The 144179-nt window shown below is 44.2% G+C and overlaps 1 protein-coding gene across 2 annotated transcripts; it reads left to right on the top strand.

The window, feature by feature from the left end:
* The first annotated feature begins 65967 nt into the window (after window positions 1-65967).
* PPP1R3A (protein phosphatase 1 regulatory subunit 3A) lies at window positions 65968-120704 on the top strand. 2 transcript variants are annotated; one of them, XM_075014763.1, is made up of 6 exons: window positions 65968-65985; window positions 72712-73399; window positions 73933-74081; window positions 114353-114411; window positions 114522-114658; window positions 116907-120704. In XM_075014763.1, the coding sequence occupies exons 3-6, from the start codon at window positions 73948-73950 to the stop codon at window positions 119802-119804; spliced, it is 3228 nt and encodes a 1075-aa protein (XP_074870864.1). In that variant the 5' UTR covers window positions 65968-65985; window positions 72712-73399; window positions 73933-73947; the 3' UTR covers window positions 119805-120704. The 2 variants fall into 2 exon arrangements, with proteins under 2 accessions (XP_074870864.1, XP_074870856.1); XM_075014755.1 differs by lacking the exons at window positions 65968-65985; window positions 72712-73399; window positions 73933-74081 and adding an exon at window positions 75550-76386.
* The last annotated feature ends 23475 nt before the right edge of the window (window positions 120705-144179 follow it).

Raw genomic sequence — 144179 nt, 5'->3', positions numbered from 1 at the left:
GCTGATGGCCGCCATGGAGGACCCCGCTATTTCGATGTTGCGGGACGCGGATTGTCTACACGTGCCCTACTTCGACGTTGAACATTGAAGTAGGGCGCTATTCCCATCTCCTGATGAGGATAGCGACTTCGATGTCTCGCCGCCTTACGTCAATTTCAACTTTGAAATAGCGCTCAGCACGTATAGACGCTCTGGGCGCTATTTTGAAGTTGGCCCGGCTACTTCGAAATAGCTGGCTAGTGTAGACACGGCTCTGCTGTCTGGGTTTCTATTTTATAGGCCTACTCCAGACTTTAAGAATTGAATAGGGGGGTCTTTAGCACAAACCATGGCCCGCCTGAGGAATTTTCACCCTACAGTTTAGTTGGAAGTGACTCTCCTACAGGGATGTTTAGGTGGTAACTGTCAAACTTCACATGTCTTGGAATCCTGTTCCCTAAAGTAATTAAAAATAGACATGCTTAATCTGGCCCCATTAACCATGTAGTTAGCCAACAATGGAAATAGATAACCGGCACTACCTCTCTCCCCTGAACCTCACACCTGTCTACTTCCAGCATGGGCTCTGCAGTCAGCTGCCTGCTCTTAAAGGGGAAAGCTGGGCACTGGGGGAGCTCCACTCTGGAGCTGGCCACAGTTCCCCTCGTGGTGCCATCCCCTACCCTCCCACCATGTGGGTCCGACTTGGAGGGTATTTCAGAGCCTTGTGGATGGAAGGTGGCAGCTGCAGCCTCCTCCTGCCCAGGCCCATACCCAAACCCATAGCCATCCTACAACCCAGCACAGAGCCAGGAAGAAAAGTACAGGGATCCAGAGCTGGGGTTTGTGTATAGAATGCCAGGCAATGCCCAGAACCCACTCAGCACTACCCTGCACACCTCCCTGCTGCATGTGAATGCAGCTGGCAGGGTCCTCTCCACTCCTACCCAGTGTGAGTACTGAACTCCCTATTGTCCAGAATATTTGATTATCCAGCAGCCTCCCAGTTCTATAGATGCTGGATATCAAAGAGTTTACTATATTGGGAAAAAATAAAGCACACACACACACACACACACACACACACACACACACACACACACACCTGCCATGGACAACGTATAGATTGCTCAGACCTGTCATCAAGGAGCAATACTTTTACCTGTAGAGACAAAGTACAAGAAAGGATGCTGCCTGGAGTAACTCTGTATTGGTGATGAATGGATTAATGTAAAGCTTCAGATTCTAATTTCCATGTTTCTATTTCTGTGAGTTTTTATTTAAGGAGACAGCACAAGTCAGATCTTAGACTGGTAGATGAATTGGGAAAGCACAGGAACAGGTGTCAGTGCATTTTGCACATACATGTGAAAATAAATCAACTGTGATTTACAGATTTTTTCGTCTTTTGTGTGGTCAGACGTTGGCAAAGTAGTCATTCTGTGATTTCAGGAAAGAATCATGGGCCACAACCTTTTTAACTTTTTTGTTGACTTCTGCATACAGTATCTGAGCTTCCACCTTGGCTGTGCTTGTTTTGCTGTTGTTGACTTCTACTTTTCTGTCCTTTCGTTCCTCCATTTTCGCAGAGTTTCTGCTGTGATCCATTCTTTGGACACCTGTTCTTCTTTCCCAATGTTTTCTTGCAGGTCTCTTTCCAGATTGTTTTGGTGTGTTCCCAAATTTGTCCCATGCTAGCGTCTTTCAGGATGAGGTTTGTCAGAAGTGCAAACAAGCTGCAGGACAGAGAAACTTAAAAGCTGTATAATTTCACACAGAAGCTAGCCAGGTCATGGCATACAGTGGATCAGCCAGTACAAAATAAGGAGGGGCAAGTGCTAAGAAATCTAAGTAAGCAGCTCAGTAGATGGAAGGAACACTTTGAGGAGCCACTGAACCTCCCTGCCCACATGAAACCTCCTGAGTTACCACCTGCAAATATACCTCTGAAAATTAACAGCAACAGATCTACAAAAGAAGAAATCAGAAAAACCACTGAGCATCTGAAAAGTAGAAAAGCACTTGGTCCAGAGAATATCCTTGCGGAAGCAATCCAGGCTGGTAGTGAGACATCAGTCAACATGATATGTAATCTGTTTTTGAAAATTTAGGGCACTGAAGAGATCCCACAAGATTAAAAACATGGCTACCTTATCAAGCTTCCAAAGAAAGGCAACCTGAAGGAATACAAGAACTGGAGGGGCATCTTCCTACTGTTTATTCCAGGAAAAGTATTCAAGAGGCTACAATTATATTAGCAAATTTTGCTGACAAAACTCCAATTTTGTCAACAAAACTTGTGGAGTGTGTACACACAAAATGTGTTTTGTCAACAGTTTGTTGACAAAACTCAGCACTTTGGCTGGCAGCATTCTGCCTCTCAGCCATGAGGCATAACACAGTTGTTGACTGTTTCTGTTGACAAAAAAAAGCTGTGTGGAGGCTCTGTTGACTGAAGATTTGTTGTGAAATCTCTTCTGACAGTGACTTCTGCTGACAGAGTGTTGTAGTGTAACCATAGCCTAGCATTCTCTTGAAGGGCATGAAGACAGAAATTGATAGCTCAGGGAAGAACAGGCAGGCTTCTGAAGACTGAGATCTTGTACTGACCAAATAGCAACTCTCATAGTGATCGTAGAGCAGTCTCTTGAGTGGAGCTCCCTGCTGTGAATAAACTTCATAGACTTCAAAAAAGCCTTCAACAGCATTGATGGACACACTTTGTGGAAACTGCGAACACCATGACATCCCATCCAAAACTGTTACCCTGATTTGTTCAACGTATGTACCCTTAACATGCCAAGTAGCTCACAGGGCTTTCTTGACACACATTTCAGCATACTCGTAGGAGTGCCACAAGGGTACCTATTATCACATTTCCTGTTCTTGATCATGATGGACTGGATTATGAACAGGATAACAGACAGCCATCAATGAGGCTTTCGGTGGACACTTTTCAAACAGCTAGAGGATGTTGATTTAACTGATGATGTCACTCTCCTTTCAGACTGACATGAAAGCATGGAAAAAAAGGTCACATTAGACAAAACTACCTCAATGACTAGACTGAGCATTAACAAGGGAAAGACCAAGATAATGAGGATCAACCAGTCCAACAACACCACCATCACACTGGGAGGGCATCACCTGGAAGATGTGGAGCAGTTCACCTAGCTGGGGAATATTATGGACAGAGACAGAGGAACAGACAAGGATATCAGTGCTAGGATAGAGAAAGCAACAGCTGCATTCAAGACTCTCCATCCCATATGGTGTTCACAAATAATATCTGCAAAGATGAAACTGTGGCTCTTCAACACAAATGTGGAGAGTGTGCTCTTGTATGGATGCGAGACCTGGCATACTAAAAAGTCTTCAGCTCACAAGGTGAGGTACATCCTTCACATCAAATGGCAAAACTTTGTCACAAATGAGGAGCTCTGGAACAGAACAGGACAAGAACCACTTGACATTCAAATTAAGAGAAGAAAGTGGGGACGGCTAGACCACACTCTCAGAAAACCATCATACAGCATAGTCCGTGAAGCTTTCAAATGGAACTTGCAAAGAAAATGCAACAAAGTTGGACAACATGGAGAAGATCTACTAAGACTGAAGGAGAGTAACTGCTGTACTTCTGGAGTCAGCTGAAGGTCTAGTCCCAAGACAGAGTGAAGTGGAGGTGACTTGTAGATGACCTATGTTCCACTCGAAGTACAAGGGTTTAAGAAGTATGTAGTATCCTGGGCCACAAGTGTTGAGTAGTTGTGTACAGGAAGTCTTTACTTCAGTGAAAAGCAAGAGAAATTGAAGTTTTTCTAAATATCAGGCTTACATTTAAAGCCTGCTAAACCTCACAGTGAATTCTCACAATAAAGCCCAGAGCCAAGGTACTAAGCATATACAAACTGAGTAGCTTTACACACATGAATAATCCATTCTCTTCATGCAAAGTTAAGTGTTGACAGGATTGGGCAAACTGTAAAGCTGTGTATATACTTGCATTCCTCTTTTGAAAGAGGAATGCAAGTGAGGTAAATTTAAAATGCAAATGGGACACTGATTTACATATCCAGTTTTCATTTGCATAATCTCTTTTTGGAAGAGATATTTTCAAAAGCAAAATAACAGTGTAGACAGGTCTTTTTTAACATAAACCCCGTCTTTGAAAGAACCCTTCTTCTTATTTTGTTTTAGGAAGAAGGATTCTTTTGAAGACAGGGTTTATTTTCATAAGAGTCCTGTCTACACTCCTTTTTTTCTTTCAAAAGAATATCTGCTGAAAATAGATTATGCAAATGAAATACGAGATATATAAATCCATGCCTCATTTGCATTTTGGATTTCCCTCATTTGCATTCCTCTTTCGAAAGAGGAAAGCAAGTGCAGACACAGCCTAAGTATAGTTACCATCAATGTATCTGTTTCATCTGTAAACCCAGGGAAAAGGACTTCTGATGCCAATGGCCAACAATAAGTTTTACATATTTTAAACATCAGAGGTTTTTGTTTGTTTGTTTCCTAAGAGAAGGAGAAGAGGAAATGAACCCTGAGGCCGTTTCTACACAGGCCACTTTCTTCGAAAGTGGCAAGGTAATACACAGCCAAAATATGCTAATGAGGCACGGATGCAAATTCCATGCACCTTGTTAGCATACGGTCATGTGATTCGGAGTCCAGAAGACCGTTCTTCCAGATTCCAAAATGCCATTTAGAAGTGTGGCCCCTCAGGGTGTCTTCCAGAAGGTAGTCCTTCTTCCAGAGGCCCCTTCTTCCCAAAAATTTTTGGGAAGAAGGGGCCTCTGGAAGAAGGACTTCCTTCTGGAAGCTCCCCCAGGGCCATGCTTCTACACAGCATTTTGGAGTCCAGAAAAAAGGTCTTCCACATTCCAAATCACTTTACGTTATGCTAATGAGGTGCGGGGAATATGCACCTGCACCTCATTAGCATATTTTGGGCCATGTATTACCATGCCACTTTCGAAGAAAGTGGCCTGCGTAGAAACGGCCTGAATGTTCTTGCATTATGAGGAGGACTTTGGATAATAAAAGGTATGCAATCTGAAAACATTTTAATGTTATCCTTGTGTTTCTTCAATTTTTTATGTTCAGGTACTTGCAGGTTTTTCACTCTAGTTCAAAGCTGCCATTGTTATTCCTGAAGCTTCATCACAACAAAGTTCATGTACAGAAACTAGAAACACTTCTCTTTTGTGACTAATGGAGATCTGCTTCTAATGGAAAGAGTTCTCTTTCTCTCTCTCTTTAATCGCTTCACTTTCTTTTTCCCTTATCTCCACTGCTTCTCCCTATGCTCATATGCAGGTGCACTCTCTGTGGAGGCGACTTTGCTATAGGTTATGCTCCACCGGAAAGTGTTGCCTTCAAAAGAGCTGCAGCAGCATGGCACAAAGAGATGGGACAGGTAAAGGAGTAAATGAGCAGGCACCTGCAGCTTAAGAAAGGCTCAGCAAAGCATATTTTGAATACCTGTGGAGTAAAACTTCCTCTTATAAGCGACATCTACACGACACCCTACACTCGAAATAAGATATGCAATTTGTAAGGAGCTATTTCAAAGCATCCCTTACTCTACCTGCAATGAGGAATACAGGGATGCTGAAATAACGTACTTGGTATTTTGAAAAATATTTCAAAATAATGGGTGTTTTGCAAACATTCAGAGTCACTATTTCAGGATTCTAAGGTATCCTGAAATAGCTCTGCCATGTAGACATAGCCATAAAGTGGAAATTCAGCTGCCAGAACTTCTGAAGGGTAAGAAGAGGAGTAGAAGGAAGCCTTACAAAAGACTTTCATGAAAGATAACAGGGCAGGTACTTCCTCAGTTAATTGAGCTCACCCTATAAATGATTCCAACATTGCTTTTAAAATACTATCAAGAGAGTCAAAATTATTTTCTTGTCCTTTCCTGCTTAATAGGAAAAGGTTATATTTAAGGAAAATCATTCTGAGAGTGAACAGCAATGTTAGAGGTTTCAGAAAGTTAATTTGCTTTGAGATATTGCACCATATACATTGCCAGTACTTAGGCACAACATACCACATTAAAGATGAAAAATTACATCCACTTTCATAACCTCCGCCATTTTTTGGCTACATTCTGGGCATTTTGGAATATTTTCCCACCATAAGGAATATGGAGGTTTTAAGAAACTCTCTCTACCTGGCACTGAATTTAAATATATCACTCAAACAGTTAGGTCCAATTTATGAGTTTCAGAAGTAGTCTGAAAAGACACAATGAATGCAAATAACATGGTCAGACACCAGAGTATTACATCATTTAAACCCAGCTGAACAAACCCTATTTTTGCTGAAGCTTTATGTAAGACTACTGAAGGAAACCAGTCACAGAATCTGTATTTTTTAGAGAAATACCACCTTGAAATATAAATTACGTACTTCTATGCCACCAGAGCAGAAATAGAACTTGCCGAACAAGCTAACATTGAAATATACTCAGAGTCAGAAAAATTACTGTTTCAATTTTAATTTCTTACTCAACATACTCTTCATTTTTTAAGTCCATTTGCATTTAAATGACAAGCAAAATCAGCTTTTTTTTACTGATACTGGCACTACAAAGCCAAAACGGGCTGCAATTTTACCTCATGCACAGTCACCAATTTGGAAGTTGTAGCAATTATTAAACTGATGAGAACAGATATTAGATAAAGTTTTCACACCTTTGCCATAACGTTAAGAAGTGACTTCCTCTGTTTGTCCGATCATCATTCACTTGGCTGCAGAGTTCTGTTCTCCCAAATGAGTCACCAAATCAGGCTTGACCTATGACATGCTAGAGTTTTAACTCTTTACCTGCTTAAACGAAATGAACTGCCTTAACTCAGTCCAAGCATCTGATGATTTCTTGTCCAACCTCTGTACGTCCTGCCACAATGCATTTAATAAAATTGTTTATTCATTGTTCTAAACGTTAAGAAACCTATGATAAGAATTTTAGTAGTATGAGGCTATGTCTACACTGCAGCAATCTTTTGAAAGAAGTCCTTCTAGAAGATCTCTTCTGAAATAACTTCTTTTGAAAGAGAGCATCCACACAGCTCCTGCTCTTTTGAAAAAAAAGGGCCCACAGAGCGTCTACGCGTTTGCATTTGAAAGAAGCTTTCAAAAGAGGAGCTATTCCTAAAACGGGACTGGAAGAGAACTTTCGAAAGGAGAGATACATTGGCTACGACTACACTAGCCCAAATCTTTGAAATGGCCATGCAGCACCATTCAGCACCTCATTAGCATGCTGCCAGCCGTGACACTTCAAAATTACAGCAACTCACTGCTGTGCGGCTCATCCAGATGGGGCTCCTTTTCTAAAGGACCCTGGGAACTTCGAAATCTTATTCCTGTCTGCTGCTGGGCTGATAGGAATAAGGGGATTTCGAAGTTCCTGGGGTCCTTTCAAAAAGGAGCCCCGTCTGGATGAGCTGCATGGCAGTGAGCTGCGGCAATTTTGAAGTGCCGTGGCTGGCACCATGCTAATGAGGTGCTGAATATGTATTTCAGTGCCTCATGAGTAATCTTTGAAATGGCCATTTGCATGGCCATTTCAAAGATTTGGGCTAGTGTAGACACGGCCATTCTTTCAATTTAATTTCAAAAGAATATTTTGTTTGTGTAGACTCTCTGCTGGATATTTAAAAAGAACCCCTTTTCTCAAAAAATGTTTTGAAAGGACTTGCAAGTGGAGATGCGGCCAGAGAGAATTCAAAGTTTTGTTATCAGCAAAACAGTTTGTTTGGTCATGTGTGTCCTTTGGGCCAGCTTTTCTAAAGAGAATACCTCCTATTTAGGTGGCCAGATTTTCCAAAGTGTTCAGCATACCTCTTTGAAAATTTACCCATATCACAATGGGAGTTTCTAGGTCTCAAAAATCTGGCCTTTTTAGCATGCCTAAGTGGGAACAAAAGAGAAAGTCTGGTCTCAATTATGCATGCTGAGTACTTGAAACTTCAGCTTTGAACTCTGTTAAAAATTTAGCTCCACAGCACCATGGCTGTGCCACAAGAATGCAAAATAACATCTCTTATGTGCCTGTCCTAACTATGCACAGAATAAAGGGAAAGGAATAATGACAGATGCACATAGATACTTAAATTTAGGCATCCAAATCCCAGTTTTGTGTCCATGGAGATCTGCAGCAATCTCATCAGTTGCTGCCTAAGCTTGATGAACACCTACATTTTCAAAGTACAAGTTCCATGGGCTCACATGTCTCTGTCTCTGGGCATGCACACTGCCACCTTGTTCCAATCTGCTAGCTTGATTTTCAAACAAGGGGAGACACATGTTCAGGTTGCTTAAGTCATGTGTGGGGCTCAGTCCAGTAGGCATGCTCAAAGGCACACCTACAGATAAGGTGGCATTCAAAAACTGTCTGGAAGGCAAGGCAGTGCCCACCTTATAGCTTTTAGCCCACTAGTTAAAGCTTTCAGCTGCGTTGTAGGATGCCCACATTTTATTTCTTTGTTCTGCGAGAGGACAAGAAAGGATTTGAGCACAGACCCTCCACCTCTCAGAGGACACCTGAACCACTGAGCTATGGGATGTTCTGATCTAGAGCGTCCTCAGTCTCCCTTGTTTAAGCTGTTCTACTGTCAAGATTAATAATGAACGCATGACTAGAGAACGGAGACCGGACCTTGTGCTTCCCACCTCCCAGGTGGGTGCCCTAACCACAGCATCAACAGCAGAATAGTCATCCCAGGCAGGTTCACTAACTATAGGCTGAAAGATCTGAGATGCACATCACCAGCACCACCACCCCCTTCTGTTTTGTGTGTAAAGTGAGGTAGCCCATTCCCCTGAAGTGATTAGGTGCCCAAGCCACCCTATCTCAGGCAGTGGGTTCCCATTTGAGGAGTGATAAACAGAGCTAAGCTCTTCCCTGTAGCTTGGACTTAGATGTCTATCTCTGAGAAGTGTTAGCATACACTTTGTTGTGAACCTCTCCAACTGGGTGGTTTAGACAGCTCCCTGTCAGCCATGCTGAGTTTTGTGGATTACTTTCTTAGCCTAACTCTCCGTATTTGTTGTATAGGGAGCCTAGGTGGCACACTTGACCTTTATAGATTGCACTGTTATTCCTGTGATTTTCTAGGCATCTGAAAGTTAGGCTCTGTGATGATCAGTGTTGCAATATCTAAGTCCCTTTACGGATCCCACCCTATGTGTCCTTTGAAGAGAAAGAAAATACGCCCTACTATTTGTCTACTCCCCAAACTTTTTACAGTATGTTGTTACATTTAGTTTAATAGGGAACCAGGACATTTAGTCTCAATGTTGGTTTTAGAAAGAATGTTCTTGGAGAAGATCTGCCAGTTTTATGTATTTCAATGGGAGCAGAAGTGGGCCTCTAAGGATGAGTCTACACTAGGAAGTTAGGTACTAAATCAAAGTAGCCAGCAGAGAGTCTACATACATTTTCCCTTACTTCAAAGCTAACTTCGAAGTAGGGAGCCCAACTTCAAAATCCTTACTCCCTTCCTGGGAATGGAGTAGTGCCCTACTTTTAAATTTAACGTCAAAGTAGGGTGCGCGTAGACGCTCAACTTCAATGCCGCTTTCTTCAAAGTTGTACTTCAAAGTAAGCAGTTTTGAAGTTATTTTGGTAGTATAGTCACAGCTGAAGATAAGCAGGGCCTAAAATCTGCAGCAAGACCCTGTTGGGTTCTGAAGTGATCTGAATAAAACAGTGGAGAGTCTAATGTACCTGGAGGTCTATTAAAAATTAAGGCTTTGATTTTTTTTTTATGTAGAAAACCCCTTGTGCTTTTTACTATGATATTGACTTCAATTTATTGGATGCTGACCTCAGTTTTTCTATGTAACAATTATTTTTATTGAAAATGCATAACTGAACTGTAGAAATTGGGGGAGGTTAGGGCCACTGACGAGGAGTGACACTTTCTCAGAGCACCTAGAAAAATGGGTGATCATGTCACCCTTCAGCTGTATCAAAAATAGAGATTTGCAGGAGCTAAACTTGGTGAAATCTCCACCAACCTGTCTTCTTCAAAGCTCTACCAGCACTTTGCTTTGTACCTGAAGTCCAAATCCCATGGAAGAGCATTCTATTGCAGCATCCAGTGCCCAAGAAGGGGACAGTATGGCACCCACAAGCTCAGTTCTCCTCAAAGAAGAAAAGAAAATGCGGCAAGTGGATTTGGTGGCTTTACAAAAAAAGATATCCTGATGTCCAAATATTGATATCAGAGGAAAGACATGAGCATGGAAAATATGGAGTCATGAGATGGGATTGGTACTGGCCATTAAGACAGCAGAAAACATGTCTGTATGGATAGTTACAAAAGAAATTGGAACTAAAATGATCTCTTTGATACAAAAACTAGGAGTAGAAAAGAAAATTGAAAAATTACAGATGACTAATTGCTGCCTAAGTATGAGGGCAGATGTACAGCAGTATGTGAATAAATGCCTAACTTGTGCAGCTAACAATGAGAATGTCAAAATAATAAAAGAACCATTAGGACATAAAGTAATAGAAGGCCCATGGGAAAGACTATAGATTGATTTTATCAACCTTCTTGCAAAAACTGCAGTTGGGAATCAATATTGTTTAATAATAATTGGTGCTTTTTTGTGGTGGTACATGGCATTACTGAGTACTGGCGCCTCCACCACAATAAATCAGTGTTCCCCCGGCTGCTGATCCCACGTCTGGGGCTACTGGTCAGGCTCTGCAGCCCAGCTGGCTCTCATCTGCAGGGCTGACTGGGTCCCCCTGCTCCTCCAGCCAGGGTTCCCGCTGCTGGGGCTGCCACTGGGCCTTTGTGCCCCACTGGGCTCCAATTGCAGGCTGCAGGGTTCCTCCTGATCGCCAGCCAGGGTTCATGTGGCTGGGACTGTCAGCAGGGCTCCATACCCCAGCCCACTCCCAGCTGCAGGGCTGTGGGGGTTTTCCCCCAAGAGGTGTGGAAGAGAGACAGTTGAGTATCAGCTCCTCTTTTTTGACAAAAAAAGCACTAGTAATAATAGATCCTTTTACGAAAGGGGTTGAAACAATCCCTACAAAAATAATACAACATTAACCACAACAAAAATTCTCACAGAGCAAGTCATTATAAAATGGGCAATCCCTAAAGAAAGAAATTCTGATCAAGGACTTCCACCAAGGAATTGTGTTAAGCTTTTGGTATCAAATAGAAGTTGCATATATCTACATATCCCCAGAGTTCAGGACAGGTAAAGAGGACAAATAGGACAATAAAAAATGCTCTGAGAGAAGTGGTCAATCAGTAAGAGAAAAACTGTGGTAAAAAATTACCTTTGATATTAATTTCCATTCAGAGAACTAAAGCATCTCATAGGCTACTATGAACAGCACCTCATTACCATGCTGTGGGCCGTGGCACTTTGAAATTGCCACATTTCGCTCCCGTGTGGCTTTTCAGCAGATAGGAATAAGAGGATTTCGAAGTTGGTGGGGTCCTTTAGAAAAGAACCCCCAACTGGACGAGCTGCGCAGGAGCGAAAAGTGGCAATTTTGGAGTGCTGCAGCCAGTGGCATGCTAATGAGGCGCTGAATATGCATTTCAGCACCTCATTAATATTCTTCAATCTGGCCATTAGCATGGCCATTTCAAAGTTTTCTCTAAGTGTAGACGTAATCATGGTGTTACTCCATTTTAGGCAATGACAGGAAGGAACTTGAGAATGCCTGAACAATGACCGGTCATAGGGGTATGCACAGATGAAACAATTGCCAAAGTACGAACAGGTCAGTGGATGCAACAAATTGTTAAAATCTGTCACAGAAAGCATAAGCAAGTAACTATTGTTCTTAAAGCAAATGTACAGAAGAAGAATAAAAAGATGGGACAACTTTTGCCTCCTCAATAATGGGAGACTGGTGATACATTTATGAACATGCAGTATAAGGAGAAAGACCTATATGGGAAGTACCAGTCCCCGTAGTTAATAAGGCAAGTCCCACCATCTACCAGCTAAATATTTATCAAAGAAAGAAAAGAATAAGAGTAATGAAGTAGTTCCATTAATGTCAGTTAATGAAATGGAAAGGGGAGACAGAATAATAATTTGAGCTCTTTCTTAATATATGATCTAGAGAAAAAAAATAAAAGGATATCCAAACTAGAGAGCATGATATAGTTCAGTGGTTAGTAGCTGTGCCCTGTGAACCCAAAACCATGAGCTCGAAGCTTGAGGTAGGCTTCTTAAGAACCAAAGGCAGGCTAGTTTTTAAAAACAATAGGGATGGTCATAGATCCTGCTGTGAGTGCAGTGAACTGGACTCCATGACTTCACAAGGCCCCTTCCAGTCAGTTCTATAACAAGAGTTATTAACATGTAGGCTTGTTATGGATATAATCAAACTTGATTTTGTATGATTAAGTAATAAAACAATCCTGGCTTATAACTACACCTTTGTGGAAAGATCACTCTGGTGGACTTTTAGGCTATGTCTACACTAGCCCAAAACTTCGAAATGGCAATGCAAATAGCCATTTCAAAGATTACTAATGAAGCGCTGAAATACATATTCAGTGCCTCATTAGCATGCGGGCAGCCGCGACACTTCGAAATTGCCATGGCTCGCCACCACGTGGCTTATCCAGGCTGCGCTCCTTTTGAAAGGACCCAGGGAACTTTGAAATCTCCTTATTCCTATCAGTGGAATAAGGGGTATCTGCTGGTAGGAATAAGGGGATTTCGAAGTTGATGGGGTCCTTTAGAAAAGGACCCCCGTCTGAACGAGGTGCACGGCGGCATGCCATGGCAATTTTGAAGTGCCGCGGCCACCTGCATGCTAATGAGGTGCTGAATATGTATTTCAGCACTTCATTAGTAATCTTTGAAATGGCCATTTGCATAGCCATTCCGAAGTTTTGGGCTAGTGTAGACATGGCCATATAGAGGTAAATTTAGACCATGACAAGTTTCATCATGTGTTATCTGAATATTGGATCTACATATTTCATATTGAAAAAGACATATAATTCAGCAAATATCCTGCCACTTGTTTCTGCTGAAATAGCAGAAGGCACAGGAATAACAAAAATTAGCATAAGGTAGCCATTAGAGAACCTCCATTGCTATTATACCTAATTATTTTTTCTTATTTCAGTCATGCCCTTTTGTACCCCTAATATTTCTTTATTTCCTGTCTTTATTGCCATTAGAATTGTTAATGGAATACTTTGTTTCATTTTGTGAATTGTGAATTTGGATAATAAGGAAGGACTGTCTGGTGGATAAAGCACACTGGAATTGAGGACACCTACTTCTAGTCTTGTACTTACTTGTTCTAGATTAATGTACCTAAAACAGAGAATAAGTTTGAGAGGACTGAACTGACTGTTTAGGATTATGAAAGTTATTTTGAAACCGATCATCTCAGCCTTTTTATGTTTTTTCCCCATAATACAATAAGGGGATACATGAAGAAATTAATGTCAAGTCCGTTTAAAGCAAAGACAATTGATCATCACACAGAAAGTAGTTGGACTATGGAATTTATAAGAAGGGATTGATGAGTTAAATAACTTGTTTTTTAAAACTGTTAAATTATTTTATGACCAGTTACATATAAAATTAAGTTTGGTAGGGTCAGGGAAATAAAATGTTTTGCATGGGGATTTATGCTGATTTCTGGATCAAAGGCCTCATATGGACCATGAATCTTAAGTTCCTTGGGTCTTGCATTTAAAATTCTACATTGGCAGAGTTGCATCACTGTAGTAGTTTAGCACTGATACCATGTACACCAGGGATGAGCAATACGTGGCCTTCAGGCCTGACATGGCTTACCAGGGTAAGCCCTGGGCACGTCACCAGGGGCTCCACATCTGGCTTGGGGGCCATTTATTGCCCACTTCAGTGTATACTGCCTGGAGGTATTCTCCCTCTTGGATACGTATCTGTCTTCTTGAGGAGTGGTAGCTATATCAAATGGAAGAATGCTTCTGACAAACTAGCATTTTATACATGTAGACTATGGCTTTGTCTAGATATTACAGCAGCAGAGCTGTACTAATGCAGCTATCCCACTGTAAAATCTCTTGGGTAGCTGCCCTGTGCTGAAGGGAGAGTGTTCTCCCATTGATATAATTAAACTACCTCTAATATCCAATGAGTGGCATTAGACTTGTCAGCAGAAGCTTTCCTGATGACATAGCACCATCCACACCAGGGCTTATGTTGGTGCAATTTATGTTTTTTTCACGGGTGTGTTTTTCAGACCTCTAAACTGCACAAACTGTACTGACAAAAGTAGTAGTATAGACATAGCCTTAGTTGTCTTAACTATGATGCTCAGAGATGTGAATTTGTCATGCCCCTGACTAATGTAGTTAAATTAACCTAATTTTCTGGTGTAAACCAGCCCTAGAACTGACTGGTGCAAAGTGTTACAATACAATATCTCACTACAATAAAACTATTCTTTGCAATATTGAAGGAATCAGGTGAGATACAATGGCAATATATCTACCACTGAACAAGTCTTTAAGACCTTTCCTAGTGCCTTTCATAGTGCCTTCCGTCAGAGTCCATCAATGTTTTACAAATATTAATGAGCTGTCTGTCAATACTCCAATGAAGTATTAGTATTCCATTTATATACCTGAAGACATGGGACCATCATCATAATCACAGTGGGGGAGTGGGGGTGGGGGCAGGAAATAAGAGTCAGAGATTGTCTAAGGTCACAGAGAAATCATGTAGCACAGTTGGGAATAGAACCTAAAACTCCTGGTCTTGTGCTTTAACCAAAAATCTATCTTCTGTTTGTGATTCACTAAGTACACCAACAGGTGATTTTTTTTTCCTGCTTAGTCAACAATGAACCTCATGTTCATGTTCATGTTTTCTTCCTACTTAGTCAACAAAGACCCCACCATGTTTCTAAAGACGCTGTCTTCTTACTTACCACTCAGCATCTGAAAAGGTTTTCATGATCCTTTTTGAGGAAGGAAAGTGTTATTAATCCTGGTGGTGTATCTAAATTTCAACTTGGGCCACAGAAACTGACTTCCAGTTTTCCCTGAGGGATGCTCCACCCCCACTCCACCCACCTCCTGATACCTTGCCTCCATCTTCACCCCACCTCTTCCCACCATTGATCTTCCCCCTGCTCTGAAGCTCCAGACCATCTCACCCATCGCTTTGCCCTATCCCTACCCTGACCTTATTTTGCCTCTTTCTCTCCTGCTTCTCCTCCACCCCTGAGTGTCTCCTACTTGCTGATCTGCTGGTGAGTGCTGAGCACCTACTGTTTTTTCCATGGGTGCTCTAGTCATTGAGCAACCATAGAATCAGCACCTATGACCTGATCAATTATTTCTTGCCTACCTGAAAACCTTGTATTTTAAAATTTATAATATTCTTCATAAAAGCTGTTGTGAAGGACTGCTATAACAGAACAATTGTCAACAAAAATATCTGGTAGTAAATAATTGTTAGAGGAATATAGTATTTTTTTGTATTTTTCTGCTGTAAATGACACAGACAGTTCTCTTACGTTTTTTCTGTAGAATGTTTGCTAATGATTTTTGAGAGGTGGCATCGTTTAGTGAATTGGGTACCGAATGAGAAGTCTTGAGACCTTGTTTTTATCCCTGGCGATGTTGCTGATATGCTGTGTGATCTTCGACACATCAGCTTACCTCTCTGGGTTTTTATTTTGCCCCACATCTTTTGTCTTTCTTGCTAATTAGACTTTAATCTTTTGGAGGCAGAAACCGTCCCTTACTATGGCTGTGTCTACACTTGCATTCCTCTTTTGAAAAAGGTATGCAAATGAGGGAAATTGAAAATGTTAATGAGGTGCAGATTTGCACATCTGGCACCTCATTTGCATATTCTTATTTCGAAATAACTTCTTTCGAAAAAAGAAAACCAGTGTAGACACTGCTTTTTCAAAAGTAAACCCCATCTTCGAAAGAATTCTTCTTTTCTTTTTCTATGGGAAGAAGGATTCTTTTGAAGATGTGGTTTACTTTCGAAAGAGCAGTGTCTACACTGGTTTTCTTCTTTCGAAAGAAGCTATTTCAAAATAAGAACATGCAAACGAGGTACCAGAGATGCAAATCTGCACCTCATTTGCATTGTTCATTTCCCTCATTTGCATACGTCTTTCGAAAAAGGAATGCAAGTGTAGACACAGTCTATGTGTTTGTAATGTCCAGTATAATGGGATCCCACTTTTAATTTGCTCCTGTTGCCACTATTGTGATCTAAATATATAAATCTTGGTCTGCACAGAAGCAATTCATTGCATGTATTCTGTATACAAAAAGTAAAACCTGAGCTGTCTTGTTTAGTTTGGATTGTGTGGCATAGCAAGTGGTATAATAGCTATTCCCTGACTGTCAGATTTAACTTTTAGGATCAGGCTTTTAGAGCAATTACTCTTAACTTCCCTTCTAAAAATATTTTTTAACATTTGCTTAAATTCCTCTATGTCTGAACATTTAAGCAAGAATTCTTGGAAATATTGTGATTTATTTGACCTGCTGTGTTAGCCATTTTCCAGTTCAGAGTTGGAAATATTTCAGATGGTGGACACTATATGAATATAGTGTAAGGTGTAATTTTAAAAATGTCAATTAATAAGGAAACATTGCAGATCCTTACTAGGCTCTCTCTGTGAACTATTGCCTTTGTTCACAATCCTGCATAACGTAAACAAGTGTTTCCAACTCAGCAAGCAAGTATCGTGAAAACTATTAAATGGAACTAATCACACACTTAAAATTAAATGTTTGCAAGACTAGAGTCTTAATCTCTTGAATTTCTTGCTCCTGGTAAAAACAGAAAGGTGTTGTATAAAAAACTATGTGCTTCTACAACAAAAAAAGTTTGTAAAGGTGACGTTACAGGAAAACAGATTAGTCCTGGTGATGCACTACTGGGTTTAAAGGGAATATTATTAGAAAAGTGATCTTTCAGTGAAATATTCTACTGAGTTAATATTGTTGTTCAAATTCAGGTAAACCAAATACTTATTTTGCCCCTATTCTTACATAATTTGGGGATTTCCTCCATTACAATGCCCCACACATATGCTGTGGGTAGAGGTGATGATATAATCAACAGGATAATTGACACACATATCAAGTTTTAGTACACAATGAAGATTAAACAACAGATACAAATTCTGTTTATATGAAAGGGACACCACAGTTTACAGACCAGGAGCCTCTTGTGGGAAAAAACATGAAGCAAGGTAGATCAACAAGCCCCTGCATAATCCCAACGTTGTTTGATTAGTGGCTCCCTGGATCTTCCATATAACTCATGCCCTAGTCACACAGGCTATGTTCACACTAGTGAGTTTTTTTCGCAAAAGCCAGGGCTTTTTCAAAAACTCCCAGAGTGTCTACACACAAAACGCATTCTTTCAATATTCAATTGGAAGAAAGAGGCACTTTTTCCGGCAACCCTCTTATACTCCCGGATGAGGAAGAGTGCCTTTTTCTGAAAGAGTCTTTCAGAAAAAAATGTGTAGATGCCCAGGGGGCCCTTTTTTAAAAGAACAGTCCTTCATGGCACCAAATTTTTTGATTTGTGACATTTCCTGGCCTGTTCTTTCAAAAGGGCAGCTGGGATGTGGCTGCTCTCTGTTGAAAGAGTGGAATGATTTTTGGATCTTCTTTTTTGTGGCGTGGTCATGATCTTTCAAAAGAGGTCTTTCCAAAGAACTTCTTTTGAAGGATGGCTGCAGTATAGCCCTACACATAATGTTCTACTTTATAGCAAATGAGTGGAACTATCACCAAAGTAACCACTTTGACATCTCTGGGCCAATAAAAACTGCTCACCAGCTAGGCCAAAAATCCATTGGGATTTAATAACTTGCTTATAATAAACACACTTGTCTCCCAGTCTAGTCACCAGGGACGCAAAGATCTTTTCCCAAAATTTCAGCCTTACATGGAAATTTGAAAAATTTACATTGTGCAGAATGGGAATGACCACTTACTGCATAGAGCATATTATACCAATGTTCAATAGATTGCACTGGCATCAGGATTGCTGATGTTTTGTAGCGGGAGGGAAGGGGGACAGCAAATGGATTCAAAGTGGCTGTTTTGATTCATAGGTTTCTTCTTCATGGTTTATGTGTTGACTTCTTTTAATTGAACACTGGCTTTTTCCTTGTACTCTTTTTGGTCACTTGAGATCAGCTGAAGTTCTCATGATGATTACAGGTATTGTATAGTTAGGGTAGGGTATTTCCAGCAGTGAGCCATCAGCTCTGGCATTCACTTCTCCCTTCATCCAAAAGATAACAAGTTTGATGGCTTTCATGGCACATTGCAAATGTTCGCTCAAGCTTTCCAATGGAGTGGATTAAGTGGATTTTTCCTCTAGGGTGAAAGTTTTTAGTACTGTTGATATTTTGTAAATGTCATTGATTTTGTATGTATTTTTATATATTTATGGAAAATTGGTCTAACAGTATGATAGATGCTATTATTATAATACACTATCAAAACAAAAAGCAGTAAAGTAGCACTTTAAAGACTAACAAAATAATTTGTTAGGCAAGCTTTTGTGGGAAAGACCCACTTCTTCAGACCATAGCCATACCAGAACAGACTCAATATTTAAGGCACAGAGAACCAAAAACAGTAATCAAGGTTGACAAATCAGAAAAAAATTATCAAGGGGAGCAAATCAGAGACCAGAGGTGCAGGGAGTGGGGGGAGTCGGGAATTAGGTTAAGCCAAGTATGCAAAAGAGCCCCTATAGTGTCCCAGAAAATTTGCATCCTGGTTCAAACCATGTGTTAATGTGTTGAATTTGAATATGAAAGAGAGTTCAGCTGTCTCTCTTTCCAAAGCAGAGTGAAAATTCTTCTTCAATAAGACGCAGACTCTTAAGTCATTAACAGAATGGCCCACTCCATTAAAATGTAGACAAATGTAGACTAACTGGGTTGTGGATCAGGGTTTTGATGTCTGTTTTGTGCCCATTAACTCTTTGTCTGAGAGAGGCTGAAGTCTGTCCAATATACAAAGCATCTGGGCATTGTTGGCACATGATGGCATACATGATGTTAGTTGAGGAACATGAGGATGTGCTCGTGATTCTGTGACTAACCTGGTTAGGTCCAGTAATGGTATCTCCAGAATAGATATGTGGACAAAGCTGGCAGTGGGCTTTGTTGCAAGGAAAAGTCCCAGGACTGGAGTTACTGCGGTATAGACTGTGGTTGTTGGTGAGAATCCTCATGAGGTTGGGAGGTTGTCTGTAGGAGAGAACAGGTCTGCCACCTAGGGCCTTCTGGAGTGTGGCATCCTGATTAAGGATAGGTTGTAGGTCTTTAATAATGTGTTGTGGTGGTTTGAGTTGGGGGTTGTAGTTAATGACCAATGGTATTCTGTTCTTGGCTTTTTCGGGCCTATCTTGGAGTAGCTGGTCTCTGGGTATTCATCTGGCCCTGTCAATTTGTTTTTTAATTTCTCCTGGTGGGTAATTCAGGTTGATGAATATTTGGTAAAGATCTTGTAGTTTTTGGTCTCTGTCAGTAGGATCAGAGCAAATGCAATTGTACGTAAGGGCTTGACTGTAAACAATGGATCTAGTTATGTGTACAGGATGGAAGAATGGTCTGAAGAAGTTGGTCTGTCCCACGAAAGCTCACCTAATAAATTATTTTGTTAGTCTTTAAAGTGCTACTTTACTGCTTTTTTGTTTTGATAGTATATAGACTAGCACGGCTTTCTTGCTGTTTATAATACACGGTTAGTAGTATTATAATAGCACAAAGGCTCCAAATTGAATGAGAGCTCAGTAGTGCTAGGCACTCTACAAATTAAAAGACAAACATATTCCCAAGCTAAGCAAATTTGGCACAAACAAACACAAGAAGTGCCAGATAGTAAGTGCCATTCTTCCAATGGATTGAAACTGACAATGATGTCAGTGCTGGAGCACTGGGTGACTGGATATGCAGTCTTTCATATGGGATATAAAACTGAGGTCCTAATGATCTGTAGTTACAAAGACAACAGCCCAGAGTAATTTCAAGATCTATGCCATCAGAAGGTAGTACAGACCCTAATACAGGGCACCTTCTCATAGAAAATTGGCCAAGTTGGAATGGAGGGGCAAGAAGAGGAGGAAGTTGTGGTTGCTCAACTACATTCTGCCCTCCTCAAATTTGCCTTACAATTTCATCATATATGGCCTTTTCCCACTTTCCTTTGTAAATGGTTGAATATTCTCATCAATATGCTCATTTGCCTTGAAACAGCTCTCATATTCCATCGTAGTAAAGGTTTCATTTCTGAAGTAGACGAAGTGATGTAAAATCAAATGATGCTATTTAGTCCCTAGCCAATGTTAGGGGCAATAGGGGATGACTCTACCTTAGAGGAAGGTATAATCCCTCTCCACACGCACACTTTTTATTGATGCAGCATATTTGCTTGTCTGTATTTGACCAACTGCATCTTCACAAGACTCCAGGCACTTTAGTATTATCAGCTATACAACAAGTACAATAAAATTTCAGCCCAGTAAAACCATCGGTTCCTCAGCAAATCAATCAGACAGCCACGAAATCCCTCATCCAGAAAGCATATACATAAACCCACTCCAAAACCTTTCATATCTATGTTTTTTTCAGCAGCTTCAAAAAAAAATTACCAAATGTGGGCCATTATGCAGAGAAGGAATTAGGGGCATGGCCTTTGCCTACTTCCAACCCCATCCTCTTTCTCTTTGGGGGACTATATGCTGCTAGTAGTGCATGAAGAAAATAATCTCTGCTGCCTCCTGAGTTCAAAGTCTGCTGCTGTCCTGAGCAATTGTGTGGATTGCCCAAGGGTTGAGGAAGATTCCTTGGGCCTTCCTAACCCATACATAGATATGCAAAAGCCAGGAACAATGTGGCCTACTGTTTATAAACATAAAACAATATAATATTATAACTTGTCTGAGATTTATACAACTAAAATCCTTTGCATCTGAACAATTACATTTCAAGATTGATGAGGCAGTAAGAGTTTTGGGACTTAATGACTTTGACTTAGTAAATTCAGTCTTTGAATGAAGTTGTGGAATCACTGTCAAGAGCTGACAACCCTGTGTTACTTCCTTATACAGAGGTCAAGTGAGTAAGTGAATACAGTGGTATTTTTGGATATTGTTATAAGCAAAGTCCAACACACAAATATATGGAATTATATCCAGGACCTGGATGAACTGGTGAAGAGATGAATTCTTATTAACAATAATGATATAAAGGAAGAGATCTATGAAAAAAAATTTTCAAAGCCAAATGTGGTTTGATTCTCCTTTTATTTACATCACTGTAAATCAGAATTGAAGACATTGAAGTTCATGGAATTATATAAATCTGCCTTAAAGGAGAGGAGAATCAGTTCCAATTGGTGTGTAGCTTAGTAGACAATTTAGCAATGACTGTTTGTATTAGATATCAAAAGTCATGGGTGGGATAACAATTAGCAGCATGCCTTCTTATTACATTTCTGTCAAACCAAAAAAAGGTGTAAAACCCATTTCAAAGTCCTGAATCCTGTAAAATGTGTAACTGACAAAAACATGAAGTAAATTTGTGTGCGCGGTGTCTAAATTTAGGTTTCTGAGATGGTAGGTTTAATTTTATTTACCTGGGATAAATCTACCTGGGAGCTGTAAAAATATTTGTGCTTATTAGGTCCAGTGAAACTGATTCTTACAAGTTTATTAAAACGGTATTGGGAATCTTCAGGAACAATTTAAGATACAGTGTATTCTGAGAGATTATTTGAAATGATGTGTTATGAATGAATGCCTGTAAAGGGTTTAATCCAGAGAAAGTGACTTCTCTGTTGGCAAGCAGCCCAGGTCGATCTTCCAGGGTGTCATTTCATGCATGCATGAAATGGCGCATTCCAGGGTCAATTTCAACTGTGGAACTCCTACTGAGCCACATGGTAGTAAGGAAGGTCGATGGGAGCTGTGAAGACAGGTACAGAAGTCAACAGCTGCAAAGTCGATTTTTGGTATACAAGTGGCATACCAAAAATTGCATAACAGCTGTTGACCTTCAAGGTAAGTCTAGATGCAACCTAACACCTAGCAACCAAGTATGCTCTATCATGTAAATCTTGTGCTGCGCTAATAAATGACCTTTGCTTAAGGCAGTGTTTCGCAAATTAATTTGGCCTTGGAACACTTTTGGGATGGCAATATATTAACAGAACACATACATGCTGGTTGGGGCTGTGGACGCAAGTAATGCTCGAAAATCGATTTAAAAGAGTTAGGTTTTTTAGATGTCTTATTTTGCAAAGAACAAAAAATAACAAGAAAAAGTCATCTGAATGAAGAACTACTGGCGTTCTGATAGGAGGATGGTTATCAACCCTATAATTAATTATAAAAGTTAAACATTAAGTACAAACCTGAAACAAAGCATCAATGTAACAGCTGAAAGAAAGATGGTTACTGTTGTTCTTTTGTATAAAAATAGAAAGAGCAATATTGTTCAAAAACAATTTAAGCTTAAAAAACATTTTTATAAAAAAATTCAAAACAAATTTGGTACGGAAAAATATTTTAACATTTTAAAAAATTCGTTATTTTTACAGAAACTACTGGAAAATAAAAATAAGTAACATTAGGCTTTTTTTTAAATGGATAGAGTGTTTTTGCATCTTTTGATCACAAATCTGCTAAAAATTAGGAATGATGCTGGATAGTTGGATCCTCATATCAGGTGCAAGCATCATGTAATTACCCTGAACACGACTCATGCTGAAACTACTCTGATTTGGCTTGAGTCACATAATAACAACTATACCATTATGAATGTGTTAAAAGTATTAATATACATACAATCTGAATAGCATTCAAATACATTAGTATTTTTATACACACAATTTCATATTTAATATTTTGGAACAGAAAATATCACTAGCATCAAAATTTTTTCATAGAACACCAATTCCTATTACACGGAACACAGACACAGTTTGGGAAATGCTGGTTTAAGGCAATGGTTTTATTCCTGTGTAGGGTGACCACCTGTTCCATTTGGGACAGTACGGTCCTGTATTTCGTGTGTCAGGAGGGTGTCCCGACTTACTTTAACAAAAGGACTAATTGTCCTGTATTCACATCCACTTCTGAGCTGCCCTTCCCCCAGGTCAGTGCAGTCGCAGCTGCAAGTACCAGGTGCTGGCCAGTGAGCACACGTAGTATGTACTGACCACCCAGGAATGAAGCCCAGCAGAGAAGGGGGCTGGCTGTGGGAATGGGGGAGGGTTGAGGGTCCTCCCACAACCAGGGAGGACCCGCCATAGGCTTGCAGGCTACAGCCGTCATCTCCGGGGTCCACTGTCCCCATTGGGAAGCTGCAGCCCCTATGCCCACGGACACCACTGCAAGGCGGGAGATCCCTGTCCAGTGCCCCACTGTGGGGCAACAGCTGGGAGTGGCAGGGCTTGTGCCTCCATTCTCCATGTGCTCCCTGTTGGAGGAGAAGCCTCTGGAGCCGGTGGGGCAGAGTCAGGGACAGATTAACCTCCTGTGGGCCTGGAGCTCAAACATTTATGTGGGCTTTTAGTGGGGCAATGGAGCATGGCACAGGACTGAGAGGCAGGCCCTTCTAAAGAGCAGTAACCATTTACCTGAAAATATATATTTTATTTTTTTCATCCATTATTAGTTTAAAAATGTAGTATGTCTTTTTAATGGGTGCTCAGTAAACAATGTTATTTTGAACACTTGTATGGTATAGGTCTGACTGATTTTCACTGAACTCACTCAAGTCTGAGCAATTTTACCCGGTGTCCCTATTTGGCATAGGGAAATATGGTCACCCTATTCCTTTGCTCTAGAGAAAGGCTTGTGTGTATGCATGCCTAAGAGTGAAAGGTCAGCTATCAGATTGCATCATATTTGCTCCCATTTTTGTTTTCAAGCTTTCCCCAAGGAAGGTTAAGAGCTTGGGGTTACCCTACAGGCACAAGTCTCAAGTGTGTCATCCTGGGTTCTAGAGAGTTGTTTTCTCATTTGAGCGGTGGCAGCTATCTCCTAGGGCCAAGGAATCTGACCTTGGGAAGCTTTTAAGTGGAAACAGAAGCCTGTAGAGACAAGATATTTATAAGGTCTCTTGTGGGCCCCCAACTTCTGCACTTGGAGTGTCAGAGTAGGGATCAACTTTGACAATGTTAGAAAAATTTAAAGTGTCCTGAAAACATTTCAAAATCATGAATTATGGCAACTTTCTTATGAAATTTAATGGCTGTTAAGACTAGCAGATTGACAAAAATTGCAAACTCCATTTATCTATTAGTGCATATAACAGATACAGCCTGAGATGGCAGGTTTTCTAACAGTGCTCATATATGTGCCTCAACCCTGATCCTGAGTGACTGCTTTTTTGGGATCTCTGAGTCAGAGGCTAGTATAGTTTCCATGCTCATTATATTCCTTGGATTAAAGACATTACATAAAATAAATGCAAAATGTTATCATTAAGTCCTTTATTGAGTCTAACAACCAGGATGCCAATTAGTGCCAAGTATGATAATAGGCTGTGTGTTGAGGAACACCTGTCTTTCAGGAACTGGACTGACAACATCAAGTTATTTCAAATAGGCTACTGAAGAGCTGTCAGAGAGCAAATAGTTTTGGTCTCATCCAGTCTGTTCCAAATTTGAACTGGTGACAGATGTAAAGTTCCATATCCCTATACAAAACCCCAGGGCCGATCTTCCCCTCCATGAAAAACAGTGATAACGTTGTTTCCAGGTGGCAATACTCTCCTGTCTTGGTCAAATCCAGATTATAAAGCTTTATCTTTAAATTCTAATGAAAACAAACTATTAAATGAGTGGGCAATTTTGCCAATGAGTAAAATTGCACTTGCATTGTCAAATGGGTGAGTAGGATTTTTCTGAAATTGTTTTTGTTTCCTTTATTTCTGCCTTAGTTGTCTCTTTTTCCTTCGTAGGCTTAGCTTCTTCTTATCCACAAAAAGGCAATGGATATTAATAACTTAGTTTCAGAAAGTAACAGAAACTTATATGGTATGTTATGAGAGCTTATACCTAGAGCTGATTGAAAATGTTTCAGAACTTTTCTTTTTCCATTGAAAAATGACATTTCACTGAAGAGAAATGTTTTGCAGAAATGTATTGGTTTTGACAAATTTTGTTGAGAAGGTTATGACAGGTCTGGCATTCTCCTGAACAAACCCAAGTGAATTAAATTAAATCTTACTGAATTAAATGTAAGTATTTTAGGAGCTTTTTGCATTAAAAATGAAAATGTTTATGTAGTATCATGGGATGGTATGTAACTTGTCTAGGAGACAGGGCTAATGTAAACCTTGGGAAGTATCATGGGCTTCAAAGGAGTCTTCTGAACAATGACCTAAAACTAAGCTGATCACTCATCCCATTTTGGCTGGGACAGCCCCATATTTTGGGCACTGGGAAGATGTTCCAATTTATTTTAACAAAGAGGCTAATTGCCCCATATTTGTGAAGTGGAGCAGCTGCCACTCAGTTCCCAGCTCCCTGCAGCACAGGGAAGCAGCGAGCTGTTCTGGCATGGCTGCTGCCCCAGTACTGGCACCCTAAGGTATGGGGCAGCCAGGAAGGTACACCACAGGGCAGCACCCCCATTCCTTGAGCCCCAAGGTGAAGGGCAGCTGGAGAGGTCCCCTGTGGGGCAGCAGATCCCCTCCTGGTGTCCCAAGGTGTGGTGCAGGTGGGGAGCTCTACTTGTTAGGCAGTCAAAGCTGGGAAGCTGCCTACCCCCAGGGTGTCCCATATTTGGGCTACGGAAATATGGTCACTCTACCTAAACAAGCACTAACTGTTATTTGAGTAGTTTTCGTAGGAAATCCTTGAGAGAAGAGGAATACAAATACCCAAATGGCCCATTGCCATACCATAGTCGACATAGGTTGATCTGGGCCGGAAAGTTTCATAAGAGCAGTTACACCTAGATGCCTACAGACTACCAAGGACTCATGAAGCCCAGGTCCAGTCTGAGGCTTTGGCCCCGAGATCTGATTGGCAGAGTACTGGAGTGGCTGATATCTTGCTGGCCCTATTGAAGCCAGCAGCAGAACAAAGAGGCTGCTTGAACAACTGATCTTCATTCTGCTCTGGGTGTGTACCTTCAACCTCCTGCTTCCTCAGCTCCTTGCCCAGCTTGATTTTCCAGCATCTTGACTTGGCTTGACTCCTGGCATCAGGTTTGTGGTTCCCAGCCTCTGGCTCTTCTCCTGTCATTGACCCTCCAGTTTCCTGACCTGGTGTGTCTCCCATGCGTGCCTCCTGGTTCTTATCTCTTATTTGTCTCCTGTTTCTGATTTTCCATTATCCTAATCTAGCTGACCCTTGACTCCTGTCTTGCCGTTGTGGACTCTAGCTCCATTTATCAGGCCACACATAATATGATATCCATGGAAGCTTTTTCAGACTTCAGTAGCACTGCAGCACTGAGCCTAATATGAGAAGGATGGCCCCAGCCACACCACCATGACCATCAGAAGCATAAGACTCATCTGAAGGGGCCCCTTACTTCTAGATGGATAATCAAGCATTGCAGGACCAAGCTGCACAACTTTACAACCAGTGACTGCAGAATTAAGCAAGGCTGCTGAATACTTCAATACTGTGCTGCATATGCAATTGGCAGTGCCTTGCCATGAACAGGGGCCTGCAATATCCTTGCATGAGCAATTTCAGAGGTACTGCTAATTCTGGGGCTATGTGAATCAATGCCACCTTCTGTTACTGATTCATCCCCAAATCTCAGCCAGGCCACAGTGGCCCTGGTAATTAGCCTGCTGACAGGAGATGTCTTTGATCGGGACTATCACTTGCTGGAAGACCATTGTATGATGCTGTCAAAATGGGATGCCTTTCTCCAAGTGATATATACAATCTTTGAAGACATGCACTGAGCTCAAATGGTTGAGCTCACCCTACGGGGAATACAGCAGAGGAAAGACACAGTGGCTTCCTATGCGTTACGTTTCTACTACCCTTCAGAGGATGCAGAGTGGAGCAAAGAAAAGCAATTGTAACAGTTTTGGTGGTGTGTACAGAGAGAAATGAAAGATGAACTGGCCTGCATAGAGATGGGTCTAAATGCCCATGTGAACATGGCTATCTGCACAGATAATAGGTTGCAAGAATGAAGGGAATAGAAAATAGGTTCCCTGGAGCCCCCTTACCCATGTACTGTGACCTCAGCTGCTGTATTGCCCAGCAAACCCATTTAAACATATATGGCTTGTCAGAAACACATAAAAAGAAAAATAACAGCACCATAAATATCACCTGTGCCTCTGCTGATGTGAATCGCTCTCACCATTTTGGTCTGCCCAGTATAAATGCTGAGGAGTTCAGGGAAAGAAGCCAGCCCAGTCAGGGTAGGAGGAACCAGCTTGACCTTAAGAGGAAAGAACTTTCCTGTACCCTAGTTCTTGAGGAGGTGTAAGGCTATACCTGACAAGATTTAAAATTATTGATGGCTCTCTGCAGTCTTCAGGTCCAATTGTGGAAGAGATTCTCTATGTGGAGGTCATTATTCAGGCATACAGAGAAATAAAACAAATTTGGTGTGTTTCACGCACAGCATTTTCTCTTGACCTTGATATTGCCTGGCTGACTCTTCATGACCCCGGTAAAGGAATGTACAAACCCCAAGAAGGGGCTAGGGGACTATTTTGGGCCTAACCAGCCATTCCACACCATACCTGCAACAAATGGTCTATATAGTGAAGGAATAAAAATACAGTGAGACATCTCATTTGGTAGCAGACCCGGAAGAGAGCACATCTGCAACCCAGGGCTTCAGCAGCACAGAGCAGAGAGAAGGCTGAACTCTAGCACAACTACCCTGAAGAGCCTTCCCTGAGGGAAGTGAGGACTCACCACAAAACAATCAAAGAAGGAGGTGTTTCCTCTCACATACATGTGGACCCTGAACATTGCAAATTCCTTTTTATTTTCTTGGCTTTGTCTACCGTAGCAGGAGGTGGGGGTGAAAAGATAGGAAGTGGCCCAGGGAAGGCACCCTTAAGCAGCCTAAGTTGTTGGACCACTTGCAGCCCCAAAGGGCCCTGGGTCAGAACCTGGTAGAATGGTCACAGTCCATGGCCCTAATCACTACACTAAGCTTTCCAGCCTACCCCCGAGTAAGCACCATTTCATACCCTCATTCACTGGTGAGAGCAGAAGGTCACTTTCTCATTGCAATTCTGCTGACAGCACAGTCAGGGACAGTGAACACTGAATGTAGTCCCAAGAAGGCTCAAGTAGGCATAGGTGCCCCATTGAAACATCCACTGGGGGAACTATGGAACTCCTCACCCCCACCCCCACCCACTGAGTACCACAACTACACTGATTCGTTGACAAGAAAAATGAAGAAAACCTCTCTCCACATTGGGATTCCACCTATCTCACAGCACTCCAACTTGGGGTGAAGATACCATGTATGCAGATATACACAATGTCAGAGCTTCCTCTGGAGGCATTGCAAGAATATCTCCAAGAGAACCTGGTCCAGGGATTCATTTGCAAGTTGAGTTCATCAGCCATTTCATGGAAAAGGATAACAGTGTCTGCCCCTGCCAAATTACTGAGCACTAAATTAAATAACATTGGAGTTGGCAGAGTTGTTGACGACTGCCTGTGTATTCACTAAACTTAATCTCTGGAGAGTTTTCAGTCACTTCTATGTCTGAGATGGGGATGGGTGGAAGATTACTTTTTGGCTCTGCTGTGGCCATTTTGAATATTTATTTATGTCATTTGGACTGATTAATGTCCCAGGAACATTCCAGCACTTCATTAAGAATGTGTCACAAGTCCTCCTGTACCAGTTTGTGGTGGTATATTTAGACCACCTTCTCATACTATCTGGACCAATATGCTGCCCTGGTCCACAAAGTACTGAAGAGATCATGATAACAGTCTCTGTGCTAAACTTGAGAACTGCACTTTCAGTCAGACCTTAATTGAAGGAATCAAGATGGACTTGCTCAAGGTCCAGTTCGTCTGTGCCTAGACACACCCCTGCAAATATGTAGTCTTCAAAATTATTTGGACTGTACACATTTCTACTGGAGTGTTATTTATTTATCTATTTAAAGAAGCTTATCTCCTCATTGTCTTGCTCTAGAAAAACACCCATTTGAGTACTCGCTCAAGTCCTAGCATGCCTGTGAGCAGCTGAAGCTTTCATTCAATGTGCTCCAGCACTGGACCATCCAGAAATGACACAACTTTCATTGTGCGAGCTGATGCCTCTAGTACAGAGAGTCCAGGAGAGGATTATATTCATATACGACAGCATCTGTTACCCCAGGATGTGCAAGAGTGCTTGTTCCACTATGCCACACCTCCCCATTTTCAGGGTACATAGGTCAGTACAAAATCCAACAATTAACACTGTTTCATCTGGTGGCCCAAATGGACCTAAGAATAGAGACTTTTGTAGCTTTCTGAGAAGAATGTGACCTCACCAAGAGCTCAGATTAGAAACTCTATGATTCTTTCCAAGCTCTGGATGCCAAGTGTTATACCTGAAGGGGCATATCTCTGGACTTGGGGATGGAAATACCAGAATCTTGTGGTTTTGTGGCCCTCCTGACATTGGTAGATTGCTTTTCTATGGTGCTTTACTTCATTTTCTGAATGGGTTTTACCTCCATTGAGGAAACTACTTAGCTATGAATAAACAAGATAATCTGTTTCCATGACCTCAGATCTATGGTTGCATCCCAAATCACCTCTCTTCTGTCTATGATTCTCAGTTGAACAGGTAAATTGAAAAAGTCAACCTGATCCTCAAACAACGCTGATAATACTAAATCAGCCATCAGAATGACGACTGTTTTTTATTGTTACCTTACACAGAGCTCTTGTACAACCATGGTCTCTTTTTATTAACTACAGGAATCACCCAGGATTTCACTCACAACTACCCACATTCTCTCCCTACCCATCTCCTTCAAATATAGTACAAAACATCCATCACATCTCAGAGAAGATGAAGAGACAATAAACAAGGCTTTCAACAGAACACTTCTGCAAGGATAGGCCCTCTCAGAAACTAGATTATCTGTTCCTTGGCTTGTCTTGGATTTAGTGGCAAATCAGTCTTCGAGTTTTTGCTCCCTAAGTCCCTCGAGGGATTTCTAGACAGCTGTGTAAACACACGAATAGAGAAATTTGAGTCAGCTGCCCCTGGATTGAGCCAAAGAGGCTTGCTTTCATTTTCATTTGAATCAAATGGAGATTCTTGAGCTTGAGAAGACAAAGGAAGTTTGCCCATGGAATTGTGGAATACTTTTGAAGGACACTAAGCATCAGGTCAGGTCTACGCATATGCTGCAAAGCAATTGGTCTCATACCCTGCTTCCCAGTTTGACTTGTGCTCAGATCTTCCACCCGCACATATTCCAGGACCCTAGATACAAGCCTGACAGATTTATATGTAAAAGTAACTGGCATTTGGGCTTAACCCTATTTTGAAGCCTGGACTTACAATGCAGTATTGACTACCTGTACAGTCCAACCCTTTTTCCTCATCTCACTACAAAAAGCATACACCGAAAACACATTTCCACACAAAGTTCAGTTACTGCACCCACCAGTGTAAGTACAGGGGCAGGAGGAATACATTGCTTACAAAATCCTTGACTCTAATGTTATGTTGGAACCATTATGATACCTGACTGGTTGAAGAGTTTGCAGCCCAGAGGAATGCACTCAGAACCCCACTGAAAATGTTCACACTGCTGCCCTGGTTCGCGTCTTCAACACAAGCCATTCTGAGAAGTGTAGACCCACGTGAGGTAGAGTGCACCCCTAGGACAGGGGTGATGTCAGGTGCAACATCTGATTGCTAAACTATATTTAGGACACACGTTTGCTCAACAAAAAATGATATCTTGAGTTTCATTTCTACCTTTGACTACATCGGCGGTGATATATAGAGAGGCAAAGCAAGCTATCTCATATTATGTCCCCCAAGAGGCTGCAACATCAGGGCCCATAGTAGACTTCAATGCATTTTTGGATCAGGCCCATTAAGAACAAAGGCAAGTCACTCCTCCAGGTGGTGCCTCAGTTTATCCATTTGTTATACTAACATAACATACCAGGTGTGCTGTGACACCCATGACACTGTCAAGCAACTCCCACAAAGTATTTGCCCTTCCACCATGGGTCTCATCTATCCGTGATAAAACTCCCCGTCCTAGAAGGCATGTGTTAGCAGAGAGGAAGAATCTGTCTGTTTGTGTGTTTGCCTGCTTGTAATCCAAATGCTTTGTTACTATGAAGTGCTAGGTGGGACGCAACACTTGGTAAACACACATGTATTCAGTGTGCTTTGTTTGCAATGTTTTTACTTTGATCTTGAGAAGTATACTATGTATGGACACTAGAGGACAGTAGTGAATATGGAAGATCAAATTTGAAGAGGTGAAGGGTGGAGAGCTGGTGAAAATCTCTCTAGAAACTTTGGTAAAAATTGGTCCATTCCCAAGGCAAAACATTTACATCAGACGACTGTTTTAATTAGCCCCACAGAGAAGGAATCAGTGGTAGGGATGATCAATCTAGCATCGTTCAAAGATGGAATTTCACAAGAGGCAGAAGTTTCACCCCAGCTCTCCCCTTAATTTGGAGCTGGGTAAGCTGCAGACTCAAACACTGCCCATAGATCCTCACTGCTGCTGCTAACCACCATCTCTTGAGATGACAAGGGGCCATAGTAATATTTAAATAGGGGCTCCTAGACACACCTATGAGCTTCTTCAGCTAATCACTGTGGTCCCAGTTCAACATGGTACATGCAGTCAGGCTAGTGCTTCAAACTATTGTAGTCCCACTGACTTCAATAAAACTATGCATATGCTTAAGAGTTAGGCATATGCTTAAGGATTTTGCTGAACTGTGGCTTGTATTATGCCTAATAACTGTTGATAAAGGGATGATCACAGAGATACAGCAGTGGCCATAGCTGTTCCTAAAGATATTTTAACAACAAGGCCGAAAAAGGCCCTGCTAGGTCTTAGGTACTTTGAAATGTGAGTAACTGATGTAACCAGTGTGAAATGTGACTAACTATACTCTCAAGTGCTTTCTGTAACTGTCAGCTGTCAGTGGAGAATTATATGTGGAGAGCTGAAAAGGAAAGAGTGGAAGAGAGATATCAGAGGCATCATGGAACTTCAGTGGAATAAGGACAGTCAATGGGATATGGCAATGCCCAATTACAAAATAAAATAATAGGTTGTGCTGGTGTGGGAGTGGCCTTTTTAAAGAAATCATAGAGGAAGCTAAAATAAAAATTTTAACTTAACGAACCATAGCATAGACATTGTCTATGTATAGATATTCCATGCTTGAAAAATAAAGGTATAGCACTAGCAACATGCTACTGGTTGCCTGTATCATGAAAATACATTAGGGGGATCAAACAAAGGTCACACTGGCTAAACAACAAGGCAATGGAGGCCATGAGAGGCAAAAAGACACTCTTTAAAATATGGAAGTCAAATCCCCAGTTAAGGCGAAAGGAAGGAGCAAAAACTCTGGCGGGTTAAGTGTTAAAGTACAATAAGGCGGGCCAAGAAAGAAATTAAGAAGTGACCTACTAATAATGCAAAAAGAACATTTTTAACACTGGAAGCAGGAAGCCTGCCAAACTGGCACTGGGACCACTAGATGATGGAGGTATTAAAGGGGCATTCAGGGACAACAAGTCCATTGTAGAGAAGCTAAATAAATTCTTTGCCATCTTCACTGCAGAGGATGTGGGGGTTGGTTTCAGCTGAATTGGACTTTGGAGAGACCACTCACTTCTGCCCCAGCCCTCTCCGCTCTAGACCCCCCTCTACCTCCTTCTTACTCTGGAGCCTGAGCACTGCCACAATGGTTGCTGGCTTTGCCACCCCAGCCCCAGGCCACCCTAGCACCCTCGGCCCCAGCTCTGGAGTCCTGGGCATACAGTGTGGCCATGGACTCCTGTTCCCAGCCTGGAGAATGCCAGGCTCGTACCAGCCCCAGCCTTTTTGAGTTCCATCCTGTTCTAACCCCCGCCTGAGTCACAAAAAGGAACTCTAGAAGCAGGCAGTCCTTGGGTGTGGGGCACACCCCCAATCCAGTATGACCTGAGATCAAATTTCAAGTTTCCACTCCAAAGCAAACGCTTCAAGTACTTCTTTTAAGTAAGCAAAGTGACTTTTCCACCTTTATTAAGTTCTTAGAAATGTCAGCATCATTCTTGCAAAAATTTTCCAATAAAAATGCTCTGCCTAAGGCAGACCCCCAACATGGAGAATTTCGCCTGAATAGTAAAATTTGGCAAAGATATAAGCACTGAAAAAGGGTCTTATAATGAAAAGTGTGAGGTAACCTTAAGTACCCATTTATTACCAGCACTGCCCGTAATAAAAGTGATAACTTTGTTTCATAAGGAGAGTGCTTTCTCCTTTCGATGATTTGTTCATAAAATCATAGAAATGTAGAGATGGAAGAGACTTGAAGTCCAGCCTCCATCAACTATACTGCAGCCATGCCTGAGAGGTGTTTGTCTAATCTGTTCTTAAAGACCTTCTGTGACAGATTCCACAACCTCCCTTGAAAGTCTATTCCAGGTCTATCCTACCTTATAGTTAGAATGTTGTCGATAGTGTTTACCTTGAGACAGATTATGTTGATTATTCTTGTACTACCTGCAATAGGTATGTAGAACAACTGATATCAGTCTGCTTTACAACATCCCTTAATATGTTTGAAGACCATTATCCGGTCTCCCCCAGTCACCTTTTTTCAAGGTGAAATATGTCTATTTTTCATCTTTTCCTCACAAGTGAGGCTTTCAAACCTTTTATCATTTTTGTTGTTCTCCTCTGGACACTGTCCAATTTGTCCACATCTCTTTTGCAGTGCAGTGTCCATAATTGGACACAGTGCTCTAGCTAAGTACAGTGTTGAGTACAGTGGGACATTTACCTTCCATGTTTTACCTATAACACTCCTACTAATAACATCCCAGAATTAGGTCAGCCTTTTTCACAACTGTTTGACATTGTGATGACTCATGCATCTGATGAAGTGGGTCTTTGCTCATGAAAGCTCATGCTCCAAAATATCTGTTTGTCTATAAGGTGCCACAGGACTTCTTGTTGCTTGGCATTGTTGATTCATTCAATCTGTGACCCCCTATAGCCTCCAAATCCCTTTCAGCATTATTACCATCCACCCAAATAGTCCTCATTTTGTAATTGTCCGTCTGATTTTATTTTTTTCCTCGATAAGGTAATTTACACTTATCTCTATTGAGTTTTTTCTTGTTGAATTCAGACCAACTATCTAATTTGTTAATGTCATTTTGGACTCAATTCCTGGTACTATCTGCATGTTTTATAAGCATAATCACCACTGTAGTATCCAAGCTGTTAATGAAAATATTGAATAGTACCAGACTCTGAACTGACTCCTGCGGGGCACCACTAAAGACATTTCCAACTTTGACAGCAAATCATAAATAACCACACTCTGAGTATTGATTTTCTATCATTTGTACACCCACTTTATAGTAATTTCATCTAGATTATGTTCCTCTAGTTTGATTATTAAAATGTCATTTGGTATTGTGTCAAAAGCCCTACTAAAATCATGTCTATCATTTTCCTATGTACTAAACCAGTAGCCCTATTAAACACTGACAGTTGGAAAATCGATATTTAAGAACGAGAACTGGACAGATTATACTGGCCTTCTAACTCCAGGTTTACGGATGTACCCCACAATATGACAGCCCTCGGCTAATTTTTATGGTTAGATTCGTGATGTCCCTTTTCCCCAAAAAATAAATTTGAAAAGTATATTATTAATTATCATAATCATTTATAATTAGAGATTATATATAGATTTGTATTGATAGCTTGATTATTATTGTACATATTTTTGTGACATCTTATGTCCCACTACCCTTTAAATATATATATGTGTGTGTGTGTGTGTATGCTGTTTGTCAAGTAATGTATACAGCAAATGACAGCAAGTCTGCATACGGTATCTTTCCCTCCTTTATTAAATGGAAGAACTCAATCACATGTAGTAATATCCTTCCCAAGACAATGTCATTAGAACTTTACATTTGGATTAGCCACAATTAATTTATTTTAGAGCATTTATACTTTTATATGTTTAAAATTATTCCTTGCCAGTTTAGATCTTTGCCTTTTTAATTTTAAATAGGCCTACGCTGCAGGTAAAATGCAAGTGAACCCACTGTATTACCACGCTATGTATCTACAAAGCTGTCGAGCCACAGAAGGTTTACAGCTAGTGGCTATTTGGTGCCACCTAGTGGTGAATGGGCTGTTAGAACTGGTTTAATTGTAGCCCTGTCAATTTTGAAGACATTTTGATCACTTTTACTGAGTTTCGAGCTAAACGCACTTGCAAAGATTATATATATCTGTTGAAGACAGCTATAAAATACAATGAAAGCAAAGTCCTCTCTGAGATTCAACAACATTTTTTTCAAACAGAGTTAGCGTCATACACAAAAGGCTTTGTTTTATGTAGAACAATATAATACTTTGCAAGAAAGACTGTTTTTAACTTTATGCCAGAAGGAACAATGTTTGGCTTGCCAGTGATTGGGTCTGGGATGCAAAGCAAGGGCTAAGTAGTAGCAGAGACAGGTGCATCCCCAGGATTATTCATTGCTCAGTATTCACATGAAACATTCATTGACATCAATGGAAGTTCCCTATGCAGACTGAAGACAAGTTTGTGACTCACAGAAAGAAGAGGCTTAGTGGTGGATATGTTTTAACAGTCCACCTCTTAGTATTAACTTCTCTAAAAAACGTTAAATCAGTCCAAAGCCAGGCAGAAATCACAGGTTTAAGACCAAGTCTACACTAAGTTGGCACTGCTGAGATTGTTGCAGCAGTGTCAGTTGAGCAGGTCTGGTGAAGACACACTCAGTTGATTGGAGAGCACTGTCCATTGACACCTGTACTCTGGCTCCCTGACGGGAGGAATCTACGTTAACGAGAGGCCATTTCCCACCCACACAATGCATTGTAGACACTGCTGTAAGTTGATATAGGTTACATCAACTTCAAGTTATGTAAATTACATGACTGAACTAGTGTATCTTAGGTTGACTTATCGAGTTTGTGCAGAGCAGCTGTAAGTTATGACTCCTGGAGCTGAAACTGCATCGTGGAAGGAAGGAAGTGTACCACATTAGCTGGAAGCAGTGGATCAAATTCAGAGTTGCTTAGTATCAGACAGGTAGCTGTGTTAGTCTGTATCCACAAAAAAACATGACAAGTCCTGCGGCACCTTATAAACTAACAGATTTATTGGAACATAAGCTTTTGTGGGCAAAAACCTACTTTGTCAGATGCAAATTCATCAGAGTTGCTTGGGATAGCATCAGTGAAATCATTTGATAGTCAGTTGCATTCCCTTACAAGTACTTATATACACTCCAAGGCAGTGTGTTACTTCAAGAGGATCTAACTTATCTCACCTTAAACATCACCTCTGCATTATGCCTGTGATGCCTACAGAGACCAGAGAATGGTAAGCATCTTAAATGAGCAATTGGGAAGCATACTTACAACCAGGCCTTACTAGTAAGCATGTTTATTCTGGTAGGCTGTGTCTAGAACTTCAAAGGGCGCATGGTAATTAGGGTGTTGGGAGATCACTAATGCAGTGCTGAGGTGCATATGCAGCAATTCATTAGGCTAAATCTCCCCTGTGGCAAAATTTTGAGAAGTAAAGGGACTTTGAAGAAGCGCAGGCACTTTGAAGCACCCGCAGCTGACCAGTGGCTACACACAAGCCGGCACTGCAAAGTTTCACACTTCGAAGTTGCTGTGGAGGAGATTTAGCCAAAAGAAGTGCTGCATATGCACCGCAGCAGTGCATTAGTCATCTTCCAACACCCTAATTCCCATGCTCCCTTTGAAGTTGGGGGCTAGTTTAGACACGGGCATCATGCCTGAATGGTGCCCTACTGTGCTGGGTACTTTACAAGCACAGTAGTACACAACCCCTGCCCTGAGGTGCTTAAAACCTGAAATGACAGGATACAGGGTAGGAGAAAGGGTGTAACACATAAGAGCTGCATCTACACGTGCACGCTACTTCGAAGTAGCAGCACCAACTTCGAAATAGCGCCCGTCGCGTCTACACGCGTTGGGCGCTATTTCGAAGTTAACTTCGACGTTAGGTGGCGAGACGTCGAAGTCGCTAACCTCATGAGGAGATAGGAATAGCGCCTTACTTCGACGTTCAACGTCAAAGTAGGGACCGTGTAGATGATCCGCGTCCCGCAACGTCGAAATTGCTGGGTCCTCCATGGCGGCCATCAGCTGGGGGGTTGAGAGATGCTCTCTCTCCAGCCCCTGCGGGGCTCTATGGTCACCGTGGGCAGCAGCCCTTAGCCCAGGGCTTCTGGCTGCTTCTGCGGCAGCTGGGGATCTATGCTGCAGGCACAGGGTCTGCAACCAGTTGTCAGCTCTGTGTATCTTGTGTTGTTTAGTGCAACTGTGTCTGGGAGGGGCCCTTTAAGGGAGCGGCTTGCTGTTGAGTCCGCCCTGTGACCCTGTCTGCAGCCGTGCCTGGCATCCCTATTTCGATGTGTGCTACTTTGACGTGTAGACGTTCCCTCGCTGCGCCTATTTCGATGTTGGGCTGAGCAACGTCGAAGTTGAACATCGACGTTGCCGGCCCTGGAGGACGTGTAGACGTTATTCATCGAAATAGACTATTTCGATGTCGCAACATCGAAATAAGCTATTTTGATGTTGGCTGCACGTGTAGACGTAGCCAAGCAGAGTAACCGACAGGATGCCAGGAAATGTAGTTTGTTTTCATGCTGAGGGTTTTTACTTTAGTTCTTTTAGGAAGGAAAAGTATGAAAGAGGGAACGCTAAAAGGAAGTGTGGTGAGCGGGACAGGGCAGGGGTTCTGCTACACCCACATGGAAAGAGTAGCATGACATTTAGAGTAAAAGTGCAGTCGCCTACATATTTTCAGGACCAAGCCACATCCCAGATCTGCTTCTTCTTCTCCTTGGTGGCAATGACAGTCACAGTGGCATTCCTGACATTCTCTTTCTATCTGGTGTTTCGACAGCCTTCACTATGCCATCCTTCTCCACGCAGGCCTGGAAAAAAAGCATTGGTTCCTGCACTTTTCCTCTTATGCTCATTGGCAGTTACCATTCGCCTCTTAGAATTGCATATTAGAATTCAGATGTTTGTTGATGAAAATTGTCTTTTCAGTGCTGAACATTCCCAAGTGCTCCTGAGTGGTTAGCTATTTAGAACATAAAATGTGTCTCTGAACTGTTCTAAGATTTTTAAGTCTTTGCAAGTGAATGTTGAGAATCTGTTCTTAAGCTGCAAATTCTCTTTCAGTGTGTGATATTGTAGGCATGTTCCAAACTTTAGAAAACATTACACTGAAATGTTTGCGGTAAAGTCCTGAAGTACTTACTCAGCCAAATCTTCCACTGAGTTCAACGGGACTTTTGTGTAAGGACCACACAATTTGGGTGAAACCTTTGCCCCACTTGAGTCAATGACAAAACTCCCTTTGATTTCAACAGGGTCAGGATCTCATCCTTCATCTCTTGGTTGTACGAAACTTCTCTAGAAAAGTAAAGTATTTTTATGTATGGTTTCTTTGGTTTCACATTTGAAGGAAAAATAGTGTTCCAAATTTCACAACTGAATTTTATAATACTGCAGCAATCAGAGAATGACTCCAATAGATTATCAAATTGATTCTTGTGCATTGTTCTGACATAGATCTGGTTTTGGGTTCAAAAATGCCATTTTTATGTATCACTTTGAAGCTGGAAGAGAACGTTAATATACAGTAGCCCCAAGGCTATATACTACTTTAGTCCATAAATAAATCTCCCACTCTTATGCGCATAGCTCCACTTATTCACATTAGCTCTCCTGTCTGGAAAAAGAGCAATTCATAATCAAAAACTTTAAATGTTGCAGAATATGTGTGATAAATACATAAGCAATACAGTTCCTCCAAGTGAAATATGCAGATGTACAGTAATTTGGAATCCAGTAACTACTCATCCTGAATAGCTGAACACCTCCACACTGTTTAGGGTTGACATTAACAGAGTCACTCACTGCTGTTCAGTAAAAGCTACCTCACAGAGAGGTATATTTAAAAAATCAATCGAGAAATCAATACCTCTTACCCAAGTTATCAGAAGTGCTCCAGATGCTTAGGTTGCTAAATAGCATTTGATTCAAATAAAATATATCTCACATCCTTCAGATTAAAGGGAGAGTTGGGCTACATTTTTTCCTTATATTGATTAGCGTTTTGCCCTCTGGCACCAATTTGTGTATGATTTCAATTGGTAAGGCTTTTTAAGTATAGCAAATCATCTCGACAATCATGGGAAACCAAGCCATATAGAATGCTTTATAGTTTTATTTCCTAAATAAAGTGGTATAAAACTCCAGTAGAATCACAGGCTGTTGGAAAGATCTCTAAAAGTAAGTGGAAAAGCAACAGTCAGTGAAGTGGAAAAATAAGGGAACAAATACTAGATTTCATAGTAAACTGTTTCTGTTGAATAATAACAGAGAGGGAGCTGTGTTTCTGTTGAATTTTTATCTCTAGATATTACATTGATATTTTATGTGCATACAAATTATATTTCATGGGAACACGAAGGGGTAAATTAACAGTTCATTGCATAGAGATTAGAGATGTAAATGTCACAAATGGGAGATAAGTGCATTGAAAATGTACCCGGAATGCTTTGGCAAAACAGGAGTGTCAGTAAAGCATTTTAAGACCCTATTTTATTATGCAGGATAATACATACCTTTGAGTAAGTCTGTTGGTAATGCTGTTGTCAGTCTCTTATCAGAACATTAATCTTTAACCTTTAACGCAACACCAATAAGTAAAACATTTTCTTTTATAAAGGAGCCAGTTTCTTAAGTAAATATGTAGAAATCAAGAGATAATTTATAGATTGATGATGAGCTGTAGAGTATCTCCCCTGTAGCTATAAATCCTGTTTAGTCAGCAGTAAACAATGAAAATTGTTGTTGATAGTAGTTTGGGAGCCACCTTACGTGAATTGCTAATGGCTTCTGTTTAGTTCCCACTGGTCAATATCCACATTTACACATCCATCATCAAAACTTATGCTAGTTGTTGGCAGAAGGAGCAGAGTGGCCAAGATACGAATGGGCATGGAGACTGAGTCAAACTATCCTGGAGTGGCTATATAGGAAAGCTTGTGCTGCCACTTTCTCTTCTGTTGATGAAAAAGAGAATCTTTATTTCCAGAGCTGATAATTTAGCAGCTTTCAGAAAAGGTAAATTCACCTTTAAAAGGAAAAGTTTTATGGTGTTGGTGAAAAAAACTTTTAATTTCTCATTTTTCTCTTTAACCTTTGCATTTTAATCTACTATTTAGAACACAGTATGGACTCATTGCAACGTCTACTGGGCATGTTAAGCTAATAGCTCTGCTTTGATCTTCAAAATATGAGACTCTATTAATACACAATTAGCAAAATTCATCTAAGTTGTTTTCTCCCTGCATACATCAAACTGCCATTCTAAGGAACAGTTTATTTGTCTGGCATGTCAAGTCTTGCAAACGTATTGCCTGCTTTATTTGTAATGATAACCTAACTGATTATATTTATACTAGCTAAGGACTTAGAGCAGGTACTTTGCTTTTTTTAGCGCCCTCTGTGTCATGATGGATTTCCCGTGTCTGATGGAGGATGGGAATTATTGGACTTTAGTTTCTGTATTTAACCGCTTAGTTTTGATTTTTACTTCTGCCTTTGTATTTCTCCCAACCAAATCTTTTGGGGATAAATTTCATGGAAATTTGCTTAATGAACAACCAACAGTATACAAACATGTATTGGTCCCTGGATGGAATTTTCTGACTTCAGAATATGTATTTTTAAAATGCAAACTAATTTTTGACCTTTTAAGAGAATTGCCTACGGTCTATTATAAGAAACATAGCCTGTTTTTGCCTACCCCAGTCTTGCACAGTGCAAAGTAGACTTGAAACTGCCAGTGTATTTTACTTGCTATTTTGGCGGGAGTTCCTTTCACAGACCTCAAGAAGACATATATGTGGTTTGAAAGCTCGTCTCTCTCACCAAAAGATGGTCCAGTAAGAGATTTACTCATCCAGGTAATCTCTCCAAGTGAGAATAGTAGCATTTTGCCTCCACTTTGCACTCATATGATACATACACAAGTGAGAATATAAGCAGCCAAACAGTGGACAATGCACATTACAGAGTATTTCCCCTCCAACAGCCTTCAGCAATTAGGCCCTGGTTCAGCAAAGCTCATAAACATATGCATTGTGGGTTGGAGTAGTATAATTGACTTCACTGGGCCTACATGCCTATTTAAAATTGAGTATGTGCTCAGATGATTTTCTCAGGGCCTCAGTGTGCTACAGGAAGACTACTAGGGTTTCTCAGACAAGCTTAAAAGAGCCACAACAAGGTCTGATCCAATGCTCTCTGAATTCCAGGGGTTAGATCAGTTCCCTGGAGTAAGCTTTTCAAAATGAAGGAATTGGCAGGCAATAATTTTCCTTTTTTCCCTGCTTAGACGGCTCAGGGCTGAACTCATTTCACCCCTGACATTGTTTGCTATTTGTAACTCTCCAAAAAAAGACTGAACAACATTGCCAAACTCAAGCATTCAGTGATAGTGAGTTAGCCTTCCCCTGCCCCAAGGAATCATGATCTTGTCTTAAAAATAGTACGTCGGCCACTTTTTATTGTCTTCTGTTTTTGAGCCTTTAGGGTGCACTTGTGTCACATTTTCCTGGACTGATAAAGGCTAGACATTTTTGATTTTACAAAAATAAATTGTAAGCTTCTCACATAATCACATTAATGCAACAGCTGGGGCTTTAGGAGAAGACCAAATATCTTGAGACTTCCAGTGAAAACACAAGCTGGCAACACTGATGTCTATACAAGTAAATTCCAGCTCCCAGATTGTTGGAGAATTTTGTTATTTATTATTACAAAGGCTCAAATTATTCAAATGAAATCACTAGCCAGAAAATGGCTTTTAAGGAAGTTTTTACAAAACCACTGATGTTTTTGCAAAATGCTCCCTCCCTGACAAACACCCTGGGCACTCTACATCAATTCTGCCCACTCATCCATACATATGCTCCTTGTCCCACAACACACTTCTGTTTTTTCTTCACCTTCCAAGACTGGCTGCTGGCCAGCTCCAGGAGCTCTTCAGGTCTGGGGCAGAGGACAGCTGTAAAACAGGTCATCTTCACATTTGTACCAGGCCTGGTAGTAATGGAGAAAAAGGGAGAAGTAAAGAGAATGTTTCTCTTCTTCCAGAAAGGAGAAGAGATGGGGCAGTCACCCAATCAGTGGTGCTTTTCTTCTTGGTAGGTTTGGAAATTACATGAGGGCTGTAGTTCTTCACATCATTTGGCCAAAGCAGTGTTAGCAGGAGAAGCACAAGAGTTGGCAGCACTTTCATCATACAATGGCTCAGCATGACTGGCTCTCACCCTTTTTGTTTGACATTTTGGTTATTTGTTGGTGGGGCAGGGTGTTGCATGTCCACTTTTGATTTGTCAGCTGAGTCACATGCTTGGATTTTTTTCAGAATGATCAGTCCAGTACTTCTGATCATTAGGTTGCCTTTTCTGGGTGCCTAACTTTTAAGTTTGGAATTTCAGTTAATGGAACCAGCACAGTAGGAGTCACCAACCATCACAATTTTAGAGAGGCAGTCTGTTCTGGAAAAACTTCTCTGGGATGTTTGACAAAATCACTTTCATCATCAGCCATGACAATATGCTTTCTTCCCATTGTCTTTTCTGAAGCACACCATTTATTTAGACAACACAAAGAAAACATCCCTCCCCGTTTTCGTGTATGTTGGCCATTGTCCATCTTAAGATATCCCATGGCTGGAAGACAATGCAATATCTTGTTTCAAACACATTTGTTTTGTGGCTCTCCACTAGGTGTGCATTTACTATACTAGAGCCAAAGAGTATCATCTATCTTTAGCCTCGAGAGTGCTATTTGTCTCTTGCATCACACCATAGTAGTAAGTTCTTCATTTTTTGGAAGGAAGGCTGTTTAAGTCTTCAAGGAAACTCAAATAGTGGAGATCTAGTGCTGACTTAGTTATCGTCCATAATATTTTGCCTTCCACAATACCATCATGATCATGATCATCATCATCATGTGTTACTGATGCCCTAAGATGAGCTGTTGGCATGTGGTGCGTTCCAGTGGTCTGACCACAAGACGAGCAGCTAAGAATTCACTCCTAGATTCTGATGTGACTTCAGACACTAAATTCTCCTGTGACCAACCCTAGTTAATTTACTTAACCTCTTCATATCAGTTTCACCAAGGGGAATATGAATAAAGGGCCAGTTATGGCCTCTCCCTTGTTTGGGGAAGAACTTAGTGGAAGCGAGAGACAAGGAAATTTGCCTTCTATCTGCAGTATTCCATGATCACACAAAACCAATTAGTCCGTTTCATTCAGGGTGTGAATGCTAGCTAACTAGTTCACTAGACTCCTGTAAGAGAGTGAGAGGAAGGCCTGGCAGTGCAGGGTCTAAATAGAGTCTGTTTGCCTAATTAGCCCCGCCCTATTTCACCTACTGACAATGTCAGGCATGGAGGCAGGATAAAAGGAGGGAAACTAGCCTGGTTCAGGGCTGACCAGCCAAAAGGCAGGAGCTGGCTCTGACACTCGCAGGGCCTGAGCCAGAGCTGCCACTGGATTGGCAGCCAGAAGACACAGCCTCCAAGCCCACCCCCAGTCTAGAAGGGGGAGAATCCTAGAGAACCTTCCCTCTCAGGAGGGGAAACTAGATTCTTGGAGCCACGCCCCAAATTAATACTACAGCCTCTAGAGTGTGGGCTGAAGGCCTACACCTCAGGCTCCTAAGCACTGCAGTGGCTTAGCCATTAGGTCACCCTGCCACAGTGGGAATTGCTTACAGTCCCCTACCAAGGGCCACAATTAGTTGCAGTCTCTGTGCTTCAACCTAGTACCAAGCTCACAAGCTACCTCAAATTACTTAAGTGAAGAGGGACAGAGCTAGAGTACCTTCCATAGTCTGCAAGAGTCCACAAAGCTAGCTAGGCATAGAGAAGGAAGCTGGAAGCTGCAACATGTTCTCCTCTCCATTTGTTGCAGGCACATATTATACATTGACAAAGGAAGGAAAATCAGCCTGTCTCAATAGAGGAGAAATAGAGTGATGAAACATCACACCCGAATCTCCCTTTAAAACAGGAAACTAAATGCAAATAACAAACAAGGGGTTCAATGGAGGCTAATAAAGCACTAAGAACATTTGAAATTGAGTTTTAGGTGCATATCACTAGAAGACTGCCAGAAAGCTATAGTGTCCTAAGCTCCAGCCTCATCAAAATGAAGGAAAAGGTGTATAGTAAAACTCCGAGTTTTGCTGGTGGAAGTAGGTGGCTGGAGCCAAGGATTTCGACATTCACATTAACATGATTAACATGTATGTTGAAATTGAGTTAAGTGGGAGTGTTCTGTATTAGAGAGAGTATAGAAATCCTACACTGAGAAATACTTAGAACAGAAAAAGTTTCTCATTTGGCTAAAACAGGGCAAGTGAGGCATCATTGTTTCTTAATGGGGCTCCTGGGCACTCCCAAAATATTAAATACTGTGATCTCTCACCACTTCCCACAAGTGATGAAATATGATAGCTAGCCAGGATCTCACATACCAGATACAAAAGCCTAGATCAGTGGTTCTCAACCTATTTATCATTGCATGTTGCATATACAGCTCTCTATGGTTGTGTCTACACAGCAGCGTTATTTTGGAATAAGCTATTCTGGAAGAGATTTTCCAGAATAGTTTATTTTGAAATAGCACATCTACACACAAAATGCATATCAAAATAGCACTCAGCTATTTCAAAATAGAGTGTCCATACCGATAGGGCACCCTGGGAAATGGCTATTTCAGAATAGGTAATATTCCTCATAGACTGAAGTTTACAGAACTCAAAATAAGCCATCCACAATTTTGAAATTATTTTGAAACATTGGTTTTGTTGTATAAATGCTCACAAAGTTATTTGGAATAGTGGCTGTTATTCCAAAATAACTTTGTTGTGTAGACACACCCTATGTTATGTGAGCCACATCCACACTATGTATTTATATCTGGAGAGTGCACCTGGTGTACTCCTCCACAAAGCCATTTGGTGTTCCCAACTCCTGCCTCCAAATTCCCACATTCTCAACACTGTCCATTATGAGGGAGCAACTTCAAATCAAAATTTTTCAAAAACATATCTCTGTATTTTCAAAGCTTTGTACTCGCTGCTGGATATCTCAGGTCTTCAGAACCACGAGTCTGTGTTTACTGTTCTGCCCTAAAGCAGTGCTCCACACAGTATCGGAGAGGTAGACATGTTAGTCTGTATCTTTGAGAACAACAAGAAGTCTTGTGGCACCTTATAGACTAATAGATATTTTGGAGCATAAGCTTTCATGGGCAAAGACCCACATCATCAGATGCATCTGCCAAAGTGGGACCTTGCCCACAAAAGCTTATGCTCCAAAATATCTGTTCGTCTATAAGGTGCCACAGGACTTCTTGTTGCTCCACACAGCGTTGCTGATCAATAGCACTGAACATTATCATAGAATAATATGGCTGCATTTCATCACACCACACAGATTTGATCACAGGCCCCTTCTCCATTCCTCTGTGTTTCTTCTGAAACTAGCGGGGACCAAATATCCTGATTTTATAGAGACAGTTCCAGTATTTGTAGCTTTTTTTCATGTAGGTGGCGGTCCTAATTTTTCACTTTTGCTGTCTGGTCACCCCAGTGTAAAATTTGCTAAAACATTGCCTACTGGCTGCCACCACCATTGCCATACAGTCAGTGCTGCCACTTACAACTTTTTTAATGAATGGTAAGATTTTGTCTGAGCTGCAGTCAGCCTCATGATGGTGTGAGAAGTTCCAGCCTTCTGGCTTGCAGTCCCATTTGTTCATCTCCTGTGGTAAAATAAGCAATCAGGCCTGCTGCAACACCAAAGGATTCAAGTAACTAACACACATGAAGTGAAAACTTGACCGTGAGATATGGGTTCCAGATATACTTTAAGTGAATTCTTGGGCGTATGAGTTAAAAATTTACTGTTCAAAGTATTTGGTTCAGTAAAAGTACAGTGTTTAAACACAGCAGATGAAAAGGCTGTGAACAGGGTCGATTTGGAATTTACTATTCAATTCAAATGAGTAGCGGCAGAAAATATTCAAGTGTTCACTCAATTTTGAAATAAAGCAGACTTGTCTCAGATCTCTCAGTTTCTGTTATGCTGGGTACTTATCAGGTTGACTCCTGAATTATTTCCTGATAAGATCATTTAACTTCATATCTTGATACTATATGGGTCACATTGTTCTGGTGATATTCAGAGGGGACTTGTCACTTTCAGACAACTAATATCAGTCAGTCTTCTAGCTATATCTGATTTGTAGGCTCACGAAAGTGTGATGGCAGTTATTAACTGCTCTCAAGAAATCTACTTGCAAAATGGATTTATTCCTTGATTAATGATGGAGCTTATTCAAGTATTAATTCAAGTTTTTTATGATAAACTTGATGTTAATATCATCTTTGTTCCAGCCACCCTCAAAATTACTATGATTACTCTAATTGTTAAAAAGCCATCATTCGATTCTGATTTCAGAGGAATTATCACCCAGTAGCACATCTGCCATTTTTACTGCATTTTGGAAGGTATTGTTGCATCTCAATTGACAAAAGAACTACCAACTGAAGCACTGTTGCACGAATTCTAGTAAAGCTTTAAGGCACAACATAAATTATGTCCTGTTTGACTATTATTCTTTCTATGTGCTCTATAATTTGTTGCATTGCTTTGCATTGCAGAAATGTTCTCTAAAGCCAGTACTTGAGATGCTGATATTTGATGAAATAATGTGAGTATGCAGCAGTGAGACATCCAAGGAGAGGTTTTCAGTGTATGCATATTCGTCATCACGCTATTTTTATTCTTTCAGATTTGCAGGCTGAAGTCTTATTAACTCATACTCATTTGTTGTGTCACAGGCTACAGTAATTAAAGAAAGATAGAGATTTTAATCTCAAGTTCAGCTTGGTCTACGCCAGGCAGGTAAGTCAATTGCAGATATGATATTCTATCTATGGCAATTGCACAGCTAGAATCCACTTATCTGCAATTGACTTACCCGGCTGTCTTCACTGAGGAAGGTAGACAGGAGAGGTTCTCCCATTCACCTCCTTTATTCCTCATGATAGCACGGGTGTCAGTTGCCAACCTCTGACAGGCTGATTTCATGTGCCTCTACTAGGCGTGTGGTCAATCTTCTGGGTAATGTAATCCTGGCCTTCAAAATGATGCTACTCAATTATTGCTCATATAAGCCGCGTCTACACGTGCTGGCTACTTCGAAGTGCCACGTCTACACGGGGCGAGCGCTATTTCGAAGTTGACATCGACATAAAGCGGCGAGACGTCGAAGTCGCTATCCCCATCAGGAGATGGGAATAGCGCCCTACTTCCACGTTGAACGTTGAAGTAGGGCATGTGTAGCCGTTGTGCATCCTGCAACATTGAAATAGCGGGGTCCGCCATGGTGGCCATCAGCTGAGGGGTTGAGAGACACTCTCTCCAGCCCCTGAGCTCGATGGTCGCCGCATGCAGCGGCCCCTTAAAGGTCCCCGCCCCCTCCCTTCCTGTGCAGGAAGCTGAGAGAGTGTGCAGGCAGCAGCCCAGCCACACGGCCAGCCTGCACGCCCCTCTGCAGCCACCCCCCCCACTGCAATGGCTGCCTGCCAGCCCCCCAAGTGCCCCCAGAGCACCTCCCCCCCAAGGGCAGCCAGGGCTCCCAGCCCGGCAGCCAGGCTGGGAAGTGACAGCGGGGCCCCTCCTGGACGGAGGCCAAGCTTCAGGACCTGCTGGGGCTCTGGAGTGAGGAGGAGGTGCTCCAGGTAATGAGGAGCAAGAGGCGGATGGATGCGTTCGCTTGGCTGGCCGAGGGCCTGGCCTCCCGGGGTCACCCTGCCCGCACTCCTGACCACGTCAGGAGTAAGGTGAAGGCGCTGCGGCAGGGTTACGCCTGGGCCCGGGATGCAGCCGGCCGATCTGGGGCCGCCCCTGTCACTTGCCCCTTTTACAGGGAGCTCAGGGCCATCCTGGGCCCCCGGCACACCTCCTCCCCTCCGGCCACTCTTGATACCTTGGCCGACGAGCCCCAGCAGGCCCCGGAGGTGGAGTCCGCCCCAGAGGTAAGCCCCGCACCCCAGGGGCCCCCCCAGGAGCCCACCCCTGGGGCACCGGAGGAGGAGGAGGAGGAGGGGGGATCCTCCTCCAGAGATGGGGGGCTCCGGATAGACATCCCGTCCCGGAGCTTCAGCAGCGCATCCGCCCACCGGGTGTCCCCCAACTGTGAGAGCAGACCATCAGGTATGTACCCCCCCGGTGCACATCCCCGGGGTTGAGGGGCGGGGGTAACAGACATGACCGGGCCCTCCACATGCCCAGATGACCATGGCCCCAAGGACAGCAGTGGCATGTCCCTCACAGGAGTGCATCAGCCCCTGCCCCCCCAGCACGACAGTGCCATGCCCCATCCCTGGAGATGGGGGGAGCGGAACCTAGGCTCCCCTGGGGGGAGGGGGTGGGACACGCATCATCAGCAGCAGCATCTCCCGGGGACGGGGATGGGGAACCAGCAGCGGAAGGGTGGGGGGACAAGGGCCATGGCTCGGGGCCCACACTAATGGCTGTCTCCACTCTTCTTCCCCCGTGTTCCGCAGCTGCACCATCGGAAGGACCGGAGAGCGCCGGAGAGGTGTCAGTGATCCCAGAGAGCCCACCGTGGCCATCAGTCCAGGCCAGCCCCTCAGCAGAGCACCGACTGGCCCCAGGGTGGGGACAATGGCGGAGCCAGCACTCCAGGACGGCGATGGACCCCCAGCTGCTGGCAATCCTCTGTCGGCAGCTGGAGGTCTCCAACCAGCGCCTGCGGGTGGAGGAGCGGCGCCTCGAACTGCAGGAGCGGGCGCTGGCCTGGTGCCAGGAGGCATGGGGGGGCCTTTATGTGTACGTTCGAGTGCATTGCGGACTACCTGGCCCCCCATGCTGCGCCGGCCGCTGGTCTGCCTGCCCTGCCTGCTCCACCCGCCGCTCCACCCGCTGATCCACCCGCTGTCGCACCGCCATCCGCTACCAAGGGCCCTTCCGCCGAGGGGGACCTGGGGCCAGCGGACACCCGCCGGCCATATCTCCCGGTCCACCCGGCCCCCAGCCATCCCTGGCCAGGGCTGAGGCCGAGGTGCGGGTTGCGGCCGCCCACCCCCAGCGCTGGACATTAGGGGGTGTGGGGCCCAGAATGTGGCTCCCCCCCTTTGTATATATTCCCTTCACTTATCTTCTGTAAGTAGTTTGTGTTAGACCCCTGTTATATTGTTATGGTGATATCTGCCCCCCCCATGTAAATAGTTCTCCCCTTCCTTGTCTTCCCTTTTTTTTTCCTGTCATCTTATCTCATTATAATACATATATATATAATATTTATTTTGCCCGTAAATAGTTATGATAATAATAATAAGAGTTCGACATATATTCTGGTTTGACGAACAGCGTCTGTTTTTATTTACAAGAAAAGTGTGGGGGGGTGTGCTCTTGGGTGCTCTGTGGTGTGGGCATAGGGGCAGGGAGTGTTGTGGAGGATGGGAGGATGCAGTGGGGGGCCTGCCAGTGTTCACCCCTCGGCCTCGTCGAACTGGGCCCGCAGGGCCTCTCGGACCCGGGTCCCTTCGGGGTCCACCTGGCGACTGGGGGCAGCAGGTGGCTGCACATCGGCCCTGCCAGCCTCCACAGCCCAGCCCTGAAAGAATGCCTCCCCCTTGCTCTCGACAAGGTTGTGGAGGGCGCTGCATGCTCCCACAATCTGGGGGATGTTGGTGGGGCCCGCATCAAGGCGGGTGAAGAGGCACCTCCAGCGCCCTTTGAGGCGGCCAAATGTGCGCTCCACCACCTGGCGTTTGTGGTTCAGGCGCATGTTGAAGCGCTCCTGGCTGGCTGACAGGTGGCCTGCGTAAGGGTGCATGAGCCAGGGCCGGAGGGGGTATGCCGCGTCTGCGATGACACAGAGGGGCATGGTGGTGTCCCCCACAGGGATATCCCACTGGGGGATGTAGGTCCCTGCCTCCAGCCGGCGGCACAGGCCCGAATTCCGGAATACCCAGGCGTCGTGGGTGCTGCCAGGCCAGCCCACATATATGTCCAGGAAGTGGCCCCGGCTGTCCACCAAGGCCTGGAGGACCACTGAGTGGTAGCCCTTCCTGTTTAAGTAGCGTCCTCCACTGTGCTCTGGGGCACGGATGGGGATGTGGGTCCCATCCAGAGCCCCAAAGCAACTGGGGAAGGCCAGGTTGGCAAACCCCCTGATGGCGGCATCCGGGTCCCCAAGCCACACGAGCCTGTGGAGAAGCAGGGCGTTGATGGCGCGGATGACCTGCAGGGGAAGCACATGGGAGACCACCAATGAGGGGTGTGCAGGGTGTGTGTGGCCCTCCCCTGCCAGGGCTTCCCTTCCCTCCCCTCCCCTCCTCTGCCAGGGCTCCCCTCCCCTCCCCTCCCCTGCCAGGGCTCCCCTCCCATCCCAGGGCTGCCTCCCCCTCCCCCCGTGGGTCCTCTTACCTCCATGAGGACAGCCCCGATGGTGGCCTTGCCGACGCCAAACTGCTGGCCCACGGATCGGTAGCTGTCTGGAGTGGCCAGCTTCCAGACAGTGATGCTGACCCGTTTCTCCACGCTGAGGGCACGCTGCATGGCGGTGTCCTGGTGCCTCAGTGTGGGGGTGAGCCACTGGCATAGCTCCAGAAATGTCTGCCGGCTCATCCAAAAGTTCTGGAGCCAGTGGTCATTGTCCCAGTCTCCGAGCACCAGCTGCTCCCACCAGTCGGTGTTCGTGGGGCTGCAGGGGGGACAGGGGGGCTGCAGGGGTTGGGGTTGCTTCCTCCTCCCCTGTGGGCAGCTCCTCCTCTGTAGCTAGGATGTGATCAGCTGCCTCCTGCATGGCATCGAGCAGGGCGAGCACTGCTCCTACAGGGGCGGCTGGGTGGACCTCTGGCTGCTGCTGCTGCTGCTGCTGCTGCTGCTGCTGGGGGTCCATGACTGCGTCGCCCGAGGTGTGCATGCCTATGGCTCTGCAGACCACGTGCTGTGCAGGCTGAGTGTGTCTGGGAGGATCCCTTTAAGGGAGAGGCTAGCTGTTGCCCCGGAAGTGCTAGTCCGCCCTGTGACCCTGTCTGCAGCTGTTCCTGGCACCCTTATTTCGATGTGTGCTACTTTGGCATGTAGACGTTCCCCTGCAGCGCCTCCTTCGATGTGGTGCTGCCCAACTTTGACGTTGAACATCGACGGCACCAGCCCTGGAGGACGTGTAGACGTTATTCATTGAAATACCTTATGTAGCGTTCACTTGTAGACATAGCCGTAATGTGCTAATTATTTCTGTGCTTCTACCGTCTTTGTTATGGTCAAGTGAAGAAATGAAGACAGCAAATGTCACAGTTGTTAATGCTGGGAGCATCACTGATTTTCCCTTTATAACTACTTCTTTTGTCATATCCAGTTGCAGAATTTTATGCAGAATGACCAACCACGCAAGCATATTTTGAGTGTCCCCAGTGCCTTTTCTTTCTTTTTTTTTTTTTTTTAAAAGGAGGAGCTGGTACTCAGCCAGCTCCCTTCTCCCAGCCAATCCCATGGCTAGGACTGCTGAGGCAAGTACCAGCACACACACACAAAAAAGCACTGAGTGTCCTTTTATGTGGACTTTAAAGGTCTATAGTTATTTACATATTAAATCACTAAATCACTCCTATGAAATGATTATTATTCACCTGCTAAAGTCTTCTTGGATTGACATGACAACAGCTTAATCAATACAGAATGTTGTTTTCTTAACATAGTAATTTTGGTTTCTGTATAGATTAAGCTTGATATGTGCATGCTTTCTCAGAGATTCTATTCTGGTCTCTTTGAAGGCTATTTTCAGACAAAATAGCTTGCATTTGCTTTTCCTTTTCAGATTTCAGATTTAATTCAAAGGATCCCGGCTACAGGACTGCATATAAAACAAACTCAACAAATCTAGCACACACAAGTAAATTAATGTGGTTGTAACTGCTTGATTAATTATGAGGTGACTGTTTCATTTACCACTACTTTAGTTGTCCATCAGCTGATACTTGCATATTTTTTCTTGTTGTTGTTTACACTTAATTATGTTTACAGACAGGTTCTTAGAAAGTATATTGATCTATATAGCTCAGTTGCTGGGCTGAAGCAGTGGCAAGAATGAGTTGTGAGTGCAAATGATTTCCTACTTGCTATCCACAGTTGAAAAGAGTAGGCTATTGCAGTGTAGCTGAATTCTTCTTACTGGTTTATTTCTTTCTTTGAACTGGTTGTTTTTATTATTTATGCCTTCGTAACTAATTTCTGAGATGTTAAGTACACAGGGCTGTGGTCAGGAACTTTCCAAGTTTTGAGGTCCCATAATTCCCATAATTCTCCTGGGCCACTAGAATACCTTCTCTAAGATTTCAGGATAAGGATACCTCATTAAAATGGTACGTAGGTCCTGTAGGTTTTTAGGCTAGGTCTACACCTGCCCCCAGCTTCAAAGAAGGCATGGTAATCAGGGCCATGGGAGATTACTAATGAAGTGCTGCGGTGAATACGCAGCACTTCATTAGGCTAATTTTCCCCTATGGCAAATTCAGAGCATGAAACTTCAAAGTGCCCACACTACTTCCAAGTCCCTTTTACTCCTACATGCATGCTAGCACTTTGCAGTTTGATGCTTTGAAGTTGCCACGTGGGAAACTTAGCCTAATAAAGTGGCAGGTATTCACCACAGTGCTTCATTAGTAACCTCCTGTGGCCCTGATTACCATGCCCCCTTCAAAGTTGGGGGCAAGTGTAGAGAAACCTGTAGGGTGTTTGGCTCAGCACACTGTTATTGTTTAGTACTTTAATTTTTATTGTGTAATCATAAGAACTTAATTCCATTGTCATGCATTTTATTAAGCCTGCCCTGAATGTGTATGCAACATTATACTCTCTTTTGAATATGGAAATATATACTATATTAAATAAATGTTTCTTTCACCTCATATTTCAAAGGCAAGCTAACTTGGATTAGCATGGAGTTGAATAGCTGTTTTATACAGCTACCTACTTTTTATTTTGTAGCGTTCATTCAGTTCATTTAGGGTGAAATTCACTCATCTGCACAGTAAGGTTGTTATGTCCATTGTTTTATGTGTCAACAGCGTAGCTATGGGACACTTATTCTGGAGAACTGTCCAGACCTGTGTATGCAGAATCGGAGTCCCTGCCAAATCCTTAGAAATCTGTGTAGAGAACGGGTGCAGGGCAAGATAGGGGACAGAAAAATATGACCAATCCATGTTCAAGCTAATAATCCTGCAGGATGTACTGAATCTGCATCCTCTATATAGACCATTCTATTAACTATCCACAGGTTGAAAAGCTAGATCCCTCCTTCCCTACCACTTTATAGTTGTTCCCAAGTGTGATGGGGTGTACCAACCCTGAACTGTCCAGGAGGGTGGGGGCCAGGCTTACCGGGTGGAGGCGCCCTCTCCCACGTGGCCCTGCTGGGCATGCTCCAGCTGCAGCCCTGGTAGAAAGGCCAGAGAAGCAGATCAGTTGGAGCTGCTCACCAAGGGGGCAGGAGCACCTGCACTAGCTTGGGAGCAGCAGCTTGAAGAGCAAGCCTGCAGCACAGCAGGGATCAGAGCCTGAGCCTGAGCAGTGCTACGCATCTGGACTGGGATAGGAAGTAGCCCAGGGCAGGGAGCCAGGAAACTGTCCTGGAGAGCTCGGCATGTTTTGGAGGCACTCCTTGCTGAGTGGGTGGTTGGGGGCACACCCACCACCAGCAGGGCCCTAGGTTGGGGTCTGATGGACCAGAAGGAGCCAGGCCCCCTCCCCACACCCCTGTAACCCCAAGGAAGGGGGAACATGAATGGCTATCTTGACTAGCCCACTGAGGCCTGCCTGTGGGGTGTAAGCCCTCAGAAGAGGCATGGGATTGGAAGCCCTGCTACACTAAGTAAGGTTTGTTTTACTCTGAATTTGTGCATGGTGATGTTCCCTTTATTAATGCTTTAATTACATAGTAGAGGTCTTTGTACTTATTTATGTACTTTATGGTTATTTAGATACTGTGAAGCCATGTATGTACATCTTCTGTATCCAGCTTCAAACTTCATAGCAACCTACCAGGTTGGCCAGCCGCATTGATGCTTTTCTCTCTGCTTTCAAGGGATGAGTCCTCACTTCCAAGGGCTGAACAAAGATTCTTAAATAAAACAAGTACTTTCGCTCACTGGCTGGTGGATTTCCAGTCTCTTCATCCCTCAGCTATAATGGTCTCCATTCACCGTCTCCAGGTGGCATAGCTGAAGTGTAGGGAAACTCACTTTTCACTCACTGCAGGCCCTAGCTTCACCCCTTGGTCACGCTTGCTCTGCCTCAATGCATGAGTCCTTTTTTCATGCCAGGTCTTCATCCTATGCTAACTCTCCCACCAGCCCAGACCCTAAGAATAATTTTGTGCACCCAGGAGCCGACCAGAAACCTGTCACTTCATCACCTGGAGGAAAGGTTAAACTTTCTGTATCCCAGCACATCTGGTTTTGAGTCACACGCTGTCACTAAACCAGATATTCCCTCTCAGGATTACAAACACTTTGGAGGCCAAGCCTTAAAAAGGCCAATACCTCGAAACAGTATCATGGACCAGGCCATCCCCTTAAAGGGCTCAGATAGCTGGAAAAAAAATCACTGAAAACTGTGTTAAAACAAAAATTCTACAGAAACTGCTGAAAGCTCCACAGTTTTCTGCAGAATTTGCAGTTCTGTTTAGGGACCAGACTTGAAGTTCCCAGTAACAACTATGTTTTGGTCAAAGGGATAGATTTGTTGAACTATCATGTTGACCTAGGCTAAGCACGGTACTGATGTACAATGAGACGTCTGAGAATGAATACATGTCTCTTGAAAAGAATGGACTTCATTGGCCTGATCCTGCTCCAGTGGCACCAATTAGTAGGGGCTGGAAGGGGCCAGGTTTGTACATGTGCTTTGAGTTCCACAGCCCAAAGAGCCATGGACTAGGAGGACATGGTCTAACCAGTGATCCTGTATTAAACCAGTACAGCTGCTGCAAGAGCTGTTTGGAGTGGCATTCCAGTTGTGTGGTCTCAGGGCTACCAAAATATGACCCATCCACCTCTCTGTACACACAGGGGATGACCAGGTCAAAAATTAATGAATGATGTGATCTGATGCACAGGGGAGTCTATTCCTGTAAATTGGAGTGCAGGGCAGTCAGCTGAGAACTTGACTTTGAGTTGGGGTGATCACAGTTCCCATTTTGACATGGACAGTCCCTAGTTAAAGCCCTGTCTTGGGGGCCCTGATTTTTGGCAAAACTGGGCTGCCATCCCATTTGATCTTGCAAACCAATCATCAGCTGGAAAGAGCAAATGGGACAAAGACCCGGTTGCCAAAAAAAGCAAAAAGAAAAGAAAAAAAGAGTGAAGCACGGTGGAATGCTTGGGTGAGGGGGCTACAAGGAGCAGTTACACTCCCACATGGCAAGGCTTAGATGAGGTGGGATATAAGGCAGCTGGGACAAGCCCTGCACGTGTGGTCATGTCCCTTAAGGTCAGCTCCTGAGGTGGGAGGGAAATTGGACAAGCAGCTGAATCCCTCACAGTGTCTCATTTTCCCTACATGATGGTGTTACACAAGCTCATGCACTGTGTGGATAAAAGAGATGGGAGATTTCCCAGAACAGGAAGACATGGGGCCCCTGCAAAAAGAGGGGGTGGATGAGCAGAGGTTGAGATGAGGCTCCTTTTAAGGGGTGGCACATGGAGATTAGAATTTTCCCCCTTTCACTCCCGATATCTCAAAGCGATATCTAAATTGGCACCACTGTCTTGATCTCAGTCACGCCATTCTTATGCCTTGCAATTCACTTATCTTTAGTGGAATTAGTTGTGATTTATACAGGTGTAACTGTGCTCAGAATATGACCCCATATCTTCTTTTTGTATTGTTTTTCTGGTCAGCTGTTAAAAATGTGATTACAGCAAAGTTTATGAATTTTGCCTCAGTCCTAATGCACTCAGACATCCTGGGTTCTGAAGTTGGACTTGAATCTTTATGGCTTTTTTGTTCCTCACCCAGGCACCTATGAAAAAGGATCCATGTTGGGCCAAAGGAAAATTTTTCAATGGAAAAAAATGGATGAACCAAAGGCAGACAGCTGACAAAGTGAAAAAACAAGTGGAGACAGTGTAATAGGAGAAGAGAAGGAAGAAGAGAAGAAAATGTAATGAAATAATAAACACAGTGGGCATGTTTGCATTAGCAGCCAATGAGCACTGGGCACAGCTGAGATGTGGGAGACACAATGGGATCTTGGAACAAGTTATCTGCCAAACCAGTCCAGAACATATTTCCAAGCAGCCTCAGGGATCTGTGGAGAAAAGCAATACTCTGGCTACACCCTTTTTCTCCCAGTCACACTCATATTCTGAAGTTGTGGGGAGATAAACTAGCACAGGAGGTATTTTACAGTGGCCCAAAACTAACTGGGATTCCCCAGGTGAGGGGACTCCTCAGATTTTCTCATTAACATCCTTTTGTGCCAGTGGCTCAAAGAGGCCATCGTATGGGAGAAAGTCTGGCTAAATGTGTAGATGCACGTAGACAAACACTCTCACAAACTATGTCAAAATATTCAAAGGAACTAGGTTTAAGAAAACGTATTATAAATGAGACTAAAATAAATCACATGGATGTTGTAGTTATCTCCAAACAAAGCATTCTTGAACCCATTCTGAGTGATGGGAACACTTAAAAGAAATTCAAACAAGTTGAACTACAGGGAAGCACAGTTAAGGCACCTCAACAACCTTAATTTTGCCCTTTGTGCGATTATGATTAAGGCGTTTGAGTGTTTGTAATCCTATATATTAGTTTTGGAAGATAGATTTTATTTTCTGTCATGATGTCATATGGTCACTGGCAGATCTTCAGCAATCCATGGAGAAAAGCCTTAGTGGAGCCTGAAGAGGTGTCTGAGCTTTGTTTCTTTGCAGAGGGCAAGAGATTTCCTATATGGGAAATACAAGGGGTGTGACTGTATACTTGAAAATACAAATACATATTAAAGTTAGGGGCTTCTTTTTCCTAGGAGAAGTTTCACTAATGTTCTTGAAAAAAAGCTACAGTTATTTTTATATCTGAGAATCGTAACTTAGTATTGTATTTATCAGCTAAATTACTTTGCATAAGTTAGGCATCACATATTACTTCAGAAATCAATGTTGGCATAAATTCAGGAAGGGCCAACTAAAAATGAATCTTATTTACATGGCTTAAAAATAACTATATGCAAATGTAGCCAACAATAGATTCTCACTTTCAGGTCTAATTCTTTTAATATACAATGAAGTTATAATTATTGAAGGAAATACATCATATAGGATGTCAGGTGATGTCCCATACATGATTAGTGGATACACCATCTCATTATACCTGGGGAGTTTTACTTGGTACAAGAAGAAAAGAGCAATTGACAGTATTTATTTATAAGTGCATACATGACCTCAGCTCTAGCTATTTATGTCATAGGCTGGCATTTCATCTGTGTACTCCAGAAGTGGATCTGCTGTAAAAAGGTGACCTCTGTCTTATTTACGAACAGAACAGAAGAAGCTCAGTCAAAATGCTGAGATTCTCTCTGACTTCTCATTTTTACCATCCTCATTAATGCATTTCATCTGGAAAATATTAAGGCTGTCAATATGCAAGTTTGAATATTGTATTACTGTCACATCTTGTGTAATTTAGAGTTTGTAGCTGTGATAGTTGTCACTTGCAAGCAAGTGTCTTATGTCACATGCACTACCTCAGATGCTCCATACAAGCATAATGTCAGCAGCTGCCTAATTTTCAGGAACATTGCTGGCTTCACATCAAATGAAAATTGTCTGTATCAGGAATCTGGTGTCCTCTCTAATTATAGGACGTGATTTCAGAATCAGAAAACTGGATGGATTTTGGTTTTTGAAATGTAGTTAAAGTGAATAACTTGATGATCTTTTCTTAGATCATTACATTTGAGTTCAGTTGTGAACTTCATCTCTGGTGGTCTCAGTGAAGTATTACACACAAATAGACACATCCTATATTAAAAGAAGATGATTAATTTGCAAAAGTCAAGCACTCAAGAGTTAGGAAATGGCAGAATTAATGTTGTCCATGCAATCTTATTTTGCCTTCTCATTTTGCATTATGATACAGGTTTTAATCGTATGGCTGCATATTTTTCCATAGGATCCTTGCCTCATTGAATACACAGAGCTGATCTGCTCTGGGGAGTGAATCAGAATTGTGAAGTGAAAGAGGCTAATACCCATAGGACCCCTTGCCTCATCTGTTACAGAAGTGGGAAGTGCGTAGTGACGGTTGCAAGGGATTGTAGGAAGACAGTCTCATGGTCAAAGCTGTTGAATGCTGCCCTGGGTAACTGAATTCTATCAAAGCCCTTGCTGCAGTGTTCCATATAATGCTAGGGAAGAAATTCAAACAAACTTTGGACATGTAGTCACGAATTGTGTGTTCCTTAGTTTCCAGGTGCTGATTTGAGGTCCTGAGATCTGTTTGTCAGAAGTACTAAGCATTCACTGTTGCAGCTGAAGTCAAAGGGAGCTTTGCTTGGACCATTTAAGCTACATCTATACTAGCCCCTTCCTTTTGGAAGGGCCATGATAATGAGGGAGTTCAGAATATGCTAATGAGGTGCCTCCATGAATATGCAATGCATCATTAGCATAATGGCAGCCGCACACAATTTGAAAGTGCCAAATAGGAAGAAGGGGCTTTTGAAGTGCAGGGGGGTCCTTTCAAAAGGCCCCCGTCTACATGGGCACCATGTGTTCCGAAAGCAGCACTTTTGAATCATGCATAGCCGCCATTATGCTAATGAGGTGCTGCATAGTCATGGAAGCACCTCATTAGCTTCTTCCAAACTCCCTCATTACCATGCCTCTTCTGAAAGGAAGGGGCTAATGTAGACGTAGCTTCAATGTGCTACATAATAATACTAATCTGAAATATCAGGTTCTAGGTGTCATAAATTGGGCCCCCAAACTAGAGGATACTAGAGGATACAGATTTTCTGGGCATCTGTTCTCCATCTGTAACATGGGGATAATATCATAATATAGAGAAATACTGAAGTTTGTGATGCTGTTAGCTAAGGTAGTGGTGAGCACCAATGTTTCTCATGAGCTGTGCACTTGTGCGGCCACTCAGGAGAAATTCAAATGCCACCCAGCTGACTAGCAGAGCACCCACAGCTAGGTTTTTGTTTCTATTGGTGGTTCACATTCCCAGTTTTAGTTCCCCTTTCTCCAACCTGGCCCAGTGTCCACCCACCACACACCCCATTCTTTCTTCCCTCCAGCAGTTAGGTTTTGTGTTCCCTCTGCACTTTATTCAAACTTATTTTTTCTCATCTCTAGCTGGGGTCAGCAGGAAGGGCACTGGGAATTCAGGAAAGTTGAACTGATTTCAGTTCAGCTGCCAGACTCACCGTGACCTGAAGAAGCTCAGAGATGCAACTGACAGGAAACCCCTGACCAGCCCTATTTTGGAGCATGCTCAGTACAGATGGAATCTTTGGGAAATTTAGAGGCTAAACTTGAACTCTCTATTGAGTAGGTGCAGACTGATTTTTCAAAGGTTTCTAATGTCATCAAATTTGGGGAAATTTTCACAAGCACAGCAAAAGGCACATTCTTGACAAAAAGACTTCTCTTTGCCACAATGTAAGTTCCTGTTCCCAGGCATGAGGGTGGTAGAAATTTAAAGAAGATTGCTAAAACTTTTTAACAGGGGCAAAACAATGCATTTTTCCTAGCCTCAATCTCAGAAGTAGTTGAAACCAGTTTGGCTGAAATTTTTTTGTGTAAGTTCAGCCTTAGCCAGATGCCATCTTGGAAAATTTCAGTCTGAACAAGTAAGGCATGGTAAAGTTATAAGCAAGAAAGACAGGCTCTTATAATCTGAAGTGTTGGGCAACCTTGATTACAGGCAGAGCTGTCTGGAATGTTGGTTGATTAATTTTGGGTTTTATAGTTAGAAACCCTTTCAGATACATTAAATATGGTAGCCTAAGGTACGTTGCTGGAATATGTTGTAACTACTGTACAATATATATTGCTAGAACAGTGAGGAATCCTGTGGCACATTAAAGACTAACAAATATTTTGGGGCATATATTTGTTAGTTTTTAAAGTGTCACAGGACTCCTATTGTTCTTGCTGAAGCAGACTAACGTTGCTAGGTGGGTGTAAATAATTTATCAAGTGAAAGTAAATGAGTGTTTCAGATGGTCATTAAAATATTTCATATATAAACTCAGAAAAATATTCACAGCCACATACAAAACTGCTTCTTATTTTGATAAACAATATGATTATGCAGGTGACACTACAAAAAGTGTACATTTTGTTATTTAAACAGTTCGCACTGAACTGCTAGTTACTTAAATAGTTTAAACAATGTATGGTTGTGGGTATGAGAACCAAAATCAAAATGTAAAGGCTTTTTCAAACAAAAATTAAATTAAAATAATATTTGGAGTGTGAAAAAAGTTTATTCATCTGGATATTTATAAAAAAAAGAAGTATGTAGAAATTCCAGTAATAAAGTTCTATATAAATGTGTGGTGCCTTTCAAATAAACATAATTGGTCAGACCATAAATAATATAAAATTCTGTCTAACAACATAAAATACAATTGTCAGAAGTGTAATTCATGCAATATTTTAAAAAGTATGTGATAATTACAGCATTTCAAAAACTCAGTAGTGGAGAAGGGAATAGATTTTAATATTTATTGCCTTGCATAATTTTTAGTAAATGTAAGCATATTAGATACACATATATATGAGCATCAATTTAAAAAAGAATGGCATTATATAGTAGCATAACAGGCATAGGGCAATTTTAGTTTAGTCATGTTGGGTGATCAGTCATGTTTGATTTACTCTTATGCTTTATAGAATATACAAAATCAATGAAGTATAAGTAGAAGTTTTAAAAAGTGCTTTACTTATTATAATTGCAAAAGCTAATATTCTACTCCATAATCATTGCTAATCACTAGCTTGGCTAATTAGGTGAGATTTTCTGTCTCCACACACAATATATATACATATACATATACATATACATATATACACATATATATATAAAATACTATATCCATATGGACGTTCATGAATACAGTTGCTTCTGAAATTACTGCACTTCTTTCTGGTACTCACAAGTATGGTAGAAGGCTTAACTTTTCTGCTAACTGTTAGAGGAGAAAAAAACAGAATTAGGGAGTGTCTGCTGAACATTCAGAAAAACATTCTGCTGTGTATTTAATGAAGTATGTGATCCACAGAACCAGTCCATATTTGCCTTTGGTTCATCAGACTGTATCTGAGGCGAAAACTTCCCTATGTCAAAACCATAATTAATATTCCACTTCTGATATTCATGTGCAAAATGCAGGTGGTTGACATAAAGCATTTTCCACATAGGGTCCAGAAAACAGGAATGTGTTTGATAAAGTGAACCTGGTGCTAAACAGGAAAAATCTTGCCATGGTGTAAGGTAATTCACGGAGAAATAATGCTCCAGATTTTTTTGCCGCCCTCGCTTTCGTGTTCTTCGGTGTTGCCTAAAGTCCCCATGAATAAAATCATTTAAGTTTTCTGGGTGGATGCTCCAATAATTACCTTTCCCATCCTCACATCTTCCCACTTTGATAAAACAATCGTTTAGTGAAAGATTATGTCTCACACTGTTTCTCCAACCTTGATCTTTGTTCTTGTAGTAAGGAAAATTGTCCTCAATATACTTGTAAATTGCTGCTAAATTCATCTTACTTGTAGGGGAGGACAGAATTGCCTTTGCAATTAAGGCTATGTACGATAAAGGTGGTTTCTCCAGAAAGCCGCCTTCATTCCTGCTCTGAGAAAGACAACTGTCGGTCCACAATTCAGAATTGGAAGGGTTGCGTGGAAACCCAGAAGCCAGTTGTAATTCTTTTTCTTCTCCCTTTTTGTCTTTAATTCCATCCTTGTTTTCAGGACTAGCATCAGTCATTATAGCAGGGTGATGGCTCAGTGGTTTATTTTAAGTTTTCTGGTATTTTATCATAAGAACTCAATGAGAGAATCTGTTCATTGAAGTTAAACTGCAGCTGAAGTAAGTGTTGGGCTCTAAATGTGCTGCTGTGACTTGTTCAGATTCTGATTTTATACTGTGCTAAGTCAACATCCTAAACAATGAAAAGAGAACCGCCTATATTTACAAAAATCAAGGTACAAATCCTCGCTGAAAGAAAAAAATGCAAAATAATTATTATATGTTAAGTATGTAGACAAATAGACCATGGCGTTAGCCTCTCACTTTATTATGATCTGGGAAAACACCCTTCAGTGTTCCCCGTTGAAGCCTAATGATAAATGAAAAAATGATTGTGGTTAGATAGCATTGTGAAAAGATTGAACCTTTCACTGATACACAGAGCAAACTGACATCAACATGTTGGTTTCTGTGTTCTATAATAGTCAAACATGGTGTATTTAGTATAATAAATGTTTGTTTTGCACACTAAAAGGAAACATTATCTGAAATGAAACATGCTATCATATTCTGTAGCAGCAAACTACTGCTTATGAAATGGAATTAAAGCACAAATCTTTATTCTTATTCTATGGGACCAATTGTGCAACTGTTCCTTTGAACTGAGTAGTACTTATTCATGTGATTGATCCCACTGCTCCCAGGAGCTACTTGTGTCAGTAAGTAACACTCAGAGGCTGTGCCTACACTATCTCCCTACTTCGAAGGAAGGACGGTAGGTAGGGTGTTGGGAGTTTATTAATGAAGTGCTGCAAATTCCCCCCCACGGCAACTCTGAAGTCTGAAACTTTGAAGTGCCGACTTGCATGTACTTTTGAGGAGTAAATTCTGATGGAGTAAAGGGACTTTGAAGTACCCCGGGCACTTCGAAATACTGGTGGGTGAGCTGCAGCTACACACAAGCCGGCACTTTGAAGTTTAACACTTCACAGTTGCCGTGGGGCAGCGGGGGGCGGGGGGGGATTTGCTTAATGAAGTGCTGCACTTGCACCACAGCACTTCATTAATAAACTCCCAACACCCTACTTACCATTCTCCCTTCGAAGTAGGGAGGTGGTGTAGACAAGCCCAGAGTAAGTAATGGTGGCTCTGTAGGGACACCAAAGCATATAGCACAGGATGATCTGCAGGATTATAGATCTGATATCACTAAGGACAGGCATGTGATTGGTATTTTATCTCATATGTGCTATTGGGGAAGTTAACTACCTATTCTGTATGTTTTACTATTAAAAGAAAAGCAGGTGAAGCGTGAAAGAGTTTGAAGAAACCTATTCTCCAGAGGGCCAAGCCCCCTTGGTTACTTTTACAAGGTTTGGTTTGTAAGCCGATAGACCCACATCATCAGCAGAAGGGACTGAACCCGCAACCATACCAGATAAAAGCCCTGTGCTCTACCACATGAGGTAAAAACCAGCTGGAGGTCACCCAAGGCTGAAGAACAGAGACTTGACTCTCCCTAGTGTGCAATCCTGTGGGTTGCTAAAACCTTGCCCCATTCCCAGCATCCAATGAACAAACCTCTTTTCATATTTTCAGATTTCCTTGGCTGTTAACATTAGAACCACAAACTTGTGGGCAGCTGAAGAACACCCAAATTAGTGTGTAAAGGGGAGTGAGCAGGACCTGGCTCAGAATCCATTTGTGCATGAATTAAATCAAATAAATTAGTAGCACTGGTTCACCCTCCTACTCCCCCCAACCACTTATCAGTTAACTTAAGTCAATTAGTCACTACGGAAACAGCAAGTACTGTCAGTGGGCAAGCTTATGCCAGTTAGCCCATTCTAAGCAGCAGTGCAGTCATAGTCAGAGGTGCTGGAACTAGGGGTGCTGAGGATGCTACAGCACCCCCTGACTAGAAGTGGTTTCCATTTTATCAAGGGCTTACAGTTTGGTTCAAAGGCTGTTAGCACCCTGACTATAAAAATTGTTCCAGTGCCCCGGTCACTCTGCGCTAAAAGAGCTCTTGTGTGTCACTTTGTGCGCGTGCCTGCTGCCAGTTTGGCTAAAATGCTACTCATGCTTCCTCACTTGATGAAGGAAAGTTTAGGTGTTGTACAAGTATGGAAAACAGGGGTGGCCACAGATACTTTTTGAGCATCCAAATCAATAGAGGGTCTGTATTTGAAAACCCAAGAAACAACCTACCGATTTCACTTCAGCATTGGTGGGGAACTCTGGATCACACAATAATGAAGCCAAAGTACCAAACCAATTGATCCCCAACAAATGGATCTGACACATGCTGCTGCTGCTGTCCCTCAGAATGGCATGACACTCGTGGGTGATGGGTCTTCCGAATGCACCAGACTTTATCTGAATTGGTCATTGGAATCCAGTGTTTTTAAATTAGTTGTCCATGTACAAATCCCAAACACAATGGTAGTTCAGGGGTACCCAGTCTACAGACTGGGCCATGCATGGCCCACCAGAGCATTTCATAAGGTCCAGGACCTGCTTCAGCACAATATACTAATGGGTGATTTGTTAGTATTTTATCATCATGTTTATCTCATTTTAGCTTACAAGTGTAAATAGACCATATTACACAAAGGTGAAAAAACCTTAAATCCATTTGGAACAAACTGAACTTAACATATAAATCAATACATGCAATGTTAAATCTTATTAAAATACAGGTAGGACCTTCCTGGTCCAGCACCCTCAGGACCTAACTGGTCCTGAACCAGGGGGTTTGCTGCACCAGGAGAAGTCAATTCCAGCTTCTCTGCTGCTGGCTTCCAGGCTCTCTCTTGGCCACTGGGCTCTTCTATTGGCTGCCAACCCCCTCTCCCAAGCTCCCTTCCCAGATGCCAGCACCACGCACAGCCCCCTGCCCCTCTGCCATTGGCCTGACTGGGCTCCTGGTCCTGGTAGAGATTCCAGCTGATGGCATCCATGCTGCCAGCCCATTTTCACACTTGGCTCTGGCAGAGATCCTGGTCGCTGGCCCCCCATCTGGCTTCCTGGCAGACCATGGATGTTGCCGGACCAGAGAATCATGGATTAGAACAGTCCATCCTGTCTGTAGCATCTATTTGGTGTCTAGAAGGTTATGCTTAGGTTTATGTGGCTCTCCTTTGCAACCATGCTGGGTACCACTGCTATACAGCACCCATATTTTTTGGTGCCAATGATGCAGTGTCAGTGTCTTTCTTGTCCTGCTCAGTCGTAGAGTTGGGTCTTCATAAATCATTGGGATTATTTGAGTCAGACTGGCATCATCCCCAGTGACAAACTATGAAAAGCCTCGGGAGGTTACAGAGTCCCCAACATCTGTGTGAAGTGAAGATTGCTGTTGTCTTGACTAGAGTGAAGCTGTGCAGGCAGAAATACTGGATGACTATGTGCTATTCATAGTATCAGTTGATTATGCGGCAGATGGAATTCCATTATGTCACCATTGCCTGCTTTATGCTGTGGCACAGATGTTGATGATTCATTTGAGACTCTCAGAGAAGTCAACATGCAACAGAAAACTGAAATGGCTGCAAAGCTCTCAGGAAACGGTATGAGTACTTTTCTTCAGGCTCCTTGTCTTGGACAAATCTTTTCACTGCTAGGTTGAAATAGCTCATAAAGCTGGGTCAGCATGAGAAACTGCTGTCACAGCCGTCATTCTTCACATTTGGTCCATTGTGTGAGGCCGTGAACCAAGGAGAGAGAAAGGATGTTGTAAGCTCTTTGGGAGAGGGACCATCTTTTTGTTCTGTGTTTGCACAGCCAAAATACTGTCTTGAGCTGTGATTAGGGCTACTAGGTGCCATGGTAATAGAAATAAAAATCTTTTGTGACAGCATCATTTTTTTCTAATCTGTAACTAACAGCAAGTTGCTCCTAAATATTGATGGGTGCATGGTGGTGTGCTGATATATATGACTGTAATCAATGCATTTACTAATGTGTTGTCTAAATTGCTGATAGGACATTAGCAACTGCCAGCATTGCATCAACACATCCTGAGCAAGAAAAGGAAGGTCTCAGGCTGCCTCAGATAATGCTTTAGTTAAATACTAATAGACTGGCAAGACAGAAGAAAGTTGTGTAATAGACATGAGGTAGATTACCTGCATCAGCTTCCGCTGTGATTTGCTATACATAGAAAAGATAGCCTGGACAGTAATGGGCAATTCTGCTCTAAGTGGCTGCGTATAAATGGTGATCTCTCACTCTGTTTTCTGTCTGGGACAAAAAACCTGGTAACACTGAAGCCAAGGGGAGTTTTGTTATTGATTGCAATGCGTTATGCATATTCAGAATATCTCCTGGCTTTAGCAACAAAAATAAATCTACACCACTTTTCTTCTTAAAATAGTTTTACTATTTCTGTTAGCACTGTAAAACCAACCCAGGTTTCAGAGAATGACCTGGTTTCTATGCTGGCTTGCAGAGATCAACAGAACTGATAAACAATTTTGCACTGCCAGGTCAAATTCTGTGCAGCTCCGATGAGATATTCAAGAGTCTGTAACAGCGAGCTGAATATGAAGACAGCAAGAGGTCTTGTTAACTTGTGTTGTTCTTTGAATCACTGTTAATGAGGCCAGAATACCTTGGCAGAACACACATGAACATGCTGTGTGCATTCTTTCCTAAGACCACAGGTTTAAAAAAATAATGGTTTCAGGATACTCCTCAGGGGATGCCAAGACCCTGTATTCTACACCTTTTTGGCCTTTTAACTATTCAGCTTTTCTGACCATCCAGCAACTCTCTGATGTAGCATGATCATCACGGAGAAATCATTTCTATATTCTTACCCTACTCCATCTATTACTTTGGCTTCATATGCTGGGTTGAACTGCACTGCTATAAACACAATATTGCTAGTGCATTGGAGAACTTTATGTTTGATCAGAGTTTCTGCTGCTCACTGTCAGTCAGCCTGAAGTCCTCTCTTGTGGCTTTAAAAAAGATGATCCCAGCAGGCCCCTCCTGGAAAGCTCACTACCTTTTGTTGTACTGGAGAAGCTGGTCCCTGTACTCCTGTGAAAACTTTGTGTGTGGGCTCTGTGTACAAGTGTTCCCTCTAATTTTCCCATCCATGTGAGAAATAAAGGCTACGTCTACACGTGCCCCAAACTTTGAAATGGCCACGCAAATGGCCATTTCGAAGTTTACTAATGAAGCGCTGAAATGCATATTCAGCGCTTCATTAGCATGCGGGCGGCAGTGGCGCTTCGAAATTGACGCTCCTTGCCGCTGCGTGGCGCGTCCAGACGGGACTCCTTTTCGAAAGGACCCCGCTTACTTCGAAGTCCCCTTATTCCTGTGAGCGGATGGGAATAAGGGGACTTTGAAGTAGGCAGGGTCCTTTCAAAAAGGAGCCCCGTCTGGACGCGCCGCACAGCGGCAAGGAGCGTCAATTTCGAAGTGCCGCTGACGCCCGCATGCTAATGAAGCGCTGAATATGTATTTCAGCGCTTCATTAGTAAACTTCGAAATGGCCATTTGCGTGGCCATTTCAAAGTTTGGGGCACGTGTAGACACGGCCAAATTGTGTTATATGCACTGAGACGTGTAAATATGCACCAACCTTAGACCCATATCTGACAGCTGTGGGTGCTCTGCTGGGCTGTGTCTACACAGGAGCCCACCATCGAAAGGCCAAAATTGAAAGCCAGAAATTGACATACCGGCTTTCAAAAGAACACGACCACACGGCGAAGGCGGATTGCAGGTCCAATCCCCTTTCTCGATGACCCATCCCGTTATTTCGAAAGGGAGTGTCCCCATATGCCCAACTGCCCTTTCGAAAGAGGGAAGGTGGAGATGCTGCAGAAAGGGTCACATGGTTGCCAAGCCCTTCTGGGGCCCATAGCCAACCACTGCCTTAAAGGGCCACCCTGCACTAGCTGAGGCCTGCTGAGCTGCCAGCATTGACTCAGACCACACCCTGCGTGTCAACCATGGCCCACAACACCCTGCTGCTGGCACTGGATGCAGACATTGTGGGCACTGTTACTCACCTTGTTTGCATGGTCACCGCAGCTGCTCCCCTCTTTCTGGGGAGACAGAACAGCTCCCCTGAGGACATGGACTGCCCCAGCTTGCACCCCACCCCCTGGCACCCCGGTGCCTGTGGAGCCACCCACGCAACACAGGCTGGTGGAAGCGACTCGTTCTGGGGCAATGGGATGATGCCACCTGGCTCTGGAACTTTCACATGAGCTGGGACACCATCCAGGAGCTGTGCCACTGGCTGTCACCCTTGTTGAGGCACCAGGACACCACTATGTGTCCTGCACTCCCCCTTGGGAAGTAGTTCACAACTGCAATATGGAAACTGGCCACCCCGGACTCCTATCACTCAGTAGGGCACCAGTTTGGGCCAAGGCCACCATTGGAGTGGTGCTCATGGAGGTAAGCCAGGGGCTTGCTGGCCAGGAAAGGGTTGGGGGGGCCACCAGCTGGGATGGCTGGGAGGGGGATGGAGGGGCTGCCAGGAAGCCTTCAACACCTGCCTCAACAAGGCCTGGCACATGGTCGAGCAGGCACCTCAAGCAGCAGTGGCGGTGTCTCCTTGCCTGCCTCGAGGTGGGGGTGCGCAATGTCCCACAAGTGGTGGTTGCTTGCTGCATCCTCCACAATATTCTGGAGGGTAAGGGGGATGGCTACATGCAGGGATGGGCAGCTGAGGCCACCCTGAGGTTCGAGCAGCTGGCCGCTGTCACCAGGTGAACTGTGATGGGGCCCGGATCCGAGAGGCCGTCTGGGTAAGCCTTTCCCCTGGGCCGCACTGACCCACCCATGCATCCCCCCCACCACCACATGCACCACCACCACACCCATCCCTCCCACCCCCCAACAAGACCACGGGACATGGGCATTGGTGCACAACAAACCTTTATAACTTAAACTGAAAACCATTATAGTGTTTGAACATGTAACTATTTAAAGGGTGGGTGGGTGGGAGAGGACAGCCATGTACTTCGTGGGTCGGGAGGGTCCTAAACTGGAAGGAGGGTGGGCAGGGGCCTGAACTGAGAGGGGAGGTCCTGAACTGGGAGAAGGTGGGCAGGAGCCTGAACTGGGATGGTCACGGGGGTTGTGGGCCAAGAGCCCCAGTGGCACTGGGATCCCTTTCCCCCCTGGGGGTGAGCTCCATGGCAGGGCTGGGATGGGGCAGGGAGCACTGGAAGGTAGGGTGGGACAGCATCAGGGGCATTGGTGTGGGGTGCGTTGGGGGCCTCTGTGGAGGGTGTGGGGTGGGCAGGGGCCTCTGTGGATGGGGGCCTCTCTACTGGGGGTTCAGTGGGATGGGCAGCTGGGGTGTGTGTGCGGAGGGCTAGGATCTGTGCCACATTGCACACGTGCTCCTGCAGAGTCCCATGGATGCCCTCTAGACAGGACATGAGTTGGTCCCAGGCCTCCCTCTGCCATGCTACATTGGCCTCCTTCAGCTGGAGGTGGCACTCCATGAGCTCTGCCTGGTGATGCTGGCGGGGTTGTCCCCCATGCACCTCTGTGACCTCCGGCTGTGCAGCTGGCACATTGGTGCGGCTGCAGGGCCCTGGACCCTGTTCAATGCCTCCCGGGGGCTGTTGGGGACAACCGAGACCAATGGGTTTTGTGGGCCCTCGCTTGCTGCACCTGGATAGGGAGACGGATGGCATATCAGTCCTGGAGAAGGACCTCGTTCCCCTGTTCTCCCTTGGACTCTGTCCCGCCTGGGGCCCTGCCTCCCCTGCCTCCCTGAGGGCCCAGCAATGGTGGGCATGGAATTCATGCGGTGTCAGGTGCGCACAGGGCTTCCCCCTCCAGATGGGACACTCCCTGGGTGCAGGCTGGCATGTGGACGTCTCCCTGGCCAACTGGGTGCATGGAGCTGTCCATGGTTCTGCGTCTCGGTGGTGTAGGTGGCTGCAAGGGGCTTGCTGGGGGCTGTGGCCACCCAGGGTGTCTGGCCCTGGGCCTCTGGGCCTGTGCCCAGTCCACTGGCAGGGGGTGCCACACCTGCCCTTTCAGCCCAGGTGCTGGCCTTGCTGTGCACTTACCAGGGAGGCCCACGATGATATCTGGTGAGGCCCAGCTCCCCGTGGCTTGGCTGGATGACCTCAAGGTGATGTCTATGATGAGGTCGCCTTCATCGCTGGACCACTCCTGGGTGGTGTCTGCTCCCTGGCTTGGGATGGCTGGTCCTGGCTCCTCCAGTTCCTCCAGCTTGGGCTGGTCTGCGGAGGTGTCCCGGACTGCTGGGGGCAGGGAGTTGTCCTGGGGCCCCAGGCTGGAGCAGAGCTCCTGATAGTAGGGGTAGGTGGAGGGACCTGCCTCTGAGCACCCGGTCTCGTCCCGGACCTGGGCATAGCCCTGTTGGAGCTCTTTGACTTTGCTCCAGACTTGCTCTGGGGTCCGCTCTGGGTGGCCTTGGCTAGTTAGTTCATGGGCCAGGTGGGCAAAGGCACCAGCTTTCCTCCTCTTGACCCCCACCTCCTGGAGGATCTCCTCTTCTTTTCAGAGGCCCAGGAGGTCTCAGAGCTTAGGGTCCGTATTGGAGGGGCCCCTTTTCTTGTTTTCCGGGACAGGGTCCTGGGATCCCTGTGAGGGCTCGGGGGCGGGGGGGGGGGCCTGGGGCTCAGGGGGCTGCCGGGTGCTGGCCATGTGGCCTTCGTTTTCGTCAGGGGCAGCTGAGCGGACATGCTGGTAGCAGCTCATGCTGTTGAAGCTTGCTGCTCTCAGCTTCCTGCCACAGGGTTTCTGGGTCCATGCAGCTTTAAGAGAGGCTGGATGCGTGGGTCATTGAGCTCCACTCTTCAGGGCAGGGCATCTCTATGCTCTGGCTGGGTGCCATCGTGGAGGAATCCTCTTTCAAAAAGTGGGCAGTGGAGCGTCTACACGTGCCCTCTCTCTATGTTGTTTTTCGACGGGGGGTGCTCTTCCCACTATGGGATCAGGGGCTGGCTTTTGACGTCTGGGCCGCGCTCCTCTGATTTCCGATCTCCAGTGCGCATGGCACATGTAGATGGTCCCTCTGTTCTTTTGAAAGAGGGTCAGTCTTTTTGAAATACTGTGCATGTGTAGAAACAGCCCTAATCAGCTGGGCATCATTTGAATCTTTCCTGAGCTGCCACCCAAGTGCTTAACTTCAAGGGGACACTGCAAGTGCAAGTGTTCATTTTTATAATGACTGTGTTCCAGGCCTCATAGATTCAGTGGTTACAATATTGCTTAAATAGTATGAAACAGATGAAATGCTAATTTGATTTTAGTAACATGCAAACAGGAATTAGAGCCAGAGAGAGGACAATCCCAAGAAAATGGTTTGGAAATACCTTTGTTGCAATCCAGAGGGGACATAAAAGCTGCGTCTACACGTGCACGCTACTTCGAAGTAGCGGCACCAACTTCGAAATAGCGCCTGTCGCGTCTACACGCGTCGGGCGCTATTTCGAAGTTAACTTCGACGTTAGGCGGCGAGACGTCGAAGTCGCTAACCTCATGAGGAGATAGGAATAGCGCCCTACTTCAACGTTCAACGTCGAAGTAGGGACCGTGTAGACGATCCGCGTCCCGCAACGTCGAAATTGCTGGGTCCTCCATGGCGGCCATCAGCTGGGGGGTTGAGAGATGCTCTCTCTCCAGCCCCTGCGGGGCTCTATGGTCACCGTGGGCAGCAGCCCTTAGCCCAGGGCTTCTGGCTGCTTCTGCGGCAGCTGGGGATCTATGCTGCAGGCACAGGGTCTGCAACCAGTTGTCAGCTCTGTGGATCTTGTGTTGTTTAGTGCAACTGTGTCTGGGAGGGGCCCTTTAAGGGAGCGGCTTGCTGTTGAGTCCGCCCGTTGACCCTGTCTGCAGCTGTGCCTGGCATCCCTATTTCGATGTGTGCTACTTTGACGTGTAGACGTTCCCTCGCTGCGCCTATTTCGATGTTGGGCTGAGCAACGTCGAAGTTGAACATCGACGTTGCCGGCCCTGGAGGACGTGTAGACGTTATTCATCGAAATAGACTATTTCGATGTCGCAACATCGAAATAAGCTATTTCGATGTTGGCTGCACGTGTAGACGTAGCCAAATTGTCCCGCAGCTTGGAAGTGCTGCCTCTCTTTAAATCAAGACTAAAAAGTAATTCTTAAGTAGGGATTGTTTAGAAACACCTACAAGAAAATTCCACAGGTACCAGGGTAGAGTTTCAGAACCAAAGACTGATCCCATTCAGTTAAAACATTGATATAACTCATGTTATTTTGATTTGGAGAAGTTTTGCTCTCCAACGTCTATTTCTGTTTTCCAGCAGGAACTGAAGAGGACAACTACTACTTGCCAATAAAAGTCTGACCTATGCTCACAAGAACATAGAAAATCAGGCATCAGGCTGAGGCTTTCTACTTATAGCACTTTGTAATGCAGCTACTTGTCATGTGATGGAACACTCTTTATGCTGGCAGAGCTGGCCAAGGCAGTCTAGCAGAGGACCTGACCGAGTGTCCATTGAAATTAATAGAAAGATTCCCATTTACCCCTTGGGCATTGAAACAGGTCAAGACAGAGCATTTTCCCCCAAATTAGTAGGGTCAACACCTCCTCTCTCACTCTCCAGAAACAAACAAGCAAGCAAACAGAAAAAAAACCCAGCAACAACAACAACAAAAAACCCCTTTCTCTTCATGATTCAGCCCAGGTTCCCTACAGTCTAACAAGAGTTTCAGCTTTTGCTAACTTTCCACTTACTCACCTCAGGCCTTCCCTGTTTGTTTAGCAACGAGCCAGTTTTTAAGGGCTCCCTGATACAAGATAAGCCGGTAACTCCTGATTGCCCTCACTCTGCAGTTCTGTGTGACTTGCCAGAGAGTTCATGAGGGAGTTAATACCTAGCTGCAGGCTACCGGGTTTCCAGAACCTTTCAAAAGAGACTTTCATAATAAATAGATGAGGAAAATGCAGTATGCAACAGAAAGGGACCAAAGCATTGCAGTAGTACTGCTGTAAGTAACCTTTTGTGGTTTATTCCATTGATATTGGAACGTTTTCTTAGGTTATCTAGGCCATGGGAGTGTGTGACTATTGCAGAGATGGCCATAATTTCCCTCAGGCCTCTGGTGACCCAAATTGCACCTAGTCACAATGGCTAAGTGCGTGTTGCTGCCAGGCAACAGGTTGCTGCAGCTATACACTGCTTTCGCTCCTCATGAGCAATGGCAGAAGGGAAGCTGCTGCCCTGTGGGAGCTTCTACGGGGAAAGAAGATGGAGGCTGGTTCTAGGGGGCCCCAAAGTGCTGCCAGTAGAGATCACCCTCCTCTCTATCTTCAGCATGCAATCACCCCTTCTCTGCAGGCTTGGAGTACAAAGATCACCTATCCTGTGTGCAGAGGATCTCTAAGCACCATGTCCTTCCTTATTACAGAGCATGTTAACCTCCTTAACAAGGAGTATTCTACAGCAATGGCCCAAAACTCTGAAGCGGTGGTACTCCAGTGGGATAGGCATTTATGGTATAATACCTTTTTTTAAATAAAGGGAAGCACTGATTATATGTGCTCTGTCACAAGCGGACAGTATCAACAGAGACACAGGGAAGCAGGGAGCCATAAGAGCAATGGAGGAGATGGTGGCAGAGGTGAGAGTACTGAAGAACTAACGAAGAGGAGAGGAGATGCCATCACAAGGTAGGAAGCAGTATCATCAGAAAAAGGGGGCTTGGGAGAGAATGACATTGGAGAGGACAGTTAGTAGACATGGACAGGGAAACAGCGGTGTTTTCAGGTCATGGTCTTTGCCTCCTGAGCAGTGTAACATTGTACGTTTCTCTACAGAGTGCCTTGAAAGCGATATCCACAAGCTGGCTGATTAATGGCTTGTTTCTGGCATTTCGCCACAGCCCCATGCTGAGGGTGATGCAGAGCCATTTAATTCCAGTGGAAGCACTGGGAGGCATTGTGCAGAAAAGGTGGAGGGAGCAATACTCCTTTAAGGGGTGAACCACATGCTTCTTTCCACCTGCCAGGCTAGCCAGCGTGGGGGCTGTGATTCTGCATGGCCACATATGGAGGCAGGGGTCTCTGTTCTCATATCCATGCAGCTGCATAAAGGCTAGCTACAATTTAGTCCTAAAATATCTTACAGCATAAACAGGAGTTAATAATCAGATACAACTACAGTGATTCCTCATAACTGGACCTCCAGTTTAGTCACTATAACTTTTTATTGCACTCTGGGTTCATTTGACTATATTATTTTAGGTGCATTAAGACTGGCAAATGTTTCTTATGACAAGATCCTAATAGGCCTATCTCCAGAGTCTGGCCCTGCAAATTTGCATGATACAGAAGTCAGAACAGAATTTGTTTCTCTGTCTCTTGCATTTTTTGTATTTGGACACAATGTAAATAATGTTCTGGAGATATAAAGCAGAAATTATGCAAGAAAATATTATGATGACAAAACATATATCCCAGTGGGAGGTTTGTGGCTTTGTGTTTATGCTATATGATACATTTGCTTTACCACAGTAAACTCTTTCATACCTGTCAGCCCCGGAACCAGGAGGCTGCTGGATATTCAAATATGCTAGATAATAGAGAGGTATATTCAGCAATGCATAACACTAAAGAAAAAACAAGATTAGATATTAAGAAACAAAAATGTATGCAGAGTACTTCATTCACCAACAACAGTAGTATTGTGCACTGTAAACTTACACTGTATTTGCTGTATTTATTTGTGTTTACTTTCACTATACTGTACTTATGGAAAATGTAACTAAAATTTGCTTACGGTTAAAATGCTGGTTATTTGAGAATTCTGGATAATAGAATGGTAGATATGAAGGAGTTACCATAAGATGATTGTATAAAAATATCCACATTTTCATATTCTGAAGATGGAAAGAAGTAACATTTTAAATGTTACCTCAGTTCTTTAACTGTAGATGCTACCTTAAAAAAGTCAATGCATTATTTAAAAATTGTGCCTGAAATCATAACACTAATGCTATCCAATTTAAAGCCTTTGCAGAAGAGTCCAACATAGTTTACACACCACTGCACCTATTAATAGACCTGACTCCTTTTCCATTCAATGTCAACTGTAACATTAATCCTTGTTTTAAATCATAGTGTCTCAAATATCAACTGCCACTAGTTGCAGAGTTCTCTTTCAGTTTATATCAGAGAGCCCAATGGAGTCTTTTGAAGAACCTAGTCAGATTAGACAGGATAAGTTATTAGAAGTCCCTACTTTAAATGATTCCCTTTCAGAAGATGAAGATATTAAAGATACCCTTAAGCCTCGCTTCTCCCCCCTTCCCCGAAGGCGGAATTCTGCTTCTTCAGAAGACATGGAACCAGAAACCCCATCTACCATTACAAGAAAAGTTTCGTTTGCTGATGCATTTGGCTTTGATCTTGTGTCTGTTAAAGAGTTTGATACCTGGGAAGTTCCAACCACATCACAAAATGATGACTTAGAAGTTAAAATTTTAACTGCTGAGGAATATTTTCTTTCTCCACTGTTTATACTACCTGCCTCACAAGAAGAACTTTTGCAAAAAGTGCGTGTACAGAAGGTACTGCTAGAGTCAGTTGAATTCTTACCTGGGGTAACATGTATGAAGGGCATTATTCGAGTTCTAAATGTATCTTTTCAAAAGTTAATATATGTGAGGATGTCACTGGATAACTGGATAACGTACTACGATATCTTAGCAGAATACGTGACAAATTCTTGTGATGGTGAAACTGACCAGTTCTTCTTTAAGATTTCATTGGTTCCTCCTTATCAGAGAAATGGAGCTAAAGTTGAATTCTGTATACGTTATGAGACATCTATTGGTACATTCTGGGCAAACAACAATGACAAAAATTATGTATTACTCTGCCATAAGAAAGAAACTGTGCAGGAGGTGGATAATACGAATCAAGAAGAAACCACTGATAAATACATCAAAGGCTGCTTAAAGACAACACCAAGCAGGTGAGGTGATTTCTTAGCATCACTAGTTTTTAAAGTCCTCAAGTATAGCAGTCACTATTTAAAAGTCAGCATTTTGTCACCAACAATCATCAAGTTGTATCTAAGACTGTAGTTCTCGGTAATTGAGAAAAGAAAATTATTGGTAAAATTGCTAGCTATTGTTGGCTTTTTAATTATTATCACTGTAGATAAAGCTTTGCTTTCACATGTTGTCTATGATTAATAAGACCATTCTGCTCAAGAGCTGTTTTTAGTACAGCACTTACTTATAAGTAATACAATTGTGTTAAGCTATGAAGTCATGTGTAATCTTTATTAAAAGTGCCAGGTTTACTTTTGGTTGGGTAGGTAAAAGTGGGTTCTTTAGCTTCATCAAGTAATAAAATTAAGGGGTAAGCATGGATTTTAATCTCTACAGCATGTAACCCCATTTAACCTCAAACATTTGGCTGCACACAGAGGTGGGCTTACGGTCCTGAAAGGTTTAATGTCAGCTCTTAGGGGTATACAAAATCTTTATAAAGCAAAATATATCCCTAGATATTTTATGCTATATGTCACAATAGGTGTGTCCTAAGAATCGGTACGGGAATTTTCAAAATGTCTTTACTAACACAAAACCAGTAATGATGGCTGAGGAAGTTATTAACTCAAGGAAGGGACTTGTTTCAGTTCTTGCGGTTCGGAGAAACTCCTCTGTCATTGGCTGGTCTGTGCCGCAGGTGACGCACAGTGAGATCTTCCTGGCAGTGATGGATGTTTCTATGGGCACTTAAAAAAATCCTCAGCAGGCAAGAGATATAAAGGGGATTAACAGTGACATACAAAAAATAGACAAACATAGCAAATTAAAATAGGGCTTATCATGCAACTCTGTATTTTAAAACAATAACTGCAGTAATTACATGCAGATATGTACTATAGGAACTGGAAAGCATAAAGGTAATGATTAAATTATGACTTAAACCCAAAAACTCAAGGAAATTCAGGAATACATCTGAAATTCTGGATTCCCACTTTCTATTTGTCTCAACCTATTATGCATAAATAAAGCAGCACTTAGGTGGGCCCCACTCCTGCTCCCATTGAAGTCAGTGGCAAAATGCTCACTCCGTGTTCAAGCCCATGGAGTCTAATTCTGCAGTTTTTGCTCATGCCTCATGTCACAGAAAGCCAATAGGAATGTTACTTGCCTGAGGACAGCAGGATCAGGACTCTGTTTTGTTTAGAGGTCTTTCTTCAATATCATGGCAAAATGTGAATTAATGATGAATTTTCAGCCTTAATTTTCTATGTAACTTCTAATTTGACAAGGCTCTTTTACATTCGTGGTTTTAAACACGTGACAAAAGTTAGCAAAAGTGAAAGGGCGGATACCTGTTCCCCTGGGAGTTCAGGGAGAATGAAGTCACTGGAGGCCCCTAGCCCTACAGATTGGTGTCAGACTTGGGCCGCGTCTACACGTGCACGCTACTTCGAAGTAGCGGCACCAACTTTGAAATAGCGCCCGTCATGGCTACATGTGTTGGGTGCTATTTCGAAGTTGAAATCGACGTTAGGCGGCGAGACGTCGAAGTCGCTAACCCCATGAGGGGATGGGAATAGCGCCCTACTTCGAAGTTGAACGTCGAAGTAGGGCAAGTGTAGACTATCTGCGTCCTGCAACATCGAAATAGCGGGGTCTGCCATGGCGGCCATCAGCTGAGGGGTTGAGAGACACTCTCTCTCCAGCCCCTGTGGGGCTCTATGGTCACTGTGTCCAGCAGCCCTTAGCCCAGGGCTTCTGGCTGCTGCTGCGGCAGCTGGGGATCCATGCTGCATGCACAGGGTCTGCAACCAGTTGTCGGCTCTGTGGATCTTGTGTTGTTTAGTGCAACTGTGTCTGGGAGGGGCCCTTTAAGGGAACGGCTTGCTGTTGAGTCCGCCTTGTGACCCTGTCTGCAGCTGTTCCTGGCACCCTTATTTCGATGTGTGCTACTTTAGCGTGTAGACGTTCCCTCTCAGCGCCTATTTCGATGTGGTGCTGCCCAACGTCGAAGTTGAACGTCGACGTTGCCAACCCTGGAGGATGTGTAGATGTTATTCATCGAAATAGAGTATTTCGATGTCGCTACATCGAAATAAGCTATTTCGATGTAGTGTGCACGTGTAGACGTAGCCTTGAAGAGCAATACATATCTGTGTTACCCAACAGCTGTGATCAGCATCTACCAGTTAGAGTTGTTCTCAGTAACTGAATGGAGAAGCATGCAGTGGGACTTAATGGTGCTGCAGGTATTAACTCTCTGAGCTCTCCTATGACTTGTCTAGACCCAGGGAGTGGGAAAGAAGCATGCTGCTCTATGGATTCTCCCTGCAATGCTTGTAAATGCCATCTTCTGAATGTGGGTAGCATCCCTCCCATTTAGACACTTTTCCACCGAAATGCCCCTATGATTTTCCTCATGGATTTGTTCCCTCCCATACTGTGTCACAGGGAACCACATCAGGTGCATGTTTTTGTGGTAATATAAGTAAAAGTCACCGTGCCTCGGTCACATGAAGGCCCATTTACGTGACTTAAGCAAAGTGTGTCGGTGCTCCCTTTAAGTATCCTTTACACTGCCACAGCAACATAAAGGGGCCCTAATGTAAGTGAAAACACTCTCAAAGTAACTATAGACTCTGTCTTAAAATTCTCAATGGCCTCTGAGAGACTATAGGGTCCTGAATCTAGTATCACATATGTGGGTATCCATGGACTTCAGGAGAATTCAGGAGCATTACAATCTGCACTGGTGTGAGATAAATTCAGTTTCTGTGGCTCCAAAAGGACTATTGCTGTTTATGCAGTACATCCATAGTTATGGAGTACTGCTACCCAGCCAAGCAAACTGTTAAATCTCATCTCATGCGATTAAAGTGTTTCGGTTTTTTTCCCCGTCAGACAGACACTTAAGCCAAATCAATAAGAACATCTGGACAACATTTTTGAAAATCAGGGCACCTACTCTGGTAGCTACATATGGACAAGTTTTAGACGTCATTAATCTCTTCCTAAAACATGGATGGTTCCCCTGACAGATCATGTATCTTGCTGGTATATAAGTATTTAAGAACTTTAAAAGAAAGGGATTTTTAACCGGATAGGTTGATCAGCTGTGGGACTTGCCTGTTTGCCAAATGGAGTGAGTTCAGTGTAGACCACTTGTGCAGATAAGAAGAAAAGGATAACAGGCACTATTAACAGTATATTAGTGAGGATTCACAGTAGTGGTCCACTTATTATTTTATGGGACTACTCACATGAATCAGGATTATTTTTGTGAGTGTGGTCAGGAATGGGCCCTGCAACATCATTATTTTTGAGAAACTGGACCCTCAACATGGGCTCACATACCAAATTTAATAATTAAAAATACAACTCTCGCTGTATAAAAACTAAACACATGGGGCGTATAATTTTGACAATACTCTTCTGGCTCCTCTCCCCCCAGCCCCGCTTCTGTACTTAAATATGACTAAATGGATCTATTCTGAACTTGTTGTCTTTCTCAGTGTCCTTCCATGCTGAGGTTCAGTACAACCTGGATTTTAATATCTGATTTATTTTACCTTTCAAAACCTGTATTGGAATTGACAGGTATAATATGTAGAAAAAGTCTTACTATAATAGGATGCTTTTGCAAGCTTCAAAAATCATTTCTGTTTAGCAGAGTTTTCATTAGTTCAAAAGCTTGTTCAATGGAGATTTTATAGGGCACATTGTTTGCTTTTTATTTATTGGCTTGTTTGAGATTGTGTTTTTGCCTTCCAAAGTCCCGTAAGTATACAAAGTCCCAGGGTGCGGGGAGGGAAGGGGAGCATCTGAGATTCAATCTAATACATTCTAGCATATAATAATTTGAAGGTCAGTGTTTAGAAAAGAGAACTGTTGGAAAAGATTTTAATCACATGCATCCCAACAGATTAACAAATATAGCAGTGTATAAGCAATAGTTAAAGTGAAAATTGGTAATGTATGCCACTCAGATAGCTTCACTCCATTTCTCTTAAATAGAAGTTGATTTTCTATTAGTTACATTAGATTGTGCCTAAGAAAAAAATCTGTACTGGTTGAAACTCTCTGGTCTGGGGCCCTCTGGTTTGGCAACATCTCTGGTCTGGCAGGACCATGGATGTTGCAGGACCAGACAGCTCAGGCAGCTGGGAGCTGGGACTAGGAGTTGAGCCAGTCTGGTGGCTGGGGGCTCTGCTGAAAGCCAGGAGCAAAGCTGGTCCAGTGGCAGATGGAACAGTGACCAGTGTAACCCGTGGCTAGCAGATGAGGAGACTGGGAGTGGAGGGTGACTACAACAATTGGCTTTTCTCCTTGGACTTTCTGATGTGATGCTAGTTTGAAACAAACAAAAATCACGACAAAGTCTATCGTGATGATTCTGATGTATGTAGACATGAGGTGAAAGTTTAAAGGGTCAGATTTCCTTGTTGAGCTGCATGAGCACAGAGTGGCCTTAAAGCTGCTGGAGGTAGTGAGTGGAGATTCCTCCTGCACAACTGTTTGCTGGTGGACAGCTAGCAGAAGTCCTTCTGCTGCCTTCTACTTCAGCTCCCCAAACCTGGCAGAAGTGAAAGAACAAAGCATGGTAGAGCTCCATGGTGCCCAATCTTCTGCTGGCATCAGGACCCTGAGGACCAGTGCTATTTCTTTGCAGCTCTTCTGAGTCAGTGAACTCCAACCAGTTCCTCATTTCTTTGCCTTCCCTTCTGAGTTCAGTCAGGATGGATTGGAGCAGGAAGGCTGGAAAAATCTGAGAACTACCCTAGAGCACATCCAGGGTCTCTGCCTCCAGGAGCATATCTGCAATGACAAAAAGGCAAATACAAAAGGAGTTTAAATTATGTTTCCATTTTAATTGCTGCTTTTTGGTTATTGTTATCATGATCAGAAAGAGGGGGAAAGTAAGTGAAAAGGGTATCAAACCATTAGCTCCTGCTTTGTGTACAGCTGTTTAATCACAAGGTTGTCATGGAGAATCTTAAATGTACACCTTGATCAGCATGCAGACATGGGAATGGGACTAAAGCTTATTACTATTATTAGGAAGTGACTATCACGAGAGCAGCTGTTCGCTGCTCTTGCTAGAGCAGGCTGTCCATTCACAAGGAGCCCGCTGAAGGAGCAGCATTACTTGTGTGCTCAGCTTGCACTCCATATGTTACCTACCACTCCAGGTCAAAATCTGTGGAGGGCAGTCCTTACAGCTAGAGATGTTGTGCTGCCAGTAAGAGTGATGATTACATACTCTAAGAACCCAGTCTTGCTCCTATCAAAGTCATTGATAGAGCCTGTGGTTTTCTCTCTCCATGGCAGTAGAATTTGCTCCCTGCCACATGACCGAGCTCATGAATTCAAGGTTTTAATTTTATTTAAAATGATGTTTTCAGCTCTCATGGTTATGGCTCAAACACTGAAAATGTGAAAGAAGTACAAAATACTGTAGTTCTTCATTCCTGAATCTGCATCCAGTCTCAAACAATAGATCTGAGAACTGGAGACTGCCCTGTGTATGTTAGTGGACTATTAATTCTGAAATGTAAAGAAGGCAGAGTAAATGGCAACATTGTTAACTTTTTACTGCTGTTCGTTTTAGAAGAGAAATCTAGTTAATATGTTTATTCTGCTGTTTAATTAGATGCCTAAGCTTTCTCAAGTATCCAGAAGACCAAAGTCATCCTACCTACCTGCCCAAACAACTCTACATTTGAAATTAGGCATTGTCACTACAAAAATTGGCAGCATAATTAAAACTGAAGTCAAAGGTTAGAAAAATAAATGTAATGCTCCAACAAAATAAACAACATACCAGAAGAGCTACAGCACTGACTGTGCTGTTCATCTTCATATTTAATTGAAAATATTTATGGGGAGTTCTCCTTCTGAAATGACACCATCTCCATCAGGATAGACTTTCTCTGAGTTTGGCTAATTGGTGATTCTAAGTATATTAGTCATGAAAAAGCTTAAGCTTGATTTTAAAAGGCTGATGTTTTCAAATTTGACTATGTTTTCTCAATCATAGTGTTTTTAATACTTAAGTAGCCAAATCACCTGACTTAATTCTTCTCACATTATTGATCTTTAAGTTTCCATGTAGGCATACTGAACTGTTTAAAACTCTTTAGTGGGTAGGTCTACACAGCAAAGTTATTTTGAGGTAACTATCCTACTGTCTACACAGTGCAACTGCTATTTCGAAATAATTTCAAAATAGCAGTTGGCTTATTTCAAAGTTGGTAAACTTCTTTCTACAAGGAATAGCCCCTATTTCAAAATAGCTATATGGAAATAGGGGCTGTGTAGACAGGGTGGAGAGTCTATTTCGAAATAAGCCACAGGGTGTCCAATGGCTCTACTTGAAAATAGGCTTTATAGGTGCATCCATGCTAGCGAGTACTTTTGAAATTTCAGGCCTTCTTTTGAAAGAGAGTGTGGAGTGTCTACACACACAGTGCGGTCTTTCGAAAAGAAAATCAAAGGAATGCACCCCAGCTTTCGAAAACACTCTCCTGGTCCCCCAATGGGCCCCCTTTCCTGGGATTGCCCTCCCCCGGTGGGTATGCAGCCAGAGCTTGCCTTACCTCCATGATGACGGCCCCGACTGTGGCCTTACCCATGTCAAACTGGTGGCCCACAGAGTGGCAGCTGTCTGGAGTGGTCAGTTTCCAGACATCTATCACAACCCTCTTCTCGACAGGGAGGGCGCACTGCATCTGGGTGTTCTGATGCTGCAACACAGGGGCTGGCCACTGGCAGAGCTCCAGAAGTGCCTGCTGCCGCATCCGAAAATTCTGGAGTCACCTGTCGTCGTCCCATTCCGCCGTGACCAGATGCTCCCACTGCTTGGAACTACTGGGGTAGCTCCAGAGTTGGCAGAGCACCCGGGGGAGGAGTAGAGGAGGAGACATGGGTCCAGGGGTTCCATGGCCATGCCGGGGTGATGCGGGGAGGTGTAGCTCCCAGCAGGAGATGGAGGGCAGCCGCCAGAGGGTGACCATGCTGCTGGCAATGGCCAGAAGCAGTTTGAGCGACTGCTGCTGGTCCATGGTGCCCTGTGTGCACTGGCATCTGCTGGGCTTGTGGCAGCTCCATAGTCCTCGTGCTGTGCAGCAAAAGGCTGTTGGGGAGGGGCCTTTAAGGGGACCATTGGCTGCACACCCATAAGGACTTGTCCATCATGCAACCCCTGTCTGCAGTGTTTCCTGGCCCTTTCTTTCAAAAGGGTGCTTGGGACAGTATAGACACTCTTGAAAGAGCACCTCGCCTTTTGAGAGGGCGGATAAGAGGCACCAGTCTCTGCTTGCGTGTGGATGCTCTGTTTCGAAAGGTGTCTTTTGATTGCTCAATTTCAAAAGGACGCCTTTTGAAATCGTGCTCTAGTGTAGACATATCTTATGTGCGTAGATGCTGTGTTTCAAAATAGCTAAGTGCTATTTCAAAATGCATTTTTGTGTGTAGCAGCATTATTTTGAAATAAGATAGTCCAGAATAGCTTATTTCAGAATCAGACTGCTGTGTAGGGCTACGTCTACACGTGAAGCCTACATCGAAGGAGCCTATTTTGATGTGGCGACATCGAAATAGGCTATTTCGATGAATAACGTCTACACGTCCTCCAGGGCTGGCAACGTCGATGTTCAACATCGACGTTGCGCAGCACCACATCGAAATAGGCGCTGAGAGGGAACGTCTACACGCCAAAGTAGCACACATCGAAATAAGGGTGCCAGGAACAGCTGCAGACAGGGTCACAGGGCGGACTCAACAGCAAGCCACTCCCTTAAAGGGCCCCTCCCAGACACAGTTGCACTAAACAACACAAGATCCACAGAGCCGACAACTGGTTGCAGACCCTGTGCATGCAGCATGGATCCCTGGCTGCGGCAGCAGCCGCCAGAAGCCCTGGGCTAAGGGCTGCTGGACACAGTGACCATAGAGCCCCACAGGGGCTGGAGAGAGAGCGTCTCTCAACCCCTCAGCTGATGGCCGCCATGGCGGACCCCACTATTTCGAAGTTGCAGGACGCACAACGACTACACGGTCCCTACTTCGACGTTGAACGTCGAAGTAGGGCGCTATTCCCATCCCCTCATGGGGTTAGAGGCTTCGACGTCTCGCCGCCTAACGTCGATGTTAACATCGAAATAGCGCCCAACACATGTAGCCGTGACGGGCGCTATTTCGAAGTTAGTGCTGCTACTTCGAAGTAGCGTGCACGTGTAGACACGGCTTAGATGTACTCTTTGATGGCCATTATAGTTTCATTGGCTTCATTAGATGATATCACTACAGTGACATTTATAATAACCATGGGACTGCTCTTGCACCATACACATGAGTAACATTACACATCAGGGTAGTCCCTCTGAACTTCACAGAACTTCTCATAGTGTAAAGTGCCTGCAGGAGATGGGCATGTTCCTGCAATCTTTCAGGCCACCGCGTTAGGATTTTCGGAGAAATGGAAATATCACACTGAAATGAACTATTGTACTCCATTGTTCAGCATCCCTATTGTTTACTGTCAAAGGCTGTTTGCATATGGAACCTACTTGATAATGAATATTTCAATATTGTCTTCCACCCACCATTCCTGTGCAGTGCATAAATGTGTTTTAAATTAGTCTCAGAAAACTGAAATTCTCATTATTTCAAATGCAGCCTAGTTCAGTACTGGTCCAAAATTATTAGTAACTTGTTGGCTGTTCAGTGAATGTTTTGATGGTTTCAGTCCAGTTGTCAGCTGGGAAGTATCCCTTTCACAAGTTATATTTTTCAGTATCCCTGGGTAAACATTTGAAGTGTCTAAAATGTGTTTACATGAAACTGATTTAATTAGTGTGTTTGTTACTTGAGTCACTGTAGCTATTTATACTGATGAAGAGTTTTAAGTCATGATCCAGCCTCAGCCTTTGACTCCTAAGCTTGGAGACAATAGATATCAATTGCTTTGCAATGATTACTGAAGGCTAATCAGATGTAATTTTTTAAACATAATAATTAGATCTCATTGCCAACTAGCAGAAGAGAAAAATAAGTAAAATTGGCATTTTAATGACTGAATATGGCACATGTCCTGGGATAAGGGAAGGGAAATACATTAACTAAAATAAGAACAAGCCACCATGAGTGTGCTAGGAATGGTTATCTAGTCCATAATATTTGGTGACACCCAAAAAATCCTGAGTAATGGGGCTGGCTAATACGCCAATGGCCAGTAAGGGAATGGTTTTCTAGCTGTCTCTTGCCATGCAAGTGTGTGTCCTCATCTGCTAGATGCAACTGAAACATTGTGACTAAAGGAGGGCAAGAAATGGCTTTCCTGAACTGGATTTTTTTTTCTTCTCCTGAATTGGGATAACAAAGCAAAATCTCAAAAATGTTTGTGAACAAACAATTGCCCCGGCTCTTCCCTACCCCCCACAAAATAGGCGGTAGACCAGGTGAAAGATTTGGTTTTGAGTTCAGCCTTCTGTCTCTTATGTGTTCATTTACATTTCAAGATGAATATGCTTTACGAACAGACCCCCTTTACAATTTTGAAAATGTCAAAATGGGATGTTTAGACACTTCTGAATCTTTCCCTTCCTAAACTTCTTTGAGATGAGACATTTTGGAACAGGCATTTTCTCACAAATTCAGTATTGAGAAATCAGCATTTTGCAATAAGAAAAAGAAGCTGTTTGCTGAAAAACTCTCCACCAACTCTAACGACCAATTATCTGTCCCTGGTGCTTGGTAACAGCAGCAGCAAAAACACTGAACCAGACTGCTGCATGCAGTACTGCCCTGTACCACTGGGACTTCTTGGCTGTGTCTACACTTGCCCCTTGTTAATGAGGCAGTTCATCATCATCATCATCATCATCAATAACCGTGGGCTCAGCGCCCATTGGTGTCTGATACCTCTCTCGCTATTTCCTTCCATCTTTCCCTACCCAGTGCAGAGTGGCTTAGTTTCTGTAGACTAGCTCCACACCAATCTACTACATCATCTATCCATTCTCTGTGGGGTCTGCCTCCCCTATTCGAACTGTCTATTATGCCGAATACTAGGGTCTTGATTTTTTGTTTGTCATTCATTCTGCAAATATGTCCAAATAGTTGTAGCTTCCATTTTATAACCTTTTGCAGCAGGTTCTCCTTTGTGTGCATCTTCCTATATATTTCCTCATTGGTGACCTTCTGCATCCATCCTAGTCTAATGAGGCAGTAACAGCAACAAAGGGTCCTGTGGCACCTTATAGACTAACAGAAAAGTTTTGAGCATGAGCTTTTGTGAGCACAGACTCACTAATGAGGCAGTGCGGAAGATGCTAATGAGGTTCTTCCATGAATATCCAGTGCCTCATTAGCATAATGGCAGCCATGCACGATTCAAAAGTGCCGCTTTCAGAACACACGCCACCTATGTAGATGGGGACCTTTCAAAGGACCCCACTGACTTCGAGAGCCCCTTCTTCCTATTTGGTTTTAGGAAGAAGGGACTTTTCAACATCAGGGGTGCTTTCAAAAGGCCCCCATTGAAATGGGAGGTGTGCATTCTGAAAGCGGCACTTTCGAATTGCGCACAGCTGCCATTATGTTAATGAGGCACTGCATATTCGTATCTTCACCTTATTAGCATCTTCGGAACTGCTGCATTAACATGCCACCTCTGAAAGGAGGGGGCAACTGTAGATGCGGTTCTTGTGAATTAGACACTTCAGTCAGTACCTCCACTCCTCTTTGCTGTGCAGGTAAATGGGTGCATATGGGTTTCTCCATAACCAGCTTCCGACTCACTTATCACTCTTCTGGTAACTGTTTTGTTGAACAATTTGCACCAGTCTGAGCATAACTAGGGGCATTCCCTGAAAAGGGGCAAAGATTCCCTCTTTCTCCAAGAGACATTTCAAGTTTTGTTTCTTCTAACTGAGTTGTTACCCTAGAACTCATATGCTGTAGTGTTTACTGCTTTCTTGCATCTTCCTCTTCCCTGCTGCTCACTTCCTCTCTCTCTCTCTCACTCTCCCTCTTGCACCCCTTCTAGTTTTATTTACATGCCTAGCAACTTTTCCTCTTAGCCAATCACAATTCCTTGTTCAGTTGCTTTGCACTCTCCAGTGGGACTTAGTGTCTTATTTCACTGAACTTTATCTCCCTGTCATTAATGAAAGTGGCAATGGTATTTTTGTTCTCCTCATCTTCTCAAATTCTTGACATCCAATATAGACCATCAAGAACATCTTCCCTTTGTGTTTTGTGTATCGGCATCCTGATGGCTGCATATTGCAAATCTGGCTTTAACAATTCAGAATTTCTTTCAGATAATCCGATAAAGCCTCATTCTGTATCTGGATATGAATCTGGGTATGATGTGCTCCCATAATTTCAAGCAAATTTACCTCAATACCCTTATATACAGTCTTCTGTACAGAAAAGAGTCTCTTCTCTGCTGCCCTTCTCTGAGTTTAAGTCTCTCTCAGCAGCAGCTGCCAAAGGATGCAACTTTTCTAATGATGATGTTAAAGCAGCAAAGTGTGTAGATTGAAATTGAAATGCTGATTGCTGGAATACTCTAAGCAACTATAAGCTTCTTAAGAGGAAGCATTTTGGTCAAATCAGACCCAGAAGAAGAAAACACTAAAAAAAGATGATAAAGGAGAAACGGGCTAATAATTTTGGAGTAGAGTGAGCATGAAGAGAGCATGTTCTCAACAGTTGTTCATAAAAGCTTTAGGCATAGTATTAAAAAAATATGGTCCCATTTTGAAAATGTAAAATATTCTATTCCTGTTGATACATCTTAAACACATTAAATGCATCCATGTTATCCACAAAACTATATATACCACATTATTTTAGAAATTCTGCCTCTTTGATAACTGTCAAATTATGGCTGTTGTTTTTACCTCCCGCCTCAAATTGTTTCCTTTATTAGAGCTAACCTTTGCTCACCTTTTTCTGATTTGTCCTCCCTGCTTACTGTTTTTGGTTCTCTGTGCCTTAAATATTGAGTCTGTTCTGGTCTGGCTATGGTCTGAAGAAGCGAGTCTGTCCCACAAAAGCTCACCCAATCAACTATTTTGCTAGTCTTTAAAGTGCTACTTGACTGCTTTTTGTTTTGATAGTATATAGACTAGCATGGCTTCCTCTCTGTTACTGTTCTTGGCAGTACAGTTTATGGCTCATTCATTTACAACAATTTTTGGGTAATTTGCCCTATAATGTAAAAATTGAAAAAGCAGCTTGCCATCACAGTCCCAAGTCTTCACATCACAATCAGTTTTTAGAATAGATAGTATTAGTCTTGAAACACACAAGTGATACATACCTCTTGTGGGTAGACAAAAAGCACTAGAAATGCCTTTGATCAAAAGGAAGACAAATGCTAAAATCCTGAACTTCAAGGAAAAAAAAATACCATTGTCATTAATTGGATATTACAAACAGGGAGAAAAGGGCCTTGCATTCATTAATGTCAACTCCATATGGGAGCATATGGTTTCTACAAGCAATACTTAGTTTTATTCTAGGCAATATGTATAGGTAAGGTAATCAGAAATATATTGTTGTTTCCTGCCGTGACAGTGACTTCACTATTTACCTTTATACTGAATGTCCACCTTTGCCCTTATTGGAGCAAAATGTTTGAAAATAACACACAGCCTGGAGAAGGAGATTTTGTGTGCAGAAACAGGCTCTGCAATCCTATCTTTCAATATCCTGTGTGTGTCTGCTGTGCAGCCAGTACCAGCTGCAATGGCCAAATGCAGAAACTGTAAGCAGTTGCTTCTGTATTTCCATATCTGCGATCCTGATGACTGTTTGGGGATGGTGGTGGAAGAAACCAGTGCCAGCAACCAAGAAATACAAGGCACAGTATTCATTAAGAGTTAATGAGCCCCTGTTCAAATATCTAATTTTCAAGTAGTAACAGAGAGGTAGCTGTGTTAATCTGTACTCCAACACAACAAAACAGCAAAAATGTAGCACATTAAAGATTAACGAAATGATTAATTTGGTGATGAGCTTTCGTGGAACAGACCCACTTCATCAGATGAATCTCACTTCCAATTCAGACTGATATTTATAAGTACAAAGGACCAAAAAAAAAAATCCAATAAAAACTGGCAAACCAAATACATAGGAGGGAGATGCGGGGTAGGGGGATGCTAATTCTCCTGCCTCAGATAATTACGAACATCAAAGGAAGAGAAACTGTCCTTGTAATGCATGAGGTAATTGATGTCTCTGTTCATACCACATGTTAATGTATCGAATCTGAATCTGAATTCCAACTCACAAATTTATGTCTCTAATCTGTTTTTAAATTCTTTTTGTTCCAGGACACAAATACTCAGGTCCTTAACAGAATGGCCCACTCCACTGAAGTGTTCATTGACCAGCTTATGTGTATTGAGTTTCTTGATGTCTGCCCTAAGTCCATTTATTCTTTGGTGAAAGTTTTGCAATGTACATAGTGGTAGGGCATTGTTGTATTTCAAGTATTCAGATACAGGCCTTGTGTACACTAAAAAGTTAGGTCAATCCAACTATGTCACTCTGAAGTATGAAGAAGCCCTCTGAGTAGACAGTGTTAGGTCAACAAATAATTCATCCTTTTGAGCTAGCTATCCCCCTCTTGTGGAAGCAGATGAGTTATGATGAGGGTAGATGTGTACACTGTGAAGCTGTGCACTTCAAGCATAGAGAAGTCCCAAGAACTCAATGGTGTTCCCTGTCACAAGGCTGTGAGTTTCCCCAAACTGTTGTAACATGAGGGAATGCACACTGAGGCTCAAAGTTGGTATCCACTCTGTGCAATCCACTTAATTAAGTCTCGATAAACTATATAAACTATTAAATTGATACCACACTCCTTTCTCAAGCAAAACCTCTGTTTTATCATTGGGCTATTTGTTGGTAGAAGAAATATCAGATAAGGCCCCATGAAAGCATACAGCATTCAAGGAATGAATTTATTTTTAGGTGTTCAAGACTAAATCCATTGTATAAGAATGCAATGAATACTAGAGAGGCTGAACCTCTCTAGGCCGGCACGCCTGGGACTTGAACAGTGCTGAACAAGAGAATTTGCTGGACTGTGGTAGGCCAATGTTGTTTAGCAATATTGCCAATACTTCCACTGCTTAATGGGCTCTTAGAAGACATTTGGGGTAAATTACAGGTAAATAACAGCATGGAACTGAGATCCAGGACTGGTGGCTGTAAATAAACTTTATGGGACCCAGGAACCTTGGCCACACCAAGTGGTCATCTGGCTAACTCAAATCATGCTGGATGAAACATGAAAGAGTGCCGGATTAGAGAGGCTCATCCTGTATAAGGATTACAAATAACAGAAAGAATCACACACACACACACACACACACACTTTAAAGACCTAAAAAATGCCCCACTTACAGTTGGCATCCCATTGGGCTAGGTGCTGTATGAAGGGAGGAAGATAGAAGACATGAATCTGATCTAAATTGTATTGGTGTAAATTAGGTTGAATCAATAGTGATACACCATGGTAAGTGAGAACAGAATCAAACCCATGGCCCTTTATACTACCATTCATACAATACTACTTCTAGACTTCTTCTTTCTTGTTTGCTTTCTTTTACCAAGTATTGCTGGATTTTTTTTCCCTCGGTTCCTCTCACTATGGTAGGCTCATGATTATTACAGAAACGTTATGCTCTTTTAAAAATATGAAAATAATGTAAAAAGTAATCAGAGCTTTTGACGTAACCTGACTCTGTTTCGAGAAAGTTGATAAAAGTGTATTTGACCTTTTTGTCTGAGAAATCATACTAATGTTCATACAGTGTGGTTTTTCTCTTTGGAAGCGTATGCATGCATTTTGTCTTTTTACTACTGTTATTGTATATTTTCATGGGAATTTTTTTCCTGTTTCTGGCTTTTGAATTCCTTTCATACAACGTGTTTGCTGGTGCTGATGTGGGAATTGAAAGATGTGATATCTTGAAAGCTGTAACAGTGGGATAGATTAACGAGTGTGTTATATTTTTATTGGCGCATTAGTGCCTTTGATTCATCCATTACCACCACACAAGATGGACCATATAAGAGGTGTTGTGAAAAGTGGATGCTATGCAATTGCAATGTATATTAAATGCATATTATGTATATTATATGAGGCCCTTCTAGAATTGCTTGGTGGTTGCAAAAATTCTGCACAGTTTCAGAGAAGTCAAGGAAATTTGAAGAAAAGTAATAATAGACCTTTTTATTTATAGTAATAAAGTCCATTAACGGGTTGTACCTCTCAAATACGGTACTCCCTCATCTGGCAACATCCGTCCTTTGGTTGGACTAAGGATGTTGCCAGATGAGAGAGTAGCGGGCAGGTGCAGGAGTCCTCAGTGAGGCTGGGAGCTGGAGCCCCACTTGCTCTGCATCAGTGGGGGTGGGGAAACTGCCACAGGCCAGGAGCCAGAGCCCCTGCCTGCCATGTGCGGATGGGAGCCAGAGCCCCTGCTTGCCCTGTTGCAGAGAAGGTCAGGAGGCTTCCACAGACTGGGAGCTGGAGCCCCCACCTACTTCATGGCAGTGGGGGCTGGGAGGTTGCCATGGGGCTGGGAGCTGGAGTTCCCACCTGCTTTGTGGCGGTATGGGGAGCCCCTTGCCTGTCCTGTGGCATGGGGGCAGGCAGGGTCCGGGCAGAGCCCTGTGGCAGCTGCTGGGAGCCTGGCCTGGAGCCAGAGTTCTTGGGAAGGGAGGCTGGATGCTGCTGCTGCAGCAGCCCCTGAGCACAGCCCTGCACCTTCCTTTGTCTGGCCAATGTTCTTTTCTGTTCCATGAGGTCCCAAGCGTGCTGGATAAGGGAGGCACAGCCTGTGGCATTTTTCTGCTATTTTCTGTTGTTGGTTGCCCAGAGCTGAATGCGGGACCTTGTGGGTGAGAGCAGAGGCTCCTTCTGTTGGTTGTATGGGTCTCCCACTGTCCGTGCTGGGCATAGCAGGACTCCTGCTGTCAAAATTGCTTTGGAAGCCTAATATTGTGGAACTCACGGTCTCTGCAAATCTCAAGATAACTAGGGCCTTAATTATATATGCATTTACAGCTTCATGTGCATTAATTAAAGTTATAAGCACATATTTATATAGAGAGAAAAATGGGGAAACTGGCAGACTCCTCCTGTTTTGCATAGTGAATGAAATTTGATCCCTTTTTTCTCCAGCTCTGAGGTCTTGGTTTCTAGGTCTAGGAGAGCTTTTATTTTTTCTAGTCTTGTTTGTGTGGCTTCTTCTAATCAGGATGCTCCTTTCATCAGCTAACACCTCCCGCTTCTAACAGTGACCTTCTGTCTCACAAAGCTATTGTTTTAGCATTTCGTGTTTTATAAGATAAGATATGGAGATACATATCTCATAGAACTGGAAGGGACCTTGGGAGGTCATTGAGTCCAGTCCCCTGCCCTCTTGGCAGGGCCAAGCTCCATCCCTTTTTTTAGAGAAAAGGGAATTATTTGCCCAACACCCTTAAATAGCCCCTTCCAGGATTGGGCTCACAACCCTGAGTTCAGCAAATCAATGCTCAAACCACTGAACTATCCCTCCCGCTCTCCTAATGCTTCAGGAGCAAGTATGTTGCAGACTATAAGCCTCATTCTAAGCCCACTTAAGCCAATGGAAAGATTCCCACTAACTTCAGTGGCTGATGGAGAAGGTCCCGCATCAGTGAAGTGCTTGGTGAAGATAAAGACTCTTCTGTTTAAAACTGATATTCCTGAATGTGATGGTCAGTGGTAATGGTTAAGACTGAATTAGTTAACAGTGGTAGTAAACATAGGCATCACTTATTAAAGGAAAACTGCATCCATTTAGCACAGTTCAGCAGGCCCCAATCCTATCAGTAACTGCATGGACAGATCCCTGCACCTTTGTGGAGCCCCAATCAACTCAAAAGCATTCTGTATTGACACAGATGTTTGCTTACTTGGGAACACTTGGAGGACAGGGCCTAACAATTAGACAAGGAAAACTTAATGTGCTCCAGTCGTTGGTGAAATCTACTTTTAATTTAATGGTTAATTACCATCAGCAAATTGACCATTCTGAGTCTTGTCATTACCCTGACTTTGCCAACGGCCAGCACGAGAAGCTCCAGAGGAAATAGTAAGAAATTCTTCAGCAGGCACTTGTGCCCATCAGATAACCCTTTTCTAGCAGTTAATGAAAAACTTACGTCGGGGTAGGTATTTCCCCAGTGCCCTCTGTGGGTAAAGACTGATGCACAGAGATCATTTAGTTTCTCAGCAACGTCCTTAACTTCCAGAAACATTCACCATTTCTTTTGCAGGCTTTTTTAATTTCTTGTTTGCTTTACTTCCTTTAGCTATTTGTACTTGGAATGCCTTTGTAGCTCTCTTAAATTCCTTCTGACATATTGCCTGCTGTAACTCATGTCACTTTTACTGGTTGCACTAAGGTTAGATTTCCAAATTTTGAAGGATTTGTGTTTGGCTCAAATAACCTCTTGATTTTGCTATTTACCTATCCTGGTTTATTTCTTGCTTTCCTGGTTTGCATTTCTGTTCAGCAGCACACATACCATCTGTGATTGTTATTGTTTCCTTCAGCAGTATAGCAGCCAACTTGAAATATTTTCTTTGCTTCTTTTACTTTACTTAGTAATTAAAGGTTTGTTTTTTTAAAGGAAATTTAAATCTTCACTAAAACAAGTTAACAGCTATTCTATACAGTCTTTCAATTAGCTCTCCTAATGCTCTTCTAATACTTGTGTCAAAGAATGTATCTATGTGTTTCTGGCCTCGGAGCACTTCAGGCTCTAGAGTTATAGAACTGCATTGTACGTGTCTAGGCTCAAGCAGGGGACTGATCCCTGGGTTTTGTAAAACAAATCTCAGTGTGGAAAGGTATACAATATAACTTGTGTTAATATCACATCTATCATTATGATTTGTGGGGGCATGCAAAGAAAGCTACAGAAACAACTTCAGCCAACTATTTTTATAAATTAAAACCACTGCAAACTTCAGCCAACTATATGTGTAATTTAAAACCACTACAACCTCTACTTGCAGCACCCAGTGCAGAGATTAGCAGCCTCTGGCTCTGGGCCCAAATCAAGCAAGTCAGAGCAAACAAGCACAACTTGTAGTGCTTTCTAAAACTTTCAGGTGTTGGGCCATGGTGAACTGTGCACCAGAGAAAATTTATTCTGGCAGCCACTTGTAGCATTTTCATGAAGGACAGCTGGCTACCACCCCCTAACATTTAAAAAAAGAAAATACCTATTTGCCCCACATCCCTAAACAGGCCCTGTGAGGGCTGAACTCACAACCCTGGATTTAACAAGCCACTGCACAAACCAGTCATCAAGTCCAGTCCCCTGCACAAAGGTCCAAAGGTGACAGGTCCACATCCATCTCACATATTGCCTGCTGTAACTCATGTCACTTTTACTGGTTTCGCTAAGGTTAGATTTCCAAATGTTGAATGATTTGTGGACCTATCACCATCCCTGGCAGATTTGCTTGATCAGCCCTAAACCTTAGAGCTGTGTCTACGCCACAGAGTTCTGTCGACAGAAGTAACTGTTGACAGATATTTCCTGACAGAACCTCTGTCTACAGAACACGTCAATGAGAAATAGAAATAGGGTGCGTCTACACTAGCCGGCTACTTCGAAGTAGCTGGAACAACGCCAAAATAGAACGCTTTGCGTCTACATGTGTCGTGAGTTATTTCGATGTTGAAATCAATGTTAGGCGGCGAGACGTCGAAATCATTATTCCTATCCAAAGATGGGAATAGCGCCCTACTTTGACGTTCAACATCGAAGGTGTGTGTGTAGACAATCCGCGTCCCGCTACTTCGAAATAATGAGGTCCTCCATGGCGGCCATCAGCTGAGGGGTTGAGAGACGCTCTGTCCAACCTCTGCGGGGCTCTATGCTCACCACATGCAGCAGCCCTGAGCCCAGGGCTTCTGGCTGCTGCTGCTGCAGCTGGGGGTCCATGCTGTGTGCACGGGGTCTGCAACCGGTTGTCATCTCTGTGGATCTTGTGCTGTGCAGGCCAAGTGTGTCTGGTAGGGGCCCTTTAAGGGAGTGGCTTGGGGCTTTGCTGGCCTCTTGTTTCGACAAGGAGCACTTATGTGTGTGGAAGCTCCACATTTTCTTCCGGGGCGGCTCCTTTCAACGTTCTCCATCGCTACTTCAACGTTGAACATCGATGGCACCAGCCCTGGAGGTTGTGTAGATGATACACGTCAAACTAGCCTATTTCGATGTTCTTAGATCGAAATAGGTTACTTCGACATAGTGTGCTAGTGTAGACATAGCCATAGAGAAATAGAGTTCTGTTGACAGGAGTGCAGTGTGGACACTTCTGTCAACAGAGAGAACTTCTGGTTGCTGGGCCACCCTGTTTGCAGAGCTGCCGTTCCACATTCTGGCACCAGAGAGCAGTGCAGTCTGGCAGTTCTCTGTCGACAGCAAGATGCGTGTGGATGCAATCTATTGACAGAGGTTCTGTTGAGATTTCCCTGTTGACAGTAACTTCTATCGACAGATGCTTCTAGTGTAGACATAGCCGAAAGCTGAGTCTACACTTGCATTCCTCTTTTGAAAGAGGCAAGCAAATGAGGGAAATCTAAAATGCAAATGAGGGGCAGATTTACATATCTGGCACCTCATTTTCGTATTCTTATTTCGAAACAGCTTCTTTTGAAAGAAGAAAGCCAGTATAGACACTGGTCTTTTGAAAGTAAACCCATCTTCGAAAGAATCCTTCTTCCCTTATGGGGAAGATTTTATTTTATGGGAAGAAGGATTCTTTCAAAGATGGGGTTTACTTTCGAAAGAGCAGTATCTACACTGGCTTTTTTCTTTTGAAATAAGAATATGCAAATGAGGTGCCAGATATGTAAATCCGCACCTCATTTGCATTTTTGATTTCCCAAATTTGCATGCCTCTTTCGAAAGAGGAATGCGAGGGTAGACACAGCCAAAGTGTCTACATTACCTCTCTGTTGACAGAATCTGTCTACAGGGGTGCTATGCCTCAAACTTTCAAGACAGAACTCTGCCAGGAAAAAAGTTGTGTTCTATTGACAGATTCAAGACAGACTGCATTGGTAGTATGGACGCTCCCTTGTTTTGTTGACAGAAGGCCTCTTCTGTTGACAAAACTTTGTAGTGTAGACATAGCTTAGGAGTAGAACATCCTAGCAGAATGAAACTGCCACTACAAGTCTATAAGGGAGAGCCTCTGAAAAATCCAGTTCCTGTGAGATTCAGGATATTACAGTTAATTAACAACTTGAATTGTACCTGGAAGCAGATTTATGACAGCGAAAGAAAACAAAGCACGAGCATCATCTGTTCACATCAACCTGCACCATTTAAGAGACAGGTAACCCCATATTGCACTAGCTGAACCCTGAATGGTCTCTGAAGCTAACTCTGATGTATGCATTAAAATACATTAGAAACCACAGAAAGCATGACAGTCCACTCAGATATAAACATAACTATATTGGGAAATGGCAGCAGAGATCAGAAATCAAGTACTGGATTATTCTGTGATCTACAAATCGAGATGGAAAACAAAGGATAGTGAATTTTGCACTGTAAATCTGCAGATATAGTCATGCCATTTTCCTTCAGGAACTTTACTATTTTTATCATCATAGGATGCATGTACAATACAAGATGAAATCAAATTTAAATCAGCTCGATTTTACCATGTGACTCTCTTCACTGTAAGACCACTAGTTCGATTTTGGGTGCAGTAATCTCAAGTTTACAAAATTGCAGTTACCTGATGGGTGTAATGTCAAGCTCGAATTCAGAAGTTCGGTTAAATGCAAGTGTGGAAGTGCCACATCTTAAAAGCAAATTTGTTAGCCTCCAGAGGTGTCCCATATGTAACCCATAATGCCTCTCTCAGTGCTCTGCTCTGGCCACGGCTCTCCAGTAACAGGAAGAGCCTGAATTTCCAAGTGGGAGCAGTGAGTCTTTAGCTGTGGGCTCAGGTTAGTATGACAGCCTGAGAAATCGCTTCTTTCTTCCTATGCTGTTAGCGGTGTGCGTGCATCTACCCATTCATATAGCTGCCGCAGGGAGACACAGCCATAGTTTCTTATTGTTAATCTTATTGAAAATTAAGTGAGCACGTACCACTGAAAATCCTTTCAACCCACCTTCAGAACAGTCAACTGAGAGATTCATCATAGGGATGAATGATATGTTCATAAGTATCTTTTGTATGTGCAGCAGTGTGCCTTGAGATCCTTCTCCACTTCGTTGAGACGCACTTCATTCCTTTTAAGAAGGAAAAGTGGCTGGACTCACAAAGGCAGAATTTGCTATAAGCCATGCTCCTTGAGGTGATGAGCTGTGTGTCACAGTGGCTGTAATACTGCCAAAGAATTCGGGGGTGTGGGGGTGTTCCATTTAGGTAGTGCTACTCACTGAAAAGTCAAGCCCCAAGGCAGGATAAAACTTTCTGAAAATCCTAGGTTTGTGTTCCAAATGTGTTTCCGCATTAGAAACTAAGTTGTGTTTTGGTGTTTAAGAGCCGCATGGCCCCTTCTTCTTCTACCTAGGGGATAGATTTCTGTTCTGTGGGAGAATGGTGATCCTGAATCATCATTCATTCCTTTCCCATCACTCAAAGATAGCTTATCTGCCAGAACTCCATTGAGTTTGGGAGTAGGCAAAGGGACAGGAGAAGAGGAGTAGGGGTCAGATGCTTCTTGTTGCCCTATACCCTATAACCAAGTAGCATATAATGCTATTTAAAGTGGTTGGAGTTAGCCATTGTAGCATGATTACCCAAGTAGCCAAGCTGTTAAAGTGAAATAGCTGGTGGATGGGTGGAGAATGTCAACTGACCATTATGGAGGGAACTCCATGTGGTTATGTGAAGTGGATGGGACTCACTAAAAAAGCAGCTTCTTGGGCCCAGGAGTGGCAGAGCGGTGTTCTCCCCAGATGGTGCACACTGTCAGTAGTCACTCTAGTCTTCCAGTAGTCTACCTTTTCCCACCATACAGCCCTCCATGTAGGATGTGATTTAAGTCTACCCCTTTTGGAGACAAAAGAAAGTCATACAAACCAAACCCAAGAGCTTGTATCAGGTCCTCGGCCCAAACTCTGGGCTCTGCGGTCTTCACATCCTTTTCTCAAGTCTCTCTATCATCCCTCTACCCTTCTCTGGCCTCACACACTGTACCAGGGCCCAATAAGTGTCTCTTTTCACTGGTACCGTCTTTACAATTCCAAAAGAGATCATCTCTCTCTGGACCTTTCATGTTTTGCATGTTTTATTATGTTTATTAGCAATAGGCTACATTTAATCTACAATGATTGGTTAAATTCTGAATAGAGGCACTTTGCTCTTTTTCTTAGGGCCTTGGATTATATCAACTATTTCAGCTATTGGACATAGTGGCTACGTCTACACGTGCACCCAACTTCGAAATAGCTTATTTCGATGTTGCGACATCGAAATAGGCTATTTCGATGAATAACGTCTACACGTCCTCCAGGGCCGGCAACGTCGATGTTCAACTTCGACGTTGCTCAGCCCAACATCAAAATAGGCACAGCGACGGAACGTCTACACGCCAAAGTAGCACACATCGAAATAAGGGAGCCAGGCACAGCTGCAGACAGGGTCACGGGGCGGACTCAACAGCAAGTCGCTCCCTTAAAGGGCCCCTCCCAGACACACTTTCATTAAACAGTGCAAGATACACAGAGCCAACAACTAGTTGCAGACCCTGTATATGCAGCACGGACCCCCAGCTGCAGCAGCAGCAGCCAGAAGCCCTGGGCTAAGGGCTGCTGCCCACGGTGACCACAGAGCCCCGCAAGGGCTGGAGAGAGAGTATCTCTCAATCCCCCAGCTGATGGCCGCCATGGAGGACCCCGCTATTTCGATGTTGCGGGACGCGGATCGTCTACACGTCCCTACTTCGATGTTGAACGTCGAAGTAGGGCGCTATTCCCATCCCCTCATGGGGTTAGCGACTTCGACGTCTCGCTGCCTAACGTCGATTTCAACTTCGAAATAGCGCCCAACACGTGTAGCCGCGATGGGCGCTATTTCGAAGTAGCGTGCACGTGTAGACGCAGCTAGTGAAATGTTTTCCCCTTTGTTTCACATGCCCATAGTTCTTGCCATTCATTCCTTAGCTCATTTCTGAATAAGTGTTTAAATTCTAGTTTGCTTAAGGGGATCTCTAGGTCAACTTGTTCATGCTTACTGGCATTTTTAGCTTCTTTCTCTGCAATTTGTTGCCAGCTATCCCTACATGCGCAGGGTTTCAGAGTGTTGTTCTGGTCATATCCAGTTGTGCTGATTTGGTTGCTAGCAGTATTATTTCATTACGTGTATCATTTCTGTGGTCAGACTTGCTATTGTATGGGACCTGCAACACTGATAAGGAATCAGACAGGATGGCTGCAGCAGCTGGCTGCATATCTGAAAACCAAGTTAATGTTAGCAAATGTCCCTGTTAGTTCAGCAGTAAAGACACAGATAAAGATAAGTAGTCTTATAGTTTTGTTGACCCCAAATGTGGGCATACAGAAAGCTGTTCCCAGTCTCCCTATTTCTTCCTCTTTGGAGCCATCAGTATACATTTGACAATAGTGTCCTCATTTCTCTCTGGTATATTGATTTATCATTCGTTTGCTTTTGTTTATTATATAATTCCATGTCTGTGTTTGAGGGGATGGTTTTCCAGTGACAGAGTGTTTTCCCATAACTATAGATTTTGGCTTCTTTTAATCCTTTCTCTTCACTGAGATCTTTTATGCATTTCTTTACCCTATTTATCTGAGGAACTTTGAGTTTCTGCCCTACTTGGTTTCCATTGAATACCCAATAATTAGTATATACTAGCTTAGTTTTATCATCTTCACTGTTGCCCAATAGTTTGGCCCCTGAAGGTTAAGTGTTGGGACTTCATTTTAAGAACAATAAGCATTGCTTTGGTGGCTCACTGCTTCACACACAGGCTGTTTCTACACATGCGCTAATAAATGGCCTGAAATATGCTAATGAGGAACATATGTAAATTCCCAGTGCCTCATCAGCATAGGGTCACATGATTTGGAGTCCAGAAGACTCTCTTACGGACTCCAAAATGGCATGTAGAAGCGCAGCCCCAAGGGGGCCTTTGGCCCTTTCTTCCTGAAAATTTTCAGGCAGAAGGGGCCTCTGGAAGGAGGACTTCCTTCTGGAAGACGCCCCCCCCCCGGGGGCCATGCTTCTACACGCCGTTTCGGAGAAAGTGGCACGTGTAGAAACAGCCACAGAGCCATGATAATGAAGGCACCACCTGCTATATTCAATGCCTGTGCTTGGAGACAATCTTGCTTTCTCAGATTTCTTTTCAATGCTGACCTGCCAGCATTACTCAGTAATAGATCTGATTAGCCATCTGAATTGCATTATCACCATTTTCTTATCTGCTCCCCAAAGTATATTTTGCTCATAAATAAATTGATTCGTCCGTATTTTCTTGAAAATAAGATGATTTTTCCTTTTCGCTTACCTGTATGGTCTCTCCAGAGGATCCTGTCATCAGGTATTACACCTAAGAGTGTAGGTCTTTTTCATTATACTTATCTTTGGTACAGCAGCAGGGCCAAGAGCAGAAGAGACTGGGGCAAGAGCAGCCAGCCACCTGGACCATGGCGCTGGGTGCCCCCTTTCCCCCATTTCCTCATAGCCTCGTGCAGCCAGAGCAACACTGCTGTGGCACTTCAAAGGGGCCTGGAGCTCCAGCTGTGGAGTCCAGCCCCCTTTGAAAGGCCCGGGCCAGGCCCAGCAACAACTGGCCCCTTTATTCCTCCTCCCCTGGTCAGCAGGCCTGGAATAAATGGTCAGTTTGCAGAAGGAAACTGAGTAACTAGTTCTCTGAAAACATCCCCTCAAGGTACAACAGCAAACAAAACAGTGAATGGAAGGTGGGGAAGCATTAAGAAAGGGTCAGAAATAAAACAGAAAATATGATAATGCTTCTGTATAAATTCACGGTGTGCCCCACATTCTGAGCCCTGTGTGCAGATGTGTTTGCCTCATTTTCAGAAAGATGCATTACAATTGGAAAAGGTTCAGAAAAGGGCAACAAGGCTACGTCTACACATGCCCCAAACTTTGAAATGGCCACGCAAATGGCCATTTCAAAGTTTACTAATGAAGTGCTGAAATGCATATTCAGCGCTTCATTAGCAAGCGGGCGGCAGCAGCACTTTGAAATTGACACGGCTTGCTTGAGCTCATGGGAATAAGGGGACTTCGAAGTAGGCAGGGTCCTTTCGAAAAGGAGCCCCGTCTATACAAGACGGGCGGCAGCAAGCCGCGTCAATTTCGAAGCGCCGCGGCCGCCCACATGCTAATGAAGCACTGAATATGCATTTCAGCGCTTCGTGAGTAAACTTCAAAATGGCCATTTACGTGGCCATTTCGAAGTTTGGGGCACGTATAGACACGGCCCAAAAGTGATTAGGGTTATGGAATGATTGCCATATAAGGATTTAATAAGACTGGTGCTTCTCAGCTTGAACAATAGATGTCTAACAGAGGTTATGATAGGTGTGGAAAAGTAAAGGAGAAAAAATGATTTACTCCTTTCCATAGCACAGTAACTAGGGGGCTACTTAGGGGAAATTAATCAGCAGCAAATTTAAAACAAACAAAAGGAAACATTTCTTCACACAACGTACAGTCAACATGTGGAACTCCAGGCCAGAGAATGTTCTGAAGGCAAACACTTGAACAGGATTTAAAAAAGAATGACACAGTGGATGATAGATCCATCAATGACAGTTAGCCATGATGGGCAGGGATGTTGTCCCTAGCTTCTCTTTGTCCTGGCTGGGAATGGGTGACTGGGGATGGATCACTTGACGATTACCTGTTCTCTTCATTCCCTCTGGCATTTGTCTGTGTTCAGGAGACAGGATACTGGATTAGATGTACCTTTGGTCTGGCTCAGAATGGCTGTTCTTAGCCGTGTCTACATGTGCACGCTACTTCGAAGTAGCGGCACTAACTTCGAAATAGCGCCCGTCACGGCTACACGTGTTGGGCACTATTTCGATGTTAACATCGACGTTAGGTGGCGAGACGTCGAAGCTGCTAACCCCATGAGGGGATGGGAATAGTGCCCTACTTTGAAGTTGAACGTCGAAGTAGGGCACGTGTAGACGATCCGCGTCCCGCAACATTGAAATAGCGGGGTCCGCCATGGCGGCCATCAGCTGAGGGGTTGAGAGACGCTCTCTCTCCAGCCCCTGCGGGGCTCTATGGCCACCGTGTGCAGCAGCCCTTAGCCCAGGGCTTCTGGCTGCTGCTGAGGCAGCTGGGGATCCATGCTGCATGCACAGGGTCTGCAACCAGTTGTCGGCTCTGTGGATCTTGTGTTGTTTAGTGCAACTGTGTCTGGGAGGGGCCCTTTAAGGGAGCGGCTTGCTGTTGAGTCTGCCCTGTGACCCTGTCTGCAGCTGTGCCTGGCACCCTTATTTCGATGTGTGCTACTTTGGCGTGTAGACGTTCCGTCGCAGCACCTATTTCGATGTGGTGCTGCGCAACGTCGATGTTGAATGTCAACGTTGCCAGCCCTGGAGGACGTGTAGACGTTATTCATCGAAATAGCCTATTTCGATGTTGCTACATCGAAATAAGCTACTTTGATGTAGCGTTCACGTGTAGACGTAGCTCTTATGTGCCTGGGAAGACACAGGCACTGCCTGTAAAGTCCTGTGAGTCTCCTGAAATGAGGTCATTAATACATAAAACACAAACTGCATCATAAATTCATTTATTTTTATTATTTTATAACCCAAATCATGAGCTAGACATTTTATAGGTGAGTATGAAGTAATGGTTGATAGCCTGATGGGATTACTTGTCTAGATAAACAACGTACAAATAGTGGAAGGAGAAATTAATGCAATGAAAAGCGGTATGACCAAATGATGATGTTTCATATCTCTGGGTGGTAATAGACATTTTCTCCCTTCTAATTATCATTTGTCCCTGGAGATGATAATGTTTGTAGGCTTTTTAGAAGAAGTACAGTTTAAGGATGAACTTGAAAGAAGACTGGAGGCTGGACAGACTAACGATATATATGCTTTAGGTATTAACTCAAGTCCTGATATGTATCACAGGAGAAATGCAGAATGCTGAATCAAGTTCCCACATGTAATTCAAGGACAACTAGAGTTAGGATTCAGTTTTCCAATATACCTATTCATCAGTTAAGTTTGTATATATTCACTGAACAACTGCGGAGTTCAAAGTATTTTTGAAGAGATACTATACGTGAAATTGGTAGTGACCCAGAGTCACCTAACACATTCAATTATAAGTTCCTTTTTTCTGCTGCTTATATCTTTGATGATCTTTAACCATTTTGTCTGAAGATTTCCAAGTTTCGTCTCTTCCTTAAGTTGACTTTTTACAGTGAATTTCAGCAAAAGCAATCCATTCATTTGTGAGAAGAAAGTTAGTAAAGAAAGGTAGTTTTGTCCTTTTAGAATGTAAACAAAGTATGGCTTTGGCCATGCAGCCAAATTTTTTTGAGATAACAGCTACTATTTGGAAGTAACTTTGCTGTTGTCTGCAGTACGCACACTCTGTTTTGAAATAAATTCAAAATAGCAGGTGCACTATTTTGAAATCTGCAAACCTCATTGGGTGCGTCTACACTAGCAAGTACATTCAAATTAGGATCGGAAGAAGCCGCAGAGCTGTCTACACTGACACGGAGTTCTTTAGAAAATTAACTTCAAAGAACTCCCCCATTCTTTCAAAGTTGGTCCTCCACTCCCAGGATGGGAAAATCGCCCTCTTCTGAAAGACAATTTTGAAAGAGAGCAAATGTAGATGCTCCGTGGCCCGCTCTTTCAAAAGAGTGGGTCCTCCCTGGCCGTGACGCCCCAGGCGAAGCCACAGCACCTCTGGCACCATGGCCAGCAGCCGGAACTCCCGCCCACCCCAGGGGCCATCCAGGGACTGGGGGGAGTCCTCCCAGGAGGGGAGCTAGCCCCCCAAATGTCGGGCCCCCTCCTGGACAGAGGCCAAGCTGCAGGACCTCCTCACCCTCTGGGCAGATGAGGAGGTCCTGCAGCAGACGGGGGTCTGATGCTGAAATGCACTTGCCTTCAAGTGCCTCGCCAGGGGCCTCACCAGCTGGGGTCACCCCACCCGGACCCTGGACCAGATGAGGTCGAAAGTGAAGGAGCTCCGGCAGGCGTACTGTTGGGCTAGGGACATGACTGGGTGGTTACGGGCAGCGCCCACAAGCTGCCCCTACTACTGAGAGCTGGACCGCCTCCTTGGGCCCAAGGAAGCAGGAACCCCAGCCGTGTACCAGGACACCACCAACCCCCCAACCAAGCTGGAGGAGACTGGGACGGGGACCCAGGGGGAGGACCAGCCTGGACCAGCAGCCACCTGCCGGTGCCCCCCAAGGATCCAGGACACCAGTGATGATGAGGGGTAGAGCAAGGGGGCTCTCATCATCAACGTCCCCTTGGGCCCATCCAGCCTGGCCCCCTCCGACTGCACCTCGCCTGATTTCCTGGAGAGACCCACAGGTATGTACTGTGTATGCTAGAGGTCGCGGGGCCAGGGAGGGAGTGCGCAGTCCCGCCCAGAGTGGCTGCAGCCCACCTGCAAGGACATCAGCCCCAGGGCATGGGCAGGCCAGATGGCCCCAGCACCTCGGCCTCACAGGGCTGACGTGTAGCACCCAGCACCATGCGGGCTGGACAGTACTATGGGCTACCAGGCTGCGGAGGGATCGAGGGAGGCAAAGGAGAGCCAGCGCTCCTGGAACCCAGATGGGGAACCCAAGATGCGGTCCCTGCAGGACTGCTGGCTTGGGGTGGGAGGGAGGGGGGAGGGTTCAGGGGGTGCCTCACCAGGACTAATGGCCCGTTTCTCTCCCTTTTTGTCTCCACAGCTCCAGCAGCCAGCAGCTGGACCAGCCCCGTGATGGGTCCAGGGAGCCCCACCACTAAGGAAGAGGAGGAGTGGCCCAGGCCTTGGACCGGGACAGTGCAGGGCCGCCATTGGTCCCTCCGCTGGTGACACCAGGCCAGGGAGGAGGAGCAGGGGACATGGCCCACATGGCCACCCTCAGGGAGCTGACGGGCATTGTGCGAGAGTGGCTTGCCATGGAGCAGCAGGCATGGGACCAGGTGGGATCCAACTTGGATGCCCTCACCCAGGCTGTGGTCGACCACCTGGCTCCTGCCGCTGCTCCATCGCAGGTCACTCCAGCACCCATACCCCCTGTTGTGCCCCCCACCATCCCCCATGCCCCCCTCACCCATGCATCCCCTCCCCAGCAGTTTCCCCCCTGCCCCAATCCCACAGCTCCTTGCCCCCCCCACAATGCCCCCCCGAGGAGGTCGATGTCAAGGCCCTGCTCCCTCCCCACCTCCCCCCAGCCAACCTCATCCTCCTGGCCCACACCCTACTGGCCAGGCGGAGGCCGAGCCACTGCCCCCCCCGTGCCAAGTCCCCCACTGGTGCGGGGACCACACCCAAGCCACTCCCCTACCTCCCTGTGCCACCAGCCCCGGTGGGGCCCTGGACATGTGGAGGAAGGGGCAGGTGTGGGTGACGGGGCTCCTGGCCATCAAGCCAGCCCCCTGGAGGCGTGAGGCCCCCCAACCCTGACCCCCCCATCCACCCTCCCCGCTCCCATGTAAATAGTTCTCCCTTTTCACTCTCCCCTTCCCATGTAAATAGTTCTCCTTACTTACCCTCCCCCCACATATATATAGTTTTCCCTAGAAAATGAGGGGCACAGTTCTTGAGTAAATAGTTTATTTTTATGGCTTAGCCTGTGTCCCCCGTGCATGGATGCTGGTGGATATGCGCATGCGTGCAGGGTGCGGGTGGGGTGGGGGGAGTGTGTGTGCAGGGTGCGGGTGGCGAGGGAGTGTGCAGGGTGGGGTCGGTTACAATGTCCCCCACTCAAAGGCCTGGTGCAGGGCTTCCCTTACACACACCCCATCCTGCTGCTCATGTTTCACCTCCACTAGGTTATGCAGTGTACAGCAGGCCTCGACCACCGCTGGGATGTTGGGGAGGCCCACCTCCAGCCTGGTGTAGAGACATCTAAAATTCCGCTTCAGGTGGCTGAACGCCCACTCAATGGTGTTCTGGGCGTGGTTCAGCCGCTCACTAAAAAGGTCCTGGCTCAGCTGGGTGTGCCCGGTGTATGGCTGCATCATCCAGGCCTGCAGGGGGTGGGCCGCATCTGCCACAATGCAGGGCAGCATCGTTGTGTCCTGGATGGGGAGCTTCCGCTGAGGGATGAAGGCCCTCTCCGCCATAGGACATCCCAACCCTGAGTTCCTGAAGACCCTCACGTCATGGGTGTGGCCGGACCAGCCCATGTAGATGTCCTGGAATTGGCCATTAGCGTCGACCAGGGCCTGCAGGACCACCAAGTGGTAGCCCTTGCGATTCATGTAGGCCCTGCGGCTGTGCTGCGGGGCCCAGATGGTGATGTGGGTGCCATCCAGGGCCTCAAAGAAGTTGGGGAAGCCCAGCTTCTGGAATCCCTGGATGGAATCATCCAGGTCCCCAAAGTGCACCAGCTGCCTCAAGAGCACCTTGTTGATCAGCTGAATGACCTCCAGGGCATAGGGGGGTGCACTCATGAGCATGGGGTGGGGTGTGGCTTGCCCACCTGTGCCCATCCCCATCCCCACCCCTGGCCCCAGGGTGCCCACCCTTCTCCTGACGGTGCCTGTTGTCATGCTGCCCCCCGCCTCCCACATGCAGTCTAGTTGTGAGCTGGGCATGGTTTACCTTGATGAGGACAGCCCTGTCGGTGGCTTTGCCCACCATGAACTGGTGGCTGACGGATCGGTAACTGTCCGGGGTGGCTAGCTTCCATAGGGCGATGGCCACCCTTTTGTGCAGGGGAAGCGCCGGCCTCAGGTGTGTGTCCTGGTGCTGGAGGACTGGGGTGAGCCAGTGGCACAGCTCCAGGAATGTCCCCTTAGTCATCCTGAAGTTCTGTAGTCACCAATCATCGCCCCAGTCCTCCAGCACCAGCTGGTCCCACCAGTCGCTGTTTGTGGGGAAGCTCCACAGGCGGTGAATGACCTGGGGGACCGGCTGGGTACATTGCATGCTGAGGATGGTGTCCAGGAGGGTGGCTATTGTGATGGCCACCTGGAGCCACTGCAGCACAGCAGCCAGGACAGTGGCTAGGGCGCTGGCCATGGCTGTGATGGAGTGGGGGTGCTGCTGGGGGTCCATGGGGCCTGGGATGCCACCTCTGCTGTCTCTCTCTTGCTCGCTTTCAGGCTGCCTGGGGACAGGGTTGTTGCCCCTTGGAGTGTTTAGGCTGAGGAAAGGGGGGGAACTCTTTAAGGGGATGGCGGGTGGTGGCCCTGGAAGGGCTCATTCACCATGTGACCCTGCCCATGGCGCTTCCTGTCCCTGCTCTTCTGAAAGAGTGCCCTGGTGTGTGTGGACGCTCTCTTTTGAAATTGTGCTGAGGGCCTTTGAAAAGAACAGACTGAACCTTCGGTCTCTGCTGGTGTGCACGGATGCTCCATTTCGAAAGAGCATCTTTCAATGTTCTCTTTCAAAAGACATTCTTTCATAACAGAACTGTAGTGTAGACACAACCATTGCAAGAGAAATAGTGCCTATTTCGAAAAAACTATTTTGAAATAGGTTCTGCTAAGATGCGAGATAAGCACTTATTTCAAAACAGTAATTGCACATAGTTATTTGAAAATGGTTGCTATTTTGAAATAAGTCCTATGTGTGCAGAGTATGTATTTCAAAATAGCTAAGTGCTACTTCAAAATACATTTTTCTGTGTAGCAGCCCTATTCCAAAATTGCTTATTTCAAAATAGGGCTGCTGTATAGACATAAACTATGTGTCGTGCCCCTTCTAGCCTCATAGGCTAGGTCTACATGAGAGAGATTTACCAGCAAAACTGTGCTTTTGTTGGGAAAACCCATGGGCTACGTCTACACGTGAAGCCTACATCAAAGTAGCCTATTTCGATGTGGCGACATCGAAATAGGCTATTTCGATGAATAACGTCTACACGTCCTCCAGGGCTGGCAACGTTGATGTTCAACATCGACGTTGCGCAGCACCACATCGAAATAGGCGCTGCGAGGGAATGTCTACACGCCACAGTAGCACACATAGAAATAAGGGTGCCAGGCACAGCTGCAGACAGGGTCACAGGGCGGACTCAACAGCAAGCCGCTCCCTTAAAGGGCCCCTCCCAGACACACTTGCACTAAACAACACAAGATCCACAGAGCCGACAATGAGTTGCAGACCCTGTGCCTGCAGCATGAATCCCCCGCTGCAGCAGCAGCAGCCAGAAGCCCTGGGCTAAAGGCTGCTGCACACGGTGACCATAGAGCCCCGCAGGGGCTGGAGAGAGAGCATCTCTCAACCCCCCAGCTGATGGCCGCCATGGAGGACCCGGCAATTTCGACGTTGCGGGACGCGGATCGTCTACACGGTCCCTACTTCGACGTTCAACGTCGAAGTAGGGCGCTATTCCTATCTCCTCATGAGGTTAGCGACTTCGACGTCTCGCCGCCTAACGTCAAAGTTAACTTCGAAATAGCGCCCGACGTGTGTAGACGTGACGGGCGCTATTTCGAAGTTGATGCCGCTACTTCGAAGTAGCGTGCACGTGTAGACGCAGCCATGGAGTGTCTACATGCAAAATGTGTGTTGTCAACAGTCTGTTGACAGAACTCAGAACATCTGCTGGCAGTGTTATACCTCTCTGTGTTCAGGTATAACGCCCATCTTAACAGTTTCCTGTCAACAAAACAGTAATGTAGATGCTTTGAGGCCCTTTTGTCGACAGATAAGGCTTTGGTTCACCAGGCTGTTTGCAGGGTTTCTGGTCAGCCATTCTGTTGAGTGAGGTCCAGGCAGTCTGGCTGCACTCTGTTCACAGAGCGAAACACTCTTTTTGATCTGCTTTTAAGTGTAGAAGCAATCTATTGACTGAAGTTTTGGTGGGGCATCCCTTCCAGTTGTCATGTCTGTTGACAGGTGCTTCTTGGGCAGGTGTAGCCGTAGAGAACAAGAGTCTGTTCCTGCTATGGGATGTTCTTTCCCACAAGATGGGGGTCTGTGTTGTGAATCTAAGGCTAAGGCTAAACTCTAGCAATAATTAGAAATAACTTACATGATTTGAGCAATGCAAATTGTGTAATGTATTTCAAGTTAATTTATTTTGAACTTGGTGCTGTCCACATAGCACTGAAGTTCAAAATAAGTGGCTATTTTGAAGTTTCTGCTACCCCTTGTATGACGAGCGGTACCAGAACTGAAATACTACTGTGTTTAGACATGGATTTGCTATTTCAGGATAAATTTGTATCCCAAAATAGCAATTATAATGTAGTTATAGCCTAAAAGATCTGGTTTCAAACCCATTTGATAACCTATGATTTACTCAGTGGATTTCTTTTTCAGTGTGCTTTAAACCTGGAAAACTACATGTAAAACTACTTCAAAACATTGCTTCATCATAAAGGTTGCAAGCCAAGCACTCAAAATTATATAGCGTTTGTATTATAGGTTCTTGTGGATAAGGCATAGGAATATCTTGTTTCTTTCCTCAGTTTTGTCACAGATGTCCATACATTTGCTGAAAAAAATAACTTTTTTCAGCACCAAAACTATATGCAAATTCAGGATAACATTTTATCATAAAATTTTGGCCAAATATACAAACAAACAGAAAATATATTTTGAAAAAATTTAAAAGTTTTTTTCTTCCATTTCAAAATGAAACATTTCGGGTGCGTCTACACTAGCCAGCTTCTTCGAAGTCGCTGGTACAACGTCGAAATAGCACACGTTGCGTCTACACGTGCTGTGCACTATTTTGACATTGAAATCGACGTTAGGTGGTGAGATGTCGAAATCGCTATTCCTATCCAAAGATGGGAATAGTGCCCTACTTTGACTTTCAGCATCAAAGTAGGGTGTTTGTAGATGATCTGCAGCCCGCTACATGGAAATAGCGGGGTTTTCCATGGCGGCCATCAGCTGAGGGGTTAAGAGACGTTCTGTCCCGCCCCTGCAGGGCTCTATGGTCGCCATGTGCAGCAGCCCTTAGCCCAGGGCTTCTGGCTGCTGCTTCTGCTGCTGCAGCTGTGGGTCCATGCTGTATGCATGGGGTCTGCAGCAGGTTGTCGGCTCTGCGGACCTCATGCTATGCAGGCCGAGTGTGTCTGGGAGGGGCCCTTTGAGGGAGCGGCTTGCTCTTGCCCCAGAAGGGCTAGTCCAGCCTGTGACCCCATCCGCAGGCTTTGCTGGCCCCTTATTTAGACCGAGAGTGCGTGTGTGTGTGGACGCTCCACATTTCCTTCTGGGGCGGCTCTTTTCGATGTTCCCTGACACTACTTCGACGTTGAACGTCGACGGCACCAGCCCTGGAGGATGTGTAAGAAGATTCAGAATGACTATGAATGAGGCACTCTTTGCTTGAGCACCATCAGTAACATCACTATTTATTATCTGTATTACAGTTGGGCTCAAAAACTTAGTCAAGAATCAAGATACATTTTGCTAGCTGAAATGCAAGGAAGTAATAAGAAGATGGAGCTTCTCCCAAAGTGCTAAGAATCTATGTTAACTACAGTGTTGCACTATAACAGCGCTATTGGCAGAGTTTCAGTGTTAGTAAGAGTGGGAGAAACTGACCCTAAATGAGCTGAGACCAAGAGCTTAACAGAATGCAAGCCTGTTTGGGCATTTATACAGATGTTAAAAATACCCTGTGTTGTTAATTAATTGTAACAAATATGTGTGGAAGGGTTGTCCTTATACCCTCCTCTGATGTATCTAGTGCTGGGTGATTGGCTGAAGCAGATGCCAGACTAGATGTATGTTGATTCTAAGACAGTCTGGCATTTTCTGAAAGTTAGAGTCATACAAAAAGTACAAACTAGGTCAAATTATGAAGGAGTAATATAAAAACAACAACAACATCATCAGCAACAACACGATTATGTAGCAACACAATTAAAAGGGCCAAGACAGAAAATAATATCAAGCTAGCTAAGGAAATGAAAGGTAACAAGAAAACATGTTACAAATACATTACAAGTAACACAGAAACCAAGTACAGGGAGAGACAATAATAGAACACACTTTTCATTCTAAAAGTTACTAGTGACTAGAGGACTAACAAAGTGAAAATCAATGTAAATGGGCTAGGTTCTGCAGTGGAAGTAAGGAAACAGCAAGTTACATTGACAAGTTAGATGGCTCCCGGTTGGCAGGGCCCAACAAAATCCATCACAGAGCACCAAAGGAATTAGCTGAAAAGATCTTTAAACCATTAGCAATTGTCTCTGAGAATTTGTGGAGGACAGAAAGGATCTTGGAGGATTGGAAAAGGGAAAATATTAACATTCATTTATAAAATGGGTAATAAAGACAATCCATGAAATTATAGACCAGTCAGCTTTACTTCAGTAGCCAAAAGACAATGGAGCAAATAATCAAACAATCAATGTGTAAGTTCCTTGAAGAAAATCATATGATAACAGTGAACATAGATTTGTCAAGAACAAAACATAACAAACCAAGCTAATATCCTTCTTTGACAGGGTAACAAGCCTTGTGAATTGGGGGAAGTGTTAAATGTGGTATATCTCGACTTGTCTCTCATGATCTCATAAACAAAATGGGGAAATATTGCCTAGATGAACCTACTACAAGGTGGGTGAACAGTTGGTGGGAGTGTAGTTATCAGTGGCTCATATTCAGGCTGGAATGGCATATTTACTGGGGTCCCAGAAGGATCTGTCCTGGGTCTGGTATCAAACAGTATGTTCATAAATGTTTTGGATAATGGAATGGAGAGTAAGCTTACAAAGTTTGCAGGTGATACCAAAGTGAGAAGATTTTCAAATGGTTTGGAGCACAGGATTTGAATTCAAAATATTGATAAACTAGAGGAATGAGCTGAAATAAATTGGATGAAATTCAGAAAAATCAAATGCAAAGTACTACACATGCTCTGTGTCTACATGAGCCCCTTCCTTTTGGAAGGGGCATGCTAATAAGTAGGTTCAAAAGATGCTAAAGAGGTGCTGCTATGAATATGCAGTGCCTCATTAGCATAATGGCAACCGCAGCAATTCAAAAGTGCAGCTTTCAAATTGTGCGCTGCCCGTGGAGATGGGGACCTTCCAAAAGGACCCCCCCCCAGTTTTCAAAATCCCCTTCTTCCTAACACCAGATAGGAAGAAGGGGCTTTCGAAACGTGGGGGGTCCTTTCAGAAGGTCCCCATCTCCATGGGTGGCACGCGATTCAAAAGCCACACTTTTGAATTGCCACGGCCGTCGGCCACCATTAGGCTAATGAGGCGCTGCATATTCATAGCAGCGCCTCATTAGCATCTTCCAAACCCGCACATTAACATGTCCCTTCCCAAAGGAAGGGGCTTGTGTAGACCCAGCCTGAGTAAGGCATAATCAATTGAACGTATACACAATGGGAAATGACTGCCTAGGAAGAAGTATTGTGGAAAAGAATCTGGGGTTATAATGGATTGCAGATTAACTATGATTAAACAAAAAAAAAGCAAACATCATTTTACAAAGTATTAGCAGTAATGTTGTAAGAAAAAAAACATAAGTAGCAAATTTTCTGTTCTGTTCAGTATTGATAAGATCTCAACTGATTCTTTCCATTTCTTGGTACCATGCTTCAGGAAAGACGTGGGCAAATTAGAGAAAGCCCAGCAGGCAGCAATAAAAATGATAAAAGGTCTAGAAATCATGATCTCTGAGGAAAATTGAAAGAAGTGAGTTTGTTTAGTCTACGGAAAAGACTGAGGGGAGGCATGGAAACAGTCTTCAAGTACCTAAAAAGTTGTTAGAAAGAGGGCGATAAATTGTTCTTCTTTGCCACTAAGGTTTAAATTACGCAAAGGGAGATTTAGGTTAGATATTAGGAAAAACTTCCTAACAATAAAGGAAGTCAAGCAAGCACAGGAACAAATTACCTAGGAAAACTGTGGAAGAGCCACTCGTTGGAAGTGTGTAAGATGAGGTTAGACAAACACCTGTCAGAGATAGTCTATGTAAACCCAGGAGCACTGAGACCACTGACAAAGGAGAGTGAAGTTTTTGCTCTCCAGCCTTAGCTGAGAGGCAGCAGGCTTTCAGCTCCTGTCGTAGCCCATGTGACTTTAACCCTAAGGCTGCAGGTTCATTCCCTCCTGCCAATGACCCAGGTCCAGCAGTTTTACATCTAGATACCACTTAGGGTAGGTCCACACTTACCAGGAGATTGAGCTTCTGGGATTCAATTTTGCATGCCAAGTAGGGACACATGAAATCGAACTATCAGGGCTTTATAGTGGACCCCTGTACTCTTCATTACCATGAGGAGTAAGCGGGGGTCGAGGGGGAGCTTCTCCCCTCCACATCCCTCTGAGGATGGCCAGATGAGTTGATTCCAGCTCCACAATTGTAATAGGTGGAATTGCATATCTAGGATCTACTTTCAGGTCTGGTGTGATAAGTGTCAGAAATAATACTGTATCCATTCAACTGAATGAATTTTGACTAATAAGGAACCAAAAATTTAACTGAAAAATGTTAGAAAACTGTTTCGAGTACCACAGCTGGTCTTTCAATTCTTTTTAGGTTCCTATCTTCATTCACTATCAGGTTTCGATCAATTCCTTCTGTCACATCATTACAAAAAAAAATCTTTTATAAGATTGTGATCAGCGAGGTTATACTCCTGCAGAATTTTGAATCACATTAAAGGTTTTACATCATTAACTAGCTGTCTTTAGGTTTGAAAGGATTTGGAACAATAATTGTTGCAGAATAACACATTACATTTCTTTTGCATTTAACAGCAAAGAAGAAATACTGGCAATGTCTGATGAAGACATATGGAATAATTCAAAGACTTCAGGTACAACAGCCAGTTTAATTAGTTCTTCCTTATTGCATATGTTAGTTAAAATAGATAATATAACAAACACCCCCAGTGGATGTTAAAATATATTTTTCTTAACTCTTCAGAGGCAAACATCCCTGAAATTGTTTATTCGCATGAAAACAATGAAGACATTGAATCTTCTAGTGGGAGTGTAAAAGATACAAATGTTAAATGTAATGAAGATAATAAGGAAGATAATGAAAAGGAATTAGAGTTGCTGGTAAGTGTTATACATTTATATCCACAGTGTTAGATTATATGAATCCATTTACACATCAAAGGTGGCGAAATGCCCCTTTCAACTGAACTGACTGATATACTAATTCACAAATGTAAAACCAGGGCTGGTGTTTCATTCTCTTTCTTTCTCTCTCTCTCTCTGAATCAACAATAGAAGGCGATTTCAGTAAATTTCATTAAGTTCTTGTGGTCTTAAATTAATGACTTCTCTCTTATTTCCTTGCTAGAGAATCTAAGTGACAGTTTCAAAGAATTAGAAGAATGACCTTTCAGAGATCTTGCTTCCTAGGCTCTGTGATGAGTATAAACTTAACATAAGCACTTAACACTGGGTAAAATTCCTGTATTTATGGTACGATGAGCCCTACAGATATCTCAGAGATTAACTGTATAACACACTACATGAATAAAATGCCAATTTCTATAATAATAAGAGGAAATATAAGTGCTACAGACAGTTTTCTAGGTCAGTATTTAGTAGTAAATTTGTAACAATAAATTTCACATTCAGTGAATGTACAATGTATTTTTTTAATAGTTTGACTTGCATTTTGCACCACAAAGGAAGAAATGGCAATAAATGAGACGCAGACATTATTCTCAGCATCTGTTCTGAGTTTATATTAAGTTGGTACATACATTCATAATCATGGATTAAAATGGCTATCACCTGTGAAAGTGTGAATGCTGAATCAGACCAGAGAGGAAGAGGAATGCCACTTGGTCTTTATGTTATGGAGAAGGAGGGTGATTTCCTCACATTTAAGCATGAAATTTTCTTAGCTCTAACGTGAAGGAAGTTCAAAGTTGCCATCTATTGTGGGAGCTCTTCACTGCCTGAAAAATCAACATCTCCATATTTTTGAAAGACAAACCATATTTTAAAAGGCCCTAAAAATTACATACTTTCCCCAATTTACCCTATAAAACGAAGCAGATTCAAATATAACAGTTTGTTTATAAATTACTGAGATTGTCCATACAATAAATGAAGAGTGAAGCTGTAATTTACATGCTAATCTGTACTATGCACTCTTTAATGAATTAAACAATGAAGATTGTAATAGATGGAAATACAACCAAATCTTTGCAACCCACAGGCATTGGCTCACAGGACAGCTGTGTGGTTGACAAGTAACATCAGCCTTATGTGAGAAGAAGGGGAAATTGTAAGATTTGCATATAATTATTGAGATCATGCAAATGTCACTTATGAGAGGGGGGAAAAAAAACTCCACACAGGCATCTCACTGTTAAATCCTGACAGTCTGCATCACCGAAGAGCTCAAATACATTTGAGCACCAGTTGGCAGTGGGTCATTAAAACAGAATTTGCAGAGACATTAGCTCCCTCACTTTTCTTTGAGTGACGTTTTACTATTAATAGTTTGCAGTAGCTTTGCAGAAAACATATTAATAAGAAAAACTGTAATGGGGGGATCTACAGCAAATGTAAGTGTAACTAGGGGTGTCCAAGAAGCTATCCTCTAATTGATAAGCAAGGAGCTATCTGTGTGAGTATCCTGAAGTGAGGAGAGAGAGAGAGAGCGTAGTGACAAGCGGGCAGAGTTGAATAATACAATACGATGTTTGGGAGTTAGAGAAGGAGAGTGATTAGTTTCTGGCCTTTTACTTCACTAATCTCATTTCCAATGTCTGCCTTACCAGATTGTCTAAAAACATTCTGGTTTAAAGCCTATAAAAAGCTTCCTAGGAGAAATGAAGCAAAGATAATTCTAATAGTATTTGTCAGTGCGTGACATGTCTTTGTTTTAGTAGACAATGCTATATGTTACCAGGCTTTGATGAACTGTATCTATGCTGTCTCTAAAAACAAAACAAAATAATCCCAACAAACAACAACAAAACAACCAACAAAAAATGGCAACCTTAGAACTGAATGTGCAGAGAATTAATTAGCCTCCAATTTAGAGAATATTCTCTTTAGATTTGATTTGTGTAAAATGCACTTACAGCTTACTGGATTCCTGAATAAAGAAAAAGCATTCTGAATACTATTTATGTCCACCTTCTTTCAGACTGACTATAAAGCTCATTACGTATGTTAAAAAATACATATAATGCAAATGTTGCAAATTGTTCAGAACATGTTTCCATCAAGGCTTTGAAACGGAAAACAAAACTTTCCATCATGAAAGCCTGCTTCATTCATTCTGACCTTTTTATAGAGATCATTTTGATCATTCTTTTTTGCTCTATTGTTTCAGCTAAGTCAGCAGTTCACAAGAAATAGAGATACTTCTTCCCGAGATGAAAGGAATTTGTATACAACAGAGCCAGTTAATTTTCCAGATGACGCCCAAGGACTGGAGAGAAAGCTAAGACTTATCGAAACAAACACTGACGTGATCAGGCAGCCTGTGCCTATCATGACCCCTTCAGAAAACACTTTACAAGAGCTAGGAGAAGAATCACATGATAACAAAAAGTATTCCATAAGATACGATTATAGTCAGCCGTTAGCAGAGGAACTTACTGCAGGCTCTGTAAACAATAGTGAGCTGCCTTTAGAATGCCTTGGTACCAGTGAAATGCTTTTGTCACAGGAATGTTTGCCTGGAACAATGGAAAATGTGATGATCCATATTACAGATACTGTCTCAAGCAGACAAGGAATGAGCCATGTTGATATTTCAAAAGGTGAAACAGCTAGTGCCTCAGGAAGCGAAATGATGGAGAGGTTATTCATCAGTGAGGATAATGCTGACAACTACAAAGAGACCTGTGAAATGAGACCAGAAACAATTTCTTCAGAGCATGGTGAATCAATGAAATTAAATACATGCGTAACTGAAGCACTGGATGACAATGCTAATCCAGCTCCAGAGCAACACACTCCACAAACATCTCACCTAATGCTAGAGTCAGCATTCCCAGGCAGTGACAAAAAGGAAGAAAAGGCCAAGATGATTTTAAGCAAAGATCAAGTACATTTAGGAGATGATACATATGCTGATACTTTTGCACATTCTGGTAGCTCAATAGATTCCTTGAAAACCCCGTATGCAGAAAAAGAAACTGTGATAGGTGGATCAAAAAAAGACTATAATGCTGATTTAGAAAAAGAGGAGAAAGAAATCAAGTTAGATGAGATAGGACTAATTAAAGAGCAGGAGAGTAGTGATACCCTAATGCCAAAACATCTCAGTATTCATGGACAATGCACTACCGAAACAAAAAAGGTAACATTGCCATCAGCTACAGATAATAATCATGAAGCCAAGCATTCACAAGCAGAAAACTGGATAATTTCCCATGTAGCTGGTGAAAGAAAAGCTGAAAACACTCATAAATTCACTGAGCTTACTTGGCGAAAAGATAGGGGAATCCCTGACAACAGAAGTGGAGGAAAAGAAATTACAAGCTCTGCTGAAGGCAAACAAAGGAAAGAAGATTATAGTGACTTAAGTGATGACTTGAATAAAATAGACAGTAGTTACCCTGATATCACTCAGAGTAAAATGACATCATTGAACCCAGAGGACACGCTTGATACCAAGGAGAATAAGCATAAGCTTTCGGAGGAGAGAATGTATGGCCAAGATAATTTCCCAACAAACAAAAATATTTTGGAGACAGATCCTTGTCTCCTTGAAACTGAGAAATCAGACAGCAAGTGTACAGATGATCAGAGCAGGGTAGAGTGTGAAAATCAAAGGTGGAGTGTTTCAGGAAGTCAACCAGTTGAAAGAGAGCATGAGGCAAACAGAACAGAACAGATTAAAGAGCAAACAGATGGTGAAGTCATGTTGGGAATGAGGGATAAGACAAGGTATTTGAATGTTACTCCCACAGAAGAATTGTTTACCTGCCAAGAGACAGTGAGATGTGAAAAATCTTCTGTAGCTGAACATGGTAATACAGAGGAAGCAGAAGCTGGTACAGCTTATATAATTAAAACAACATCAGAAAGTGCTTCAGAAAAAATGTCGGCTAGTGAAAAAGTGGTAATTGCTAAGCAACCTCAAGAGACTACACTAAGTGACAGGCCCACAGAGGAAAAGGAAACAGCATTTGATACACATGAAGGGAGAAATGATAGTTCACGTTATACTCTTTGTCAATGCAATACAGTGAGTGTATTATATGACATCAAATTTGAAAAGGAATCGGTTTTAGATATTTATAAAGCACACACACGAGAAATACTGCAAGGAGAAATGATGTCCGTTTCCAATACCAAGGAAAAAGTTTCCAAAGCAGAATGTGACATTGGAAATAATCCACCAGTAGACGAAACATTACAGGCTTCTGTTATAGAAAGAAAATCTGTTTTTGAACAGACTTTATATTCAGAAGAGTCACTGAAAACTCCCCCAAAACCCAATCAGTGTCTGTACAGTGACGTAGCTGAAGAACTGCATAAGGAGGAAAGAGTTTTTGGAACACTTTCCCATTCAGGAGCCAAAGGTGAAACAAAACCACCATCCTCTGATACAAATATTGTGCCAGGTTACCATTATGAAAGCTCTCCAGCTACAACTTCTGAAGAATCTATTGAGGTGGTTACTGCTGAGGTAGAAAATGCAGAGCATCCATATATAACCCCTGCATTCAAATCCATTGACAATATTTCCACTGAGTCAGGATATCATTTCAACCTACAAAGTGAAATGACCTGTATTAATAAAAACACCTTTGCTGAGGTTGAACACAAAGACGTTCCTGAGATTTTGAGTGATGGCAGAGAAAGGAATATAGGCCAGTATTTCCATCAAGCAGAATTCAAGCGAGATGAGTCATTAGGGCCAATGATTTTAATTAGCAAGCCTACTGAAGTTACAGAAGAGAGAAGCCCTGAATCTGAAGGTTTTATAACTGAGGGAAAAATATCAAATGGGCCTGATGACTCTCAGCATGAAAACCAGCACATTTCAGATTCTTCTGATGTTTCTGACCAGAAAAATGAAGCACATAGTTTATCTACTGAGTTTATAGTTTTAAAGCATATTAGTTACAGAATCTTTTATTTCCTCTTGTTTGTTGTATTTATTTTAACTACCTACCACTATGATTTAGTGGTTTGCTTTGCACTCTATCTATTTTCCCTGTATTGGCTATACTGGGAGGGAGGAAGACGTAAAGAGTCTGTCAAAAAGGAGTAACATTAAGTTTCTTTGTCTACATACTGTACTTAAGGTTTGAGGTTGATTACTCCCCCTCCTCCTTATTCTAAACATTTTAATTGTTTAAGGAAATTTGTTGTTAGAATCAGAGTGAGTTTTCTCTTGAAGCATCTTTCAGAAAGGTGTACAAATGAATACCTTTGCACCTTCATACACGTAATTATTCTATACAGGACCATAATGCTTGGATCATTAAATATTATATGAAAATGAGATCTGAAGCATATCATGTTATAATTAAATGCAGGTGTTGCTCCTTAGCAGGCTTTACCGATGCAATGCTTCATATCTCTTCAGTACTTTAAAACACCATGTCTTTCATTAATTTCTCTTGTAGTAAAGCTTCTCATATTTTCTGAGTTTTTCTAAGGTTTTATACAGTAGATAACAGGGGAATGGCATTATGACTAACTCAGTATTTTACTATTGACCTTGCAATTGGTGATCGGCTACTGTAATTAATCAAAACATTTTGAGAGATGAAATGTATTGGTAAATTAAATAGTGTTTTTCTCATTTTTACTTGTTTTAGTTAGTGTAATGATAATATTCATACCTGAAAATGTCAGCCTTAGACTACAATAACATTATGTAACTTTGTATACATAACACTTCTGCTGAATATATTAGCAGCTTTCATACTATAGAGCTGAAGGATACAGCTATGAACTTGTTGTCACCCAATTGCACAAACATTTATAGATGGGTTGTCTTCAAATAATATTTATTTTTTTGTAAATGAAGACTGTAACACAACTGAAGAATTTATCTGAAAATTCAAAATTATTCCATATAGACATTTTGAATGATGTTTTTCACCTGTGTTGTTTAAGAAAGGCATTTGTACCTTAAAAGCATTAAATAAAAAAGTGTGAGTGATTTGATTGTGTGTAGCGTGTTCAGAATTGGGTTTGTGGCCTTTTTTTGTATGTTAACTAGATCTCATCAGAGCACAGCAAAGCAAACTGAGAAAGAAAACATGGAACATGATCCTAGTCTCCAAAAAGGCTCCTTTTTGCCACTTAGGTGCCGCATGGTAGGCCTGAACAAAGCACCTGAAGGAGTCCCTACTGTGGGAACATACTGAGAGGTTCATTGCTTCTAAAATACTCTTGTCCAGGTTCCAGGCATGCTAGGAGCATGGTCAAGGAAGGGAAAGGAGTGGCCAGAGTATGCAGCACTCTAGTAATTTCTAGATGTAGAAAAGCCTGCCAGGAGTCATTGTAACCAAGCAAACTGTGGAACAGCCTGAAGCTAAATAATGTTACTGGGACCCCAGAGACTGAGCAAGAGCAAAAATGGCTTTGGCCATCACATAGGTTCCCATCCTCTCATCTGTGAATGGCTGAAGATCTGGGCCACTGCAAAGCCTGCAAAAAAGGTGGCTGAAACTATATAATGGTGAGAGAATCACTTGTTTCAATTGTTAGTTAAACTCTAAAGCAGATTTAAAAAAATATCAGCTATCAGCTGATTTACTTGTAACAGAATGCAGGACACCTTGTTACAGGTGTGACTTTGACATTCTTGTCCTCCATGAGGGTGAGGCTTTGGAGTGTCATGGAAATGATCCATTCTGTAGGGCGTAGAACGGTGTCAATGAACCACTGCAGATGTATCTAATGCTCATTGAAAATATGGACTATTATTGACTGCATAGCTGAACTGAGTGATTTTAGTAGGTCCCTAGAGGTTTTGAAAAGTTGGCAGGGAAATTTGTAGTAACACAGTCCTTTTTGGAAGGTCAGCCATGTAGTGCAGTTATGAAAGGAAATGGGACTTGCTCAGGTAAAGGTGATTACTGAATCTTGAGGGGATGCAGGTGGCAAGAGATTTGGAGGAATCTCTTGGTCTTTATTGTATTGAACTAGCAGGTGCATGCTAGAACAATTGGGACATTTTGGTGTGGGAAGCTGGTTTGTATTTAATTTTGCAGTCACAAGTGGCTTCTTTTATTTATTTGATCTCAAATTGTTCAGGGTGTTCTTTACTTGGTTTTGATTCATCTGACCTGCCATAGTGGGAAAAGAAGTGAGGGGTAAATGGTGAGCCCAGAATTAAGTGTGGAAGAACATCAGGGCACTTCATCTATATCAGTCTTTGAGCAATAGCCAGGTAAAGTCCATGGGAGAGTATAAAAACTACAGATGAGCCATATAAGTATGTGTATATTTGAGCTGCACCCACATGATACATTTTTTCTGAATATGCATTCAAAAGAAAAAGAATCAGCATCCTTCTAATCTGTTCTGTGTTATAATGCAGTTTAAACAAATAGGTGAAAATCATCTAAATTATATCTATTTTTCTGTCTCTTCATATACACTGTAAGCTAGCTTCCCTTCATCCCCATGTCCCATAGGTTAAGAATCTCAAATTTTGCCATTTTAACATGTATAAATATTATGAGTTGAAATTTAGAGTAAATATTTGATTGTTAGAGTGAGCATAGTTTAATCTAAATACAAGTGGAATACTGTTAGCACTTCTCAGACATGAAATGGGATTTCTGTATTCTATATTTACGATGTTTAGTCAGCATATCACATCTTATGATTGAAAAACATAGCTCTAGATTGATCTATGAACACAGGTGCCTGAACTTTTACTCATGTGCTTAAAACAACAAAGCTACTCATTTTATCTTTTTTTTTATTATTTAGCATTTGATATGATATCTTTTAAAAATGCTCTTACCTTTGTACACACCACCTGAAACACCACCCTTAAAACATTGGGAAAATAGTCATCTTTCTGTTGTTATGTATTTCATGAAGAAACAGTTTACTGGCTTAAGCACTTTTTAAAATCACATTTAACCTGCCCAATAGTTCTCACAGCGTGAATCTGGCTAGCCACCTTTGCACACTAAATAAAGCAGAGGGTATTGTTATGTACAGCTCACAAGCCTGTCACTGTGAGCCCTGTACTTATATAACATAGAGACTAAATTGCATTTAATTTGATATAAAGTCTTTCTTTAAAATATCAAGGGTACAAATTAGGGAACAGCTTGCAGCTGCTTTCTGAACTATACATCTAACAGGTAAATGAATTTTCATATTTTAGCATTTCCACTTATCTAAATGTAACTTTAAACTAATATACTGAAGAGAATCAAGGGAAGTTTGTATCTGGGCAGCTGGTCATTAGAAGATGGTAATACTTACCACCAACAGTGACGTTACAAATGTGTGGCTGATGTATTTCTAGTTGCCGCTGTTGGCTGCCTGTGCAGCATACAGACCACAAGGAGCAGAGAAAAGAGGAACAGACAAATACAGCAAGTTTCTGAGGGGCTATTTTTGTTCATCACTAGAGGTAGAGCTAGGGGAGTCTACAGACCTGTCCTCCTGTCTCTGCCTTTTTGCTTGTGCAAACCCAGCAATGAGTGGGGGGCTTTTGCTTTGGAAGGCACAGCAGCAGGGTACTGAGTATGGCTGTGATGTATGTTGGGGCTGGCAGGAAGGGTTCTAAGCTTAGCAATGACTTGCTCAGCCTGGAGGATTGGGGCAGAAGAACTGAAAAGTGGGACTGGGGAGGGTGGGGAGTCAGGATGAAGTTCTGAGCTTTGGAGAATTGAATGGGTGAAGTTTGAGAGCTGAGGCAGTTCAGAGCAAAGATGCTATTCATACATGAAAAGAGGGAGTTGGTGAGTAGCGTGCGTCTGGGGAACGAGATTGGTTTTGAGCAGATAGGGTGGGATTGGAAAAGTTCTGAACTAAAACTGGGGGATGGAAAGGGCTGGGTGATGAGAGACCTGGATGATATAAATGATGATAATATGCTGATGTTAACAATGGTGAAATCACCATTAGCAGAAAGCAGATGACAGACTGTAGTTTGTGGGGTGACAATATGCTTCACTTTGTCTTTCTGGCTTGTTTAAACCATGGTTTAGCCTGCACCATGGGAGGGTGAATTCTAGTACATAGTGTGTTTTGCAGCAACTGGCATGGGTGGACCCTACTGGGGTGTACGAAGTGTACGTACATCTACGCTGCTCACCATTTACGACAGCATGCAGGGCATGTGTAGCAACACACCACAGTTAAAAGCAGGTTGCATCCACACTGACATATGTAACTACCTGAGTCACTGAAAGGTTCTGGTAGCAGGGAGCTGGAGGAGCCTTTCCTTGCTGCTGAACCCTTTTCTTGAAGTGGGACTAGACTATACAGAAGTAGAGGCAGAGGGACACTACGTTGTTTAAAATTATGTAGATGGGAAATAAAGAGTTGGGTAATTACCCAAAGGATTTGGGCATGTGTCCAGTCTATGCACCTTTGCAAACCACCTATGCTGTTATTTATACCTGTGCTAGGGGTGCGTTGAGTGGATGTACTCTACCTGCCTCCAAAAGGAATGTGTAGTGTGGAAGTAGCTTAGTATAAAAAGTCCATTGTATGAATAAGTGCTACATGCAAGCACACTAAAGAGATTTTAGTGCATGTGAACCACAGAATCACAGAATCACAGGGCTGGAAGGGACCTCAGGAGGTCATCTAGTCCAGCCCCCTGCTCCAAGCAGGATCAACCCCTACTAAGTCATCCTAGCCAGGACCTTGTCCAGCCGGGACTTAAAAACCTCAAGGGATGGAGAATTCACCACCTCTCTAGGTGTAGCCAGACAAAGTCTCCCCCTTACAAGCCAGCTTGCTCACTTCCCCCCCTCACTGAGGAGCCCCACAAGCACACAGGGCATGGAAACAGCTGCTGACAGCACAGTCTTTGATGCCCCTCATTGAGGCCTAGCTGTGCTAGCTCATCGTGACCCTGAGAAACAGAAAGTACACATAAAAGGCTAACAGGCCAAACTGTCAACAAAAGATGGGGGGGATCTCAGGATATCACCCCAGCTGGCATTGATGGATATGATGACCACACAGCCATCCCAGAAGAGGAAGTCTCCGCCCACACAAAAAGAATGTCCTGTACTCTCAAATTGCTTATCTCCTGTCTTACAAGTGCAAATTAAGTAAGAATTGCCCTTGTGACAAACTGGCATCACAAAAGACAGACCAGTACGATCTGGCACCATAGATAAGCAAGAGAATACGTAACCAAAAAGGGGTATAAAAGGTGGGCCCAGCAGAACTCTAACTCTGAGTGCATTCCACCAACTACCTGCTGGTCGGGTCAGGTGATTGCCTCCCGAGGTCTGCAGCTGGGGACGCCTAACCTCGTATTAGTCTTTCCGCGGAATTGAGTGACCGATCCTGGCTTGGCTACGCTGGTATCGAGAGACGCAGAGAGGGTAAGATATACCCATGCAAGGTCTCCTTTCTTTTTGTGCACAGTTAAAGAATTAGAGCTCCGTAACTAGATGTCGTTGTATCAAGATATCATTGTGTTAGATGGTAACAGATATCTTTGTATTGGATTGTAACGTACCTGTTAACACCTGTACTTTGCTAGCATATAAGAAGTAGACAATAGCCTTTTGTAACCGCACGCTTATAACTGTAGCTTAATAAACTTGTAACTAGTTAAGATCTGAGTCTGACTGCTGTTACTCTTTGTCACTGCAACACAGCCGGCACAATAAAAAGAACTTTAACTGTTTGGTTACCACAGCCTGGCCATAGGTGAGAGTGCTAGGAGCTCCCTGCTCCAGTAGTAAAAAACTGGGTTGTTTAGGACCCAGGGGAATACCTCACCACACATTACCTGGCCACCGGCTAACACTAGGCAACACATTCCAATGCTTCACCATCCTCCTGGTGAAGTAGTTTTTCCTAATATCTAACCTACACCTTTCCCTCTTCAACTTCTGACCATTACTCCTTGTTCTGCCATCTGACACCACTGAGAACAGTTTCTTACCCTCCTTTTTAGAGCTCCCCTTCAGGAAGTTGAAGGCTGCTATTAAATCACCTCTAAGTCTTCTCTTCTGTAAACTAAACAAGACCAGATCCCTCAACCTATCCTCATAGGTCTTGTGCTCCAGACCCTGAATCATTTTTGTTGCCCTTCGCTGAATCTGCTCCAGCAAATCCACATCCTTTTTATACTGGGAGGCCCAAAACTGGACACAATATTCCAGATTTGGCCTCACCAGTGCTGAATAAAGAGGAATAACTACTTCTCTAGATCTGCTCGATATGCTTCTCCTAATGCACCCTAGTATGCCGTTAGCCTTCTTGGCTACAAGGGCACACTGTTTACTCATATCCAGCCTTTCATCCACCATAACCCCTAGGTCCCTTTCCATCGTACTGCTGCTGAGCCAGTCGGTCCCCAGCCTGTAACAATGTTTGGGATTCTTCCACCCCAGGTGCAGGACTCTACACTTCTCCTTACTGAACCGCATCAGATTTCGTTTGACCCAGTCCTCCAATTTATCCAGGTCCAGCTCTACAACAGACTAGCCAGTGCATAATATGCTAGTGTGCAATAGAATGTACACCCCCTTTAGCTTGGAGTAATGCAATGTATAGATTAGCCCCTGGAACATCTACGTTAGGTGCACTGTGGTAAACACAACAGAGTGCTTAGCACTTTGTGTGAAAAGCCAGCTTTGGGTTGGGATACTACTTCTCCACTTCACATATGCAACTCATATGACAGCTATTCACTACTTGCATGCTGAAGCACTGACTTTTCCTTACATCCTATGCTAAAATATGCAAATAGAATAGAATACTCTTTCATTTGTTCAATTATGTGGAAATTCATGGTGCAAAGGCATGTTTAGATAAATCAACACATAAGCTTGAAATGATTAAACATTACAAGGCATAAAGTTCAAGAAACTCAACACTAGCAACTTCTGGCCTGACCTTTAAGACTGGCTGATGTGGTCAAACTTACACCTGCAGCTGTACATCATCCTTTAACACAGGCATACCACATGAGAAGCAACCAGAATGCTTTTTTCAAATGTGCCTGGTCTGATACTACATACAGCAATAGTGTGACTTGTCATGTAATGACTGTACCTTTCTTGTCTTCCTGCAAAATTCAAGACCCTAAAAGTTTCGTATTTGCCAATTCTAAATTAATTGAATGAAAACTGTAATATCATGAATTCAGATGTAATAAAACCTTATTTATCCATGTTGCCTTGCCTGGCTACACTTTTGACTAACAAGCTGGCTATCAAACTTTTGCATTCATCAGACCCTCTGTGAATATTATATTTTATTATATATTTCAAATGTGTGCAATGATCTTAGTGTCATGGAAAAGTCCTTCTCGCAATCCTTATCTGATAAAGTAACTTTTTTAGGAATCAAAATTGCAGTGCAGAATAAAATGCGGGTGTTGGGGGGTTAGGATCCTTGGTCTTCAGTTGATGTAACTCAGATGAGCTTCGTTAACTTTTATGCAATTATGCTGGTTTATATCAAGTGAAGATCACACCCAAATTTTCTTATGTATTTTTTAATGCAAACTCTAAGAAAAAATAATTGGGTGTCATAACAGCAGTAAGGACTCAGTTCAGAGCTCAAAGCCTTCAAATTAAGCATCTGGAGGACCCAACATATTGGGGTCCTGTTGTGTTAAGAGCTGTACAAACACAAAGTAACAGATAGAGCTGTAAATTCTTAACAGGAGGAACTATGTCAACAACACACAATGAGGACAGGAGAAAGGAAGTGTTATTAGCCCCATTTTATTAATGGAGACCCAAGGCACAGATGGATTAAGCGACTTCCTGAAGGTCATATAGAAAGTCTGTGACATCTCTGTAAAACTGGAAAACGAACCAGATCACCTAAGTGTCAGCCCAGTGCCTAAACCACAAGACAATCTTTGGACTCCCAACTTACAGCCAAGCCTATATTTTATCTATTTCATAGTTAATTTATTTACTTTCATTAATAACTTGTACTGCAAGAGAAAGAGAGTTAACAGACAACATTTTTAGGAGGGACCCAAACCTTTCTGTAAAATTGTACTTACAAAACCCAAGTTCTTGTGTCCAAGTTTTGCATGCTCTAATTTCTGATTTATGCACCAAAATGGTGTGTGTGCGTGTACATAAATAGGATATTTAGACACTTTCTTCTGTGCATTCAAAACTTGTAGCTGAAAAATTATGTGAGAAAACTTGGGTGACTTATTTTGGGCACTCAGAATTACAGGATACTTTTGAAGATTTCGCTTAGGATAATTAAGGTGATCTTCACATAGTACTGATTACTAGGTAAATTTTTCAAATGTGCAAGAGTAATCGAAACACGTAAGTCTCATTAAATTACAGCGGAACTTAAGCACTTTTGAAAACTTTGCCCACAATATTTAGAAGCAGAATTACAGAACAATTGTGTCTACACAATAATGGAATTTGAATAATTCAGGAATACTAAATATAAAACATTGCTAAAAAGTCTTAGGCTATGGCCACACTAGCTCCCTTCTTTCGGAAGGGACATGCAAATGAGGGATGTTGGCAAGTGCTAATGAGGCAAATAGGAAGATGGGCCTTTCAAAAGGCCCCGTCTACAAAGGTAGCGTACATTCTGAAAGCTGCACTTTCATGCCATTACGCTAATGAGGTGTTGCATATTCATATCAGTGCCACATTAGCATCTTCCAAACTGCCTCATTAACATGTCCCCTCTGAAAGGAGGGGACACGTGTAGACCTAGATATTATGTTCAGCCCTCATGGGGCCTCAGCTGAAGTTCTGGGTGCCACAATTTAGGAAATAGCTGGAAAAATTGGAGAAAGTCCAAATTAGAGCAACAACAATGATAAAGAATTCAGAATATTTGATGTATGACTAAAGCTTAAAACCTGTATAAGATTAGCCTTGAGAAAAGAAGACTTGTAGAGCGAGTTGAGAACAAAAGTCTTGAAATATTTTAAGGCGAAATTTAAAGCAAACTATGATCAATGGTTCTCCTTGTATGCTGAAAGTAAGACAAGAAGTGATAGACTTATCTGCAACAATTGAAATTTAGGTTAGATATTAGGAATCATTTTCTAACTGTAATGGTAGGTAAGTGCTGAAGTAAGTTCCAAGAGAAGTTGTGAAATCCCCAGCACGGGAGGTCTTCAAGAACAGTTTGGACAAGCACCTGTCAGAGATGGTGTAGGTCCTGCTCCACTTCACAAAGCTGGTCATAATGACTTCTTGAGATCCCTTTCAATTATACAGTTTCATGATTCTGTGACTAATGAAAAGGTAGATTCAATATTACACAGCTCAGACAAATGCTGGCTCCCAAAATAGTCTGTCTTTAATTACAAATCACTCGTTAAGTGCAAAACCAAAACCAAATGAGAAGAAGGGGCTTTCAAAATCAGGGGGTCATTTTGAAAGGCCCCCAGCTACTTGGGCGGTGTGCGGTTTGAGAGCTGTGCTTTTGAAGTGCATGGCCACCATTATGCTAATGAGGTGCTGCATATTCATGGCAGTGCCTCATTAGCATCTGCTGAAGTGCCACATTATCATGCCCCCTTGTTAGCCAGTGGCTGGGTAATGTGAGGTGAGGTACCAACTATGCCCTTGTTACCATCTGAGTCTTTAACTGCTAGAGCGCAGGGCTCCTTCGCAGTGGGCAGCCTGGGCCAGGCTGACAGATGCCCCAGGGTCCTAAACACCTGAGTCTTTTACTGCTAGAGCAGGGAGCTCCGTTGCAGCGGGCAGCCAAGATTGACTGAGGGGTGCCCCTATGGTAGCACTAAGAGCCTTTCCACACCCGAGACTTCAACTGCTAGGGCGCACTGTCCTGCTGCAGCAGGCAACCAGGATTGGCTGACGGGCACACCAGGAGTCTGCCCTGTAGAGGCGGCACGACTCTACGCTAGGCTCTTAGCACTCTCACCAATGGCCAGTCTGTGGTAACCAAACAGTTAAAGTTCTTTTTAATTGTGCTGGCCGTGTTGCAGTGACAGAAAGTAACAGCAGTCAGGCTTAGATCTTAACTAGTTGCAAGTTTATTAAGCTACAGTTATAAGCGTGCGGTTACAAAAGCCTATTGTCTACTTCTTATATGCTAGCAGAGTAAAGGTGTTAACAGGTTACATTACAATTCAATACCACAACGTCTTAATGCAACATCATCTATCTATAGAGCTCTAATTCTTTAACTGTGCACACCAAAAGGAGACCTTAATGTGGGTACATCTTACCCTCCTTAGTATGGGTATATCTTACCCTCCTTGCGTCTCTCGATACCAGCGTAGCCAAGCCAGGATTGGTCACTCAATTCCGTGGAAAGACAAATACGAGGTTGGGTGTCCCCACTTGCGGACCTCGGGAGGCAATCACCAGACCCGACCAGCAGGTGGTTGGTGGGAATTCACTCAGAGTCAGAGTGCTGCTGGGCCCATCTTTATACCCCTTGGGTCATGTATCCTCTTTCTTATCTATGGTGTCAGATTGTACTGGTCTGTCTTTTGTGACACCAGTTTTTACAAGGGCAATTCTTACTTAATTTGCACTTGTAAGACAGGAGATAAAGAATTTGGGAGTACAGGACATTCTTTTGCAAGAGCGGAGATTTGTCTTCTGGGATGGCTGTGTGGGCGCATCACTCCATTAATGCCAGCCAAGGGCAGTTCTCTGAGGCCCTTCATTAACAGTTAGCCTGCTAGCCCTCTATCTGTGTTTTCAGTTCCTCAGGGTCATGATGAGCCAGCACATCTGGGCCCTTTTAGGAAGGCATCAAAGACTGTGCTCTTTAACTGCTGTTCAGTGCCCTGTGTGCTCTGAGGCACCTTAGAGGGGAGGCAAAAGCTGGTCTGTAGTGGGGAGATTTTGTCTGGCTACACCCCTCTGAAAGGAGGAGCTAGTGTGGCCACAGCCATAGTGTTATTCTTCTGACTGTTAACCACTTACACTACTTGAAATTGCAATATAAGTGATTCACAATTAGAAGTACTAAACAACAGAGCTAGTAGCCATCAGGAAACAGATAATAGTAATAATAATAATAATGATTTCACATATAAATCAATGGCATCCCATACCTTGAATATGATATGCAGATCTGGGTGCACCCTCTCAAAAACATATATTAGAAATGAAAAAGTTAGAGAGAATGGCAACAAAAATGATTAGGAATATGGAAAGCTTTGATATGTGGGGAGATTAAAAAGATGGGGCTATTCAGCTTTGGAAAAAGACAGAAGGGGATGCAATAGAGAGATATAAAATAATGAATGGTGTAGAGAAAGTGAATAAGGAAGTGATATTTACCCCTTCACATAACATAGTAACCAGGGAGGAGCTGATAAAATTAATAGGAAGCTGATTTAAAATAAACTTAAGAAAGTATTTACTACACAGTTATTAAAACACAATGGTTGTGTCTACACTTGCATTCCTCTTTTGAAAGAGGCATGCAAATGAGGGAAACAGAAAAGGCTAATGGAGTGCATATTTACATATCTGGAACCTCATTTGCATATTCTTCTTTCGAAAGAAGAAAAGCAGTGTAGACACAGCTCTTTTGAAAGTAAACCCCATCTTTGAAAGAACCCTTCTTCCCTTTTTGTATGGGAAGGAGGGTTCTTTCATAGATGGGGTTTACTTTAGAAAGAGCCGCATCTACACTGCTTTTCTTCTTTTGAAAGAAGCTGTTTTGAAAGATTATGCAAATGAGGTTCCAGATATGTAAATATGCACCCCATTTGCATTTTTAACTTCCCTCATTTGCATGCCTCTTTTGAAAGAAGAATGCAAGTGTAGATGCAGCCAATGGCTATGTCTACACTACAGAGATCTTTTGAAAGAAGTTATTCTGGAAGATCTGTTTCAAAAAGCTCCTTAAGAAAGAGCACGTCCACACACAAACAAGCAAATCGAAAGATTGATCTACTCTTTCAACAGAGAGTGTCCACCTACACCCTGCTCTTTCTAAAGAACAGGCGAGGAATCGAAAAATCCAGAGCCATGACGCCTGCTCTTTTGAAAGAAGGGCCTGCAGAGCATCTACACATCCTTTTTTTTCAAAATAAGCTTTCAAAAGAAGGTGCTCTTTCTGATCCGGGAGCAGAAGATGGCTTCTGGAAGAAGAGATGCATTCTTTCGATTTTGGATCGAAAAAGAGTCTTTTGTATGTAGACACTCTAGGTGTTCTTTTGAAAAATAAGCTGGATTTTCCAAAATAACTTGCTAGTGCAGATGCAGCCAATGTGATGTTGTTTAGTCCCAAACTATAACTGGGTTAAAGAAAGAATTAGGTATGTAATTTCATGAAAAATAGGGCCATTAATGACTGTTAACAAGATGGTCATTGATGAAACCTCATATTCTGGATGTCCCTAGGCCTCTCACTGCCACAGGCTGGGGCTGGACAACAGGGGATGGATCACTTACTTGATGGTTGCATCTGCTTTGAAGCAACTGGCATAGGCCACTATTGGAAGATGGGTCAATAGACTAGACAGTCCATTGGATTGATCCACTAGGGACATTCTTATGTCCTAAAGCCAATCTGCTTTCTGGAACATGAAATGTGCTGTAGTCATGTGCAGATGGAGAGCTATGAACTCATACCCTGGTGTGCATGCACAGCAACTTGCACTCTAGACACACCCTTAGTTTGGGGGCTGCTAAGAGGCAAGACATAAATAGGGCAACAATGACACAGAAGAATGGAACAATTAGGGAAGATGCTGGCTAAAATGTAAGTCTCTTAAAATTAGTGAATATTTTGGACATTTTTTGCTCAGAGGTTTTACAATCTGTCACGGTTCATGACAATAGTGACAGGGATAGTCATTTTAGTCTGTATTCTATCAAAACAAAAAAGCAGTCAAGTAGCACTTTAAAGACTAACAAAATAATTTATTAGGTGATGATCTGAAGAAGTGGGTCTGTCCCACAAAAGGTCATCGCCTAATAAATTATTTTGTTAGGCTTTAAAGTGCTACTTGACTGCTTTTTTGCTTTGATAGTTCATGACAATATATAACTGATGTAGTTTAATCAATAGGTGCTTGTGATCTATATAAAATCAAAAGTGAGACATCTAACACATAAGCTGATATGTCATGAATCTCACTAGGAAACACAGTATCCCAAGCTAATTAACATGACACTCAGATAGTATGGTGATGGGGCACCAGTGAAAAATCCTATGAGAGAGAGAGAGAGAAAGAGAGATTGTTACTGTGGCCAACATTTTCAAAAGCATAGATGCCAAGTTGTGTGACGTTTTATGGAAATTGTGTAATGAGCTCATTTGCATAACCCCAATTAATTTCCATAAAACCGATTATTAAAAAAAACAAGCCTCATTGTAGGGCTGTAATGCTGACACAGCCTGAGCACATGGCCAGCCTGAGCACATGGTCTTTCAAACAAACACACACACACAGAGCTCAGCACTCCAAACACCAAATAAACAGACAAACCCAGGCCCAGAACCCCTAAACCCAGGCACCCACACACTCCAGACAGCCACTTACCCAAAGGTGCTGTAGGTTGCCCCCTCCCTCCCCAGGAGAGCCCCTCTCAAAACTCTCTCCTGTTAGCAACCACCCTGTTCGCAACCCCCCCAGTCGCAAGCTCCCCGGTCGCTTGCCAGCAGGGCTTTAGAGCTCTGGCCTACCTGAGAGAGCCCCTCCCTCTGATAACCGCTCAGCCAATCAGCACACAGCCTGAGCACATGGCCAGCCTGATCAAGCGACCAGGGAGCTTGCGACCGGGGGGTTGCGAACAGGGTGGTTGCTAACAGGAGGGAGTTTTGAGAGGGGAGTTTAGAGTGGGAGCTTAGAGGGAGCTAAGGGACCCGCTGCAGCATGAGGAGCTGGGGGGGCGAGATCAAGGGATGTCAGTGGTGGGCAAGTGGTTTGGGGGCATCTGGTATGGCTGTGAGGATGGCAGCACCCACAGAGGCTGCTTGCGGCGTGCTGGCTCAGATTGCATGGCTTCCAGGCCCAGTCCTGCGCTCCCTGCATGCACACACCGCACCAGATCTGTGGGGTTCCAGGAACAGCCGTAGCCAGATGAAGAGTTAGTAGCTTTGGGTGGGGCTCAGGGTGCAGCTGAGCAGTGAAAAGGGGGCAGCAGCTAACAGGGAAGGGAGTTTGCCTCTGGGAGCTGGCCGAGGGAGGAGCCCCGTGTTTCTTGTCCTGTTCAGGTATGGTGCTCCACCTGTGCCCTGCAAGGCAGCACTATCACGAAAAGCAGTCTCTGAAGAGAAGAGCCTGAAGAGCGATGGTGGAAGGTGGACCTGGGGGCACTGAGAGCAGCTTGGGGGAGAGGGGCCAGTGCAGTGAGGAGGGCAGACATGGGAGCAGATGGGGGTAGTGGGTTGGGGAGGGTCCTATGGTGATGGTAGCTGGTGGGGGGTGAAAGGTGGGGAGGAGGGTCCCGGGGATATGAGGTCATTGCTCCACAGGGAGCTATGGTGACTCGTGGTGACAGGGAGGTATGAAGTAGTGGGATCCTTTACCACATTCTCCACACCCCACTGCCTTGTGGGTTATCCTGGGAAGGAGCAAGGCTAAGGGAGTAAACCCTGACAGAAAATCCGGAGTGGAGTCCGAAGGCAGTTCGGTGTCAACATCTGGCACTGTCCTGGCAACTCCTGCAGCTGAGCTGGTACCAGACGTGGAGGTTATCCTCTCCTTTGGACTATATCAGTAAAGCCGAGAGGGGGACACTGGTGTCTGGGCAGCCCAGAGTCTCCATAATAAGTGCCCAGGCTCGCGCCCGGAGAGGTACTCCGGCATCGATGAACAGCGTTGCATCAACACGGGAGGCAACAGATACCGGTTATAAGCTCTTGCTCAATTGGTGTAGAGAACAAGCGCCAGGGGTTGCTTTCAACGGTGGGAGAGATCCTTGCATCTCACTGGACAGTCACCTCCCACCTCAAGCTGGGCAGCCCCCAGCCAATAGGGTACTGTCCTGCCACAGTTCACCTGCCTCGCTGGGTGCATGAGGCTTAAGGTTCCTGAACCTGACAAGTGACTGGAATTTGGGCACCAGGCAAACCAATAAGAAAATCAACAAGAAATGAGAAACATCGACAATTTAAGCTTGTTTGCTGGAATGTGCGGACCATGCTGACCGGCTTGACTGAAGATCTTCAGGCCATCAGTGACACCCGAAAGACCACTGTCATCAACGAGGAACTGAAGAGGCTCCGAGTTGATATCGCTGCACTGCAAGAGACGCGACTGGCAGATTTGGGATCTCTAAAGGAAAAGGACTACACCTTTTTCTGGCAGGGTAAAGCCCAAGAAGAACCCAGAGAGCATGGTGTTGGCTTTGCTGTCAGAAACACCCTTCTACAAATGGTGGAATTAGTCATGGGCGGATCAGAAAGACTTCTTCGGATACGCTTCAAACTTGCGCCGGTCCCACCCATCTGATCAGCGCTTATGCTCCAACCCTGTACGCCACACCAGAAGTAAAAGACAAGTTCTATGATGTGCTTAATGCTGCTATAGTGCAAATACCTGCTCGTGAGCAACTGTACATCTTGGGTGACTTCAATACAAGAGTTGGAGCTGATTGGGCCTCATGGCCTACCTGCTTAGGGCACTTTGGTGTGGGAAAAATGAACGACAGTGGACAGCATCTCCTTGAACTGTGCACGTACCACAATCTGTGCATCACAAACACATTCTTCCAAACGAAGCCACAGCACAGAGTGTCGTGGAGACACCCACGCTCAAAGCACTGGCATCAACTAGACGTGGTCATCACTAGGCATAATAATCTCAAAAATGTCCTTCTGACACACAGCTATCATAGTGCTGACTGTGATACAGATCACTCGCTAGTTTGCTCCAAGCTCAAGCTGAGACCCAAGAAGCTGTACTGCTCTAAACCTGTTGGAAGGCCCCGCATTGATGCCAGAAAGACGGCAAACTCGGAGAAAGCTGAAAAGTTCAGCGAGACCCTCCAGGAAAATCTGTGCAGCGGCCCTGGGGGTGCCGATGTGACATCCAAATGGCAACATCTGAGGGATACAGTTTACATCACGGCCTTGTCGGTGTTTGGAAGAAGAGCTAGAAACACGAACGACTGGTTCGAAGCTAACTCCTATGAGATGATTCCAGTCATTGAAAAGAAGCATGCTGCACTCCTGGAGTACAAACGCTCACCAAGCCAGAGCACCCAGCAACCACTTAGAGCGGCCAGAAGAACAGTACAGCAGACAGCCAGGTGCTGTGCCAACAACCACTGGCTCCAGCTATGCAGCAGCATCCAGACCTGTGCTGACTTTGGTAATCTCAGAGGAATGTACGAGGGCACGAAGAAGGCATTAGGACCCACCCAGAACAAGATGGCACCTCTGAAATCCAAATCTGGTGAAGTCATCGCTGACAAAGCCAAACAGATGGAGCGCTGGGTTGAGCACTACTCTGAGCTGTATTCACGCGAGAATGTTGTGGTTGACGCAGCCCTCGATGCCGTCGAGCTCCTACCAGTAATGGACAAACTGGATCGGAACCGACTGTGGATGAACTGAAGAGAGCCATCGACAGCATTGCAGCAGGAAAGGCCCCTGGCCAGGATGGTATACCGCCAGAGGTAATCAAGTGTGCTGCGGACACACTCCTGGAACCCCTACATGAGCTACTGTGCCTGTGCTGGAAAGAGGGTGAGGTTCCACAGAGTATGCACGATGCTAACTTTGTAACCTTGTATAAGAACAAAGGAGACAGAAGTGACTGCAATAACTACCATGGAATCTCCCTCCGAATCGTCACTGGTAAACTGTTCGCTCGCGTCATCCTTGGCAGACTCCAGTAGATTACTGAGAGGGTGTACCCCGAACTGCAGTGTGGATTCCGCGCAGAGAGGTCTACCGTTGACATGGTCTTCTCTCTAAGGCAGCTGCAGGAGAAATGCAGGGAGCAGAGGAAGCCACTCTACATAGCCTTCATCGACCTGACCAAGGCCTTTGACTTGGTCAGCAGGGATGGTCTGTTCAAACTGCTCCACAAGATAGGCTGTCCTCCGCTGTTACTCAAGATGATCCAGTCATTCCACGAAGACATGAGAGGAATCATCCAATATGACGGCGTTTTATCAGATGCTTTCAGAATCAGGAGCAGCGTCAAACAAGGATGCGTGCCTACTCCGACATTGTTCGGGATCTTCGCTCTTCTCCTGAAGCATGCCTTTGGATCTTCAACAGAGGGCGTCTTGCTGCACACAAGGGCTACGTCTACACGTGCACCCAACTTCGAAATAGTTTATTTCGATGTTGCGACATCGAAATAGGCTATTTCGATGAATAACGTCTACACGTCCTCCAGGGCTGGCAACGTCGATGTTCAACTTCGACGTTGCTCAGCCCAACATCGAAATAGGCACAGCGAGGGAACGTCTACACGGCAAAGTAGCACACATCGAAATAAGGGAGCCAGGCACAGCTGCAGACAGGGTCACGGGGCGGACTCAACAGCAAGTCGCTCCTTTAAAGGGCCCCTCCCAGACACACTTTCATTAAACAGTGCAAGATACACAGAGCCAACAACTAGTTGCAGACCCTGTATATGCAGCACGGACCCCCAGCTGCAGCAGCAGCAGCCAGAAGCCCTGGGCTAAGGGCTGCTGCCCACGGTGACCACAGAGCCCCGCAAGGGCTGGAGAGAGTATCTCTCAACCCCCCAGCTGATGGCCGCCATGGAGGACCCCGCTATTTCGATGTTGCGGGACGCGGATCGGCTACACGTCCCTACTTCGATGTTGAACGTCGAAGTAGGGCGCTATTCCCATCCGCTCATAGGGTTAGCGACTTCGACGTCTCGCCGCCTAACGTCGATTTCAACTTCGAAATAGCGCCCAACACGTGTAGACGTGACGGGCGCTATTTCGAAGTTACTGCCGCTACTTCGAAGTAGCGTGCACGTGTAGACGCAGCCAAAATCTGATGGGAAACTGTTTAATCTTGCAAGGCTGAAAGCTAAGTCTAAGGTGTGGGAAGTCCTCATCAGAGACATGCTGTTCGCAGACAATGCTGCTGTAGTGTCTCACACAGAAGACCACCTTCAAAAACTGCTGGATCAGTTCTCCAAAGCGTGCAAGGATTTTGGGCTTACCATCAGCCTAAAGAAGACAAACGTACTCGGTCAGGTTGTTGCTGAATCCCCATCAATCAGCATTGACAACTATACGTTAGAGGTCGTCCACGAGTTCGTTTACCTCGGGTCCACCATCACTGACACCCTGTCGTTGGACACTGAGCTAAATAGGAGGATCGGAAAAGCGGCCACAACACTGTCCAGACTCAGCAAGAGACTGTGGAATAACAACAAGCTGTACACTCACACCAAAATGCAAGTCTACAGAGCCTGCATCCTCAGCACCCTCCTTTATGGCAGCGAGACTTGGACCCTGTATGCCCGCCAGGAAAAGAGGCTGAACGTCTTCCACTTGCGCTGCCTCAGGTGCATCCTTGGATTATCATGGAAGGACAGAGTGACCAACACCACCATCCTCGAGCAAGCTGGAATCCCAACCATGAACACCCTCCTCAGGCAGCATCGGCTCTGCTGGCTTGGCCACGTCCACAGGATGAGTAATGGAAGGATTCCAAAAGACATTCTATATGATGAGCTAGCCTCTGGCAAAAGACCTCCCGGACGCCCCCAGTTGCGCTACAAAGATGTCTGCAAGAGAGACCTCAGAGAGGTAGACATCGAACTGGACAACTGGGAAGGACTAGCAGACGACTGCGGCAGATGGAGGCAGGGGTTACACAAGGGCCTTCAGAAGGGCGAGATGAGGATCAGACAGCTAGCAGAGGAGAAGCGAGTAGACAGAAAGCACAATAAGGACTTGCCAGACACCCACCACATCTGCAAGAGATGCAGCAAGGACTGTCACTCTTGTGTGGTCTTCATAGTCACAGTAGACGCTGTAAATGAAGCCCTCAAATGAAACTATAAAGGGCGCGATCCATAGTCTATGCAGACTGAAGGATGCCTACTAATGCTGACACAATGGCAACTAAATTGATATTCTACTGACAGAGCACTTTTGGCTCCACTCTGAAACAGGGCTAAGGATCGGGAAAGCCAAACCCTGTTTGGGAGGTGGGGATGAGAAGTTAGTTGCTCGGCATTCCAGGAAGCACCTGCAGGTCACCGGAGTGAACCTTTGTGAGGGATGGGGTTTGGTACAAGGTGGGATTAACCCCTTTTATGAATCCTGGTCTAATTTCTGCTTTCCTATTAGCTCCTAACCCCCTACAATCCTTCTATCTTCTACCCACTACTATCCTTCCATGCTTTCTCCCTTAATATTCCCTGTTCCCCCACCTCTTTCCACTCCTGAGCTTCTGCTTCCATTAATTTTCCATCCTCATTAGCTCATGTATCCTTTCTGAGTCCCTCTTCCCTTCCCATCAACCTCTTGCCTTTCCTTTCCTCCCTGTGGATGAAGGCGGATCAGACAGCAGAGAATGGGAAGTAGAGCGGACCCCCTGCCTGCCTGTTCCACAAGTACTGAATCTGCCCCCCATGGCACCTGCAGTCCAAGATCTCCCACTTGTCCAGCTTTCTGTGTGACATTAAAGCTGATGCGAGAGATCAAGTAAAGTAGGGGCTGCAGGTATGCGTGGCACCTGAGAGGCATCACATGTGGCATAATATTAAAATTGCCCATTGATTTTGAGTGCTCGATTTGAGACAGGACAACATCTGGGTGGGTAACCAAAAACTGAAGCACTCAAAATGAAGGGTGAGATTTTTCAGAAGTGCTCAGCATTGATTTAATTCTGTTCTCAGGATAATTCTGTTCTCGCCAGTTTTTTGTATCAAACACATCAGCAGATCTGAGCTGAGAAGGAGGCAGAGGGCAGTGAAATGAAAGCTGAGCTGCGTTGGATTGGAGTCACACATAGGCTAAGTCTACACTAGCACACTACGTCGAAGTAGCCTATTTCAAAGTGAGAACATTGAAATAGGCTACTGTGACACGTATCATCTACACATCCTCCAGGGCTGGTGCCATCGATGTTCAATGTCAAAGTAGTGACGGGGAACGTCGAAAGGAGCCGCCCCGGAAGGAAATGCGGAGCGTCCACACACACAAGCACTCCCTGTTGAAATAAGGGGCTAGAAAAGCCCATGGACCAGGTCACAGGCTGGACTAGCCCTTCCAGGGCAACAGCAAGCAGCTCCTTTAAAGGGCCTCTACCAGACACACCTGGCCTGCACAGCACGAGGTCCGCAGAGTACTCTCCACACTCTCGCAGACCGATGCCCAGCAGCTATGGACTCCCAGCAGCAGCAGCAGCAGCAGCAGCTGGAAGCCCTCCACATAGTCACCCAGGGAGCAAGCACCCTGCTAGGTGCTGCACGGGAGGCTGCCCAGCAGCTCCTGGCAGAGGAGCCCTCCCAGGGGGCAGAGGGGGATGCCCCTGACCATCGGGCTCCCCTCTTCCTCTCCCTTTGGGTGCTCCGCCACCTCTGGAGCTACCCCACCACCTCCAAGTGGTGGGAGCAGCTGGTCATGCAGGAGTGGGATGATGACCAGTGGCTGCGGAACTTCTGCACGTGCCAGCAGACCTTCCTGGAGCTCTGCCCATGGCTCACCCCTGCACTGAGGCACCTGGACACATGGATGTGGCGCGCACTCCACATCGAGAAGAGGGTCGCAATAGCCGTCTGGAAGCTGGCCACTCCAGACAGCTACTGCTCCATGGGACACCAGTTTGGAGTGGGAAAGGCCACTGTCGGGGCTGTTGTCATGGAGGTAAGGACGTCTGGGCATGCACCCACTGTGGGGGGAGGGAGCCAGGGATGGGGGCCCAGGTGTGGGGCTGGGCAGGGAGGGGTGCCAGGGTGAGAGGGGCTGGGTGGGGGGGTACCCAGGGAGGTGCCTGGGAGGGGGGTCTGGGGCACCCTGCACACCCTCATGGGCGCTTTTTTTCCCTCCCCAGAGGTAGTCCATGTGCTCAATGCCATGCTGCTGCAGAGGGTCATCCAACTCGGGGACCCAGACGCAGCCATCACTGGATTTGCTGCCATGGGGTTCCCAAACTGGTTCAGGGCCCTGGACGGGACCCACTTCCTCATGCGTGCCCCAGACCACAGCAGGAGAAGATACGTCAACTGCAGAGGCTAACACTCCGTGGTCCTGCAGGCCATGGTGGACAGCTGGTCCAGCTTCCAGGATGTCTATGTGGGTGGCCCAGCTGCACACATGATACCCACGTCTTCTGAAACTCAGGCCTGTGCCGCTGGCTGGAGGCAGGGACCTACATCCCCCAGAGGGAAATCCCTCTGGGGGACACCACTGTGCTCCTCTGTCTCATGGCAGACGCAGCCTACCCCTCCAGCCCTGGCTCACTCTCCCGTACACGGCCACCTCAACCCTAGCCAGGAGTGTTTCAATGCCCACCTGAACCACGCCCGCCAGGTGCTGGAGAGGACCTTTGGCTGCCTGAAGGGCCACTGGCTGTGCCTCCTTGCCTGCCTGGACGTCAGCCTCCAGAACATCCTCCAGGTTGTGGGCGCACGCTGCCTGCTCCACAACATTGTCGAGAGAAAGGGGGAGGCCTTCGTCCAGGGTGGGCAGTCGACGCCAGCATGGGCTTCCCCCATCTGGCCTCCACACCCAGTCACCAGGCCCACCGCAATGCCTCCACCAGCCGGTCTTCAGCCCCAGTGGCCTCTGGTCCTGGGGGGCTGGCAGGTGGCACAGCAGGCAGCACAGCAGGTGGGGCAGCAGGCAGTGAGGCCAGCAGCACGGCAGGTGGGGTGGCAGGCGGTGTGGCAGGGGGTGAGGCAGGTGGGGTGGCAGTGGGGGCATCAGTTGGAGCATCGGGGAGGGCGGCATGAGGGGCAGCAGGGGGTGGGAGCTGGGTGACAGCCTCTCGGATTGACCTGGCTATGTCCCGGAATACCCCCATGCATTCCTGCCATGCCGCCCAGCATGGTGTGGACTACTCCCGGTTGAACCAGAGTCTCTCCTCGGCCACCTCTGTCTGCTGCTGGACAGCCACCAGGAGCTGAGGGTCCCCGGGGCCATCCCCTGGGTACGTCGGTGGCATGACCGTCCCCCTGGCCTTGGAGGTGTCCCTGGGTGCTGGCAGTGGCGGACCTCTGGCGGGCCCTCAGGGACCACAGAGGGTGCCTGGCTGCCTGGGGCTTCATATCGTGCAGCTACAGAGAGGGAAAGAGGGAGTGGAAGGCTGTTAGTACTGTGCCCTGGCCTGTTCCCACCGCCCCCCTTTGGGTGCTGGGTCTCCGTGCCTGTCAGTGGGTGTGATGTCCCTGTTGGGTGTCCCCATTGCATGGTCCCCCTGTCCCCGGGGTTAGGGCACAGTGCTGTCCATGGGTACGGGTGCTGACAGGGGCTGATGGCGATGCCACCATCCAGGGACCATGCTGTGGCTGGGCGATTGCAGGTCAGGGTCCGCTGGGGGTGTGTGAGGCTCCTGGTTGTGTCTGGTGCCCCTGCCCCATGGCCCAGGGGTGTGTGCCCTGTGGGGTACATACCTGACCATCCATTGTAGTGGTTGGGGGAACCCCAGTGGGCGGACACCTGGTTGGTGCTCTGGGATGGGAGGTTTATGAGGAGCCCCCCTCCTCGCTTCTGGACCCCTCCTCCACCATCCTGAGGGGGGGCTCCTTGGGCGGGTGCTGGGGTGTGGGGCTGGCCTCCGGGCCAGACTCCACCTCCAAGGCCTGCTGGGGCTTGTCGGCCATGGTGTCAATGGTGGCTGGGGGAGAGGAGATGTCCTGGGGGTCCAGGATGGCCCTGAGCTCCCTGTAATAGGGCCAAGCAGAGGGGGTGGCCCCAGACTGGCTGGCCGAGTCCTGAGCTGGGCGTAACCCTGCTGCAACTCCTTCACCTTGCTCCAGACGTGATCCAGAGTGCAGGCAGGGTGACCCTGGGCAGCCAGGCCCTTGGCCAGTCAGGCAAACGCTTGCGCTTTCCGCCACTTGCTCCCCATCATGTGGAGCACCTTCTCCTCACCCCAGAGCCCCAGCAGGTCTTGGAGCTTGGCCTCCAACCAGCATGGGCCCCACCTCTTTTTGGCCCCCCGATTGCCTGCCGGGGTTGCCCGGGTCCCTTTAGGGGGGAGCCCTGGGGGCTGGCTGGATGCCATAGCACTGGGCAGTTGGGTTGGGTCTGTAGAGGGCGTGTGTGTACTGCTGCCTGCACGCTCTCAGCTTCCTGCCACAGGAAATTTGGGTCTGTGGTGCTTTAAGGGCTGCTGCGTGCGGGGGACCATAGAGCCCCACGGGGGCTGGACAGAGTGTCTCTCAACCCCTCAGCTGGACCCCGCTATTTCAAAGTTGTGGGACGCAGATCGTCGAAGTAGGGCACTACTCCCATCTTCAGATAGGAAGAGCGCTTTCAACGTCTCGCCGCCTAACGTCGATCTCAACGTCGAAAGAGCGCACGGCACGTGTAGACGCGATGCGTGCTATTTCGACGTTGTGCTGGCTACTTCGAAGTAGCCGGCTAATGTAGTCACACCCATAGAGTGACAGAGCTGCTGCTACAGCTTGCCCCCTGCCAGAGGTGCAGCAGAAAAGCTGCCTGACTCCAAATTTCTCCTTAGGTTCCTGCTTCATGAGAGTGAGATATAGAAGAACTTGATCTGGCTTTCATATTGTTTACCCTAGTATTGTTAAAACAGCATTAAGGGAGAACTAAGGTTGTTCTTTCTTCTTTTGTTACCCTGACATAGCTTTCCAATGTGACAAATGCTCTTGCTTCTCTACAAGACGGACAAAACCAGACATTTTGCACTTTAAACTAAACTTTGAATATGTGACACCTTTAGTCAGGCTGAGTATACAGCACTGAAACTTGGTGACTTAAAACCCTGCTACCTAAACTCCAACTTTTCATGAACAGCTGTCTTAGACAAATCCTCAATATCAAATGGCTTGAAAAACAAACAAAACCCAAAACACTCTGACAGTGGAACAAAAACTGAAACAACTGGAAATTACAGAATGACAACAAAAATGGCTGGGGCATACATGGAAGAAAAGCATGAATAATGTAAAAAGGCTGGAGTTGGGATAGAACTCACGGAGCAAGAGGAGATGAGGTAGGCCAAAAATAACATGCAAAAGTGCAACCTAACCAGAGTGGAAAGCTGTCAGAGTGACATGGCAGTCAGCTAATACTGCAGCAGGAGACTGGCAAAGATGAACGGCACTGGAGAAGACCCTGTGTGCTGCATGGAATAGTGAGACATAAGCAAAGAGATATTTGTGGAAGAAAATATAACAGCAGAATAAAGAGAAACTCTGCTGAGTTGGCAGTGAGTCCACAAAGAGCACTCCTGAGCCGTCATCAGTGAGGCAAGTTCCACTCTGTCCTACGTGTGCGCCTCTGACGGTAAAGAAGAAGCTAGAAATATGGGTTCTGTAAAACTCCCAGTCTGCTACCCCAAAACTGTTTCTTCCTCATCACTGTCTGTGCCTCACACAGTTTTAGAGACTAACCTAGGG

The sequence above is a fragment of the Carettochelys insculpta genome, chromosome 1, assembly GCF_033958435.1.
Source record: "Carettochelys insculpta isolate YL-2023 chromosome 1, ASM3395843v1, whole genome shotgun sequence".
Lineage (NCBI taxonomy): Eukaryota > Metazoa > Chordata > Testudines > Carettochelyidae > Carettochelys > Carettochelys insculpta.
The sequence above is the reverse complement of the archived record's forward strand: the minus strand, read 5'-3'. Positions and strand labels throughout refer to the sequence as shown.

What these genes read in the sequence shown, in the direction of transcription:
- PPP1R3A (XM_075014755.1), top strand. Translation starts at nt 75,593, where the DNA reads ATGGAGTCTTTTGAAGAACCTAGTCAGATTAGACAGGATAAGTTATTA. An exon ending in GAATAATTCAAAGACTTCAG is followed by an intron (nt 114,412 to 114,521) that starts GTACAACAGCCA and finishes TTAACTCTTCAG; the next exon opens with AGGCAAACATCCCTGAAATT. An exon ending in AAAAGGAATTAGAGTTGCTG is followed by an intron (nt 114,659 to 116,906) that starts GTAAGTGTTATA and finishes CTATTGTTTCAG; the next exon opens with CTAAGTCAGCAGTTCACAAG.